We start from the raw sequence: 144,179 nt of genomic DNA on the forward strand, positions 1-144,179 counted from the left end.
TTTTTTCACTTCAATTCATCTACCAAAATAATCATCTGCAGTCCATTTACCAAATGGTCAATATGCTTTTGTTATTTTCACTGGAACTGTACATTTTTCAGCTAATATTATTTTACATAATGCTCTTTACATTCCTTCCTTCAGTGTTAATCTCATATCTGCTTCAAAACTTACTAAAGAAAATTCTATTGGTTTGTTTTTCCTTCAATCCAAATGTATTTTGCAGAACCTAATCAGCTGGAAGATGATTGGTCTTGCTGAAGTGAAATCAGGTCTATATCACCTACAACAATCTCCTACTCTAGCAAGGAATAAATCTAATCTCAAGTGTATATCTTCTGTTTCTTCAGCAAATAATTGTACTACCAATGCTGATATTTGACATTTTCGTCTAGGACATATTCCCTCTACCAGATTGAAATTTATTAGTGATATAAATCCCAATGTATCAGAAAATCCAATTCATATATGTGAAGTTTTTCCTTTAGCCAAACAGAAAAGGCTTGTATTTCTTGTATCAAGTAGCTATTCAAATAAAGCTTTTCAGTTAGTTCATTGTGATATTTGGGGTCCTTTCTCACCTGTTTCATATTCTGGTTTTCATTATTTTCTCACTATTGTAGATGATTATACAAGATTTACTTGGCTTTATCTCATGAAAACCAAAACAGAAACTCGTACTATTTTCACAAAATTTGTTTCTTATATTCATACTCAATTCAACACATTGATTCAAACTCTTAGAACTGATAATGGCCAAGAGTTTAACATGCTTGATTTCTACAATAGTCATGGCATAATACATCAATTATCTTGTGTTGAAACACCCCAACAAAATGGTAGAGTTGAAAGAAAACATCAACACCTACTTAATGTGGCTAGAGCTTTGCTTTTTCAATCCAAATTGTCACTTTCTTATTGGACAAATTGTGTGCTAACAGCCACACATCTCATCAATAGAACCCCTTCTTCTATTCTCCAAAATCAAACACCATACTTCCTTTTATTTCAAAAACATCCAGCTTATAACTATCTAAAAGTTTTTAGGTGTTTGTGTTTTGCTAGCACACTCACTGCTCATAGAGGAAAATTCCAATCAAGAACTTCAAAATGTATTTTTCCGGGTTATCTGTAACGACCCGAAGAGTAATGATATTTAAATAATAAAAGAAAGGGAAATGGAAACTGAAAACAGAATGAGGTAGTCGACGAACGCTTCGCGTTCATTGACGACATTGCATTTTGGAAAGGATAAATCTCGAGAAATTTTTCAGCTCCTCGTCGACAAATATAGGGGACTCGTCGACGAGGGTATAACAGGGGCTCGTCGACGAGGTGACATGGCTCGCCGACGAGGAAATACCAAGGGGATGATTTTGGGGTTTCTGAATTTCGTCGACGAAGGGGAGAGTTCATCGACGAATTTTGTATTGACCTCGTCAACGAGGTGACATGGCTTATCGACGAAAGCCACAGTTTAAATAGGCTTAAAGTTCATTTTTGGATGAAATTTTCTGCGCAGATCCTTTCTCTCTCCTACCCTTCGGTCCCTCCTCCTTCTCTCTTCGATTTTGGGCCGAATTTCCGTCGGTTCGACGATCTGAAGCCACCACGATGCTCTTGGAAAAGTACTCTTCAAGTCTGTCGGAGCGGATCGTCGGTGGGGCTGAAGTGGAAACCATCCCAAATCCAGCGTAAGACTTTCTACTCAATATTTGAATTTTTGGCAGTTGTAGAAAGTGTTATACGCGTAGAAATACTGAACTTTAGTTCTGGGAAATTTCATTTTCAGGGTGTTGAATTGGGAACCCTGCGGGTGCGGGGCAAATTTTCTTAGGGACTTTTCAGGAATTAGGTAAGGGGATAAACTAAGTTAGTTCTTTTTGAGAAAATGTATGTATATATAGCATTTGATTTCAGGAAAGTAAATATGTTCATATATATGATTTATATTTGAGAAAACACTGTTGAAAATGATGGTATGTTGAATATGCGGAAAACTTGTTAGTGTGGCATAAGTAGAAATTGTTATAAAATATTGTCTTCTAGAAATGTGATTATGATATGGATTTTTATAATGGAAAAATCGGCGTACGGGCCGAGATTTTTATATATTTTGCCGGCATATGGGCCGTGCTATGGATGTGATTTTTCAGCGTATGGGCTGTGCTATTGTATGATTTGTCGACGTATGGGCTGAGCTATGGATGTGATTTTTTAGGTACGGGTTGTGTTATGATTTGCTGGTGTACGGGCCGATGATTTTCATGATATACGTATATATGCAAAATGATGTGATTGATTTGATATTAATGATATGAAATATCCATGTATCACATTTTTAGTATATGTTATATGATATCAGAACTTGGTTGGCTTGGTCTAGGCTAGCACTTGCACGGTACCGTTGCTATGTGTCCATGGTCTTCATGATCATGATATTTGTGTTAACTCCGCTGTACGGAGTGGTGTGAGATTTGATGGTCGATGTGGTTTTCAAGAAGTGTGTGAGCGCCCCTGGTGTACGGACCAGGTCAGGCAGACCCATCAGACTTACAGACTGTACTTTTGACTTGGTAGTGGTTGGCCAACCATTGTCAGGTCCCGCCTTCGGGTCACACAACCCAGTCATGTGAGGGTAATACATGACAACAGCCAGCTAACCTACCAGGAATGTTTTTGTATTATTATTATATGAGATGATATATGTTTATGAAAATGCAGTATGTTCTGCTATGTTTTGATGATATATGTTTTCCTAGATTTGACATAACAGTTACTGAATATGTTCTGTATGATATATGTATAACACAGAATACTCATGTTGTCACATACTAGTATTATTTTATTTCCTTTACTGAGAGGTGTCTCACCCCGAATTTTATAAATATTTCAGGAGCCCCTGAGAGGAGAGCGGGTAAAGCCCCGCCGATCTAGTACGGTAGATCTGCCCTTCCAAAAGGGTAAGTATTTTGATAGGGTCGGATGTATTTGTGGAAATGGCCCTAAGACATCTTTTTGGGTTGAGTATTGTGTGTATATATATAATGATTGTAGTAACTCTGGTATTGTGATGTATGATATAATGAGATGTATATGACTGTATGTTTCCTGCTGCTTAGGTTTCTGTTATACGTTCTAATATATCCCTGGTACCCACGGGTCCAGGTGGACTATGATCTGCTAAGATTGGTGATATTGATTTTATTATATTATGAAAAAAAAATGTGGAAATTAAGCAAGTCGTCACAGTATGGTATTAGAGCCTAGGTTGCTAGGCTTTGTAGACTTTAGAATGCAGTGAAAACAACACCAGAGTTTAGGAAATGATTTGAGGTTTTGTTCTACAGTCTAGAGGCAGGACTTTCGTGGTAGTTTCTGTGTTTTTCCTGGGGTGACCATTTCAGAAAAAACCATAGTAAGCTATTGTCGGGTTGTGTTCCTAGAATATAGGACTGAGGATTAGAAATGAGTTAGAAATGTTGAGATAAGTGGTGAGGATAGGTGGGTAAATTAAAAGGATAGAATTTCTAAGTTGTGTTTGTTGTTTCCACGATGGATCTAGGAGGAAGTAATGCCCATGCGAGTGGCAGTGATGGAGCAAGACCATTAAGTGTAGCTGGGATCGACTCTGACGCAGTATTACGTAGCGTGGCTCAGCAGGTTATGGCTGAGATCGCTAGGAGCTCAAGGGAGTAGAGTGGTCCATCTGCAGGCCATGAGTGCACTATAGAAAAGTTTACGAAGATGAATCCTCCGACGTTCTCAGGTGGAGTTGATCCTGCAGCCGCTGAGAACTGGATGTAGGAGACCGAGAAAATCTTGGCTGTATTACAGTGTACTGAGGAACAGAGGGTCCTCTTTGCCACCTATAGATTGACAGGAGAGGCCGAGAGGTGGTGGACTACGGTGAGATGGAGTAGCAGAGGGTGACTCCGATAGCCATGACATGGGATCGGTTTAAAGAATTGTTCTTCGATAGGTATTTTCCAACTACTATCGAGGAGGCTAAGGTAGAATAGTTCCTGAGTCTGAAGCAGGGACAACTATCTGTCTAGCAGTATGTAGCACGTTTCATTGAGCTCTCTCGTTTCGCCCCGTATATTGTTCCTGACGAAGTAAAGAAGGCGAGGCAGTTTGAGAGAGGTTTGAGGCGGAGCATATTCAAGCGGGTGGTGGTGTTGTGGATCCAGGACTTTGCTGAGTTAGTCAATAGGGCAGCCTTGGTAGAGATTGGTGAGCATCTTGATGCAGAGGAGTAGAGACAGAGGAAGAGATCTGCATCTATCGGCTACCAGCAGGGTCATAGACCGGGTTAGTGGAGGAGAGGAAACTATGGAAGAGGGCGGAGATAGGAGACGGGAGGACATGAGGTGCAGACGGGGCAGGGTCCCCCAGTCTGTCATACTTATGGTAGGAGACACTAGGGAGAGTGTCGAACTAGTGGTGTGGTGTGCTATCGCTGTGGTAGATCGGGGCACATGTTGTGAGACTGCCCTACCCCACTGGATGCAGTTCCAGCTCCCAGACTATATCGGGGAGGTTATCAGGTGCCATGTGGGGGCCAGCAGAGGAATACGGTTCCAGTCAAGGTGTTTACTCTGACGCTGGGTGAGGCTGAGATGACAGGTGACATGGTGACAGATATGGTTATTATGCTTTATTTTAAAGTTATTGCATTGTTTGATTCATGAGCTACACACTCATTCATGTCTTCGGGGTGTGCTAAATTATGTGGGCTGAAACACAATTATTAGATGTTGAATTGTTGGTATCTACACCGAATGGGTCAGCAGTGAGGTGTAGTAGGGTGCTTCGAGGTTGTCCAGTTGATATTTAAGGAAAGACTTTGTTTGCTAATCTGATAGTGCTAGACATGCACATGTTTGATATTATATTTGGCATGGATTGGCTAGCAGCTAATTTTACTAGCATAGATTGCCGAGCACAGGAAGTAATATTCAGACCTTCAAGGGAAGCGAAATTCAAGTTCATAAGGTCGCGCGTGCAATCCTCGCCTCAACTAGCTTCAACTATTCAAGCCAGAACACTACTGCAGAGTGGTTGTCAAGGGTTTGTGGCTGTTGTGAAAGAGATGTCAGAGAATGAATTGAAACTTGCTAGCACGCCTGTGGTAAAAAAGTTTACAGATATTTTCCCAGACGAGTTACCAGGCTTGCCACCCAATCGTAAGGTAGACTTCCCTATTGATCTACCTTCCGATACAACACCAATTTCTGAAGTACCGTACCGGATGGCGCCAGCAGAATTGGCAGAATTAAAGAATCAGTTGCAAGATCTGCTTGATAAGGGCTTCATACGACCCAGTGTATCTTCGTGGGGAGCTCTAGTTTTATTTATGAAAAAGAAAGACGGGACTATGAGGATTTGTATAGACTATAGGGAGATTAATAAAATGACAATCAATAACAAGTATCCTCTACCCCGTATCGATGATTTGTTTGATCAGCTCCAGGGTACACGGGTGTATTCGAAGATTGACCTCAGATCCGGCTACCAGGTAAAAGTGAAAGCAGAAGACATCTCAAAGATGGCCTGCAGGACCAGGTACGGCATTACAAATTTCTTGTTATGCCGTTTGGTTTGATGAATGCTCCTGCGGTATTTATGGACTTGATGAACAGAATCTTCCACCAATACCTAGATCAGTTTGTTGTTGTTTTTATTGATGATGTATTGATCTATTTGAGGAGCTATGAGGAGCATGAGACGCACTTGAGGCAAGTTTTGCAGACACTTCGGGAAAAGAAGTTATACGCCAAGTTCAGTAAATATGAATTTTGGCTTGAGAAGGTTGTGTTCTTGGGGCATGTTGTATCTGGAGACGGTATTTTTGTGGATCCTAGTAAGATTGAGGTGGTAGTGAATTGGGCTAGACCAAGAAATGTTCAGGAGATCAGGAGTTTCTTGGGGCTAGCTGGCTATTACCGCCGTTTCGTTGAGGGATTCTCAATTTTGTTAGGACCTTTGACACGACTGACGAGGAAGAATGTCATATTTGAGTGGGACGATAGCTGTGAGCAGAGTTTTCAAGAACTAAAGCAAAGATTAGTCACAGCACCAGTATTGGTTATCCCATCAAGGGGTGAGGGGTATGTTATTTACAGTGATATGTTCTTGAAGGGACTTGGCTGTGTATTGATGCAGCATGGCAGGGTAGTGGCGTATGCGTCTAGGCAGTTGAAAGAATATGAAAAGAACTACCCTACACATGATCTTGAATTGGCTGCAGTGGTACACGCATTGAAAATTTGGAGGCACTATCTGTATGGCGAGCAGTGTGAGATTTTCTCCGACCACAAGAGTTTAAAGTATTTCTTCACGTAGAAGGAACTGAATATGAAGCAGAGAAGGTGGTTGGAGCTGATTAAGGATTTTGATTGTACCATCAATTATCACCCAGGGAAAGCAAACATGGTAGCCGATGCGTTGAGTAGGAAATCCAGGGAACCAGTGTTGGCAGCTATGGAGATCCAATATCCGATCATGATGGATCTGGAAAGACTCGGCATAGAGTTGGTAGAGAGTGATCCTCCAGTGTGTATTGCCAGCTTAGTAGTACAACCTATTCTGCAAGAAAAAATTAAAGTCGCTCAAAAGGAAGACCCAGAATTAGCAGAGGTAATGGATAGAGTGCAAAATGATCAGGGGGGGGGGGGAGTTCAGTATTGCAGATGACGGAACTTTGTGGTTCCATTCTAGATTATGTGTTCCTGTCGATATAGAGATCAGAAAGATTATTTTAGAGGAGGCTCACAAATCTTTGTATACAGTTCATCCCGGTAGTACGAAGATGTACAGAGATCTGCGGGAGTCGTACTGGTGGAGTGGTATGAAGAAAGAGATCACCGAGTATGTAGCCCAGTGTTTGACGTGCCAGCAGGTAAAAGCTGAGCACCAGAGACCAGTAGGGTAGTTGTAGTCGTTATTTATCCCAGAGTGGAAGTGAGATCATATATCTATGGACTTCGTGTCAGGACTGCCGATGGCATTACATGACCAAAATGCCATTCGAGTGATTGTTGACCGTTTGACTAAGACTGCCCACTTTATACCTATCAAGATCAACTACTCCCTCAACCATTTAGCGGAGATCTACATTCAAGAGATAGTTTGTTCTCATGGGGTGCCAGTATCGATTGTGTCAGATCGAGACCTGCGTTTTATGTCACATTTTTGGAAGAGTCTGTAGGAAGCACTAGGGTCTCAATTGTCATTTAGCACGACATTCCATCCTCAGTCAGATGGGCAGACTGAAAGGACAATACAGACATTAGAGGATATGCTCCATGCGTGCGTATTGGATTTTGGGGGTAGTTGGACTTAGTTCATGCCACTAGTAGAATTTGCGTATAATAATAGTTATCAGTCCAGTATTGGCATGACACCATTTGAAGCACTGTATGGTAGGAGATGTCGTTCTCCTTTATTTTGGGATGAAGTGGGTGAGCGGCGAGTAGTGGGGCCAGAGCTTGTGCAGTAAGCGCGGTTTAACTCATCAGGGAAAGAATCAGTACAGCTCAGAGCTAACAGAAAAGTTATGCTGATAATCGCCGCAGGAATCTAGAATTTGATGTGGGTAATCATGTGTTTTTGAAGATAGCTCCGATGAAAGGGATTATGCGATTTGGGAAGAAAGGTAAACCTAGTCCTAGGTTTATCGGTCCATTTGAGATTTTAGATAAAGTGAGACCGGTAGCCTATATGCTAGCTTTACCACCTGTGTTGTCCAGGATCCACGACGTGTTCCATATTGCTATATTGAGGAAATATGTCCTAGATCCTTCTCATATCATCAGTTATGATGAATTAGAGCTTAGTGATTCACTGGTGTATGAGGAGGTATCCATACAGATTCTGGATAGGAAAGTACAAGAGCTACATAACAAGAAGATTCCTCAAGTAAAAGTTTTGTGGAGGAATCATGCAATTGAAGAAGCTTCTTGGGAATACTAGGAACAGATGAAACAGAAGTATCCGCATCTATTCCAAAAAGTTTGATTGGGTAAAATGTAAGTAGTTAGGTAGTATTTCTTTTGCAGGTACATGTAATGATTTAATTAGTGTAGCATTTTAGTTTTGGGAGAATTTTTCTTTTGTATATGTAATCCCCCAGGACTCGGAATGTAACCACGGTATTCCTCTGCCATAAGTGAGGGTAAGTAATAAAATAAGTAGACCTTTTTCCCATTAAGGAATGATAAGTTACGTGAACAGTAACTTTCGAGGACGAAATTTTATAAGGAGATGAGAATGTAACGACCCGAAGAATAATGGTATTTAAATAATAAAAGAAAGGGAAATGGAAACCGGAAACAGAAGGAGGCAGTCGACTTCGTCGACGAACGCTTTGCGTTCGTTGACGACATTGCATTTTGGAAAGGATAAATCTCGAGGAATTTTTCAACTCCTCGTTGACAAATACAAGGGACTCGTCGATGAGGGTATAACAGGGGCTCGTCAACGAGGTGACATGGCTCGTCGACGAGGAAATACTGAGGGGATGATTTTGGGGTTTTTGAATTTCATCGACGAAGGGGAGAGTTTGTCGATGAATTTTGTATTGACCTCGTCGACGAGGTGACGTGGCTCGTCAACGAAGGCCATAGTTTAAATAGGCTTAAAGTTCATTTTTGGACGAAATTTTCTGCGCAGATCCTTTCTTTCCCCTACCCTTCGGTCCCTCCTCCTTCTCTTTTTGATTTCAGGCTGAATTTTTGCCTGTTCGACGATCTGAAGCTACCACGATGCTCCTAGGAAAGTTTTCTTCAAGTCTGCCGGAGCGGATCATCGGTGGGGCTGAAGTGGAAACCATCCCAAATCCAGGGTAAGGCTTTCTACTTAATAATTGGATTTTTGGCAGTTGTAGAAAGGGTTATACGCGTAGACATACTGAACTTTAGTTCTGGAAAATTTGTTTTCAGGGTGTTGAGTTGGGAACCCTGTGGGTGCGAGGCAGATTTTCTTAGGGGCTTTTCAGGAATCAGGTAAGGGGATAAACTAAGCTAGTTCTTTTTGAGAAAATGTATGTATATATAACATTTGATTTCAGGAAAGTAAATATGTTCATATATATGATTTATATGAGAAAACACTGTTGAAAAAATGGTATGTTGAATATGCGAAAAACCTGTTAGTGTGGGATAAGTAGAAATTGTTATAAAATATTATTTTCTGGAAATGCGATTATGGTACAGATTTTTATAATGGAAAAACCGGCGTATGGGCTGAGATTTTTATATATGTTTCCGGCGTACGGGCCGTGCTATGGCTGTGATTTGTCAACGTACGTGTTGTGCTATGATATGATTTTCTGGCACATGGGCCGAGCTATGAATGTGATTTTCCAGTGTACGGGCTGCGCTATGATATGATTTTCAGGTGTACGGACTGAGCTATGGATTTGATTTGCCAGCGTATGGGTTGTGCTATGATTTTCCGGCGTACGGGCCGATGATTTTCATGATACACTTATATATACAAAATGATATGATTGATTTGATATTAATGATATGAAATATTCATGTATCACAGTTTCAGTATATGTTATATGATATCAGAACTTGGTTGGCTTGGTCTAGGCTAGAACTTGCATAGTACCGTTGCTATGTGTCCGTGGTCTTCATGATCGTGATATTTGTGTTAACGCTACTGTACGGAGTGGTGTGAGATTGGATAGTCGATATGGTTTTTAAGAAGTGTGTGAGCGCCCTTGGTGTATGGACCAGGTCAGGCAGACCCATCAGACTTACATACTATACTTTTGACTTGACAGTGGTTGGCCAACCATTGTCAGGTCTCGCCTTCGGGCCACACAACCCAATCATGTGAGGGTAATACATGACAACAACCAGCTAACCTACTAGGAATATTTTTGTATTATTATTATATGAGATGATATATGTTAATGAAAATGCAGTATGTTCTGCCATGTTTTGATGATATATATGTTTTCCCATATTTAACAGAACAGTTACTAAATATGTTCTGTATGGTATATGTATAACACGGAATACTCATGTTGCCACACACTAGTATTAGTTTATTTCCCTTACCGAGAGGTGTCTCACCCCAAATTTTATAAATATTTCAGGAGCCCCTAAGAGGAGAGCGGGTAAAGCCCTGCTGATCTAGTATGGTAGATCAGCCCTTCCAAAAGGGTAAGAATTTTGACAGGGTCAGATGTATTTTGTGGAAATGACCCTAAGACATCTTTTTGGGTTGAGTATTGTGTGTATATATATAGTGATTGTAGTAACTCTTGTATTGTGATGTATGATATAATGAGATGTATATGATTGTATGTTTCCTGCTGCTTAGGCTTCTGCTATATGTTCTGATATATCCTTGGTACCCACGTGTCCAGGTGGACTATGATCTGTTGAGATTGGTGATATTGATTTTATTATATTATGGAAAAAAATGTGGAAATTAAGCAGGTCGTCAAATTATCCACCAAATGTCAAAGGGTATAAACTTTTGGATCTTATTACTCTCAAAACCTTTATTTCTAGAAATGTAGTTTTTCATGAATCCATATTTCCTTCCATACCAAACACAATTCATACACCTTTTGTTTTTCCTAATTTTCCTCAATATTTTGATTCTTTAGAGTCCACTCATTCATCAACTTCTATTACACATACTCCTCAATCTGAGAACACTTCCATTGAACATACTCATATTGACACTCTCAGAAGATCTCAAAGGATTAGAAATCCTCTTGTATATATACTTAAATAATTTTTATTGTGGTAATATGGCTAAAACACTTTCAGTTTCTCAATCATCTTCCAATTGCAACTCAGCTTCTAATAAAGGTAACCCTTATTCTATTTTTCATTATCTTTCTACTTCTCAGTTATCCCCTAAATATAAAATATTTGTTGCTGCTGTTACTTCCACTTTTGAACCTCACACATTCAAACAGGCTATTGCTCATCCTCAATGGCAAAATGCCATGGCAGACGAACTAAAACCTCTTGAATTAAACAATACTTGGGATCTTGCCATTTTACCCTCCGATAAGACTGCAATAGGTTGTAAATGGGTTTATCGTGTAAATTTCAATGATGATGGCACAATTTCCAGGCATAAAGCCAGACTAGTGGCCAAGCGCTATACTCAACAAGAAGGGTTAGATTTTTTTGATACATACTCTCCTGTTGCTAAAATGACAACTGTGCGAACATTACTTGCTGTTGTTGCTATAAAACACTAGCATTTACATCAATTAGATGTAAATAATGCCTTCTTACATGGAGATCTTAATGAAGAAGTATATATGCAATTACCACCAGGCTACTCTTCAGAAAATGACCCTCGTGTATGCAAACTCAAAAAGAGTATCTATGGATTAAAATAAGCATCACGACAATGGTTTTCCAAGTTATCCACCTCCTTGCTGCAAATTGGTTTTACTCAGGGCAAATCAGATTCTTCTCTCTTTATCAAAACAACCCCCTCAGCTTTTATAGCTTTACTCATTTATGTTGATGATGTTATTCTTGCTTCTAACAGTATTGCTCAGATTAATGAAGTCAAGAAAATTTTCCATAATTCTTTCACAATCAAGGATCTTGGAGAATTAAAATACATCTTGGGTTTGGAAATAGCTAGATCAGCTAAAGGCATTGCCATATGTCAGCGAAAATATGCCCTGGATATTCTCCAAGATAGTGGTTTCTCTGGCTGTAAACCAACAAATTTTCCCATGGAATCTACTATGAAACTCAGCACAACAGATCTCTCTCCTCCCCTAACTGATCCTGCATCATTTCGAAGGCTCATCAGTCGATTGTTGTACTTAACTATAATTCGGCCTGATATTGCTTATTCTGTTCAAGCATTAAGTCAGTTTATGGCTAACCCAAGTACACTTCATCTTCAAGCTGCTGAAAGGGTTCTCAGATACATTAAATCTACACCAGGTCAGGGTATTTTTATGTCTGGAAACTCTTCTCTTCATCTCAAGGCATACTCAGATAGTGATTGGGGTGGTTGTTTGGATACTTGCATAAGTGTGACTGGTTTTACAGTTTTTATTGGAGATTCTCTTATTTCCTGGAAATCAAAGAAGCAGCCCACTGTCAGTAGATCTTCTGCTGAGTCTGAGTACATAGCTTTAGCTACAACTACATGTGAAATTCAATGGCTTCTTTATCTATTAGCTGATTTACATATTTCCCATTCTCAAGCTACCTTATTATATAAAGACAGCAAACCGGCCTCTGAAATTGCTTCTATCCTGTACATCATGAAAGGACTAAGCATATTTAGCTGGATTGCCACTTGGTTCGAGAAAAACTGCAAGCATGCCTCATTACTATAATTCATATTCCTTCTAAGCACCAACTAGCTGATATATTAACCAAGCCTCTTGGTTCAATTCATTTTCATCAACTTATTCACAAGATGGGAATGATTAATATCCATTCTCATCTTGAGGGGGGGTGTTGGAGCTTACAAGATGACCTGGAGCAAGATCAAGAACCAAACAAAATACATAAAGCTGTTATAACTAATATGTGTAGTTAGATTAGTTGTTCAATGGTTGTTATTGTATCTATATATAAGAAGTCTACTTGTATACTAAAATTCAATTCAGTTATTCTTAATGAAGAGAAAATAGATGATTCTTCTTGTTTTTATCTTTGTTTTCAAAGGCTTTCCTGCATTTTACAGAAGCTATTGTCAGTCCAAAAATCATTCCGATATCGAAAAGTGTTTCCTCCTATTTGTTTGATTTCTTGTCTATCTCCTTTCATTTGTATTGGCAGGCTCCTATTTAGTCTAATTCGATTCATTCCAATTCCTTCTCAATCCCTTCCCAGGAAAATCCCAAATTGAATCCCGAATTGACGGGCGGGGGACTCGTTCTCTGCACTTGATAACAGTGCAAAAAAAATTACGAATGTATGAAAAAATAAATATATATATATAAAAAAGATAGTTATTTTCTAAATTTATGGTTTTTTTTTTTATTTTTATTTTTTTGGATATACGTGGAAACTCTAGTCATCGACAAGCCCTTCGGACCTCTCGATGCGGTACCAAACCCACAGGATGACGGCTTTTCCCCTGGCTTGCCCTCTGGGTTAATCGGATAATGTCGCGACTTCCTACGCCAGTTAGGTATTCGTCAAATCCAAGCCTAGGACCAATCTCGTCTTACAATCCCGATCCCTCCACTTGATTGCCAACGCTTTTCCACCGCTCCAATGCCTTGCGGGCAAATTTATGGTTTTATTGGTTACATGTTAAATGGAATAATATGAATTTTTATATTTAAACGGTCATGCTCTTATTTGAAATAGTTTTTTTTACCATTATATATATAATTTTAATTGAGATTTTTTTGTGGAATTCTAATTTCGCTAATTTGCTCCAATTGGTATGAATACATTCCAAATTTTGAGGTAGTTATGAAAATGATTTTAAACTAAAACCAATTTGATAATTTTATAATTGAAAAATTAATTGTATATTTGTATAATAAGTATAACATTTTTTATTTAAATACATTTAATTTATATTACTCATTAAATATACAACTATAACAACAACAGACCTCAAGATTTATTAGGTGAGCCAGTTACATGAATCCTTTTTGAAATTAGGATAGCTTCCCAAGAGGGGGGTGAATTGGGAATTTAAAAACTTTCTTTTTAATTCCTTTTAAGAATACTTAACTTCTTTTATTGTTTATCTAATTCTTTTGCTTGTTTGTTTAATTTGTCAAACAATAACTTGGTTTCTTTTATAGAATCAACAACACAAGCACTTAAACAACTAAATCACCAATCAACCTTTCAATTAACCACACTATCCAAACTAACCAAACACCATTTGAAGGCAAACAACCAAACCAAAATTAAGATATACAGTAGTAAGAAATTAGGAAGGTTGTTTGTTTATGTATGCCTTATAAATATGAATCAAGCCTTGTAGTTGAATGATATGCTTGTTAAAATAAATTTGCTTCTTTTATATGATTTACAACCACACATCCACACTCTTCCCAAAATTCATAATTCAAATAAACTCTTAGTTAATTTTCTTTAGGTGTTTTAACCAAGTAACGTACTCCCGTATGGTTTTCGCAAAGTATGGTTTAACCAACGTACTCCCTTTCAGTTTCCGCAACCCAAATCAAAAATAAACTTTAAGTTTGTTTGATTTCCAAATAAACGTAGTGTATATGATTTCAAATTTAAACCATCCACGCAATATAAATATGCTGAAAATAAAGAGTAAGGGAAAGAGAGAGTGAGACACAGGATTTTACGAGGTTCGGCTTCAACACAGCCTACGTCCTCGCCTTTGGCAAAACGACCAAAGGATTCACTAAACCTGTTCCTTTACCGGGTGGAACAATACCTTTATACACTCCTTCAGAAGGCTAGAGCAGCACCTCTCTAAGCGATAATCCCTCGCCTAGCCAACGATCCAGCAAACCTGGAATCGTCACAATCTACAAGAATATAATATAAATTCTGCGTACAAAAAATACTCCCAAAATTTAGAGCAGGTTGTACAAATTGAAATGTAAATTGTACTTAAAAAAACCAAAGCAAAATAGAATATATGAAGCTCTAAAGTTTTTAGAAGTCACCAATGGTTTGTTTAAAAGAGAAATGGAATTGCAACCCGAAACCGAACTTTGATATTTTCAATCTACCAGAATTGTAGAATTCCTCTCCAGCCAAAGATGTGAGCAAAGAAGAACTTCAGAAGAATTTCAGCACAAGATGAATTTCAAATTTTGTCTGATTTCTCTCTTTTCTTGTGTTTTCAAGTATTGTATTTTTTCATTACCCAAAGCGGTATTTATAGGCAATTTAAAAGATCAACTTCCACATCAAATTAGGTAAACTTTGAAAAAACATTTAATTTTGAATTTCAAAATTTTGAAAGATCAATATTCACATCAAATTAGGTAAACTTTGAAAAAACATTAAAATTGTTGACTAAATTTTGAAATTCAAAAGTTTGAAAGATGTTGTCCATATCAAATTAGGTAAACTTTGAAAAAACATTAAATTGTTGATTAAATTTTGAAATTCAAAACTTTGAAAGATGTTGTCCATATCAAATTAGGTAAACTTTGAAAAAACATTAAATTGTTGATTAAATTTTGAAATTCAAAATTTTAAAAGAAGCTTCCCTTTGAGATTTAAAATTTGCTCCACGTGGCAGTCGTCTGCCATGACATGGCAGTCATCTGTCATAGTTAAAATTTAAACCCAAAATACTTTTATTGACATGGCAGTCATCTGTCATAGTTAAAATTTAAACCCAAAATACTTTTATTAAACCCTTTAACTTGCCAGTCGTCTGTCCATAGACAGACAGTCAGGTGCACTGCTTACAATTTTTATTTTGAACACTTTCCTTCCTTTAAGACCTTTGTTACTTTAATTTCAAAAACATGTTTTAAGCTCTTTAAAACAAAGTGTTTCTTAGTTTCTTTTGTTTTTATAAGAGCTTCACATATCTAAATGACATTTGGTTTTGAAGTACTTACAAAAGTTCTTCTAATTATGGTCTTCTTAAATCCTTCAGCCTCCTTCAGCCTTTTGAGGTTCACTTTTGACTTTGAGTTTGCTTGCCCTTAAGCTTCTTCTTTGTTATTCATTGCCTTCAATATTCTGAGGCGCTTTCACTAGATTAACATTGAGCTTCAATTTATCAACCTTGAGAGTTCTTTTACCTAAAACGCATTACTTAACATTATATGTTAAAGTGCTTTTCATTTTGTTATCATCAAAACAGGATTGAAAAGTCCAGTTAAGTCAACAATCTCCCCCTTTTTTATGATGACAAATGAGGAGCAAAAAATATGAATAAGCATAAAAAAAAAAATCTCTCCCTTACAACTTGCTTTATTCTACTGCCCCTTACGATAAGCATTTCTTTAACAATTTGTAGATTCAAGTCCAATCATGCTCATTGCTCAATTTTCTTATTGCTTATATTTTTCATTCTAATCATACCCAACATGCTCAAGTTTCAATATTAGACTATCAATATCATGCTTTATCATGATTTTAATCAATTTAATCTTTATTATACCCATCAAGCTCACAATCATGCCAAGATTTTGCTCAAATACTACTCCCCCTTTTGACATCAATCAAAAAGGGTAAACATTAAAATGTACATATGACCACACACTCCTTAATCATGCCAAGATTCAATCATCATATTTCAAATTAGGCATTCTTATTTCATGTGTTGTGACATTTTTGAATTTTCAATCATGCATATGGTGCTCAATTTAAAGATACCAATTTTTTTTTTTTTTTTTAAACATCCACAGGTAGCATGCTGCATATCACATATCATGAGCCTAAGAGACAAGGAAAGCAATTCAAACTCAGTGTTGAATTATACAACACATCAAAGTACATGCCAAAACAAATTTTGATCAATTAAAAGAGACAAACCCTAAGTGATCTTAGAGATTGTGGATATTTCTTTAAGTTTGGTTCCTTTTAGTTTACTTCTCTACTATGTAGTAGACCAAGTTCTCTTCTTATGGTTATAAATCTATCTTCTGAGAGTGGTTTAGTAAAAATATCAGCCCATTGGTCATTTGTATTGATGAATTCCAGATTTATGTCTTCTTTTTTAACATGATCTCTTAGGAAGTGATGTCTTATGTCAATGTGCTTTGTTCTTGAGTGTGAAATAGGATTTTTAGATATGTTAATCACACTTGTGTTATCACACTTAATTGGTACAGTTGTGTAGTTTAAATTGAAATCTCTTAATTGTTGTTTCATGTAAAGAGTTTGTGCACAACAACTACCAGCTGCTACATATTCGGCCTCAGCAGTTGACAAAGCCACGGAATTTTGTTTCTTAGAAAACCAAGAAACTAAAGATCTTCCTAAGAAGTGGCATGTGCCACTAGTACTTTTTCTATCTATCTTACAACCGGCATAGTCCGCATCTGAATAACTGATCATTTCAAAGCTAGTGTCTTTAGGATACCATAGTCCTAAGTCCATTGTGCCTATTAAGTATCTTAGGATTCTTTTAACAGCAATTTGGTGTGATTCCTTAGGTGCTGATTGAAAACGTGCACACATACACACACTAAACATTATATTGGGTCTACTAGCTGTTAGATATAATAGACTTCCAATCATGCCTCTATAGTGCTTTGTGTCTATGGATTTTCCCTTTTCATCTTTGTCTAGGCTGATGGAGGTACTCATAGGCGTGCCTATGGGTTTACCATTTTCCATACCAAATTTTTGTATCATATCTTTTATATATTTTGTTTGACTTATAAAAGTCCCATTTTTTGTTTGTTTAATTTGCAGTCCAAGAAAATAGTTTAATTCCCCCATCAAGCTCATTTCAAATTCTTCTTGCATACATTTTGTAAATTCTTTACATAGATGTTCATTTGTAGCACCAAATATTATATCATCTACGAAGATTTGAACTAAAAGTATATTATTTTCCTTATTTTTAATGAACAAGGTGCTATCAATTTTTCCTCTTAAAAATCCCTTCTCAATTAGAAATCCACTAAGTCTTTCATACCAAGCCTAGGGGCCTGTTTAAGTCCATACAAAGCCTTAGTTAGTTTAAATACATGGTTAGGATTTTCAATATTCTCAAAACCAGGGGGTTGTTCAACATATACCTCTTCATTGATATATCCATTCAAGAATGCACTTTTGACATTCATTTGGTATAACTTAAACTCTTTGTAGGAAGCATAGGCTAACAACATTCTAATAGCTTCCATTCTAGCTACAGGGGCAAAGGTTTCATCATAGTCTATTCCTTCTTCTTGATTGTACCCCTTTGCTACAAGTCTAGCTTTGTTTCTAGTGATTATACCATTTTCATCCTTTTTATTTCTAAATACCCATTTAGTTCCTATGATCGAATGATTTTTCGGTTTGGGTACTAATTTCCATACTTGACTTCTTTCAAATTGGTTTAATTCTTCTTGCATTGCAACTATCCAAGATTCATCCTTAAGGGCTTCTTCAATATTTTTAGGTTCATTTTGGGATAGGAATGCATAATGATTGCAAAGGTTCTTTAGTGAAGATCTAGTAGTCACACCTCTAGATGGTTCACCTATAATTTGTTCTTGAGGGTGATCTTTCTTATATTTCCATTCTTTTGGAAATTCCATATTTTCTATGAGTTCATCTTTTGACTTTTCTTTGATTATTTCATTTTCCTCCTTGATTTCTATCTCATCCTCCTTTTTGAATACATCATTTTTTCTTCATTTTTAACCTCTCTTGAAAGAGGGCTAGATTCATCAAAGTCCACGTGAATTGATTCAACTATGGTTAGAGTTCTTTTGTTGTAGACTCTATAGGCTTTACTATTTGTGGAGTATCCTAGGAAAATGCCTTCATCCGATTTAGCATCAAATTTTCCTAAGTTGTCTTTGTTACTTAGGACGAAACACTTACATCCAAAAGCATGAAAGTACTTTATGATAGGCCTTCTTCCTTTCCACAATTCATAGGGTGTTTTGTTTAGGTTTGATCTAATGGAAACCCTATTAATTATATAGCTAGCTGTATTTACAGCTTCGGCCCAAAAATATTTTGGTAGGTCATTTTCATTAAGCATGGTCCTTGCCATTTCTTGGAGGGTTCTATTTTTTCTTTCCACAACTCCATTTTGTTGTGGGGTTCTAGGTGCCGAAAAGTTGTGATTTATGCCATATTCATTACAAAAATTTTCAACATTTTGATTCTTAAATTCTCTTCCTTGGTCACTTCTAATATTTGAGACATAATACCCTTTCTCATTTTGAAGCTTCTTACATAAAGTGATTAATGAGTTGCAAGCTTCTTCTTTGTTAGCAAGGAACAACACCCATGTGTATCTTGAGTAATCATCAACAATTACAAAGGCGTATTGTTTTCCTCCTAAACTTTGGGTTCTAGTAGGACCAAACAAGTCTAAGTGTATGAGTTCTAGGGGTCTACTAGTTGATATATGTTTCTTCTTTTTGAAACTTTTCTTGGTTTGTTTTCCTAATTGACAAGCATCACACACTTTATCTTTGACAAATTTGGTTTTAGGTAAGCCTTTAACTAAATTCTTTTTGGAGAGTTTGGATATAAGATCCATGCTAGCATGTCCTAACCTCCTATGCCAAAGCCAACTATTTTCACTCATGGCTGCTAGGCAAGTTATGTCTTGAGAGATTAAACTATCAAAATTTATGCAATAAATATTGTTCATTCTAAGTGCAGTGAATAATGTTTTTTGATTCTTAGAATCTCGTATTATGCATTTCTCTCTCTTAAACATTATTTCACATCCTTTGTCGCTAAGTTGACTAATACTTAGTAAATTATGCTTTAGACCATCTACTAACAAGACATCATCTATAGAAAATGAAGAGTCTTTACCTATTTTACCTATTCCGATGATCTTGCCTTTTGCATTGTCACCGAAGGTTACAAATCCTCCATCTTTTGGAGTGAAAGAGGTAAACTTAGATTTATCGCCCGTCATATGCCTTGAACATCCGCTGTCCAAGTACCATTTATCCTTAGACAGAGTGGTCCTAAAGCAAACCTACAAGAAATGATTCAAGTTGTTACTTTTGGAACCCAAACCTTCTTAATTTTCTTTAAATTTTGTCTATTTTTAGCATTTATCTTCCACTCATCTTTTACTTTTGTATACTTTTTCTTAAGTGGACAATTAAACATTATGTGTCCTTTCTTTTTGCACATGTAGCATGTGGTGTGCTCATGAATATTTGTTGATGAAGTACTTGCATTATATTTAGATTGATTTACAAAATATCCCATATACAAGTTTTTCTTTCTTTTGTTTGAGGCTCCATTATAACCAATTACTTCTTTGTTGTTTGTCATCCTTTGTTGTCCTACCATCTTTTCAAAGTTATCCTTACCTTTGGTAAAGTTATAGATGACCTTTTCTTTTTCTTGAATTTGATTTTTGAGATTATTTATTTCTTGCATAATCTTGCTATCTTCATTCACTTGAGACTCAGCTAATTTTTTTGATAAGTTATCTACTTTCTTCTCAAGTTCTTCAATCTTTAAATCTTTTTCTTCTTCAACAAGTTTTGTAGATTCAAGTTGATTTTTAAGTGCCTCGTTTTGTTGTTTCAAACTAATGTTTCTTTTTGAGACTTTAATAAACTTGTTATGTAAAAAGAGTAATTCATTTTGAAGTTCTTTGTAAGAGGACATACTTTCACACGAATTACTACAAGATTCATTACACAAATCTTCAGAGAGGGAATAATAAGAGTTTACCTCTTCGTTATGCGCCATGAAGCACATGTTTGCTATTTCTCGATCACTTGGTTCACTTTCCGATTCACTCGAACTAGTGTCATCCCAAGTTGCCTTCATTGCAGGCTTCTTTTTCTTCTTGTCCTTCTTGAGTTGTGGGCATTCCGGTTTGATGTGCCCTACCTTTTTACAATGATAGCAAGTGGGAGGATCATTTTTGTTTTTGTATTCTTTTTTATTACTTTCTCCTTTTTCAGCTTTTGATCCGTTAAATTTTCTAGTGAATTTTTTATTTCTCCTTAAGAATTTTCCAAGTCTTTTAGTTATGAGTGCTAAATCCTCATCTTCTAATTCACTAGATTCATTATCTTCCTCACTTGAATATTCTTTCAAAGCTTTTAGAGTTATAGACTTCTTATTTTTGTTTTCAGTGCTTCTTTCTTTCAACATCATTTCATAGGTTAGAAGAGATCCTATGAGTTCATCTAAGGAAGTTGTTTTAAGATTTCTTCCTTCTGTAATGGCTGTGGCTTTTGGTTCCCAAATAGGTGGAAGTGCTCTTAGAATTTTACGAATCATCTCATGGGTGGAATAAGTTTTTCCTAAGGCACTTAATGAGTTTATGATATGGGTGAACCTAGTGTACATGCTTGTTATACTTTCATCGGAGTTCATCCTAAAGGCTTCATATTCACTGGTTAACATATCGATTCTACTTTCCCTAACATCTACTGTGCCTTCATAGGTTACTTCTAATTTATCCCAAATCTCTTTGGCTGTTTTACATGTCATTACTCTATTGAACTCATTTGCATCAAGTGCACAGTATAAAGCGTTTATTGCACTTGAGTTAATTTGCAACATTTTATAATCTGAATCGTTTAGTTCTTTATCTTCTTTAGGTACCTCTTTTCCATCAAGTAGTTTAGTGGGGATTAGATTTCCATTTGTTACAACGTTCCATGCCTTCCAGTTTATCGTTTGAAGATAGATTCTCATTCGTTGCTTCCAGAAGGTGTAATTTATTCCACAAAAAATTGGTGGCCTAGTTGAGGATTGACCCTCACCAAAGGGAGCTACGCCTATTTGTGCCATTTAGATCTTTATATAGCTACTTTTTTGGTTTTGCTATAATTAGGCTCTGATACCAATTAAAATTAGGATAGCTTCCCAAGAGGGGGGTGAATTGGGAATTTAAAAACTTTCTTTTTAATTCCTTTTAAGAATACTTAACTTCTTTTATTGTTTATCTAATTCTTTTGCTTGTTTGTTTAATTTGTCAAACAATAACTTGGTTTCTTTTATAGAATCAACAACACAAGCACTTAAACAACTAAATCACCAATCAACCTTTCAATTAACCACACTATCCAAACTAACCAAACACAATTTGAAGGCAAACAACCAAACCAAAATTAAGATATACAGTAGTAAGAAATTAGGATGGTTGTTTGTTTATGTATGCCTTATAAATATGAATCAAGCCTTGTAGTTGAATGATATGCTTGTTAAAATAAATTTGCTTCTTTTATATGATTTACAACCACACATCCACACTCTTCCCAAAATTCATAATTCAAATAAACTCTTAGTTAATTTTATTTAGGTTTTTTAACCAAGTAACGTACTCCCGTATGGTTTCCGCAAAGTATGGTTTAACCAACGTACTCCCTTTCGGTTTCCGCAACCCAAATCAAAAATAAACTTTAAGTTTGTTTGATTTCCAAATAAACGTAGTGTATATGATTTCAAATTTAAACCATCCACGCAATATAAATATGCTGAAAATAAAGAGTAAGGGAAAGAGAGAGTGAGACACAGGATTTTATGAGGTTCGGCTTCAACACAGCCTACGTCCTCGCCTTTGGCAAAACGACCAAAGGATTCACTAAACCTGTTCCTTTACCGGGTGGAACAATACCTTTATACACTCCTTCAGAAGGCTAGAGCAGCACCTCTCTAAGCGATAATCCCTCGCCTAGCCAACGATCCAGCAAACCTGGAATCGTCACAATCTACAAGAATATAATATAAATTCTGCGTACAAAAAATACTCCCAAAATTTCGAGCAGGTTGTACAAATTGAAATGTAAATTGTACTTAAAAAAACCAAAGCAAAATAGAATATATGAAGCTCTAAAGTTTTTAGAAGTCACCAATGGTTTGTTTAAAAGAGAAATGGAATTACAACCCGAAACCGAACTTTGATATTTTCAATCTACCAGAATTGTAGAATTCCTCTCCAGCCAAAGATGTGAGCAAAGAAGAACTTCAGAAGAATTTCAGCACAAGATGAATTTCAAATTTTGTCTGATTTCTCTCTTTTCTTGTGTTTTCAAGTATTGTATTTTTTCATTACCCAAAGCGGTATTTATAGGCAATTTAAAAGATCAACTTCCACATCAAATTAGGTAAACTTTGAAAAAACATTTAATTTTGAATTTCAAAATTTTGAAAGATCAACATTCACATCAAATTAGGTAAACTTTGAAAAAACATTAAAATTGTTGACTAAATTTTGAAATTCAAAAGTTTGAAAGATGTTGTCCATATCAAATTAGGTAAACTTTGAAAAAACATTAAATTGTTGATTAAATTTTGAAATTCAAAACTTTGAAAGATGTTGTCCATATCAAATTAGGTAAACTTTGAAAAAACATTAAATTGTTGATTAAATTTTGAAATTCAAAATTTTAAAAGAAGCTTCCCTTTGAGATTTAAAATTTGCTCCACGTGGCAGTCGTCTGCCATGACATGGCAGTCATCTGTCATAGTTAAAATTTAAACCCAAAATACTTTTATTGACATGGCAGTCATCTGTCATAGTTAAAATTTAAACCCAAAATACTTTTATTAAACCCTTTAACTTGCCAGTCGTCTGTCCATAGACAGACAGTCAGGTGCACTGCTTACAATTTTTATTTTGAACACTTTCCTTCCTTTAAGACCTTTGTTACTTTAATTTCAAAAACATGTTTTAAGCTCTTTAAAACAAAGTGTTTCTTAGTTTCTTTTGTTTTTATAAGAGCTTCACATATCTAAATGACATTTGGTTTTGAAGTACTTACAAAAGTTCTTCTAATTATGGTCTTCTTAAATCCTTCAGCCTCCTTCAGCCTTTTGAGGTTCACTTTTGACTTTGAGTTTGCTTGCCCTTAAGCTTCTTCATTTGTTATTCATTGCCTTTAATATTCTGAGGCGCTTTCACTAGATTAACATTGAGCTTCAATTTATCAACCTTGAGAGTTCTTTTACCTAAAACGCATCACTTAACATTATATGTTAAAGTGCTCTTCATTTGTTATCATCAAAATAGGATTGAAAAGTCCAGTTAAGTCAACACTTTTTCGTCAATTCACAATATTAGGAGCATTTTTATCAATTAGCTTGTAAGCTATTGAATATATTTTTTTTTCAATCTCATTTCAAATTATTTTAAATTGATCTCTACCACTTCTCTTACAAATAACTAGAACTAATTCACTTACTCATTGATAGGGGTGGCAAAACGGGTTCACATGTCGGGTTTGAACGGGACGTAAACAGGTTGGGATTAAATGGGTTCGAGTTTGGTTTGACTCATTTATTAACGAGTCACAACTATGTAGATTTTTTTTCATTTTTATCTTTATTTTTTAATAAAATATTAAATAACAATCTAAATGGAACAAAATTTCCCATTTTGATGCGTCTAAAATCTTGCTGGACCATCCAACGATTTTTAAATGACCAAGGGCATTTGTGCTGTGACTCGTGGCAAGCAAATCTCGCCAGACCATCCAACTAGATTTGCTTCGGAATTAAGCAGGTGTGACGCGTGGCAATTTAAATTTCGTTGGACCATCCAACGAGATTCTGAAATTTTTTGTAAAAAGGTTAATTGTTTAAAAAAACCAAAATATTCTATTCTCTTTTTTTCTTTTTAAGATTTTGAACACTTAATGAACTTTTATTGCTCAAGTTTGTAGAAGTTTACCTTGTTAAATTCTTAATAGCTTACTCAACACTTTAAGAGGATCCTTATAATTCTATTTTAGCTTTGTTATTTCTTCTAACCTCCTTGACACTTTCAAGGGGTTCAAGGACTTTTAATTAACTTTTGTTTTAATTTATCGAACTTTAGTTCTAAATATCAATGATTTAGTAGGCTTTTTCGACACTCTAGGATAATTTTTATTTATCCTTACAAATGTTTTGTTTTTGTTTTTGTTTTTTTGTTTTGTTTTAGTTTCTATGTGATGTGATTAGTGGATGTAATGGAAAGAAGTTATTTGAAGAAAGCAAAACCTAGTGAAAACTCAATTTATGTTGTCGTTGTTTGTCTGTTTTGTTTTGTTTTGGTTTTTTTTGCTTTTTAATGGAGAAAAGACGGAATTGGGTGCAAGGATATGAGAAACCCAAGTACCCTTTGCTTCTTTGTATTTCACAACTTTCTTACACATTCAAAATATCGAATTACTGTAAAAATTTTGGTAGAGTTTCATTTTAAAAATGACCATATCCATCCATGCACTTGTTCAAATAGAACATTTTTCCTAGGCAATCGATACCGGTATGTTCACAAATTTCATTCACAACTTTCATACACATTCAAAGTATCGAAAAACTGTAAAAATTTTAGCAGAGTATCCTTTCAAAAATGACTATATCTATCTATGCACGTATTCAAAGAGAACATTTTTTCTCGGCAATCGATAACAGTATGTTCACAAATTTCATTCACAAGTTTCATATACATATATATATATATATATATATATATATATATATATATATATATATATGGAAACAATACATAAGAGCACCTATTCAAATCCATGCACCTGTTCAAAGAAAACAATTTTAATCGGTATATTACCAGTATGGCCACAACGTTTATTTACAACTTTCATTCACTATTGTCATACACAACTTCCATTCACATATACATGTTAGGGAAAATGAATAAACATTCCCAATTATACATAAATAATGCAACGATGCTATACAAATGAAATAAAAATAATCGATGTTATACAAATGAAATAAATATAATTGATGTTGTACACATGAAATCAAAAGAATTAGACTACTTAATGCCGCAAAGAGGTCATCTCTGGTGTCGAGGTGGCTACCGTCTGCGTCTGCCTTTTCCTTACTGGTCATCTACATCCGGTGTCCTATCCTGTCACCGTCTTGTATGTCCAGCATCTTCGCCAAGAGGTACTACATAATCAGCATCCATGTGAAGCAGATGGGGAGATAACTCATATGATACTTATGGATGAAGACGAGGTGGCATGGCGGGTGCATCCACCTCCTTCGCATCGAAAATTTCGACCAATAGGTATGACATGGATGGGGTGGAAGCAGAGTCAGACGGGGCGTCTGCCTGTCTACTACACGGTCCCGCAATATCAGCTCCTGGCAAAGATGCGTATGGTGCTAAAGAGCCGAATAAGTACTTTGCCTATTCAACATGCAACTCACTAGAGTGGCTCAATGGACGACTAGAGGAAGCATGTCCTCCTCGTACTAGAGCTGCTCGACCTCCTTGTGCAGTAAGGTTAGGTCGAGGTTTAGGAATATGTCGTCTGTCCTCGTGGACAAGCTCCAATCGAGCTCTCACTAAACTCTGAACTGCAGGATCTGAATAGATCAGATCTATCTCATGTAGTACGTCAGCCTGCAGTATACGAAAAAATTTGGTCAACACATTCACATCGTAACTCACACATAAAAAAAGTAGGTGTAGGTTAAAGTCTTCTTACTAGGCTCTTATATACAGCAGTGGTTTTGTCCACGAAGTGTCGTGTGATGGACCTATACCAGCTAAAGTATGGGTCATCCGGACGCATAGGACTTTTTGTCGCCTCGAACGGTAGAATATACTCTCACCAATGCACTCATGCAGTCACGAACATCTCGTGTGTAGTCACCCAGTTGGTGACCCCTTGACTGTGTCCATCAATGTGATATTGGTTCTCCCCATGTACATCTACCCCCGACGTCAAGAAGTGGTCGGGAATGCCCTATCGATAGACAAACTGTTGCAGAACTCGGTTAGGGAGATACCACTCGATAATATGAAAGCATACAAGTGGCACTCGGGCTACCCACAACTCACTCCCGACTGCATAATCGGTGGGTAGGTTGGCTATAATGACATCCATGTAGGACCTCCATATGAACTGCACTTAAATAGAAGTAAAATTTAAGCGAACTATACATATCTTGTAGAAAAAAACTATGATGTGCCACACTTTAATTAGACTATACCTCATGCTCTCGGTGCATGTCCAACTCGAACTTGTACCAGGGCAATGTATGTTGCGCAACCGATGACGCCCTCAGCTTGTCCCTCCATCTGTACAAAATAAAACGCAAGTTTTTGAATGTAACGACTAGTAAGTACTACGAATTAGTATTTGTAGTACTTAGAGCACAAATGCATTGTAAATGATGTTGTTACTAATCGGTATGCGAGTGGGACTAGGTCAACTGGATGATCATCCTCGTCCCTCTCAATCTGTAGCACACCGAGTTGCAAACGAGCTAAGGTGGGGTATCTCTCCTAGGCCCAAACCTGTAGTAAGCGTAGTGGGCAGGAGATCTCCTGCCTCGACAGGTGTGTGACGCGACACATCTCCTTGTACAGCCACGCCAAAGTCGCAGACCCCCAACTATACGAGCGAATCTGCATAAGGTGTAATAATCCCAAAAAGGGATATAGAAAATTAGTGGAGTGATTCCCAAATTTTTTTTTATTTAATTAATTAATTACATTTAAAATAAAAAATAATAATTAAAATTTATTTTATTTTTATTTTTATTTAATAAAATATATTATTATTAATATTAATTAAATATTATTATTATTATTATTATTATTACATCTTATCTTGAAGCTTAGAAGTTTCACGATTTCTTTCTTTCTTCTTCTTCTTCTTTTCTTTTTCTATTTTCCTGTGCGACAGACTCTCTCTCTCTCTCTCTCTCTCTCTCTCTCTCTCTCTCTCTCCTCTCATTCTCTCTCCCTCTCTCCTCTTATTTGTGGCGGATTTTCACCCGATTGAAAATCGAAAAATACCGCTAAACTTTATCCTCCGTTGCCGTCATTTCTACCGTAACAGATCGGTGGTAGGAGCGGCGTAGATGTATCTCCTAGGGTAAACTAATTTTTCCTTTTTCTTTAATTTCTTGCAAATTATAAGTCCAATCGATGAACGGATACTACCACGAGAATGTAGGGATGATTCTCTACTAGTTTAGCGGGATGAAATTCTCGTGGGGTCGTCGTGGGCAAAATCCCAAATTTGGGGTATGGGAGTTATTAAGAGGTTTATTTTTAATTAATTAGGATTAATTTAGGAATTCTGAAATGTTGAGCATCTGGAGTTGAAGTAGGATTTCTGGAATTTAGGGTTCGGGTGAGCGCCGCGGGTGTTATTTTGGGACTCGCAGGTAAAATTCAAAAAATTAAGTGGGGCTATTAAATGTTAGTTTAAATAATAGTTTAAATATTAATTTGAGGTATATGAAAATTAGGGAAGGTTAGATGGGTATTATTTTGGAGAAATAGATTAATTAATATAAGGAAAATACAAATTGCAGGAGTTAAATTTTAGGCGTCAAGGGCGTAGGATCTGGGTGTTAACGAGACTCTCAGTAAGTTAGGTAAGGGGAATAAATTATAGCAGTGTTTTAGAATTATTATTTGAATTAATATGTGAAAATGAGCATATGATATTTTGTCTAAAAATTATTATGATATAAATATCAGATAAATTATGTGGCATTTGAGTGATTTTAAATTGTGATATTTTGGAGTGTAAAATATAACGATGAGTAATTTTTGAGAAAATATTGAAATGAGAATTACTGATGTGATTAGTGAAAAATAATGAAATATGATATTTATATGTGAGTAGAAATGTTTTTCCTGAATAATGAGATTTTGTGAATTACTGATATTGGAAAATAATGAAATGTGGTATTTATTTGTGAGTGAAAATTATTTGCATGAGAAATGAGTTGTACAAATTGCTGATATGAAAAATACGTGAAATTATGATATATGATATTATGAGATGATGAAATGTGCACAGAAAATGATGAGAATATTTATATTAAACTGAATTTTGATATACTAGAATATGATTGATGAAATGCCAATACCGCATAATGAATGTGGGTATGTAGTAGTGAACCCTGATGGATGGTTATGATATTGAGTACGGTACTATTGCTAGTGGTGTTAGTGCAACCACACAGACTCTTAGAGCGTGTGGCGTGACAGTCGACTGTGCCATTTTGTAGGGTTGTTAGGCCCTCTGAGTCTGAATCAGGGTTATAGGCCGGCCAGTCATACTACAGACGCGATACATGATATGATATTTGATCTAATCGGGTCGGCCAATCGCGGTTAGATCCAGCCTTCGAGCTGCACAACCTTGACCATAAGGGGAAGCATGGCGTGGATAGAAATATCCTCAAGGTGGCCATGAGTTACAGACGCGATGTTGGTATTTGATACCAAGGATACTCATGAGCCGGAAAGTAAAATTGGAAACGGAAAGTGAAAGAATGATAAAATTGGCTAAAATGAGAAACGAAAGAAAGAATGGAAATTGAGAAGTAAAGAATGTTAAATATGAGAAATGAACTGTGTGAGTTAATGATATAAATAATTGAGGCGAAGTGAAACTCTCCACCTGAGGGCTTACTGAGTAAGGTGAGTGCCTTGATAGGTATCAGATGTGGCCATACCCGGTTGCATAATGTGTTAAGGCAGAGGGAAGCTACCTGTATGGACGGGTAATCTTCCTTATTCTCAAAAGCTTCGCGGGTAAATATGTGTTGGAAATCATTGAATTTGATAAATGATTTTAAAGCTTATAAAAGCTTGTATTGTATATCTATACGATTATAAGAATGTGTATATTAGTGTATTTTCTTAGATGAAATGATGATTTGAAAAGTAAAGTGTATTATAATTGTACTCATATGACCACACACTATAAATAATTTATTCCTTCTTACTGAGATGTGTCTCATCCAAATTATCTAAATTTTTCAGGGGACAGAGAAAGGCCAGGCGATAGAGCTCCGTGACCATTCGGAGCTGAGACCCTGACACACAGGGTTAGTTTCAGGACTAGGGGAGGTGTAATTCCCCTAGTGTTGGGTAGTTTTTTTGAGTTTGTGATAATGATGTATATGTGTGTATGTAGATACTCTAGGTATTTTATTCTGAATGATATAAATATACTGTCTTCCGCTGTTAGGTTGTATAAATAAAACAACTCTTTACCCGGTACCTAATGCGGGTCGAGTCATCTGAATGGTAATAGGGTTGTTGACGTGACCGATTTATGGATGTTGTTTATGACGAGTGATTATTTATTTATTATTAAGAAAAAAAATTGGTACGAAAATCAGGACGTCACAGTTTGGTATCAAAGCCTAGGTTCCTAGGTTCTACAGACTTTAGTAGACAGCGGAATACAATACCAGAGTATAGGATTGGATTTTGAGGGAAATCGGAGATGGGTAGATTGAAATTTGGGTTTGTGATTGTTTGAGGATGAGGTGAGACTTTAGGATTCTATCTTGCGGCTTAGAGATAGAAGTACCGAGGTTGTTTCGTTGTTTTTCCTGGGGGGACGATTTTAGGAAAACCATAGATACTATCGCTGGGTCTTATTTCTGAGTGGTAGGACTAAATCTTAAATGGGGATTAAGGATGTGGATAGAAGAGTAATTTATGAGTTATAGCGGTGTATGGGTTGTGTGATATTGATTGTATGCTGAGATTAGTTGTTTCCTTTGCAGGATTAATCCAGGGAACAATATCACGAATGCGGGAGGTGATGGAGTAGGACCTTCCAGTACGATTGGTGCAGACCCTGACGCGTTGTTGCGTAGTGTCACTCAACAGGTGATGGCTGAGATGGCTAGGAGCTCGGGGGAGCGAAGCTACACGATCGAGTAATTCATGCGTATGCGATCACCGTCTTTTGCTGGAGGAGCGGACCCACTAGTAGGAGAGAACTGGGTTCAGGACATACTAGCAGTACTCTCATGTACAGACGAGCAGAGGGTGTAATTTGCCACATTTAAATTGACTAGGGAGGCAAAGAACTGGTGGAGGTCAGTGAGAGTACTAGAGGAGCAGAGGTCGGATCCTATAGCGATGACATAGAGTTGCTTTAGGGAGATTTTCTTCGAGCGGTACTTTCCCGCTACGGTCAGGAGTGCAAAGGCATCGAAGTTTCTGTATCTGATACAGGGGTCTATGATGGTGTAGCAGTACGCAGCGAGATTTATTGAGCTGTCCCGGTTCCCCCCGTATATGGTGCCAGATGAGGAGAGGAAGGCGTGGAAGTTTGAGGAGGGTTTGAGACAAAACTTGTATGCGCAGGTGGTAGGTTTTCAAGCTCAGACCTTCTTAGAGATAGTGGATAGAGCTGCGGTGATTGAGACCAGCATACAGAGAGGTGCAGTAGCCCAGAGCTAGAGGAAGAGGCTTGCGCCTTCTGATTTTCAGGCAGGGCCCAGTCGAGGGCTGTGGAAGAGATATGATACCAGAGGAGGACGATGACAAGGAAGAGGAGAACGAGCAATATAGGGCAGATAGATGCTCCCTCCTTGTCGCAGATGTTTGAGGAGGCACCCAGAAGAGTGTCGAGCGAGGGAGGTTGTCCGCTATCAGTGCCACTAGCCTGGGCATATCGCGAGGAACTGTCAGGCACCACCAGCGGTGGCAGCTGCTCCTCGACCATACAGAGGAGGCTATCAGGCACCTCGAGGGGGACAGCAGAGGAATACTGCTCCAGCGCTAGTTTTTGCACTGACGCCGAGAGATGCTGAGGTGGCTAGAGATGTGGTGACAAGTATGGTTTCAATACTGTCGTTTAAAGTTATTGTTTTGTTTGATTCAGGGGCGACGCATTCGTTTATCGCCTGGGATTATGTAAAGTTGTGTGGGTTTGAGTCTCAGCAGTTAGATGTTAGTTTGTCTGTTGCTACGCCTACTGGGGCTGTAGGGATATGTAGGAAGGTACTCAGGGACTATCCAGTGGATATTTAGGGGAGGTTTTTGTTGGCTAATCTGGTGGTTCTCGACATGCATGGGTTTGAGATAATCTTGGGTATGGATTGGCTAGTTACCCACTATGCTAGCATTGATTGCCATCGGCGAGAGATAGTATTCAGACCTCTAGAAGGACAGGAATACAGATTCGTGGGATCACGTATACGCACCCCACCTCAGTTACTATCTGCTATTCAGGCACGTGGATTGCTATTGGAAGGTTGTTAGGGATATTTAGCCTATGTGAATGCAGTATCAGAAGGGGAGCTGAGGGTGGAAGAGATCCCAGTGGTAAGGGATTTTCCTAATGTATTTCCTGAGGATTTGTCGGGACTACCTCCTGACCATGAGGTAGAGTTCGTTATTGATCTGGTTCTGGGGATAGCGTCGATTTTGAAGGCGCCGTATAGAATGGTACCGACAGAGCTGAAAGAATTGAAAAAACAGTTGCAAGAGCTGTTAGATAAGGGGTTTGTTCGGCCCAGTATGTCGCCCTGAGGAGCACTGATTTTATTTGTAAGGAAGAAGGATGGCTCGATGAGGTTGTGCATCGACTATCGAGAAATAAACAAAGTGACTATTAAGAATAAATACCCGCTCCCGCATATCGATGATTTGTTTGACCAGTAACAGGGGACACAGATCTTTTCGAAGATAGATTTACGCTCCGGGTATCATCAGGTGAAAGTCAAGGCAGAAGATGTTTCGAAGACGACATTTAAAACACGGTATGGATACTATGAATTTCTTGTTATGCCGTTTGGGTTGACGAATGCTCCTACAGTGTTTATGGATTTGATTAACAAGGTCTTTCACCAGTACTTGGATCAATTTGTGGTAGTATTGATTGATGATATACTGGTGTATTTGAAGAGCCCAGTGGAGTATGAGGAACATCTGAGGATATTACTTCAGGTACTAAAAGAAAAGAAGTTATACGAGAAGCTCAAGAAGTGTGAGTTCTGGTTGGAACAGGTTACCTTCCTTGGACACGTTATATCCAGGGGTGGTATTTCTGTTGATCCGAGTAAAATTGAAGTGGTAGTAGACTAGGTATGACCAAAGAATGTGCACGAGATCAGGAGTTTCCTAGGATTGGCTAGGTACTACCGCAGGTTTGTTAAGGGCTTCTCTAGACTGTCAGGCCCACTGACCATATTGACTAGGAATGGAGTGAAGTTTGAGTGGTCTGAGGAATGTGAACAGAGCTTCCAGGAATTGAAGCAGCGACTCATCACTGCGCCTATGTTGACGATTCCTTTAGGAGAAGAGGGGTTCGTAATTTACAGTGATGCGTTCCATAAAGGACTTGGATGTGTATTGATGCAGCGGGGGAGAGTGATAACCTATGCCTCCCGACAATTGAAAGAATATAAGAAGAACTACCCTACCTATGATCTGGAATTGGCAGCGGTTGTTTACGCGCTGAAGATGTGGAGGCACTATCTATATGGGGGTAGACTGACCATAAGAGCTTAAAATATTTCTTCACGCAGAAGGAATTGAATATGAGGCAGAGGAGATGGTTGGAGCTAATAAAGGATTACGACTGCACTATCAGCTACCACCCAGGAAAAGCTAATGTAGTAGTTGATGCTTTGAGCCAGAAATCAGTGGATTCATCTGTATCTGCAGTGGAGATTCAGCATCCGATCCAGATGGATCTAGAGAGGCTCGGTGTGGAGCTGGTAGAGGGCAATCACCAGGTGTTCATTGCTGACTTGGTTTTGCTGCCGACTCTATAGGAGAGGATTAAAACAACTCAGAGGAATGATGCAGAACTAGTAGAGCTTATGGGAAAGGTACAAAATGGTCAAGAAATATAGTTCAGCATCTCAGATGATGGAGGCTTGTGGTTCAGTACTAGGTTATGCGTTCCTGCCAACCCTGAGATCAAGAAGGTCATTCTGGAGGAAGCACATCGGTCCTTGTATACTGTACATCCAGGGAGCACAAAAATGTATAATGATCTTTGAGAGTCCTTCTGGTGGAGCAACATGAAGAGGGAGATAGCTCAATATGTGGATCAGTGTTTGACGTGCCAGCAAGTGAAGGCTGAGCATTAGAGACCGGCGGGGTCATTGCAACCACTCCACATTCCTGAGTGGAAGTGGGAGCATATAGCGATGGATTTCGTCTCAAGATTACCACTAGCATTGCATGGACAGGACGCTATTTGGGTAGTGGTGGATCGATTGACGAAGACTGCCCACTTTTTTCTGATCAGAGTTAGTTACTCCATGGACAGATTGACTGAGTTATACATCTAGGAGATAATTAGTCTCCATGGCGTCCCAGTGTCCATAGTATTAGATAGAGACCCACAGTTCACATCTCATTTTTTGAAGAGTCTGCAAGGGGCCATGGGTTCTCAGTTGTTGTTTAGCACAACTTTTCATCCTCAGACATATGGCAGACGGAGAGGATAATACAGATTTTGGAGGATATGCTGCGAGCATGTGTGCTGGACTTTGGAGGTCGTTGGATGCAGTATCTGCCACTGGTTGAGTTTGCGTATAACAACAGCTACCAAGCCAGCATTAGGATGACACCGTATGAGGCGCTGTATGGCAGGAGGTGCCGATCCCTATTATACTGAGATGAGGTTGGAGAGATATAGGTATTGGGGCCAGAGCTGATACAACAAACTCAGGATAAAGTCAGACTCATCAGAGACAAGATCATGACAGCGTAGAGCCGGTAGAAGAGTTATGCTAATACTCGTCGGCGAGAATTGGAGTTTGACATAGGAGATTATGTGTTCCTGAAGGTGGGGTTGATGAAGGGAGTTATGAGGTTGGAGAGGAAGGGTAAGCTAAGCCCTAGGTATATTGGACCATTCGAGATTCTTGAAAGAGTTGGTCCAGTTGCCTATCGTTTGACATTACCACCGGTCCTATCTAGGATCCATGACGTATTCCACATTTCTATGCTAAGGAAATACGTCCCAGACCCCTCCCATGTGATCAAATATGAAGCACTGGAGTTGGGTGATACTTTAACTTATGAGGAAGTGCCAGTGTAGATTCTTGACTGGAAGGAACAGGAGTTACGTACGAAGAAGATTCCACTAGTGAAAGTTTTGTAGCACAATCATTCCATTGAGGAAGTTTCTTGGGAACTAGAGGATCAGATGCGCCAGAGATATCCACACTTATTCAGTGGAGCTTAGAGTTGAGCCAGTCAAGTGAAAGGAATAATATTGTATATTTTTATTTGTATAATGTAACGTAGAATAGATAGGGTTTTTAATTTTAAAATATGAATGGCTTTGGGAGAATTTTAGAAAAGTTGTAATCTCCCAGAACCCTCGTTGTAACCACGGTATTCCTCCGCCATAAGTGAGGGTAATTAATAAAATTGGAAGTATTTCCGCTAAGGATGGGAAACAGGGGAATAGCAAATTTTGAGGACGAAATTTTTATAAGGATGAGAGAATGTAATAACCTCAAAAAGGGATATAGAAGATTAGTGGAGTGATTCCCAAAAAAATAAAATAATAATAATAATAATAATTAATTAATTACATTTAAAATAAAATAATAATAATAATAATAATAATAATAATTAATTAATTACATTTAAAATAATAATAAAAAATAATAATAATTAAAATTTATTTTTATTTTTATTTTTATTTAATAAAATATATTATTATTAATATTAATTAAATATTATTATTATTATTATTATTATTATTATTATTATTATTATTATTATTATTATTATTATCTTGAAGCTTAGAAGCTTCAGGATTTCTTTCTTTCTTTCTTCTTCTTCTTCTTCTTCTTCTTCTTCTTCTTTTCTTTTTCTGTTTTCCTGCACGACAGACTCTCTCTCTCTTCTCTCATTCTCTCTCCCTCTCTCCTCGATTTCATGGCAGATTTTCATCAGATCGAAAATCGGAAGATACCACTAGACTCCATTTTCTGCTGCGGTCATTTCTACCGAAGCGGATCGGTGGTAGGAGCGGCGTAGACATATCTCCTGGGGTAAGCCAATTTTATTTTTTTTTTATTTCTTGCAAATTATAAGCCCAATCGACGAACGGACACCACCACGAGAATCTAGGGATGATTCTCTACAAGTCTAGCGAGACGAAATTCTCATAGGGTCGTCGTGAGCAAAACCCCAAATTTGGGGTATGGGGGTTATTAAGGGGTTTATTTTTAATTAATTAGGATTAATTTAAGAATGCTGAAATGTTGAGCATCTGGAGTTGAAGTAGGATTTCTGGAATTTAGGGTCTGGGTGAGTGCCGCGGGTGTAATTTTGGGACCCGCAGGTAAAATTCAGAAAATTAAGTGGGGCTGTTAAATGTTAGTTTAAATAATAGTTTAAATATTAATTTGAGGTATATGGAGCCTAGGGAAGGTTAGATGGGTATTATTTTGGAGAAATAGATTAATTAATATGAGGAAAATACAAATTGCAGGAGTTAAATTTTAGGCGTCAAGGGCGTAGGATCTGGGTGTTAACGAGACTCTCAGTAAGCCAGGTAAGGGGAATAAATTATAGCAGTGTTTTTAGAATTATTATTTGAATTAATATGTGAAAATGAGCATATGATATTTTGTCTAAAAATTATTATGATATAAATATCAGATAAATTATGTGGCATTTGAGTGATTTTAAATTGTTTTGGAGTGTAAAATATAACGATGAGTAATTTTTGAGAAAATATTGAAATGAGAATTACTGATGTGATTAGTGAAAAATAATGAAATATGATATTTATATGTGAGTAGAAATGTTTTTCCTGAATAATGAGATTTTGTGAATTACTGATATTGGAAAATAATGAAATGTGGTATTTATTTGTGAGTGAAAATTATTTGCATGAGAAATGAGTTGTACAAATTGCTGATATGAATATTTTGGGAAAATGTGAAAAATACATGAAATTATGATATATGATATTATGAGATGATGAAATGTGCACAGAAAATGATTAGAATATTTATATTAAACTGAATTGTGATATACTAGAATATGATTGATCAAATGCCAATACCGCATAATGAATGTGGGCATGTGGTAGTGAACTCTGATGGATGGTTATGATATTGAGTAAGGTACCGTTGCTGGTGGTGTTAGTGCAACCACACGGACTCTTGGAGCATGTGGCGTGACAGTCGACTGTGCTATTTTGTAGGGTTGTTGGGCCCTCTGAGTCCGGATCAGGGTTATAGGCTAGCTAGTCGTACTACAGACGCAATACGTGATATGATATTTGATATAACCGGGTCGGCCAATCGCAGTTAGATCCAGCCTTCGGGCTGCACAACCTTGACCATGGGGGGAGCATGGCGTGGATAGAAAGATCCTCAGGGTGGCCATGAGTTACAGACGCGATGTTGGTATTTGATACCAAGGATACTCATGAGCCGGAAGGTAAAATTGGAAATGGAAAGTGAAAGAATGATAAAATTTGCTAAAATGAGAAATGAAAGAAAGAATGGAAATTGAGAAGTAAAGAATGTTAAATATGAGAAATGAACTGTGTGAGTTAATGACATAAATAATTGAGGCGAAGTGAAACTCTCCACCTGAGGGCTTACTGAATAAGGTGAGTGCCTTGATAGGTATCAAATGTGGCCATACCCGGCTGCATAACGTGTTAGGGCAGAGGGAAGCTACCTGTATGGATGGGTAATCTTCCTTATTCTCAAGAACTTCGCGGGTAAATATGTGTTGGAAATCATTGAATTTGATAAATGATTTTAAAGCTTATAAAAGCTTGTATTGTATATCTATACGATTATGAGAATGTGTATATCAGTGTATTTTCTCAGATGAAATGATGATTTGAAAAGTAAAGTGTATTATAATTGTACTCATATGGCCACACACTGTAAATAGTTTATTCCTTCTTACTGAGATGTGTCTCATCCAAATTATCTAAATTTTTCAGGGGACAGAGAAAGGCCAGGTGATAGAGCTCCGTGACCATTCGGAGCTGAGACCCTGACACACAAGGTGAGTTTCTGGCCTAGGGGAGGTGTAATTCCCCTAGTGTTGGGTAGTTTTTTTGAGTTTGTGATAATGATGTATATGTGTGTATGTAGATACTCTGGGTATTGTATTCTGAATGATATAAATATACTGTCTTTCGCTGTTAGGTTGTATTAATAAAATAACTCTTTACCCGGTACCCAATGCGGGTCGGGTCATCTGAATGGTAATAGGGTTGTTGACGTGGATTTATGAATGTTGTTTATGACGAGTGAATATTTATTTATTATTGAGAAAAAAAATTGGTACGAAAATCGGGACATCACATAAGGTCCTCTAGGAGTGGAAGTAACATCAATTGCACAAAATTCTCCAATAGGTCACAAAATAGAATGCACATATTAAACGCAAAATGTGGCCTCGTGCGTGGCACGCTATGGTAACCGCATATACATTTGCCCGTAGCTGACGAAAATGCCCCTTATGAAAGCACATACGGATGTGCACACCAACCAACTCAGTGTTAGGGAGCACAACCCCTAACAAATGCTCGCACATACGGCGCAGTGCGAGTCCTCCTTGATGGTCTGCAAGGCCCTCTATTGGTCCAACAGTATGACCATTGACGATCCTCCCATCAATGAGCAACTCGAAGAAAACCGCAACGTCTTGGAGTGTGATAGTTGCCTCCATATGTAGTAGGTGGAACATGTGCTTCTTTGGTCTCCATAGCTCCACGAAAGTAGTCACCAAATGTCAATACAGCTAGATATGGGCAATACGATATATGTCGTAGAATCCCGCATCGTGAATCCATCTAACGATGCTGTCGTCTAAATCTTACCAGCACTCCATAAATTGCGTGCCCCCTCGTTAGTACAAGGGGTCAGCGTGACCATTAGCCCATGCTCGGCTGGACCGGTGCTCATCACCCATCGTTAACACAGTCCGAACAGTCGGCCTCAGATCGATCTTACAAAAGGTACCAGTGATAAATATAAAAATAACATGATATGTAGTAAACGTCCTGTCAGTGTGTAATAAGTCAATATGAAGGTCCAGCTGCATCCTTAGGTTGCGTCCTTCTCGGACACCTTGTGCAGTTATGTCCTTCTTGATGACATATGTTGCACGTGTTATTCTTCCTACCTTCCCTTGCGTCCATCTCATTTCATAGATGTGAGCTCCTAGGTCAACCTTTATACCGAGTATACGTAGGATTTGTGTGCAAAGTCAGCAACAAGGATGCTGGCCAATACACCTCGTGCCTAATTGGATTAAAATCGGCTGCGTATGTTGCATAGTGCTCAATAGTGCTCTAGCATGACTCCACATATCTGACAATGTTCAGCCATGTCTCTACACATGCAACGATAAGGTGGGAGCAGGGATAATATAAAACTTGCCACTTCTCATATGAGCATTCGCGTCCATATATGCTCAAAGTTTGGACATTATTTCCTTTATGTGGCCCTTGTTGCACGGTTATGATGCTAAAGATACCACTGGACCGGTTAAATGTCGTGACTCGATATCCGGTCACTTTTAGCTTCTCTCTTTCCATTGGTAGCAGTATTTGCGGAGTAAATGCATTTCCTCCAGCTATTGTCTTACGAGCAACCTCTCGTCGGCTACTGAAATAATGTGCAACGCAATAAAATGTTAGTTGCACAAGGGCCGTTATTGGGAGGCTATGAGCTCCTTTCAGGACGCCGTTGAAACATTCCACAAGGTTGTTGGTCATGTTCTCATACCTTCGTCCCCCGTCATGTCACTAAGTCCACATATGAGGAGGGATCTGCTCGAAAAATGACTTTACTGGTTCTTCACTCTCATCGAATATCCTCTCCATCCACTTGTCAAATTTTCTTACTTGATGCTTCATTCCTACTCACTCAACCATACGCTTGAGATTGACACTTTGTACTTTAGTATCGAAGGCAGAATCCGTGGTGGGCACGTGGTGGTTGCCAATCAGGATTTCGTTGTACTGTAGCAAGAATTCTTGGATGCCTATCTGATATCAGGCATATGTCATCCTTATCGGTAATGGAATGAAGACAACACAGAAACCAATTCCATGTGTCCAGGCTTTCCTCTTGGACAATAGCAAATGCAAAGAAAAATAGTTTCCTGTTTGCATCTGGGCACGTTGCAATTAGGAGTTAACCTTTGTACTTATCGTATAGGTGTGTCCCATCTACACATATAATGGGAGGGCAATGAAGAAAACCTTGAATGGATGTTGCAAACGACCAAAATGTAGATACAAAGGTTGTGGTGTTTTTGCAACCTGGAACAAGAGTCCACCTCCACTTAACTACAGTACCAGGACTGTACGCGCACATCGCCTTCATCCACTTCAGCAAAGTTTGATATGACATCTCCCAATCGTTGAAGATTTGGGCAATTGTCTTCTGTTTGCCCAACCAAACCTTCTTATACGAGATTGAATAGCCGAAACGACAATCTATGAACTATTTCAATGTGGCGATTGATGTAGACGCATCTCCCTTTATCATATTCACTATCTCCCTGACAATTAGGGACAATGTGATTTGGTTATGGTCCTACGAGAGTAGTTCATTCAGACACGTGTGTGGATCACCATATTGGGTGATTTTGAATAACTTGTGTTTCTTCCAAAACATTACACGCACTCTCAATTCACAATCGAACTCCTTACACTTAGCAACCCATAACATTGGGTTAGACTGCACAGCGAAGAATTCATGGTGGGTTTGAGCATGATAAATTCGCACTGCCTCTATCAACTAATCCTTCGACCCGAATAGCATCCCCTTACCGAGCTCGGACAATTCATCCCAACGAGTCGCTTGTATAGGAAGCTCCTCTTCACGTGATAGGTAAAGTGGTAATCTAACAATATCCATCCCAAAACTCTCTTTATATATTTATATATATTTTGATCATTACATCATCCTCTCCTTATAAAAATTTCATTCACAAAATTTGCTAAATATAACTCTAGTTAAAATCTATTGAGTTTCCTAAATGAGTATCTTGTCCAGTGCCAAGGTTTTAGTCTAGCCTCTCGCCATCGAAAAAGATGTAAGTATTTCTGGTGTATTTCCTCTTCTAGTTCCCACGATGCTTCCTCAACGGAATGGTTGCGCTAAAGAACTTTTACAAATTGAAACTTCTTGGTACGCAATTCATGATCCTTGTTGTCTAAAATTTGGACTGGTATTTCTTCATATGATAGAGTATCATTGACTTCCAATGACTCATAACTTATCACATGAGAAGGGTCTGGAATGTACTTCTTCAACATGAAAATATGAAACACATCATGAACTTTTGATAATGTAGGAGGTAGGGCTACTCTGTAAGCAACTAGATCAATCCTCTCAAATATCTCGAATGACCCAATACACCTGGGGCTTAGCTTATTCTTCTTTCCAAAACTTATGATCCTTTTAATTGATGCAACTTTTAGTAATATCTTGCCCCCCACTTCAAACTCTAACTCTTGTCGATGAGTATCGACATAACTCTTTTGTCGATTCTGAGCTATTTTTATTTTATCCCAGATGAGCTTAATTTTTCGTAGGTTCTCTGTATAATCTCTGGACCTAAAATTCATCATTCACCAACCTCATCCTAATAGGGGATCGACACCTTCGTCCATATAATATTTGATAAGGTGTCATCTCTATGCTTGATTGATAGTTGTTGTTGTAGGCAAACTCAACCAAAGGCAAATACTAAATCCAACTTCTTTTGAAATCAAGCACACATGCTCTTAGCATATCCTCCAATATCTGAATTGTTCTCTCTGATTGTCCATCAGTTTGAGGAGGAAATGTCATGCTAAAGACAAGTTAGGATCCCAAGGCTCTTTGTAAACTCCTCCAAAATTGAGATGTGAATCGTGGATCTCGATCCGATACGATGGACATAGGTACGCCATGTAGCCTAACTATCTCCTGAACATACAACTCTACAAGCTTATTCATAGAGTAGTTAACTTTGATTGGAATAAAATGAGCAGTTTTCGTTAAACGATCAACAACTACCCAAATGGTATTTTGCTCATGAAGTGTTTGCGATAATCCTGTCACAAAATTCATAGAAATGTGCTCCCATTTCCACTCAGGAATCTTGAGTGGTTGTAGCGGCCCTACTAGTTTATGATATTTAGCTTTCACTTGTTGACAAGTAAGACACTGCTTTACGAATTGTGCAATCTCTCTTTTCATGTTATTCCACTAAAAAGACTCTCGCAAGTCCTGATACATCTTCGCGCTTCCTGGATACACCGTATAGAGAGATCGATGGGCTTCTTCCAAAATTGTTCTTTTAATATCTTCGTTATTGGGCACACAATCTGTTTGAAATCTCAAAACCCTATCATCTGAGATATTGAAATCTGCCTTCAGTCTATTTTATACCTTACCTATGATCTTTATCAATTCTACATATTTCATTTGTGTAGCCTTAATCTTTTCCATCGAAGTCGGTTGGATTACCAAACTAGCAATGAGAGTCTGATGATTTCCCTCCGCTATTTCAACACCAAACATTTCAAGATCCATTATGATTTGATATGGAGTCACTATTTCCAAAACTAAAGCTTTCAATGACTTTCGACTTAAAGCGTCTGCTACCACATTGGCTTTTCCAAGGTGGTAGTTGATGGTGTAATCATAGTCTTTGATTAACTCCAACCATCTCATCTGTCTCATGTTAAATTATTTTTGCGTAAAGAAATATTTGAGACTTTTATGATTTGTGAAAAGCTCACACCTTTCACCATATAGACAGTGTCTCTAGATCTTCACTGTGAACACCACAGCCGCCAGTTCCAAATTATGCATAGGATAATTCTTCTCGTCCTCCTTAAGTTTTCAAGAAACATATGTTGTAATGACTCAAAAATTATACTGCTATATATATTCACATATATTAAACTCTGATACCATGTTATAATATCCCGAACCCTAAGTGGGTACCGGGCTGACCTGTTCATCACAGATTTCTACCTTGCAGTGGAATCATACACATAATATCCCAAATACAATACTAGAGCACTATTGTCTTTATAATTACATAAGTTACTCTCCAAAAATAATACTACAATACGACCCCCAGATGTATCAAAAATATCACTATATACATAACCGATCTCACCAACACTTACTTTATATAATACTATCTATGTCCTATCTTGTAGCTCTAGGCTTGATTCGCTCGCGGTCTTGAAATGTTGAAATATTTATTGGGGTGAGACATCTCTCAGTAAAACGGAATAAATTATTGTCAATGTGTGGCAGATGATTTTTATATTCTTAAACATAGCTATTAATTAAACTGTAACTGAAAAGCATCTGTATAATAATCATAACTCACACCTATACATTCCAAGGTACTTATTTTCTACTCAAACATACTTTAACATAATAGATAATTTTGTTTTCATAAAACTACATATATACATAAGATACTTCTTTTCTTTCCCTTGATGGTTCTATCATAACATCATGAATTAACCCCGCATGATCGGGTTGCATGGTCTGAGGGTTGGACTTAACCATGGCTGGCCTACCAGGCTAAGTAAAACATAACATAACTGCGCACAATTGTCCACCCAACCTGGTCTTCCCATCCTACGCTTCACAACACTTCTCGGGTTGGCACACAGTGGGTATCCTACGCTTCCCAACACTTCAGGGCTAATCGGCTCTGACACCAACACTTTCTAAATAGTGTGGCAGCAGTGTCAGTTATACACCCAACCTGGTTCACCCATCCTACTCTTCTCAACACTTCTCGGGTCGACACATAGGTGGATTACACTGTCTGATCTTATTAGCTAGCTACGGTACCGTGCTCATAACATACTTAATCCATCAGGGTTCTGATATCATATAGTACAATTTATATAATATATCTGTAACTGTGATCTCATTTCATAATCATCATTTCATAAATTTGTATGAATCATGTTTTCACTATCATATCATATCTATCTTGGTATAAAATCGGCATAACATATCATACTTGGCTTAAAGCCGTCATTTCATAACATAAATTTGTCATGTCATATTACTGCATAAAGCTGTCATATTACTGCATAAAGCTGCCATATCATATTTTCTCCATATCCATATCATTCCGAAATCAGTATAAAATCATGTACATGGCATTTTCTAACTCAATATAAAAATCATAATCTGCTGTATATCATCTTAAAGTATTCTAATTGTAATCGTTTCGTCATTTCTTATGCCACACAATTTGAGTAACAATTCTTAAGATAATAATTTCCCTGGTAAAATATAGATTTTTCTAAAAGATAAGATATAAATTTTCCTAGCTTCTCTCAACCAAATACACATTTAATAAATAAACCATAATTTTCATACCTATAAAATTATTCAGAAAACCATATACAGTATTTCAGGATTCATATATTATAATTTAACCATTTGAATTTGTAAAATAACTAATATAATTTATTCCCCTTACTTAATTCCTGAAGAAATTCCTGCAAGGATCCTAAAACAATACCTGCGGCGTCGCACAAAACCCTGAATTCATATACCTTAGTTTGATCAGCTCAACCCCGGAATGATAAACATATTAACATTTCCTAGGCCTATACACTCCCCATAATTGGTTAAACTTTAAAAATAACTGATATAATTCATCTTTCTTACCCTAACTTTGGAGTGGTGCCTGGAAAGCCTAAACTACAAAATCGCTCTAGTTAAATTGCTAAGATTTGAAGCCAGGACTCCTGAATGACATTTATCTCTCAATTTTGGCTAAAATTTGGGGAGAAATTAAGGAGACAGAGTGAGAATCCCGCAACCCTAGAGAGAGAGAGAGAGTGAGTGGGTAAGTGAGTAATTTTCTCTAAAAAATGACTTAAAGCCTATTTATAGGCTGCTGACCTAGGATAAAACTAGTGAAGATTTGGCATTTAACCAAACCTTTTACCTAATTTTCACCCTTAATGATCTCGGTAAATCGAAACCGTTGAAGGTTTTCTTGAGCTTGATAAAACCGTCGACGGTTTGGCCTCATGAAACCATACTCACACAAAATCATCGACAGTTTTCTTGAGACTCCCTCAAATCGTCAACGGTTTGGTCCTACACCAGACTAAATTCTCCTTTTTCTTTATTATTTTTATTATTATTATTTTCAAGTCTCTACATATGCAATGACCTTTCCATGTTGCATTAGCACACACTCGAGCCCTTTTTGAGATGCATCACTGTAGATTACAAAACCACCTCCTCATGAAGGAATTGTCAACATCGAAGCAGTGATGAGCCATTTCTTTAATTATTGAAAGCTTCTCTCACATTCCTCAGTCCACTCGAACTTAACATTCTTTCTTGTCAATATCGTCAGTGGGACCAATATTTTGAAAAATCCTTCTAAAAATTAGTGATAGTATCCGGCTAGTCCTAAGAAACTCCTGATCTCATGAATATTGTTCAGCTTTGTCCAATTTTCTATGACCTCTATCTTACTCAAATCTACATAAATTCCACCTTTGGATACCACATGCCCCAAGAATGCAACTTTCTCTAGCCAAAACTCACACTTCTTAAATTTGGCATAGAGTTTCTTTTCTCTTAGAACTTAAAGTATTAGCCTCAAATGGTTCTCATGTTCCTCTAGGCTCCTTGAATAAATCAAGATATCATCAATAAAGACCACAACGAATTGATCTAAATATTCATGGAATACCCTGTTCATAAGGTTCATGAATGCAATGGGGGCATTAGTCAGCCCAAATGGCATAACTGAAAATTCATAATGACCATATTTAATTCTAAATGCGGTCTTTGGAATGTCCTATGACTTAATTTTCAATTGATGGTACCCTGATCGAAGATCGATCTTAAAAAAGACTTGTCTTCCTTAGAGTTGATCAAACAAGTCATATATAAGAGGTAGTTGGTACTTGTTCTTAATCGTCACCTTATTTAACTCCTGATAATCAATACACCTCCTCATCAAATAGTCCTTCTTTTTAATGAGTAGAATCGAAGCTCCTCATGGTGACACACAGGGTCTAATGAAACCTTTGTCCAGCAACTCCCACAACTTCTCCTCCATTTCTTTCAATTCTGCTGGTGTCATTTTGTATGGAGCTTTAGATATTGGTGTTGTTATTAGAATTAGGTTGATAGCGAACTTGATTTCGCGATCGGGGGGCAACCCAGGTAAGTCCTCAAGGAATACATCCAGTAATTCCCTTATTATTGGGATATCCTCAAGCTTTAATTCTTCCTTTAATGCTTTCACCACGCATGCTAGGTACCCCTAACATCCATCCAAGAGTAGCTTCTTCACCTAAATGGCCAACAACATTTGCGGTGAAGGGCGCACACAAGATCCAATGAACTTGTTGTAGTGTCCCAAATATTTAAATAATTAAATAATGGAAGAAGGAAGGAAAAAGGGAATTAAAAGAAATAATTAACCAGGTCCTCGTCGACGAATACAGGGAATTCGTCGATGAGAGAACAAGAGGGTCTCATCGACGAGGGAGCATTTCGTCGACGAGAAAGTACCGAGAGGATGTATTGGAAAATTCTAAGTTTCGTCGATGAGGGGAGAGTTCTTTGACGAATTATCTTCATGACCTCGTCGATGAGGTGACGTGGCTCGTCAACGAAGGCCAGTGTATAAATAGGTCAAACTTCATTTTTTAGGCTGAAATCTGACGCCTAAACCCTTTCTCTCACTTTCCTTCCTCCCTCCACCCTTCTCTCTTAATTTCTAGGTCCGTTTGCCGTCGGACCGATGATCCGAAGCCACCGCGACACTCCTGGGGAAGTTCTCTACATATCTGCTAGAGTGGATCGTCGGTGGGATGAGTTTGGAATTCATCCCAAATTTAGGATAAGGCTCTTATTCAGTATTTGACCTTCCCTACAGTTATAGAAGACGTAGTACGTGTAGAAATACATAAATTTTGTTATGGGAAATGTTGTTTCCAGGGTGTTGAACGGGAAACCTAGCAGGTGTTGGATTGACTATTTTAAGGGTTTTTTCAAGAGTAAGGTAAGGGGATAAACTAAGCTAGTTATTTTATGAAAATATATGTTTGATATTACAACATTTGATTTCAAGAAAATAAATATATTTATATATACACTATGTTGGGAAATACTACTGTAAATGATGATGTGTTCTAAATATACGTGAAACCTATTCTGTGTGGTATGAGTAGAATTTATGATGAAATACTGTATTCTGGGAAATGTTAAATGATATAGAATTTTACTATGGATATGATTTTTCGGCGTACGGGTCGAGCTATGAATATGATTTTCTGGCGTACGGGCCAAGCTATGGATATGATTTGCTGGCGTACGGACCAAGCTATAAATATGATTTGACAGCATACTAGCCGTGATAGATAAAATATGAAATGTGATATGATGAAATTGAATTGACAATTATTATTATGGAATGACCATGTATCACAATTTGAAATATGTTCTATGTTATCAGAACCTGGTTGGCTTGGTTTAGGCTAGCACTTGCTTGGTACCATAGTTATGTGTTTATGATCATCATGATATTGTGTTATCGCTGTCGTACAGGGCAGCGTGAGGATGGGTAGACGATGTGGTTATAAGAAGTGTTGGCGCCCCTAGTGTACGGACCAGGTATAACAGACCCATCGTACTTACAGACTATACTTTTGACTTGGTAGTGGTCGGCCAACCATTCTCAAGTCCCGCCTTCGGGCCACACAACCCAGTCATGTGGGGGTAATACATGACAACAACTAGCTAATCATCCAGGGTTGTTTTTTATTATTATTATTATTATTATTATTATTATTATTATTATTATTATTATTATTATTATAATATAAGATGAATTATGCTTATGAAAATCTAGTATGTTCTGTCATGTTATGAGTATATATGTTTTCCCAAATATGGTACTGACAGTTACACTAATATGTTTATGTATGGTTTTACGTATAACACGGAAATACTCATGTTGCCACACACTAGTACTAGTTTATTTCCCTTACTGAGAGGTGCTTCACCCCGAATTATATGAACTTTTCAGGAGCCCCTGATAGGAGAGCGGATAAAGCTCCACTGAGGTAGTTACAGCTGGTCTGCCCTTTTTGAAGGGTAAGTGTTATGGTAGGGTCGGATGTATTTTATGGGAAATGACCTTAGGATTCGTTTTGGATTGTAAATATAATTACAATGGATGTAGTAACTCTGGTATTGTGATGTATGGTGCTGTGTATATGGTATTATGGGGTGTTTATGATTTATGTTTCATGCTACTTAGGCTTCCGTATTATATTCTGATGTATCCTTGGTACCCATGGGTTCAAGTTGATAATGATCTGTCGGGTTTAATATATTAATTTTTACTATTATGGAAAAAATGTGGTAATTAAGCAGGTCGTCACACTTGTACTCTTGCTCTTCAGGAGGTATGAACACTACCTCTTTATTGTAGCAATCTATGGTAGCGTAGCTAGTAGCTAGCCAGTCCATCCCAAGAATTACATCAAACTCATGCATATCGAATACTACTAAGTTGGCAAGTAGTAGTCTTTCCTTAATACAAATTGGGTAACCCATTTGTGTATGATGTGTTCCTAAAATGTACTATTTTAGACCCCCATTTACTTATGCTTTGTTCTCATTTTCTTTGTAATTATCTTTTTTTATAATACGTGGGAGTTACATGTGGTTTGTTTCACGTTTTAGGAAATTGGAGCTTAAACTGAGCAGTTAAGCAATGTAAGAAGCCAAGGAAGCAATTGGGAAGCACAAGGCTCAACCAAGTGCTCGACTAGGTCTCTAAGGCCTTATTCCATCCAAAGCAACATACACCTATTTGACCATGTGGTGCAACCAGCAGTCACAAGGGGTGACCAAGTCTTGACAAAAATACTCCAAAGTTCTGATTAATTGCAGATTTCACAGAGTGCTTCGACCATGGCCCGACCAAGACACCTTGACGGTGCGACCAGGAGAAGTCCAGGGTGCAACCAGGTCGACTGTGACCGTGTTCAAAAACTGCTGTGCGATATTTTGGGCAAAAGTTTCCTAATTTGAAATTGATCGCGTGTAAACCCTAATTTGTATAACATAAAATTTCGAACAGTTGATTAGGGGTTTCCCTTAGTTTCTCTTTGGTTCCATGACAAACCTAGAGTGCTTTTGGATGCTAATTAGTTTAGATTGGTTGCCCTTTGGCTCCTCCTTAGTTAGTGACAAACCTTGAGTGTCGTTGGGTGTCATTTAGTGTAGTGTTAATTTCATTGTCAATTTGGTTCCCTCTTGGTTCTTTGAAGGTACTATGACAAACCTTGAATTCGATTGGTGCCATTTAGATTAGATTTCATTTACTTGTCAATTTACTTTGCTTTGTATTTTAATTTCAATTTCAATACAAGTATGCTTTCAATTATTTATTTCAATACCTTGTCTTTATGTTCAATTTCATGCACCATGCATAGCTAATTTCTTTAGTTCTTTGGTTGTGATGAAACCCCAAGCCAGAGTTAATAGCTAGGTTTCGGTAAATTGTGCATAATAGGGTATTGTGCTAAAAAGTAATCCATGTTCGTTGGATAGTGTAATGACCCGGAGAAATTATGGTATTTTAAATAATGATAAAGAGGGGCAAAATAGAAATTGGAAAGGAAAATAATGTCGCAGCAGGCCTTGTCGACGAATGCAAAGCAACTAGGCTTGTCGACGAGGACGCGCCTTGTCGACGAGAAAATACCGAGAGGGGTTTTAGGAGATTCTGAATTTCATCGATGAGGGGAGAGTTCATCGACGAGTCTTCTTCATGACCTCGTCAACAAGGTGACGTGGCTCGTCGACGAAGGCCGCAATATAAATAGTTCTAAACGTGGATTTTTTGGTAGATTTCACGCAAACAAACTCTTTCTCTCTCTCTCTCTCTCCCTCTCTTCGGTTTTCCACTCTTCTCTCTTAGTTTCTAGGCCATATTTCTGCCAGTTTGACGATCTGAAGCCACCACGACACTCCTGGGAGAGTTATCTTCGAATCTATTGGAGTGGATAGTCGATGGAGCTAAGTTGGAAACCATCCCAAATCCAGGGTAAGGATTTCTATTTAGTTTTTGACTTCCTGACAGTTGTGGAAAGCGTAATACACGTAGAAATACTAACCTTTAATTCTGGGAAATATCATTTCCAGGGTGTTGAGCGGGGAACCCTACGGGTGCAGGACAGATTAGCTTAGGGGCTCTTCAGGAATCAGGTAAGGGGATAAACTAAGTTAGTCATTTTACGATATATATATATATATATATATATATATACGTATAATTTTACAGATCTGATTTCAGGAAAATAAGTATATATTTATATATGCATTATGTTTGGGAAATACTGTCAAAAATGATGATATGTTCGAAACGTATGTAAAACCTATTTTGTGTGGCATGAGTAGAATTTATAATGAAATACTATTTTCTAGGAATATGATAATGATATGTATATGATTTGCTGGCGTACAAGCCGTGCTATGGATATGATTTGTCGGCGTACGGGCCGTGCTTTGGATATGATTTGTCGGCATACGGGCCGAGCTATGTGTGTGATTTTCCGGCATACGGGCCATGCTATGGATCTAATTTTCCAGCGTATGGGTCATGCTATGTGTACGATTTTCCAGCGTATGGGACGAGCTATGGATATATTTTGCCGTCGTACGAGCCGAGCTATGGTAAAATGTGAAATACCAAGGTACGGGTCGATGATTTTCATGATATACGTATATATGCAAAATGATATGATGATAATGATTTGGTAATTAATGGTATGAAATATTCATGTATCATAGTTTCATTATATGTTATATGTTATCAGAACCTGATTGGCTTGGTCTAGGCTAGCACTTGCATGGTATCGTTGCTATGTGTCCATGATCATCATAATTGTAATATTGTGTTAACGCTGCTATACGGAGTGGCGTGAGGTTGGATGGTCGATGTCGTTTTAAGAAGCGTGAGCGCCCATGGTGTACGGACCAGGTTTGGCAGACCCATCGGACTTACAGACTGTACTTTTGGCTTGGCAGTGGTCGGCCAACCATTGTCAGGTCCCGCCTTCAGACCACATAACCCAGTCATGTGGGGGTAATACATGACAACAGCCAACTAACCTACCAGGGTTGTTTTCGTATTATTATTATATGAGATGAATTATGTTTCTGAAAATGCAGTATGGCTATGATGATACATGTTTTCCCAGATATGACATAAAAGTTTACTAAATATGTTTCTGTATGATTTATGTATAACACAGAGTACTCATGTTGCCACACACTAGTATTAATTTATTTTCCCTTACTGAGAGGTGTCTCACCCCAAAATTTCATAAACATTTCAAGAGCCCCAGATAGAAGAGCGGACAAAGCTCCACAACCCTAGTGTTAGCTGACCTGCCCTGTCTGAAGGGTAAGTTGTTTTCTAGGGTCTGATGGATTTTTGGATGTTAACCCTAGGGCTGGTTTTTGGTTGTTTTGGGATATGTATTATGGATATAGTAGACTCTGGTATTGTATTAAATGATATTAAGATATGTGCATGGTTTTATGATTTCCCGCTGCTTAGGCTTCTGTATTATGTTCTGATATATCCCTGGTACCCACGAGTCTAGGTTTATCATGATCTACTAGATTTTATTGTATTGGCTTTATTATCGTGGAAAAAATATATATGTGGAAATTATGCAGGTCGTTATAGTTTAGTATCAGAGCCTAGGTTGCTAGGTTCTATAGACTTTAGAATCCAGTGGAAACGATACCAGAGTATAGGAAATGATTTAAGGTTTTGTTCTACAGTCTAGAGGCAGGACTTCCGTGGTGGTTTTTGTGTTCTGGGGTGACGATTCTAGGAAAACCATAGTAAACTATTGTCGGGTTTTGTTTCTAGAATGTAGGACTGGGGTTAGGAATAAGTTAGGAATGTTAAGATAAGTGGTAAGGTTAGGTGGGTAAATTATAAGGATGGGATTTCTAAGTTACGTTTTTAATTTTCAGGATGGATCCAGGAGGAGGTAGTGCCATGCGAGTGGCAGTGATAGAGCAGGGCCATCAGGTGCAGGAGGGACAGACTCTGACGTGGTATTACGTAGCGTGGCTCAGTAGGTTATGACTGAGATTGCTAGGAGCTCGAGGGAGCAGGGTGGTCCATTTAAAGGCCATAGGTGCACCACAGAGAAGTTTACAAAGATGAATCCTCTAGCCTTTTTAGGAGGAGTCGATCCTGCAGTTGCTAAGAACTGAATGCAAGAGATTGAGAAGGTCCTGGCTATGTTGCAATGTACGGATGAACAGAGGGTCCTCTTCGCCTCCTATAGGCTGACAGGAGAGGCCGAGAGATGGTGGATTGCTGTGAGGGTTTTGGAGCAGCAGAGGATTACACCGATAGCTATGACTTGGGATTAGTTTAGGGAATTGTTCTTTGATAGATATTTTCTAGCCACGATCAGAGAGGCTAAAGTGGAGGAGTTCCTAAGTTTGAAGCAGAGACAGTTATCAGTCCAGTAGTATGCAATGCGTTTCATCGAGCTCTCTCATTTTGCTCCGTACATTGTCCCCGATGAGGTGAAAAAGGCGAGGCAGTTTGAAAGGGGCTTGAGGCGGAGTATTTTCAAGCAGGTGGTAGTGCTACGGATCCAGGATTTTGCTGAGCTAGTAAATAAAGCAGCATTGGCAGAGGTTGGTGAGTGGCTGGATGCAGAGGAGCAGGGACAGAAGAAAAGATTTACATCTTCGGGTTATCGGCAAGGCCCTAGACAGAATCAGTGGAGGAGAGGAAACCATGGTAGAGGACAGAGGCAGGAGACTAGAGGACTCGAGGTGGCAATGCAGGGTCCTCCTGTTTTCTAGACTTGTGGTAGGAGACACTAGGGAGAGTGTCGAACAGGTGGTGTGGTCTGCTATCACTGTGGTAGACTAGGACATATGGTGCGAGACTGCCCTACACCACCAGATGCAGCTCCAGCTCCTAGACCGTACCGAGGAGGTTATCAGGCACCACGTGGGGGCCAGCAGTGGAATATGGCTCCAGCCAAGGTGTTTACTCTTATGCCGGGTGAGGCTGAAAAGGTTGGTGACGTGGTGACAAGTATGGCTATTATGCTTTCTTTTAAAGTTATGACATTATTTGATTCTAGGGCTACGCATTCGTTTGTGTCCTTGGAGTGCATTAGATTATATGGGGCAGAAACACAATTATTAGATATGGGGTTGTTGGTATCTACACCAACTAGGTCGGTAGTGAGGTGTAGTAGGGTACTTCGGGGTTGTTCAATTGATATTCAAGGGGAAATTCTGTCTGCCGATCTAATAGTGCTTGATATGCATGGATTCTATGTGATCTTCGATATGGATTGGCTAGTAGCTAACTTTGCTAGCATAGAGTGTCATTCACAAGAAGTGATATTCAGACCTCCAAGACGAGCAAAATTCAAGTTTGTAGGGTCGCGAGTGCAATTCCTGCCTCAGCTAGTTTCAGCTATCTAGGCCAGAAGACTACTGTTAAGTGGTTATCAGGGGTTTGTGGCAGTTGTAAAAGAAATAACAGGGAATGAATTGAAACTCGCTAGCACACCTATGGTAAAGAAGTTTATAGATGTTTTTCCAGGCGAATTACCTAGCTTGCCACCTGATTGTGAGGTAGATTTTTATATTGATCTACTTCTAGGTACGGTGCCGATTTCTAAAGCACCATATCATATAGCGCCGACAGAGTTAGCAGAGTTGAAAGATCAGTTATAAGATTTACTTGATAAGGGTTTCATACGACCCAATGTATCTCCGTGGGGAGCTATAGTTATATTTTTAAAGAAGAAAGACGGGTCTATGAGGCTGTGCATAGATTACAGGGAAATTAATAAAGTGACAATTAAAAACTAATATCCTCTACCCCGCATAAATGATTTGTTTGACCAGCTCCAGGGTACACGGGTGTATTCGAAGATTGACCTTAGATCCGATTATCATCAGGTGAAAGTGAAAGCAGAAGACGTCTTGAAGACGGCCTTCAGGACCAGGTACGGGCATTACAAGTTCCTTGTTATGCCATTTGGTCTGATGAATGCTCCTGCGGTATTTATGGACTTAATAAACAGAGTCTTCCACCAATATCTAGACCAGTTCGTTGTTGTCTTTATTGATGATGTACTGGTCTATTCGAGGAGCTATGAAGAGCATGAGATGCACTTGAGGCAGGTTCTGCAGACACTCAAAGAAAAGAAGTTGTATGCCAAATTTAGTAAATGTTACTTCTAGCTTGAGAAGGTCGTGCTTTTGGGGCATGTCATCTTTGGAGATGGTATTTCTGTGGATCCCAATAAAATTGAGGCAGTAGTGAATTGGGCTAGATCGAGGAACATCCACGAGATTAGAAGTTTCCGAGGGTTAGCTGGGTATTACCGTCATTTCGTTGAAGGGTTCTCAGCGTTATCGGGGCTTCTGACACGACTGAATAGGAAGAACACCAAATTTGAGTGGGACAATAGCTGTGAGTAGAGTTTTTAAGAATTGAAGCAGAGGCTAGTCACAGCACCAGTATCGGTCATCCCGTCAAGGGGTGAGGGTTATGTCATTTACAGTGATGCGTCCTTGAAAAGACTTGGCTGTGTATTGATGCAGCATGGCAGGGTGGTGGTGTATACATCCAGATAGTTAAAAGAATATGAAAAGAACTACCCTACCCATGATCTTGAGTTGACTACAGTTGTACAAGCATTGAAGATTTGGAGGCATTACCTGTATAGCGAGTGGTGTGAGATATTTTCCAACCACAAGAGTTTGAAGTACTTTTTCACGCATAAGGAACTGAATATGAGGCAGAGAAGGTGGTTGGAGTTAATTAAGGATTTTGACTGCACTATTAGTTACCACCCTTTGAAGGCTAACATGGTAGCTAATGCGTTGAGTAGGAAATCAAGGGAATCAACGTTGACAGCTATGGAAATCCAGTATCCGATCATGATGGATCTAAAGAGACTCGGCATTGAATTAGTTAAAAGTCGTTCTCAGGCTCACATTGCCAGTTTAGTAGTGCAACCTACTCTACAGGAGAGGATTAAAGCTACTCATAGAGAATACCCAAAATTAGCAGAGGTGATGGACAGAGTGTAGAATGGTCAAGGGGAGGAATTCAGTGTTGCATATGACGGAGTTTTGCAGTTCTGTTCCAGATTATGCATTCTTACCGATGTGGATATGAGGAGGACCATTCTAGAGGAGGCTCACAGATCTTTGTATACAGTTCATCCTGGCAGTACAAAGATGTATAGGGATCTGCGAGAGACATACTGGTGGAGTGGTATAAAGAAAAAGATAGCTGAGTATGTAGCCCAATGTTTGACGTGCCAGCAGGTAAAAGTTGAGCACCAGAGGCCGGCAGGTCAGTTGCAGCCGTTATTTATCTCAGAGTAGAAGTGAGATCATATATCTATGTAGTTTTTGTCAGGACTACCGACAACATTGCACGACCAGAATGCCATCTAGGTGATTGTTGACCGTTTGACTAAGACCGCCCACTTTTTGCCTATCAAGATCAGCTACTCTCTCAATCGTTTGGCAGATATTTACATTCAAGAAATAGTTCGTTCTCATGGGGTGCCAGTATCTATTGTGTCGGATCGAGACCCACGCTTTACATCACATTTTTGGAGAAGCTTACAAGAAGCCTTAGGGTCTCAGTTGTCTTTTAGCACAGCATTCCATCCTCAGTCAGATGGGCAGACTGAGAGGACGATACAGATATTGGAGGATATGCTTCGAGTTGGGTACTAGACTTTGGGGGTAGTTGGAGTCAGTTCATGCCGCTGGTAGAGTTTGCGTATAATTACAGTTATCAGACCAGCATTGGCATGGCACTGTTTGAGGCTTTATATGGTAGGAGATGTCATTCTCCTTTATTTTGGGATGAAGTAGGTAAGCGGCGAGTAGTGGAACCAGAGCTTGTTCAGCAACCGTGTGATAAAGTTTGACTTATCAGAGATAGAATCAGTGCAGCTCAGAGTTGACAGAAGAGTTATGTTGATAATCGCCGCAGGAATTTGGAATTTGATGTTAGTGATCATGTATTTTTGATGATAGCTCTATTGAAAGAGGTTATGCGATTTGGAAAGAAGGGTAAACTTAGCCATAGGTTTATTGGTCCATTTGAGATTTTAATAAAGTGGGGCCGGTTGCCTATAGGCTAGCTTTTCCACCTACATTATCCAGGATGCATGACATATTCCACGTTTCCATGTTGAGGAAATACGTCCCAGATCCTTCTTATATTATCAGCTACGGTGAATTAGAGCTCAGTGATTCACTTATGTATGAGGAGGTGCCAGTACAGATTCTGGATATAAAAGTACAAGAGTTACGTAACAAGAAGATTCTTCAAGTAAAAGTTTTGTGGAGGAATCACATAGTTGAAGGGGCTTCTTGGGAGTCTGAGGAGCGAATGAAGCAGAAGTATCCGCACTTATTCCAAGAAATTTAACCAGGTAAAATGTAAGTAGTTAAGTAGTATTTCTTTTACGGGTACATATAAAAGTTTAATTAGTGTGGTATTTTAGTTTTGGGAGAATTTTCTTTTGTGTATGTAATCTTCTAGGACTTGGAATGTAACCACGGTATTCCTCTACCATAAGTGAGGGTAGGTAATAAAATAAGTAGACCATTTTTTCTTTAAGGGATTATGAACTACGTGAATAGCAAATTTTGAGGACGAAATTTTTATAAGGAGGAGAGAATGTAATGACCCAAAGAAATTATGGTATTTTAAATAATGATAAATAGGGGGAAAATAGAAATTGGAAACGAAAAGAACGTGGCAACAAGCATCATCGACGAAGTTACAACTGGGCTTGTCGACGAGGACGCGTCTCGTCAACGAGAAAATACCGAGAGGGGGTTTTAGGAGATTCTGAATTTCATCGATGAGGGGATAGTTCGTCGACGAGTCTTCTTCATGACCTCGTCGACGAGGTGACGTGGCTTGTTGACGAAGGCCGCAGTATAAATAGTTCTAAACGTGGATTTTTGGTAGATTTCACGCAAATAAACTCTCTTTCTCGCCTCCTTCGGTTTTCCACTCTTCTCCCTTAGTTTCTGGGTTGAATTTCCGCCGATTCGACGATCTGAAGCCATCACGACACTCTTGGGAGAGTTCTCTTCGAATCTACTGGAGTGGATCGTCGATGGAGCTGAATTGGAAACCATCCCAAATCTAGGGTAAGGCTTTCTACTCAGTTTTTGACTTCCTAGAAGTTGTAGAAAGCGTAATACGCGTAGAAATATTGAACTTTAATTCTAGGAAATATCGTTTCCAGGGTGTTGAGCGGGGAACCCTGCGGGTGCAGGACAGATTAGCTTAGGGGCTCTTCAGGAATCAGGTAAGGGGATAAACTAAGCTAGTCATTTTATGATATATATATATATATATATATATATATATATATATATATATATACATATAATTTTACAGCATCTGATTTCAGGAAAATAAGTATATATTTATATATGCATTGTGTTTGGGAAATAATGTAAAAAATGATGATATGTTCGAAACGTATGTAAAACCTATTTTGTGTGGCATGAGTAGAATTTATAATGAAATACTGTTTTCTGGGAATATGATAATGATATGTATATTATTTTCCGGCATACGCGCTGTGCTATGGATATGATTTTCCGGCGTACGAGTTGTGCTATGGATATGATTTGTCGGCGTACGAGCCGTGCTATGGATATGATTTGCCAGCATACGGGCCGAGCTATGTGTGTGATTTGCTGGCATATGGGCCATGCTATGGATCTGATTTGTCAGCATATGCGCCGTGCTATGTGTATGATTTGCCGACGTACGGGCCGAGCTATGGATATATTTTTCCGGTGTACGAGCCGAGCTATGGTAAAATGTGAAATACTGTGGTACGGGCCGATGATTTTCATGATATATGTATATATGCAAAATGATATGATGATAATGATTTGGTAATTAATGGTATGAAATATTCATGTATCACAGTTTCATTATATGTTATATGTTATCCAAACCTGGTTGGTTTAGTTTAGGCTAGCACTTGCACGATATCGTTGCCATGTGTCCATGATCATCATAATCGTGATATTGTGTTAATGCTGCAGTACGGAGTGGCATGAGATTGGATGGTCGATGTCGTTTTAAGAAGTGTGAGCGCCCCTGGTGTATGGACCAAGTCTGGCAGACCTATCGAACTTACAGACTATACTTTTGACTTGGCAGTGGTGGGCCAACCATTGTCAGGTCCCGCCTTTAGGCCACACTACCCAGTCATGTGAGGGTAATACATGACAACAACCAGCTAACCTACCAGGGTTGTTTTCGTATTATTACTATATGAGATGAATTATGTTTCTGAAAATGCAGTATGTTCTGTCATGCTATGATGATATATGTTTTCCCATATATGACATAACAGTTTACTAAATATGTTTCTGTATGGTTTATGTATAACACGGAATACTCATGTTGCCACACACTAGTATTAGTTTATTTTCCCTTACTGAGAGGTGTCTCACCCCCAAACTTTCATAAACATTTCAGGAGCCCTAGATAGAAGAGCGGACAAACTCCGCAACGCTAGTGTTAGCTGACCTGCCCTGTCTGAAGGGTAAGTCGTTTGCTAGGGTCTGATGGATTTTTGGATGTTGACTCTAGGGCTGGTTTTTGGTTGTTTTAGGATATGTATTATGGATATAGTAAACTCTGATATTGTATTAAATGATATTAAGATATGTGCATGGTTTTATGATTTCCCGCCACTTAGGCTTCCGTATTATGTTCTGATATATCCCTGGTACCCACGGGTCCAGGTGGATCATGATCTGCTGGATTTTATTATATTGGTTTTATTATCCTAGAAAAAAAATATATGTGAAAATTAAGCAGGTCGTTTTAGATAGGTTATACCCCATCTCCCGATCGTGCTCCGAACGATTGGTGCAACCCGGCTACCTTGTGCCACTCGAGTGGATTAGGCTAAAAAAGGAATTCATGTTCGCTGGATTGGGTATACCTCGTCTCCTGATCGTTCTCTATACAATTGATGCGACTCGGCTGCCCTATGCCACTCGAGTGAATGACTTATCTTGGAAACCCTAATATGGATAATTGACCAAACCTAGGTATTGCTCATTAAAGGCTAGGGTGGATTCATAACCAGAGGCTTGCTTTCCATTGATAATTCAATTCAATTTAATTATTTTAGTAGTTTAATACAAAAGCCCAAAATTCCCATCTTTTCATTATTGTTCAAGCGTAGTAAGCTAGATTAAAATTGGTTGACCGTTATACTAGAGTCGTTGATATCGACATCCGACTCACTCCTCGTTCTATTGAACTTGGGATTAGTTAGGTTATAAATATTATTTTTGGTAGTTAAGGACCCAAGCCTTGGTGAGCCTACCAAAATTTGGGTTGTTGCCAGGGACTTTAGTTACAGTAGTGAGCCTATTCCTAGTGTAGTCTACTACATTTTTTTTTCTTTTTTTTCTTTTTTTTCTTTTTTTTTTTTTGTTTGATATTTGAAATCTTGATTATGTGCTAAATTTTTTTATACTAGGTTTGTGATCTTTGGATCTCGAGTTAGTGCCTATAAACCCTGAGATCAAGAGATCCTGTAGGCCAATTAGGAAATCTATTTCTAGTCTAGAGTTAGTCAAATCCTCCGAACCTAAAGTCATGGCTGAACATCAACTGGTTCCCTCTTTTCATCATCAAAACCAAAACCTATAACCTTTTGCTCCCCATCAACCTGTGGCTGAGGAGCAACCTCTTTGGCCCCTTAGGGACTATTTCACACCTACTGCATACACGTCGCCGTCTTACATCCGATTCTTGAATGTCGAGGTGGCGCAATTCAAAATCAAGACCTTAACCATCTCAATGCTTCCCAACTTCTTTGGGAAATCAACTAAAAAATCCATACAAGCATTTTGATGAGTTTCTTGATATTTGTTCCACCATCTGTATACTTAACTTTGGTGATGATGTCGTACGTTTATGACTATTTCCGTTCTCTCTAAATGAAAAAGCCAAATATTGGTTGAATCCTTAAAGCCAAACTCAGTGACCACCTAGGCCACCATGCAACACGAATTCCTGAAAAAGTACTTCCCCATTGGGAAAACTAACCAACTTAGGAAGACAATCACCAGTTTCTCACAGATAAATGGTGGGCAATTTTTTAAGACATAGGAGGGCACTTTAGGGACCTTTTGAGTAAATGCCCACATCACCAAGTCCCTAGGTGGCAATTAGTTCAAACCTTCTATGAGGGGTTAGCTGAGCGTTATAGATCCATGGTCAATGCATCATGTGGAGGTACTTTTCTCATGAAGCATGAGAATGAGGCTTGGACTCTCTTTGAGACCCTTGCCGAGAATTCTCAGCAACATATTGTTGTTACTCGTAGACCTTCCCAACCTTCCTCGTCCCATTCTAAGAGAGTTTATGAGTTAGCTGATGGCTATGATCTTGCACCTACTTTGCACATCATTGTGAAGAAACTTGATCAGTTCCTGTCCATAGGACAACCACCTCATCCGATGGCATGTGCAAAGGTATGTGACATCTACTCTGATCCCTTTCACACCTGCTATACTTGCTCCCATGTGTCTCCCACACCTAATTTTGTGTAAGAGGAAGTTAAAGTCACCGATAATTGGTACGACATGCCAGCCAATTACCCATACTCCAATAAGTACAATCCTAGGTGGAATAAATATCCTAACTTCTCCTAGAGACCACAAGTTTTGGGTTGTCCAACTCAAAGACCTTAGCAATCACCCAATGCTCTACCTTCTCGCCCATTTCAAAATTCAAATCCTCAAAATCCTTCCATGTCTGCCCCTCGACAATCAGGTTACCAACAACTATCTCCTCCTCAGCCTCAATATGATAGATCTTTTCAAGAGACAGTTTTGAAAGCCCTTAAGGGTATCGAGGCTGATTGTCAAGTTGATCGGCAACTACTCTACTCCCACTCTCAGTCTATAGCAAAGCTAGAGGCCAACTAGCTACATCCTTGAGTAGGAGAGATAAGGGTAAGTTGCCGAGTAAGCCCCTCGTGAACCCTAAAGGATAGTATAGGGTAGAGTGTGAGTCGGGCGCAAGTCATTTGACATATCATGAGCAAGCTCAGGCTGTGACCATCCTTAGGAGTGGAAGGGAGGTAGATAATAGGGTCAGGGGAAGTTAGACCAAGGAAAGGATAAGGAGAAGATAAGGGTAGAACCCAGTGTTGAATCATGCATTCCCTTTTCCTCCAATCCAGTGAGTAATCCCGGCATGCCCACCTCTTCCGCTAAAATAGCAGTGCCCCACTATGTCCCTACGGTGCCATACCCTACAACTTTTCGACACATTCTAAGTCTAAGAAGGAAGCAAATGAAGAGTCCATAATTGACACATTTTGGCAAGTAAAGGTCAATATTCCTCTCTTATATGCCATCAAGTAAGTGCCAGCTTATGCCAAATTCCTCAAGGACATGTGCACCCAAAGGAAAAAATCTAGGGTGCACATGAACAAAAGAGTCAGGCTGACTGAGCATATGAGCTTAATTTTTGCAGGTCACATTCTCCCAAAACTTAAGAACCCTGGCGCTGCCACCATCTCATGTGTAATTGGCGATTACACTATCGATTGGGCCCTTTTAGATTTGAGAGCGAGTGTGAACCTACTTCCCTACTCGAACTACAAACAATTCGATTTAGGAGAGCTTGAGCCTACCCTGTTCACCTGGAGTTTTGCTTACCGATCTGTAAAAAGGCCTCAGGGTGTTGTTGAGGATGTCCTTGTAAAGGTCAATAAGTTCTATTATCCCATTGATTTCATTTTCTTAGACATGGAACCTACCAACCCGGATTAGAATTCGATCCCTATCCTTCTAGGCTGACCATTCCTAGCTATGACTAATGCTTGTATCTAGTGTCAGATAGGGATCATGGACGTATCCTTTAGCAACATGAAGCTTTAGCTGAATTTTTTTCACGCCTCCCAACACCCATCTTATGACACCCAATATTTGGACGTGGACATGATTGACGAGCGTGTTGAGGAGGTTGCCCACATGTTTTTCTTATTTTTATTATTTTTTGAGTCTTTAAGTTGTATATTGTACGATATGTTAGAATCTAGGGTCCTTAGAGTAGGTCTTATGTTAGTTTCTCAGCCTAAGGTGCGACTGAGGCTTCCATTGGAACGACCAGGTCCACCCCTCATGGTCTTGATTAGGGAAATGTAGCCTTCTTCATAGGTTAGTTAGACCATAGCACGACCATCAAGTCACCAGTTGCGACTAGGTCGCCCATGTTGGCCCCTAAAACTTCAAAAATTCCAAACTTTTCTAGAGGGGTTCGACCATCGTGCGACCATCACCTTCCCTGGGTGCGACTTGGTCGAGTTTGGGTATGCCTATGACCTTGTAAATTCCAGAAGAGTTCGACTAAGGCGTGACCAGAACTTCACCATGGCGCGACCTGGTCAAAATCCCAATTTCCTTACTAAGTTGGGGGTGCGACCAAGGTGCAACCCAGGGTATGACCTAGTCGAACCTATGAAAATCGTTTTAAGTCCCTTTCTTCCTACGAAGCCCTAACTCACTTCTCCCTTATCTTTTCGCACCACCACCTCATCGCACCTCCTTCAACCTGGTCGCCCACTCTGTTAGCTTTAGTGCTACCCCAAGAGGGGGGGTGAATTGGGTATTTTAAAATTTATTGTCTAGGTTAACTGGTTTTACCAACAGTGTAATACAGCCTAAGGTCAGCCTATGCAATCAACAAATAAACATACACGTGCAATAAAGGTAAAGTTTGAAAATGTAAAGAATACGCACGATATGTTATCAGGGTTCGGCCAACTGTGCCTACGTCCCCGCCTTGGCCACACTAGTACAAGGATTACCACTATAATGCTCACTTAAATGGGTGGAGCAACACCTATACAAACCAAGTCAATTCAGGGGGCTGACCTCAACCAACACGCCTTAACAGGATGGCGCACCTAGCTTTCCTAACCAAGTCTAAGCCAATCCGGGACTATTCCATAGGGCTAGTCTCCCTCTTCAGACTCGCGCCTGGAATACAACCAATGTGTATAAAGTTTGTACATGGAAATACACTTCTAGACAAGCAAACGTGTGGACCAATACAGCTCAATCAATATTACAAGCACGAATGATATGTAAATATGCTCAGTGCTCTAATGTGTGCTAAACACTTAATCAAGTATGATAATCAATCCAGATCTAGAGTGTATATCCAAGCAAGATTTGAAACACAATATGTGAATAACACAAAATCAGATCAGGGTTTCAAATATGCTGAGCAAGTTAAATCAAACAAACCCAATAGGATATTTCAATATACAAAGCATAGTGGAGTTATTTGAAAGACTAGCTTTTTGAAAAGGATTTTTGCACACCAAAAACTAGGTTTAGGTATCTTACAATGACAATGCAAGAACCACAACCCTCAAAATCTTCCTACACAAGATTTATCAAATGAAATCGGTGGAAGAACTTTAATGCTAAACTCTCAGATAAAATCAATCAAGTAATAATACTAGTGTGAGTTCTAGCTGGAGAGATTAAGCACAATAGCCTTAGAAATACTTACAATGCTTAAAGAGATCAAAAGTGTGGAGTATGTGAGTGTTTGGAAGTAGTATTGGCTATAAAATTATTTTTAGATTTGAGAGAATTTTGGCCTTAATGATCTTTCTAATCTCTTGCTAATTATTCCAAATGAGGGGGTATATATAGACTTCCCCAAAAATATAACCGTTCAGGACATATATGAAATAATTATAAAAGTTTTAATATTATTTAATAAATTAACCCCATTTAAAAAATATTAACTACGGTAAAAACATGGGACAACCCGAGAACACTGGTCAACCAAGGCAAGTTCGGTTGACCGAAGTTCTTGAAGTTCGGTCGACCGTGCATTAAATGACTTGTGAGTTTGGTCGACCAGACTTGTAAGTCCGAAGCCTTTTTGCGAGGTTCGGTCTACCGGACTTGTAAGTCCAAAGGCGATTTTCCCTTCTAGCGAGGTTCGATCAACCGGGACTAAAATGAATTGACTTGGTCGATCGACCAGACCGCTGAGTTCCCGCACGTGGGAACTCGGTCGACCAGGGCATTGCAATGCAATATGGGTACGGTCAACTAGGAGGTCAAAATGTTGACTCCTAGGAAGTTCGGTCGATCGGGGTTAAATGAACTATATGAGTTCAGTCGACTAGGCTATGGTCAACCTATTGACCCAACACCGGTTTGGTGGATCGGGCATTTTTGTACAGGGAAGTTCAGTCGACCGAGTGTGCACATTTAGTGCATTTCGGTCCTATTTAAGCTAACAATCACCCTATTCAAATGACTAACACATATAAATGCATAAGTGAGTGTCTTAGGGTCATTCTAGGCCTTTTTGAGTGCACCAAAAAAAATCTGGCGTTGGTCGACTAAAGGTCAACCGAACGGTGATCCCTAAGGTCTTTTTATGGTCTATATAGGTACCTAAAGTCCAACTAGGGTCAATTTGAGCATACCTACTTATCATGCATGATACAAATTATTACAAACCATAGGAATGAACAGTCCATAATTAAATTTAAATCCTAGAATGAAGAAATGAAATAATGAATACAAATATAACACACAATTCTTCATTCTTCGGCACGAACACCGCACGCCATCATGGTATGTCTTTTAGTCCGAATACACGTGCACAGTGGACCTACATGCAAGCCTTAGTACAATTATCAGTACTAAGAGTATTTGTCATAATCAAAACTAGGTGTGACCTATTAGGTCAACACACTCCTTCCCCACCTCCAGAGACCGTCACTGGACTCATATCTCTGACGACCAGCCCTAGATTCTTTTCTCCTTCCCTTGGCCTCGAGACTTCTTCACCTACGCACGAGGGCTCTTCTTCTCCCCTCGTCACGTCTATATCTCTTCCTCTTCTCCATCATTCCTCTTCCACTCCGGCTATATATCTTTCCTTCTTCTTCATTCATCAAGTCCATATTGTCTCCTTTTAGGATTCATTGACCATGACACGTTGTTCTACATTAGAAGCACCCCTAGTTGTCCCGTGTTGCTTCCAAGTGGAAGAGAGTTAAGGATCAGCCTGGGGATGAGTCTACCTCTAGATCTGATCGGATTCCACCTGCTCAGCCGAAGAAGAGGGGTCGAGCAGGCCAGGAAGAGCAAGAGAAGATAGGCAGAGGGAGGAGGGCTCAGCTGATGATCCTCGATGACTATAACTTTAAGTCGATGTACACATTCCTGCTTGATGAGACCCGAGGCCATCGAAGGAAGAAGTGCTGCATCGAGGTCCTCGAGAAGGGGAAGTTCGACCATTACATGACCCTCCCAACCATAAAGTATCATCCACAATTGGTGCAGAAGTTCTACGCCAACATGCGGCACGATCTTGACACTGGCATTTGGACCACTGAGGTCTAGGGGATAGGGTTGGAGCTAACAACCGATTTGATCGACAGGGCTTGGTCACACGATGAGATAGATGATATCCTTTGGCTAGCTATTGATTCTATGGACATCCACCACATCATTCGCCAGATGTTCCATGGATCATACTATAATGGTGGTGAGTTTCCATAAAGGAACATACATGGCGAGGAATCGCCTGCCAAATTACCTTCTCCTGCTCTACCTAATTCTGCAGTGCAATACATTCACACACCATTCAGAGCAGTGCAGCATCCACCTGAAGGTCCTCTACACCATACATTGGGATATGGGCATGGACATCCTGCAATTGATTCTAGAGGACATGATCATGTTCTATGATAAGAACTGGTGCAAGGCTAGCTTGCTAAGGAGCCCAAGAGGCGCCTCATTCCCTACACCCAGCTAATCATAGGCATTTTGATGAAGAAGAAGATAAATCTAGGAGACCCTGACGTGCATATACATATTGGTGAGGCCACCAATAAGAAGACTTGGAGTCAGAGTCTGAATCTGGTGGCCACTGCACAATTGAAGGTCAAAAGGTGGGCACCATTTGAGGGCTCCTTGAAGACAGAGTATAAGGTACCTCAGTTTTACCCCGGGCTTGAAGAGCGCCTTTACCCTCCTATGCCACCACCACAAAGGGCTCTAAAGAAGAAGAAGAGGGAAACTGCTGTGTCCTCCACATCGGCTGCTGTCTCGATAGAGACAGCTCCTCCTCCACCCACTTCCCTTATTTTTGTACTTCAGGTAAGGGATAGCTTGGACTGTCTACGCTAGGACTTTCAGAGGTTCACGTCAGTAGTGCAGCATGAGCTATTTGAGACTTGACAAGAGATGAGGCAGCTTTTTTGAGTGATTTTCTACGTTCTGCAAGTCTACTTCCCACATGCTTTAGAGTCTGTTATGCTTTCGAGATTTGTAGCTCCACCTGAGCCGACTGAGGCCCCAACCACTACTCTTGGGCCTTATGATTTTTCAGCACCTTAGTCTCCTACTCCACAGCCTCACCCTCCATCTCCCACTACAGCTACCCAGGGGGCTCCCCCTTCATCAGCTCCTTCGTCACCAATGCCACAACCTTCCCCTCCATCTCCAGTTCTGCGCATTACCCCTTCGGCGAGCCCGGTAGTGATGATCAACATAGATACTTCCAATGCGAGTGAGATGGTGATTGCAACTGAGGAGGCTACTGCACCAGCCACTACTTTTGTGGGTGAGGCCCAGTCCCACACGAGTCCTTTCATGCTCCTTGCCAAGCCATCAACTGAGCCCATTTCCATTATGTCATCCCCAGTTGCAACCATAACACCGCCAAAGGTAAAAAGGGGCATTCTTGACCCTCCTACGATCATCCCTATGACGACCGCACTCATTCTGCCTATAAATGTCTCCGAGCAGTAATCTGTCCCTCTGGCTATAACACAGCAGACAACACCATTTGCCCATTCCCTTTTGCGCATGGTTGATCAGCTAACGTGTGACATGGTGACAGAGTCTGTTTCCGCACCCACCCCGCTGCCACATGCTTCCGCTGCTAGCGAGTCACCTGCTATTTTCGGTGGTTGCAATTTCGAGGATGATGCGACCGCTACTAGCATGCCTTCTGATGCTAGCCGGTCTGATGCTGACGTCGCTGATGCTTGCACATGGTCTAATGATTCTGGAGATCTAGGGGTCGAAGACTCATACGATGGTGCTAGTGGATCTACTGAGGAGGAGTACCGATTGCTCTATGTTTTGATTTTTCCTTGTATTTTTACTATGCTTGAGCACATTGTTGTTTTTCTTATTTTATTTGTATTTTTTATTTTTTGCATCACCATGACTTTTATTTGGCTATTTCTTGTTGCTTTCTTTGTATCCATTTTCAATATGTATTTCCTGTTTCATATAAGAATATATGGTGATGTTCTTTCTTTATTTTATGCCTTGTGCACTGTTGCTTTCATTCCTGCATTCCGATTTTATGTTGGGTGTGTTCTTGTGCTGGTATACTGGCTCTTCCTTTCATCCTTGTGTAGTGTTTCCTTCCTATGCCTTTCAGATGTTTTCTATATTTACTTCAATGGGGACACTATAGTCTAAATTTGGGGGTCGTAGGGTTAGGAAGACACTACACATTACATTTAGAGCATAAATATGACATGTTTTTTTAAAAATTTCGGTGAATATGGTATGCAGTATGCCATATTAACACACTTTATGCCTTTTACATACTTTTATATAGCATTTTTATTACAATTTCATACTGTATCTTTCAAATGACTTTATTATGATCATTAACAATGAAGTTGGTTGTGCATGGTTTCATGAAGTATAGTCAGTTTTTCCTTTTGGCAACTCAATGAGGGTTGATTAGGAGTTCATTAGTTTTAATGTTGTTACATAATTTTTGGTATTTACATGGTTTATTACAAGGCTTAGACACACTTTCACATGATTTGTTTAGCTTAGGTTTCCTTGGGTGTAAGAACCCGACCCGTGAGATATGGAATAAATAGATAAGAGAAGGGTAAAATAGTAATTTATTTAGGCTTCGTTGACTAAGCTAGTGTTCTCGTCAACGAAGGCCCTTCTACTATTCGGCGATGAAATGCAGAGGTTCATTGACGAGGAGAAGCTGAGAGATTTTGGGAAATCTGGAAATCTCAGGCTTGTCGACGAGGCCACCACTACGTCGACGAACTCCCTTCGTTGACTCGTCGACAAAGACGCCACCTCGTCAACGAGGTTGGCCAAGCCAAGGGTGCTATAAATATCTTTTTGGGTTGCTTAGAGGCTAGGATATCAAATATTCTCTCTCTCCTCTCTCTAGAATTTGAAGCTCCACTCTCTCTCTGGATTTCTTCGTCGTTCGTCGCCGGAATCGACGATCCAACATAACCGCATAAATTAGGGGAGCAATCTCTTCATGATTTATGGAATGGATCTTCATTTCGAGGATTTTTGGGTTTTGACCCAAAATCGAGGTAAGGCTCGGTTTTCATTTCTGTTTCGGTAGATCTATAGAGAATGGAATTGTAAGTATGTATTGTACTGTGATTTATAGGTTTTGGGAACTCGATTCACTGTTTAAGAGCCGTAGAGTTCGTGTTTTGTTTTTCAGGTTAAGGTAAGGGATTTCTGTTTATATCAGTTATTTTTGAATTCGGAATCGGTGAAACTGTTGTTTATGATCATATGCATGATTTGGCTACTTATTTGGGGAAATATGATGAGTAAAATTATGGGATTTTCAAGTTACAGTTTTTGGGAAAAATGGGGTTTGGGTTGCATCTCTGGTTTTGTAGGGAAACTGTATGTATATTGTTAAGTATATTGTATGGAAATGGTCGTACCTTGACTTGTTTTTAAACTGTATTCTTGAAATCTTAATTATGTATTTACCAAATAAGTGTGGAATGAATTATTTTATTGAAAATGTTCCATGTTTGTGAAAGGTCGAACCGGTTGTGTACCATAGGCTATGATTTGTTTAAATGATTTATAGGGATGTGAGTTCCCAAAATGTTTCAGGTTTTGTGAAAATGCTGAGTCAGAATAAGGTCAAACGTTGATGATAATCGAAGCGCGTCGGCTTATCCCCAAAGGCTTAGATGTGGAGACGAGTCGGTATAATGTCGTAGGCGGAAGGTGTGAAATAGCACTTTCTATATCGGTTGATCACCAAAGGGTGTGGGTTCACCAAATTCATACTGGTAACCCATAGGAGCCTAGGGCTACGCCATATGTCAGGGGCGCCGTGTAATGCGGACTGGCTTCAGGCCGAAGAGTGTGATGACACTAGATATGGATCATGTGTTTGTGAGACATATTGGAACTTTTTTTGTGAATATACTGTAACTGCATTGAGAAAATAATGGAACTGTGTTATGTTTTATGTCATAATAACATTCATATGCCACACACTGATAACCCGATTCGTCCTTACTGAGAGGTGTCTCACCTAGATTATACAAATGTCTTTCAAGCCCCTCGAGTAGCCGGAACTAGCGTTCTAGTGTTGGGAACGTGGTTGTCGGTCTAACGGCATTTAGTACTAGCATAAGTACTGGTTCATGGGTCGGGTTGTCGTGTTGGGTTTTGTAGACACCCGGGGCCTTTTTTTTGTATCATGGGACCTAGATGTTGGGTTTGTATAGACTCTGGTATGGTATGGCATGTTATTATAGTTTGACTATTTTCCGCTACATAAACTGTGTTGGTAAATGTGATTAGGGTGTACGGGAACCCCACGAGGTCGGACCCTTACATTGTATAGTATCATGTGTGTTTGAATGATAAAGGGACAGGTTAGGTTATAAAATCACTGCTGGGGCCCATTGCTGGGTTTGGGGCGTAACATTGGGAGCACTAAGAGAACAACTATGGCAACCATGACACCTTGTGAGGATTTTGTTAAACCTTTCATTTTTTATTTTTTTTCGAATTATTAACATAAACTCTGAGTTCGCAAAACTCAACTTTTCTTCTTAGGATAGTCTTTGTATGCTAGTCTCTTTATTCAATTTGCTAGCCTAGAGGTGATGTCTAGTGGGGAGATACAAACCTAGGTCTTGTAGCCTACTCAAGACGTGAGTATTAAGCCAACCCTAGAGATGAAAATAATTCATGAATTCTCTTTCCGAGTATTAGTTCTCTATCAGTATTACAAAGACAATATGAAGTTGTATTAGTTGATTCTTGTTGTCCATGAAAAAGAAAAGTACAATTAAAGGAAAAATTGATGAGCAAAAAAGAAATAAAAATAGAAATGATGAAAAATATAGATGTCTACTCCCAAAAAGAGTAGAATGGCCAAGCTAGGGACACCAAATTCCTGCAAGTATCAAGTGTCTTTGGGTGCTTCGATGCATATGGATGGTTTTCACGCATAGTTTTTGAATTGTTGATCTTGGGTGACCTTTGTTAGACCTAGTGGCTAAGGGTTCTCATTCCATCTTGTTTTGATGACAACAACCCATTAGTTGTTCTAAAAGTATGCTAACATTTTTCCTCAAGTTCAGTTCAAATATACAGGAAAATTCCAAGGCAAACATAAGGGTCAAACATGTATCGAACAAGCAAAGAGCAAATGACCATCAACAAAGTCCAACATATGACACATCTGGAACTCAACCACTCAAGCAAAGCACTTATGATTTTTACATTGCATATATGTGTTGGGTTGTGTGTGTAGGATTGATATTGTAACTCCTGTGCATAGGGTATAGTCAAGTGTATGTTGCAAGAGACGAGTAAATCACATAAGCATATAGTTCATAATAGGTTAGAACATGTATTCTAAGTTCACACATGTAAGAACCCGACCCGTGATATATATGGACTAAATTATGGAAGAGAGGGGTAAAAAGGTAATAGTGCATACTTCGTCGACGAGGCCATCATTCATCAACAAAGGCTGAAGGCTCCTCGTCGATGAAATTCAGAGGCTCGTTGACGAGGGAATGCCGAAAGGTTTGGAAAATTGGAAATATCCATCTCGTTGACAAAACCTCCGTCTCGTCAATGAGAAACCTGGTGAACTCATCGACGAAGACGTCATCTCGTCAACGAATCCACCCGAGTCAAAGGGCTATAAATGCCCAAATGAGTTGCTTCCAAGCTAAGTTATCTTAAAAATCTCTCCCTCTCTCTCTAGAACTCGAAGCTCTCTCTCTCTCTCTAGTTTTCTTTGCTGTTCGTCTCCTGATTCGTAAATCCGTCGTTACTACGTAGATCAGGGCGAGATTCTCTTCGTTTCTAGTGGATCGAAATCTCGTTTCAAGATTTTCAAGTTTTAAACCAAAATGAGGTAAGGCTCGATTTTCTTTTATGATTTGAAATATGTATAGTAGTAAGGATTGTAAGCATGTATCGTACTGTGGTTTGTAGGTTTCGAAGTCTCGGGTCATAGTTTTGGGGACCGTAGAGTTTGTAGTTGGAATTTAGGTTAAGGAAAGGGGATTCAGTTTATATCAGTTACTTTTTGAAATCGGGATTGGTAAGCTTGTAGGCTATGATCATATGTATGTTTTGGTATCTTATTTGGGGAAATCTATCAGGTAAAACACAGGATTTTTGGATTACAGTTTTTCAGAAAAATTGGGGATTTCAGGTATCATATCTGCTTTATTTGGAAAACTGCTTATTTTATTTAAACTATATTATTGAGATGACTGTTATCCATATTTGTATAAAATGTATACTTGAAATGGGAAAACGATATGATTTTCCATAAACCAAATAAGTGTGGATTGTATGGTTGTATGTAATTGTTCCAGGTATTTTGTAAAACAGCTAGTGACGGCTAATTACCGTACACTGATGAGTATAGGAATAAGAGTTCCAAAATGATTCCAGGTTTTGTGAAATCGGCTAGTGGCGGCTAATTATCGTACGCTGCAACAGTTATGTGGCGGCTAATTACCGTACGCTACGCCATGAACCGGTGTCAAAACCGTGGGCGAGAGTGTCCGGCTTTATATCCGAGGGTGTGAAATATGACTACGTATCCCGACTGGTCAACAAAGGGTGTGAGCTACACTGTAATGGCAATGTAATCACTGTGAAGCTTCGAGTTTCATGGAGTAGTTGCGTATTAGTGTGAGATACATCGTATTGGCAATGTAATCGCTGTGAAGCTTCGGGTTTCATAGCGTAGTTGCGTATTATTGTGACGACACTGACCGTATGTTTTGGGTATTGTATGTATTGTAATGGATTTGGGAAAATACTGCAACTGTATGGAACTATATGGAAATATTTTTGAACTGTATCGTATTGTATGGTGTTATGATTTACGTAAAATAACACTGGCATGCCATACACTGATATAACCTACTTTCTTCCTTACTGAGAGGTGTCTCACCCCGAATGTACATACAAATGTTTTTTTCAGGTCCTTCAGGTAGCCGTAATTAGCATCCTAGCATCTGGAAGCACGGGTGTCATTAGCTACTGCTAGTGCCTGTTAGGTACGAGTTTTGTATACGGGTTGTCGAGATGGTATTTGTAGACACCCGAAGTATGTTATTGTATTGTATCATGTATGTTTTATTTGATACAGAGACAGGTTAGATTACTATAATCACACTTGGGACCCATCTGTGAGTTTGGGGCATAACAGCTTGGTATCATAGCTAACCAGGTTGCTAGGTCTTGTAGACTTTTTTAGGTGTATTGATGTGTACATACTAGAGTATAGGATGTAGGAAATGGGTAGTGTAGGTCGAGGATTGTGTTGTTGCTAGACAGGGACTCGTTGGCGGTTTTCTATGTTCTTCCTGGAATGACGATTTCAGAAAGATCACGGCAAACCATTGATGGATTTGTGTTGGTGTGATGGGACAAGCCTGGACCCGTGGGATTGGTAGTTAACATGATTAGGTGTAATGATTGTGTAAACTGTGTACGATATAGGAATTCTTACCAATTCCTATTCTATTTTCATAATGGAGTCCAAGGATAACAACTTGGAAAGTGGTTCTGAGGGAACTGCGAGTGATGAGACTCCTTCTATGCCTCGTGGGTTGACGAGGCAGGTTATACGAGAGATCGGGCAAAGTGTTAGGAGATGCGAATGCTCTCCTACTGATGCGGGGTGTACCATAGAGAGGTTCACATGCATGCACCCTCCGACATTTGCAGGAAGATCTGATCCGATTATAGCGGAGGACTGGGTCGAGAAGACTGAGAGGATTTTGGAAGTCCTCCACTGCACAGATAGGTAGAAGGTCCGGTACGCTACTTTCCAGCTATCTGGGGAGGCCGGGCATTGGTGGTCTGTAGTGTGTCTGCTTGAGAAGCAGAGAGTTGGTTCATCAGGTATAACGTGGGGCTGCTTCAAGGAGGTATTCTTTAAGAGATACTTTCCGATTTCCACTCGTGATGCGAAGGCCGATGAGTTCTCGGGCCTATTGTAGGGCACCCTGACGGTGTAGAGTTATGCTGCCAGATTCATCGAGTTGCCTCGATTTGCACCGTTCTTGGTCCCGAATGAATACGAGAAGACTTAGAGGTTTGAGAGGGGTCTGAGGAAAGACATTCTCCGTCTTGTGGGGATGCTACAGATCCATGAGTTCTCTGTCTTGGTGGATAAAGCTACCATAGTTGAGACCGACCTTCGGGGAGATGAAGTGGTGCAGGATCAGATGAAGAGGCTGGTATCTTCTGGTTCTCAGAGTAGTCCTCGGCAGGGACAGTGGAATAAGAAGAAGAACTACAGATCTAGTTATCGGTAGAACACCGAGTGGCAGAGTAGTCAAGGGGATCCATCCTCCGCACCATGCGCCAAGTGCCATAAATGGCACAATGGAAAATGTTAGTCATTCTAGGGTAACTGCTACAACTATGGCAAGTCGGGCCACTTGTCACAGAGCTATTAGGCACCGAGGAGAGATACGCCTGCACAGAGCCAGAACCATGGGAGTAATCAGATGCCTCGAGGGAACTACCAGGTAACTACGGCTCCGGCGAGAGTGTATTCACTTACTCTAGCAGATGCGGAACACACTAGGAATGTGGTGACAGGTACCATGTTATTGCTTTCAAATAGAGTTATCATTTTATTTGATTCGAGAGCAACCCATTCGTTTATATATGCTAGTTTTGTGAAGTTGTGTGGGATTAAAACCCGAGCAATGGAAGAGAGATTGTCTGTGGCTACGCCGATTGGGAGTGTAACGATCTATAATAAGATGTTAGGAAACTGCCTAGTGGAAATCCAGGGGAGATTGCTACCAGCGAATCTTGTAGTATACGACATGTCTGGTTTTGACGTCATACTGGGGATGGATTGGCTATTCTCTAGTTATGCGGTGATTGATTGTCGTAGGAAGGTAGTAGTGTCCAGACCTCCTGGGGAGCAGGAGTACAAGTTCATAGGATCGTGTGTGCGTTCGATGCCACAGGTTCTATCGGCATTTAAGGCGAGTAGGCTACTCTTGGACGGGTGTCAGGGGTACCTAACTTGTGTGAAGGAACCACCGCAAGATAAGTTGAGACTCAAGGATATTCGGGTAGTCAGCGAGTTTTTGGATGTGTTTCCTGATGATTTACTCGGTTTCCCTCCAGATCGTGAGGTGGAGTTTGCGATAGAGTTGCTGCCAGGTAAGGCACCGATCTCTAAAGCTCCGTACCGGATGGCTCCTGCCGAACTTCGAGAGTTAAAGGAGCAGTTGCAGGAACTACTGGACTAGGGTTTTATTCGACCAAGTGTTTCTCTCTGGGGAGCTCCAGTTTTGTTTGTGAAGAAGAAGGACGGGTCGATGCGTATGTGCATTGATTACTGTGAGATCAACAAAGTGATGGTAAAGAACCGTTACCCTTTGCCTCGTATAGATGATCTCTTTGACTAGTTGTAGGGAACGCAGGTCTTTTCAAAGATTGACCTACGGTCAGGGTATCATCAGGTGAGGGTTAGATCTGAGGACGTAGCAAAGACTGCTTTCCGAACCAGATATGGCTACTATGAGTTCTTGGTTATGCCGTTTGGTTTGACCAATGCTCCGGCAGTGTTTATGGATATGATGAACAGGGTTTTCTATGAGTACTTGGATCAGTTTGTAGTAGTTTTCATCGATGACAATCTGGTATACTCGAGGAGTCTGAAAGAGCATGAAAATCATCTGAGGTTGGTACTACAAATTCTACGAGAGAGGAAGTTGTATGCAAAGCTAAAGAAGTGTGAGTTCTGGTTGAAACAGGTTGCGTTCTTAGTCCATGTGGTGTCTAAGGGTGGTATCTCAGTTGATCCTAGAAAGATTGAAGTTGTGGTTGACTAGCCGAGACCGAAGAGTGTGTAGGAGGTTCGGAGTTTTCTAGGACTGGCGGGGTACTATCGTCGGTTCGTAGAGGGTTTCTCTAGATTGTCTGAACCTCTGTCACGTTTGACCAGGAAGGGGGTGAAGTTTGACTGGACTAGTGATTGCGAGCAGTGCTTTCTTGAGTTGAAGCACCGGCTGGTTACTGCTCCGATTTTGACCATTCCTTTGGGGGATGGCGGTATTGTGATCTATAGCGATGCGTCCCTGAAGGGTTTGGGTTGTGTGCTTATGCAACAGGGTAAGGTAGTAGCTTATACTTCTCGGAAACTTAAATAGTATGAGAAGAATTACCCTATGCACGACTTAGAGCTAGCTGCTGTTGTTTATACCTTGAAGATCTGGCGACACTACCTGTACGGTGTTCAGTGTGAGATTTTCATTGACCACAAAAGCCTCCGATATTTCTTTTCGCATAAGGAGTTGAATATAGGCAGAGGCGGTGGTTAGAGTTGATCAAGGACTACAATTGCACGATCAGTTTTCACCCGGGGAAAGCCAATGTGGTAGCAGATGCGTTGAGTCAGAAGTCAGAGCATGTAGCAGTATCTGCAATTGTAGCTCAGCATCATATCAAACAGGATCTGGAAAGCCTTGGCGTAGAGTTGGTGTCTGGTGATCATTAGGCTTTCATTGCTAGCTTGGTGATCCAACCGACTTTGTTTAAGCGTATTAAAGCTGCTCAGGCTAGTGATGCGGAGTTAGCTAAGATTGTGGAGAAAGTGCAGTTAGGATCGGCTGCAAATTTTAACAACTCTGAGAGAGGTGTTTTGAGGTTTGGGACCAAGCTGTGTGTTCCAAATGACGACAAGATCAGGAGGACGATTCTAGAGGAAGCACATCGTTCTTTGTATACGGTACATCCGGGTAGTACGAAGATGTATCAGGATTTGCACGAGTCCTTTTTGTGGAGTGGTATGAAGAGAGCTATTGCCCGATTTGTGGAGCATTGTTTGACTTGTCAGCAGGTGAAAGCTAAACATCAAAGGCCGGTACGGCCGTTGCAGCCTTTGCCTATTCTCATGTTTAAATGGGAGCACATTTTCATCGACTTTGTTATCGGTTTGCCGCCAGTGCTTCACGGACAGATTGTTATTTGGGTAATTGTGGATAGGTTGACGAAATCTACTCACTTTGCACTGATGAAGGTTAGCTACCCTTTGAGTAGGCTAGCGGACCTGTATGTGCATGAGATAGTAAGAATGCACGGAGTACCGGTGTCCATTATTTCAAATCGAGATTCGAGATTTACTTCTTGATTCTAGAAGAGCTTGTATGAAGCATTGGGGACGAAGCTTACTTTCAGTACAGCGTTCCACCCCCAAGACTGATGGACAGTCGGAGAGGACGATACAGATCTTGGAAGATATGTTACGAGCTTGTGTATTAGACTTCAGTGGTAGTTGGATCCAGTTTCTGCCACTAGTAGAGTTTGCCTATAACAATAGCTTTCAGGCTAGTATTGGGATGGCGCCATTTGAGGCTTTGTATGGTTGGATGTGTCGATCTCCTTTATATTGGGATAAGGTTGGTGAATGTTATGTGTTAGGACCTGAACTCATGCAGCAAGCAATTAAGAAGGTAGGTTTAATCCGGGAGAGGATTAGATCGGCTCAAAGTCGGTAGAAGAGCTACATGAATGTTCGCCATCATGAGTTGGAGTTCGAGGTGGGGGGGTAAGGTATTCCTTAGAATCACTCCGACGAAATGAGTCATGAGATTCGAGAAGAAGGGCAAGTTGAGCCCAAGGTATATCGAACCATTCGAGATTCTAGAACAAGTGGGTCTGGTAGCTTACTAGATTGCACCTCCTTTTGCGCTCTCGAGGATCCATGATGTATTTCACGTATCCATGTTGAGAAGGTACGTGTCAAATCCGTCGCATGTTATTAGTTACGACTCTTTGGAACTTGGGAATGCTTTGGCGTATGAGGGAGTACCAGTTTAGATTATGGATCGAAAGTTCAGATTTGCTTACCAAGGAAATACCGTTAGTAAAGGTATTGTGGTAGAATCACACAGTTGAGGAAGCTTCTTGAAAACTGGAGGCAGAAATACGCCGCAAGTATCCGCAGTTGTTCTAAGTAGTAGTTGGATAGCAGGGTTGATATGGGTATGTATGTATGTATGTAGTACTCTGTTATCGTAGTAGTATTGTGTGGTTAGTCTCTGGGAGAGTTTTGTAGTGTTGTGAGCTCCTAAGACCGTGTATGTATGTAACCATGGTATTCCTCCACCATAAGTCAGGGAATGTATGTATGTATGTATGTATGTATGTATGTATGTATGTATTGTATCGGGGCTACATATAAATGGCTGCTGGTTCTTCTTAGAGTATGTATGTATTGTATCGAGGCCGCATATAAGTGGTCACCGGTTCACTTTAGAGTGTGTATGTATTTGGTAGTATGAATGTGTTCGTAATGAGAGATTGCAAATTTTGAGGACGAAATTTTTGTAAGGAGAGGAGGTTGTAAGAACCCGACCCGTGATATATGGATTAAATTATGGAAGAGAGGGGTAAAAAGGTAATAGTGCAGACTTCGTCGAGGAGGCCATCATTCGTCGACGAAGGCTAAAGGCTCCTCATCGACGAAATTCAGAGGCTCGTTGACGAGGGAATGCCAAGAGGTTCAGAAAATTGGAAATATCAGGCTCGTCGACGAAACCGTCATCTCGTCGACGAGAAACCTTGTGAACTCGTTAACGAAGACGTCATCTCGTCGACAAATCCACCTAATTCAAAGGGCTATAAATGCCCAAATGAGTTGCTTCCAAGCTAAGTTATCTTAAAAATCTCTCCCCCTCTCTCTAGAACTCGAAGCTCTCTCTCTCTCTCTCTCTCTCTCTCTCTCTCTCTCTCTCTCTCTCTCTCTCTCTAGTTTTCTTCGTCATTCATCGCCTAATTCGTAAATCTAAAGTTACTGCATAGATTAGGGCGAGATTCTCTTCATTTCTAGTGGATTGAAATCTCATTTCAGGATTTTCGGGTTTCGAACCAAAATGAGTTAAGGCTCGATTTTCTTGTCTGATTCGAAATATGTATAGTAGTAAGGATTGTAAGCATGTATCGTACTGTGATTTGTAGGTTTCGGAATCTCAGTTCGTAGTTTTGGGGACCGTAGAATTCGTAGTTGGAATTCGGGTTAAGGTAAGGGGATTCAGTATATATCAGTTACTTTTTGAAATCAGGATCGGTAAACTTGTAGGCTATGATCGTATGTATGTTTTGGTATCTTATTCGGGGAAATCTATCGGGTAAAACACGGGATTTTTGGGTTACAGTTTTTTGGGAAAATTGAGGATTTCAGGTATCATCTCTACTTTGTTTGGAAAACCGCTTGTTTTGTTTAAACTATATTATTGAGATGATTGTTATCCATATTTGTATAAACTATATACTTGAAATGGGAAAACGATATGATTTGTCGTAAACCAAATAAGTGTGGATTGTATGGTTGTATGTAATTGTTCTAGGTATTTTGTAAAACAACTAGTGGCAACATCTATATACCCCACATGGTCGGACCCTCTTATTGTATTGTATCATGTGTGTTTTATTTGATACAGAGACAGGTTAGATTACTATAATCACACCTGGGATCCATCTGCGGGTTTGGGGCGTGACAACACATGCATATCGAGTCACTTAAACTACATAAGATGTCAAAATGGCTTTCAAACTTATTTTATCAAACCAAGACATCTTAAAATTGGTAAAAATTAATTCTAAACAAGATGGTACTTTGACTTGAACAAAAACCATTTTGGAACTTGTCCACATCCATGTAGGTCCTTATATAAGTAAAACAAAGGGACTCATCGACAAATACAGGGTATTCGTTGATGAACTCATGAAGTGACTCATCGACGTACACAAGGGAATCGTCAATGATGAGATCCCGAAACCACCTAAAATCTCATAGTAGACTCGTCGACGAATACAGGGGATTCGACAACGAAGGTACAGTGGTGGCTCATCGACATACACAAAGGAATTGTTGACAAAGAGAAATCAAGACCTATCTGAATTCAGAAGAGAAGACTCATCAACGAACACAAGGATTTTGTCGATGTATGCATGTGTAAGACTCATCGATGAAGTCATGGAATCATCGACGAGTGTCGGGCTGCAGACAGCATTTAATGCACAGTAACGACTATTTTTCAAATTGTCTTTTCTCCATTAATGCCCAACGGCTCTCCAGCGAGCTGCTTGTACCTTTGCCCTTTAATATAAGTCTTGTGCATTCATTTCAAGGAATTTGGGCACTTGGTTGTTAAGCACATTCATTGAACATTCAATTCTAGGGTTTATCTTTACTCATACTCTCTTGCTCTTTACTCTTGTCTTACATACCATTCACAAAGAGAGTAGTGTGAGGTTCTGATTTTTATTTTCTGCTCAAGAAGGGTCATTTTGTTGTTATATCTTATTGCTTTGAATCATTGTATCGGGGGGTTCTTTGTGAGCCTTGGTAAGGTAACTCTTGGTGGGTACCTTGTTGTAGCTCTTGGTGAGCAGCTGGATTGTGTACCCGAGATTGTAAAGGCTTCTCCACCGGTGAAGGAGAATTTCTTAGTGGATTTGGGGAATCCTTGAGTTGGTCTCAAGGCGTGGACGTAGGCTTGGTGTCAAACCACGTTAATATCACCGTGTTAAGCTTTTCTTATCCTTCCTCTTTCATATTGTTTGTTTGTTGTTATTTTCCTTGATTATAAATTGTAATATAATACTCTTGCATCTTGCCAAGTTATTTTTGTGATTGTATAAAAAGTTTTATATCCGCGAAAGACGTCTATTCACCCCCCTCTAGACACACACCCAGGCCAACAACCTTGGTAGGATGTGGCGAGTAAGTGAGAAGACACTAGGATGAAGGACCCGACACCTCATTATTATGCTGGATTCCATTCTTTTGAGACTAGATCACTCCATTTTCTCCGTCGGTTTCTCGATGTATGTGAGATGTTTGACCATGTTTTTCCTCACATATGAAAGTTAATCCATTTTCATAAGTTTTTTTTAGAGTATACTGGTGAGGCTGAGTCAAGACAATCGTTCTGTAAGTGTACGAGGATGACTCGAGTGAGATGAATCATTCACTTTACACATGCATTGTGATTATGCTTGTTTATACTCAGATTTATATGATGATATTAACTCTTAATTTTAATTACTGATTGATTCTCTAAGGGTTATGATTTTCTTGATGGTTATATCCTGTTGAGACATGTATGAGTGATTTGCTCCAGAATTGTCTTTATAATGGAGTTATTTGTAGAGGAGCATTATTGTAATAATGTTATATATCTGTATATGAAATGACATGGTTGTGTTACTTATTGATTTCAATTGATGTTCACTAGGATAGGTGTTTGTGGGTATCGCCTTGGAAACCCTCACGAGACTATAACTCTCCACTAGGGTCACCTAGGGATTTAAAGTCTTGTTGCATATGGTAAATGCAATCATGTTTCCCACGAAAGAGGAGGTGATTAGGAATTTATTTATTTTATATAGGTTTGTCTTAGTTGTCTTTTCTCGAGGACTAGCAAAGTGTAAGTTGGGGGTTGTGATGTGTTCCTAAAATGTACTATTTTAGGCCCCCATTTACCTATGTTTTTTCCTCATTTTCTTTGCAATTATCCCTTTTTATCCTAGTTCGGAGTTACACGTGGTTTTTTTCATGTTTCAGAAAATTGGAGCTTAAACCGAGCAGTTAAGCAATGCAATAAGCCAATGAAGCAATTGGAAAGCACAAGGCTCGACCAAGTGCTCAACTAGGTCTCCAAGGCCTTATTCCATCCAAAGCAGCATGTACCTATTCGACCATGTGGTGCGACCAGCAGTCACAAGGGGCAACCAGGTCATAACCAAAAGACTCCAAAGTTCTGATTAATTGCAAATTTCACAGAGTGCTTCGACCATGGCGCAACCAAGACACCTTGAAGGTGCGACCAGGTCGAAGAAGCCTTCAGCTGAACAAAGAGTTAATTAAAGATTTTCCAAAGTGTCTTGACCAGGGCGCGACCAGGAGAAGTCCAGGATGCGACCAAGTCGACTATGATCGTGTTCAAAAATTGTTGTGTGAGATTTTGGGTGAAAGTTTCCTAATTTGAAATTGATCGCGTGTAAACCCTAGTTTGTATAAAATCAAACTTCGAACAGTTGATTAGGGGTCTCCTTTAGTTTCTCTTTGGTTCCGTGACAAACCTAGAGTACTTTTGGATGCTGATTAGCTTATATTGGTTCCCCTTTGGCTCTTCCTTGGTTAGTGACAGACTTTGAGTGTCGTTGGGTGCCATTTAGTGTAGTGTTAATTTCATTGTCAATTTGGTTCCCTTTTAGTCCTTTGAAGGTCCTATGATAAACCTCGAATCCGATTGGTGTCGTTTAGATTAGATTTCATTTACTTGTCAATTTACATTGCTTTGTAGTTTAATTTCAATTTCAATACAAGTATGCTTTCAATTGTGTCTTTCAATACCTTGTCTTTACATTCAATTCCATGCACCATGAGTAGCTAATTTCTTTAGTTCTCTAGTTGTGATGAAACCCTAGGCTAGAGTTAATGGCTAGGTTTCAGTCAATTGTATATAATAGGGTATTGTGCTAAAAAGTAATCCATGTTCACTAGATAGGGTGTACCTGGTCTCCCAATCGTGCTCCGGACGATTGGTACGACCCGACTACCCTATGCCACTCGAGTGAATGACTTATCTTGGAATCCCTAATATGGATAATTTACCGAACCTAGGTATTGCTCACTAAAGGCTAGGGTGGATTCATGACTTGCTTTCCATAGATGATTCAATTCAATTTAACTGCTTTAGTAGTTTAATAGAAAAACCCAAAATTCCATCTTTTCATTATTGTTCAATTGTACTAAGTTAGATAAAAAAATTGGTTGACCGCTACACTAGAGTCCCTAAGATCGATACCCGATTCACTCCTCGTTCTATTAGTTTGGTTATAAATATTATTTTTGGTAGTTAAGGGCTCAAGCCGTGGCGAGCCTACTAGTGTAATAGTTGGGTCCCAACCCCCACACATTTTAACATAAACCATAGATATAAAGGAATGCGTGGCTCCATAATTGAATAATACAACTACTTTCTTAAAGAACATGTGAATATTATCTGTTACCACATTATTAGCATTTTCTGCATCTCTAGGGGTGAGAGCATAGACACACGTCTGAACGATGTTCTATTGATTGTTTCCTCTAGATGCTTAGTTATTTCCCTTATTTTGATTAGGATTGTAGGTTTTATTCGGCGGTCTCTCTTGTGCATAGTGGTCGGCTTTACCACATCGGTAACAAACATTTAACCCACTAAGACATTCACCCTTATGCATTTTATTGCATTTAGGACAACGAGCGTCTTGTTGATTGTTTTGATAGGTCCGGTTTCCCATTGCTTGCCTCTGACCCAAGTTATTATCGTTCTTCTTTTTCCAAGGACCTTGATTTCCACTAGAGTGAAATCCTTGAGGCATGGGTCTCTTTCTCTGGCTGTACATCTTAGCACTCCTTTGTAGACTTCTCTCAACAACAATTGCTTTCTCCACCAATTCGGATAAGTCCTTAACTTGGAACAACACAACTTGTTCATATATCCTTGGGCTTAAATCTTCTTCGTACTTTCGGGCTTTCTTTGATTCATCATGAATCAAATATAATGCAAAACAAGATAGTTCAATGAATTTCATCACATATTGTTGGACAGTCATGTTTCCTTGTATTAATTTGACAATTCTTTGGCTTTAGCATCTCTAATAGATGCAGGGGAATATCTTTCAAAGAAAATCACCTTGAAGCCTTCCCACGTAAGGATTGTTGGACTTGGTTCTTGTTTTAGGAGAAGCTTCCTTGAGTTCCACCAACATTTGGCTTCACTAATCATTTTAAAGGCAGAATATAGAACCTTTTGTTCATCTGTGCAGCAAAGGACTTATAGTAATTCTTCCATTTCTTGGATCCAATTTTTTGCAGCAATTGGATCAGCTTTTCCCTCAAAGGTTAGAGGGTTCATGCGATTGAACTGTTCAATAGTACAACTGTTTTAAGTGGGTGGATGATTCTGTCGCCTAGAGTTTAGCAAAACCTCTATCATGACTTGCTATGCTACCTCGCGTAGCACCTCAGTAGCGTTGATGCCTTCCTAATTGGAAATCCCTACATTATTATCGTTTCCTTCAATATTCACGTTGTCATCTTTGGGGTCCATTATGAAATAAATTACCAAAGTTATTTTAAAATCATAGTTCTATTGTTAAAGCATAACAAAAAAAATAGGTTAAAGACATCCTAACCTACCCAATCCTACCCTCATCCTGATTCATACCTATATTCTGGTAAAAATTATTCGCTAAAGTCTATAGAACCTATATCCTCTGCTCTGATACCAAGTTGTAACGCTCCATACCCGATGAGGTGTAAGGTGCAACTTTTTATAAATATTTCACAGGTGACATAAGAAATGAAAATAGCGGAAGTAAATAAAATTTCAAATATTTTTATACTAAAGTACTAAATAACTGTGTTACAGGAGTATCTCCAATATAAAAATTAACCTTATTGAAAATTTCAAAATATAAAAAACATATCCAATTGGTGCTATGTTAATATTTATTCTAAACTGCTCTTTCTAATCCCACTCACATGCTTGCTATGTTTGATTCCTAGTACAATCCACATAGTTATTTGTAAGGTAGGATAATAATTGGGTGAGATAACGCTTAGTAAGTAAGAAAGATTATATCAGTGTGTAGCTAAGATGAGATTTACTATATCATAATTTCATAACAATTAACTTTTAATATTGTAGCTTCAAAACTGCATTTTAAAAACTGAACCAAACTTTTATAAATTTTTGCATAAAATTATTTTCATCAAACTATTACAATAAAATTTATAATCGTACACTGTAACTATCAACTGTAAACTGTAACTATAATATTTATATATATACTTTCTCTTATAATTGCTCTGTAAAACATCTCATAGGCCTTTTAACTGTGGGTCATGTTTACATATAAAAATATTTATGTATATGCATATAATTTTCTCATTTATTAGAGCACTCACTGAGAGTGGGGGGACATTAGCTGCCCCAAACCAGCAAACCCCTGGGCAGAGAGTCGGGGATTGGGAGACATTAGCTGTCCTTTTGCTCTGATACCACAAAAATTGATTTAAAAACATCATGTAGGCTTGTTAATTGTGGGTCATGTTTATTCCCATGATTGGGTTGTGCGGTTCGAAGACTGAACTTAGCTAGTTGTCCTACCAAACTAAATCAAACTTTAACTTTGACTGTAAGTGATATTTTCCCTATTAAATCCTGGTCCGAAACTAGGTATGCACTCAGGAGAAATCCACTATTATGTAAAACCACTTTGTAGAATGGTGTGGGTGCATTCTGATCTCTGTAAATTATAAGTTACGGTGCCAAGCATTTATAACTCTGTAATCTCTTAGCCATAAGTAGGGGTGGCAAAACGTGTCCAAACCCAACAAATCACCCATAACCTATCCGATTAAAATGGGTTTGGGTTTATGGAAGCCAACCCGTTTATAAGCGGGTCAACTCGTGACCCAACCCATATATTAAACAGGTTAGGTGTCGCCCATTTATCTAATATAGTTCTCATTCCGCACTTGCTTGCCTTTTCTTCCTCTACAACTTGCATTTATTGCCTCCAGCTCCAAGCAACAATATAGCCCAGAATGTCTTCAAATGGGAAGCTTAACGTCGAAGTGGAAGTGAAGTCCAGTGCAGATAAGATGTGGGAAAGCATTACGGCCTCTGCCACTTTGTTCCACAAGGCCTTCCCTAACCAGTACAAGAGCATCAAAATTCTTGCAGGCAAGGGGATGGAAAGTTTGTCGGCTCACTCTCCACTCGTACTCACACTCGGAGATGGTAGATATGACAATTCTCACTAGAACTTGCTCAGCCTCTAGTCCTCAAACATTTGTGTTACCTCATCGGAGCCTCTGTCGCAGGGTGTTTCATCAGTGATGACTTGGTTCTGTTTGGCAACGAACTCTTTGAGAGCTTTGAGGGCTTGCGAGCTTAGTAGATCAATATCGCTAGGTTGGCTTCGGCAGAGATCGTCCAGTCCTTAGACAGTGTTGTAACTTCATCGGAGCCTCCATTGCAAGGTGTGTTGTCGGCGATGACCTGGTTCTGTTCGGCAAGGAACTCTTTAAGTGCTTCAAGGGCTTGCGATCTCACTAGATCAGCATCGGTGGGTCATCGTCGCCATCTCCGCCAACGCCCTCACCCTCACCCTCGCGAGGATGCTCCGCTCAGCGTCTGTGTCTCCTTCTAGCTTCCACAGTTCCACCTCCTATGTCATTTTATATTATATATAAAATATTGTCATTTTATATGAAATTTTTTAAAAAATTTTAAAATTAATAATTTTTTTTAAAACGGATAACCCGTGACCTGCCCATTTATCACTACAAAAAAAATTAGTTTTTAGTAAAGGTTTTATTTTCACCACTAAAGTGCTTTATTAGTGACGGTTCTTAGAAACCGTCCTATTAGTGTAAGTATTAGTTACGGTTTCTCAAACCATCACTATTAATACAATGTTAGTGACTAAATTTAAAACATCACTAATACTTTCGTCACTGAAACCCAATTTTCCCGCTCAAACCATCGTGGGAAACCACTTTTCACGTGAAAATTATTAGGGAAAAATATTAACGACATTTCCTGGGGTATTAGTGACGAATTAAAAGCATCACTAAAAGGACTTATTAGTGACGGCTAATTAACCATCACTAATAGTATATTATTAGTAACGGTTCTATAAGCCGTTACTAATAATACATATTGACTGTGAAAAAGTCAACAATATTAGTGACGGTTAATAAAAACTATCACTATTAACACATTATTAGTGACGATTTAGAAATTAGTGACGGTTCTTCTAAACCATCACTAATAGTCTTGTATTAGTAACGATTCTATTAACTATTACTAATAATACTTTTGTTGATTGGGAAAAAGTTAGCAATATTAGTGATGGTTTATTAGAACCGTTACTAATGGCCAATTATTAGCGACGAATTTCCTAAACCGTCACTAATAGTGTTTTTTGTTTAAAAAATATAAAAATAATTTATTTAACTATATTAGTGACGTTTTAGAAAAATCGTCACTAATAGTCTGTTATTAGTGACAGTTTACGGAAATCGTCACTGATAGTCTATTATTAGTGACGGTTTATGGAAACCGTCACTAATAGGCTGGTATTAGTAACGGTTTATGGAATCGTCACTAATAAGGCATTTATTGACCGAGAAAAGTCAACTATATTAGTGACGATTTATGAGAACCATTACTAATAGCCTATTATTAACGATGAATTTATTAAATTGTTACTAATAGTGCTTATTATTTTAAAAATATAAAAATAATTTACTTAACAATATAATAACTGTTTATAAAAATCATCACTAATAGTATGTTATTAGTAACAATTTATGGAACCGTCACTAATAATAAAAACAGGTAGTTTAGCTTACAAATAATCCAAACCTAAAGGTTAGGCCTTCCCACGAAGATAGAGATGGCCAAGGAATCACCTCGTCGTGCCAGACAAACATGTCAGCCCCATTTAGTGTTCTAGGTCACCTAAGTGGCCAAGATGCACAACAAAACCAATGCTACTATATCCAAAATCATGTACTTTTTGAATGAGCAATTTAAGAGACAAGCGATAAATGATTCAAACTAGGATTTGGTCAGGTATCCAAACAGATTCCAAGTAATCTGGGTGCATCCCCCAAAATTATTCTACTTTCCAAAGTAAAAAGGGATGGGACATGCACGAAATTAAGAAATAACTTCATTCAAATTAATATCTATGGGTGGGTTGCTCATGAAGATGACTAAAATTCAGAAGGGCCATTATGAGACTATCTTTATAGCTGCATGTGGACAGATAAGAAAAGTTGCTGATATTGTCTAGTAAGCAACTTGACACCAAAAATGAGAATCTGAATGAGTTGAAGATAAAATACAACGAGAAGCGCATGTCCTAGGTTTAATGGGACCAGAGCCCTTACACATCATATTATATAACTTTTCCCCCAATTAAGGAAGTCCCACTTTCATCATTTGTGAAAAAATTTTCCAATTTCTTTGAGACAAACTTTGTAGTATTGTGCAAAGGTTTTAGGGAAGAGATCTTTTCTCACTTTTTCTAATAGAAGCAACCTCTTTAAAATCTGAAGAAAAGATCTATATGTCTAGCAATGGACTGGGATTGTTTTTAACATATATAGTGGACGAAAAAAAATGGAAGAGATGTCATTGATAGTGAATATTGGTTGAGAAGATTCTCTAAATTTAAACCTTTTCAAGTTCATACCTTTTGGAATATTATATTATGAGTATATAATATAATAATATAATGGGGGGGAGGATCGAGGGGGGATAAGAGTAAGTTGCACATATATGGCCAAGGACACTGCAAATGGGAACACCAAATTGTAGCTCCTGCTTACAAAATTCATAAGAAAGTACGTACATTTATCCATACGTGGCAATCTGCCGTGCTACGACCTGTACACATACCTGGCATTAATTTCTTATATTTGCCCTTCAAATGTCTCATTTTAACCATATTACTTTCTTTAACTTGAGTAGCCTTCAAAACAACACAATGAGAACGATTTCCCCCTTAATTTTTTTTTTTTTTTTTTTTTGGTGAACTTTGGAAAGATCAAAAGAAAATTTAATATTTTAAACTATGTACATTATTTCTAAGTTATCCAATATTAATATATAATTATCAATATAAAAATTTAGATTTCAAAATTTTCTCATCATCTTTTAATATTACAATTCACGATCATATCTTTAAGTATTCGAACTTGATTAATAAATATTATATGTATATATATATATATATATATATATATATATATATATATATAATAATATTTTTTTTTTGTATTCAATGATTAACAAAAGCCAAAACCGTAAGTATTAATACATAATAAATCAATAAATATAATTTTAGTTTTGAACTTGACTAATTTTTAATTTTTTAAATTTTAATCTTACTAAAATAATTTTTTATTTTTAATATATAATGACTGCTAAAGAAAGAAAACACAATTAAAACATATTTTCCTTGTTATTTTTTTTCTTTTCTTTTTCCTCGAACAAAAAATTTAATCTAAATTAAGGCTAAATGAATACACTGTTTATAACTTTAATTTTAAACATCCCCTTAAAAATTATTTATATTATATATATTACGCATAGGATTTAGTAATACTAATAGTCTATTATTTGTGACGAATCAGAAAAATCGTCATTAATAGTGTGTTTTTAGTGACGATTTAAAAAAACTGTCACTAATAGTATTTCTATTTAAAAAATATAAAAATAATTTATTTACCTATTAGTGACGGCTTTAAAACCGTCACTAATACTCTAACCTAGTAAAACCCTAAGATTTTTCCCCAATGTCCCACACCTCCTCCCTCTTTCCCTCCTTTCCTTCCTCCCTCCTTTCCTCCTCCCTCCTTTCTTTCCCTACACGTCGTTGCTCGCGAGAGCTCCTCCTCCTCCTCCTCCTTCTTCTTCTTCTTCTTCTTCTTCTTCTTCTAAAAAGTTCAACGTGTGTGCGTGCATGTGTCCGTGTGTGTGTGTGTGTGGCTGCGTGGGTGTACACTTCACTGTGTGTGGATGTGAGTGTGTGTGTGTGTGTGCGCGCGCGCGTGCGTGTGTGTGTGGCTGTTGCGTGGGTGTGTGACTATGTGTGGGTGTGAGTGTGTGTGTGTGTGTGTGTGTGTGTGTGTGTGTGGCTGCTGCGTGGGTGTGACTGTGGCTGTGTGGGCGTGTTTTTGTGTGAAGCATAGATTAGAATGACCATATTTTACCTTTGTCTTTTTCAAATGAATTATTTAATATGTGTGCATAGTGAATGCATATTTGGCTTGCAAAGTGAAATGGGATATGAAAATATTGAAATCAAAATTTAAATGCAAAGTGTAATCTAATTCAAAGAACAATTTGATTTCATTTCTTCCGATTCCATTTCATTCTTACGTGCCAAACATGTACTTATTTTTTGTTAGAAAACACCAAGAATTTGGAAAATGGTTAGTTTTGATTTTTGTTAAAGTATAATATTGTTAGGTAAAGGTTTCTCATGTCTGAAGGTTGCCTGAGTCTTGATAGTACTTCATCAACGTAATGAATAGTGGAATGAGGACACCACACACAGCACATTAAGCAAATGTGAGGACAATTCTTCTTTGGCAGATTTTTCCATCCATACTCAGACCAATTACAAATAAAAACTAATTCAAACACAATGGCAAATAAATAAATTTAGACAAAAAAAAATTATGTAGTTCACTCTATTTATTGCTTAGAATACCAGAGAAAGGAATGGGCAAATTATAGTTTTTACAAGTTTGATAATTTATTGGTACTGCTATGCTGCTTCTAATTTGGGTATTTTGGTTCCTAGATGGTTGTTGACTCGTTAGTATTTTGAATTCAGCTACTCTTGTATTTTAGTTCCTGGCTGTTGATTTGAGAATTTTAAACGTATTGGTGTTTGTTCTTCGTTTCTCCACAGTAGTTCTTTGGTTATATTTGGATCAATAATTCCATAAGCTAAAATGAAGAAAAAAAAATGACAAACGCCAGTTTTCTATTGTACTGTTTCTATCTCAAATAATGTTAACAAAAATTATACAAATGACTACAAAGAAGAAAAATCAAGAGTTAGTAACATGCGAAATAAAGATCTTTTTCATTGAACTTTCTCATTTTTCTTGATTTGTATTAAAAAAAAAAAGTTGAATATAAAGAGTTTTTTAAAATGTGCAAACCATCCAAGTTGTTTTTCTCTTATTTTGTTTTCAATCGGTGTTATGCCTAAATTATTGCTTATGAGTTGATTTCTTACTTTATCTTTCAATGTTAAACAACTCATCTACCTTAACATACACATCTTAGCAACTTTCATTTTTTGTACTTGTTGTTTCTTAGTTGCCTAGCATTCTGTACCATAAAGCATAAATGGCTTATAGCCATCTTATAACTCATTAACTGTTATATATAAATAAGCATCTGCATGCTTGAAGTAGAAAATGTTGTGTTTGCCTTTAATTACTGAATATACAATTGAGCATCTGCATACTTGATGCATAATTTATTTATTTTTTTCTGAATATACAACTAGGCATCTGCATGCTTGATGCAGAAGTTAAGAATTGCATGCTGGATAGATGACTAAGAATAGGCTTTGCTGGTTGAGTTGAAAGCATCTGCATGCTTGATGCAGAAATTGTGAAATGCATGCTGCTTAATTGACTAAGATGTTGCATACCGGTTAATTGAACAAATTGAGAACTACATGATGATTACGCGTTGTTATGTTGAATTTAGAACATTGAATACATAAATGGAATTCATTCGTTGTATAAACTGAAACCATGCACACATACTAAAGCACACCAATACATAAGCCTTATTTTGGATGTCGAATATCTTAACAGGTCATGTTAGCCCTAGTGGCTAAGGTTCTTCATTCTAGCGTATTTTGGTGATAACAACCCATTAGTGGTTCTTAAGTTTGCTAATATTTTTCCTCAAGTTCAGTTCAGATAAACAGGACAATACCAAAGCAAACATAAGGATTAGACGAATCTTGATGAAGCAAAGAGCAAAAGCATACACCAGGAATACTCAAGGCACGACCAACTGAAGTCCACATAAAGTTTTATATGTATAATGGGTTGTGAGTGAGGTAGAATATTCTTGTAACTTTTGTGGTATGATGTTGGTAAGAATACTTAGCAAGAGTTGAGCAATTGCATCTATATGATAGATTATAGGATATCATTAACACACTTGATAAGTTTTCAAATATACTTTTACAAGATATCCTATAGTTAAACAAACTCTCAGAAGGACAAGTTTTTAAATAAGATTAGTATCTTAATATCTCACAAACTTGGTCCTCATTTTGTTTAAACAATGGTTAAAGCACCCAAAGGAAATAGAACAAAACATGTGCTTTTATGGTTTTCTAAAAAGGATGGCCTACGAAAGACTGTCGATGGTTTGGGAGAGCCTAGAAAAATCATCAATGGTTTGGGCCAAAATATGGCCATCCTACAGAAAACCGTCAATGGTTTGGGAAAGCCCAGAAAAACCGTTGACAGTTTTGAATAAAGGCAGGCTATAATAAATGCGCTAAAATGGTTAGTTTTTTATTTTTCTTGCCTCAATAAATGTCCAACGGCTAATTCGTCTCCTTGGCCATAAATGTACCCCTTTAGCATTCATTAAGAACATTGATTGAGCACTTGGTTGTTAAAAAAATTAGTGAAGCATTCATTCTAGATTTTCTACTTGCTCAAAGCTCTCTTGTTACTTATTCTTAGTTACACATCTATTACAATAGAGAGTAGTGTGAGGTTTACTTGTATTATTGGCTCAAGAAAAAGCACCTTGTATTGTATCTACTTGATTTGATCCATTGCATTACGAGGTTCTTTGTGAGTTGTTGAAAGGTACTTCTTGGTGAACACCTTGGGGTAGCTCTTAGTGAGCAACTGGGTTGTGTACTCTTGTTGTATAGGTTCTCCCTCTTGAAGGGGATTGCTTAGTGGATTTGGGAATCCTTGAGTTGGACTCAATGCGTGGAGGTAGGTTTGGTGCCGAACCACGTTAACATCGCTGTTTCAAGCTTCTTTTTCCCTATCTCTCTTACTTTTCTTGCTTGTGTTTGCTTACTTTGAAATATATTGTGGTATTTTACTCTTGTGTCTTGCCAAGGATTTTTTGTGTTTGTAGAAAAAATCATTATCCACGAATAATGTCTATTCACCCTCCTTTAGACACACACCCGGACTGATAGGTCCGAGTGTCCTAATGGTCTATGGATACTTTTTGGTCTCACCTTGTTTAAAACTTCATTTTGAACTTATATGAGTGATAATTCAACTATTTTTGAATTGTCCATGGGGAAAAAGCTCTCGGCGAGGAGTTTTTGGGCATCGTCAGCTCTAGCATGTCCAGGTCAATGTGACGGTCGTGTAGGGACTCACCCCACACAGTTTGGACTCCCCCCTCCTTTCCTTCTTCCCTCGTTTCTTTGCCTGCCCACATAGGTGGGTTGCTCTTGAAGATGATAACATTTCATCAGGGTCAATAGGAGACTATCTTCCTAGCAATGGATAGATAAAATCAATTGCTGATATTATCCAGGAAGCAAAACTGGATAGATATCAGGTGATGTTGTGGCACACGTCAAAATAGAATCTGGATGAGTTGAAGATAAAATACAACGAGCAACCCATGTCCTTTTAAGTAGAATGTTTGAAGATAAAGACCGTCACTAGTAGTCTTATATTAGTGATGGTTTTTACAACTGTCACTAATAATGCATTGGTTGATGGAGAAATTAAGTTCAATAGGTTACCAAGTGTAGAGGACTCGTCTCTGCGCAGTCTCACCGAGAAGAAATTATCCTCTAGTTTGACCCTTTAAAGTCGACTCAAGATCCCCCAAAGGGGTGCATTATTAGTGTCAGTTTTAAAAACTGTCACTAATAATTCATGTAAATGAAAGAACAATTTGTGTTTAATTGGTTGAGTTAAGACAATGAGCTACGATTGTTCGTTAGGTGCTTGTGAGCTAGTTGAAATAGGTTGTGTAGCGAAGTATCTGCCACATTGGGTAGCTATACAATTTGGAATGGATTGATAACTTCTGGGCAAGGTTGAATTCTTTCATGTCCCGCCAAGATCATTCAAAGCAAGGGTTTCCATTAGGTACCACAACTAGTGGAAGAGTCATATGTTGACTCGAGCAAATTGTAATGAAGTATGTGCTTATAAAGATGAGTAATCCTAAGACTTTACCATCTGATCAAGCAAGAATGCACAGGAAAGTTTGCGATTCCTCTGCATCAAGGAATCCTAGCAATCCTAGTGAAGGACCTTCCAAGATCAAGGTAGAGACGTAAATGAATGGAGCACTAAGGAGGAAGATTTCCCTCCGGATACGGAGGTTCAACTTAGTGATGCAAGTGAAACTAATGTGAAATCAAAAGTGGCACTAGTTCCACACGAAAAGGGTGAAAGCAGTTGCCATGACCCAATCGCATCAAGAAGTACTCTAAAACTGTCACTAATATAAGACTACTAGTGACGGTCTTTCTCTGTAAGCAATCTACTTAAGGTTTAGAAACTAAGATCCAGAAAGGTAGAAGGACACAAACACACAAAGTCAAAAACTAAGATCGAGGAAGAGTAAATAAATTTTTTATTGAGAATTTGAGAAGGAATTGTGATGATATAAAAGAATAGCTAAAGAGCTTGAGGTTGAAAGGAGAGAAGCAGAAAGGTTAAAGGAAAGGTGCTACAGAGGGCAGAAGCAACAGTGGAAGAGTTCAAGAAGACTCGAATAATAAGAGGAATTATAGAGTGAAGAATTCAAAACAGGTTCAAAGGAGAGAAGCATGTCTTTTTAAGAAGAATTCCTGGAGAGAAAGATCGTTACTAGTTGTCTTATATTAGTGATGGTTTTAAAGTACTCCTTCATACGACTGGGTCATGACAACTGCTTTCACCCTTTTCGGGTGGAACCATTTGTAGAGACCCGAAAAATAGAAATGATTATAAAAATGGAATAAAAGAGGAAAATGGTTTAGTAAGGACAAAATCGGCGACAATTTTCTGGAGTGCTAAGAAAATAGTCGACGGTTATATTTTTACCACGGCCCAGTTAAGGGTAAAAAGTGAAAACCGGTTTGGTTAAAGACAAAATCGGTGACGATTTTCTAGGAGCCTAAGAAAACCGTCGACGATTTTGCTCTATGACAGGAAACTATATAAGGCCTTCTAGTTAAATTTCTTTATAAAATTTTAAAGACTCTCACTTCCCTCTAGAAGCTGCAAACATTCCCTCTCTCTTTCTCTCTCCTTATTTTCTCACTTTAAACTCACCACATCAACGATCAGACTCCGTATCTAAGGCCTAGCAACGATCCTCGTCAATTTGACCGGAGTAGAATTGTATTTGGAGGATCCCAGGCACCATCCCAAAACTGAGGTAAGGAAGTTGTTTATGATGTTGATTGGGGGTTTAATTGATTTAATGGGTGTACAGGTTTAGGAATGTGAATATGAGCATTATTTGGGGTTCAACTGATAAATTGTGATTTGTGGAATATAAGGTTTTGGTGCGAACGCCGTAGGCACAAGTTTAGGGTCCTTGCAGGCGTTTCCTCAAGGAATGACATGATTTCAGGATTTTTGAGTTTCGAACGCCACGGGCATGAGTATAGAGTTTTAGTTGGTCTCTCAATAATCAGGTAAAGGGAATAAGTTAAGCTAGATAAATTCAGAAATTTTATCAATTAAAGATATAACATGTTGTTGACCCTATGGGTCATACCCTGTTTTGATTATGACAAATACTTAGGTATTTAATGATTGCCAAGTTGATGTGCAGGTTTATCTTGGCAGTATCCCATGATGGCACTCGAAGACCCGAAAGAAAACGAAGACTCTGAAAACCCTTAATATAATTGATTTGTTGTAATTTATATTCGGGTCTGTAATATTTAAGTAGGAAAGGTCTGTAATAGTAAATAGGTCTTTGGTTTGTAATAAGCTCACGCACATCACATGTATAATTTACTACGTAAGCTCAAACCGAACCATGAATGAGAAAGGACCGTAGAAAGACCTTAGGGTGCCCTTCGGTCGACCGACACCGGATTTTTTCGGTGCTTTCAAATTGGACCCCAAGTAACCTTAGGACACACACATATTCACATATATTTGTTAGGCACTTGAATAGGAATTGTTTGGGTCAATACGGGACCGAAATGCACACTTGGTGTACTTTCGGTCGACCGGCAAAAACAGTTCATTTTTTGCCTGGTCGACCGAACTGGCCCAGGGTCAACAGTTTGACCAAGGCCCGGTCAACCGACCCCTTATAGTTCATTTGACCCCGGTCGACCGAACCTCCTGGGAGTCAACTTTTTGACCTCCCGGTCGACCGACCAAATTTGTACTCCAACTACCTGGTCGACCAAAGGGTCTTGGGAGGATTCCCAACGGTCTGGTCAACCGAGCCATGCAGTTCAAAAAGGGGCCGGTCGACCGAACCTCGGCGTTTTGGAAAATCGCCCTTGCCCGGTCGACCGACCACTCAGTTCAAAATGCCCCTGGTCGACCGAGTCACTTGAGTCCTGGTCGACCAAACCATTTCTGTTCGACCGAACCTCTCGGGTTGGTCTAATTTTTATCGTGGTTAATATTTTTCTAAACAGGGTTAAAATGCCTTAAACGTCATTAAAATTTTCTAATAATACCCTATAGGTCCCCAACGGTCATATTTCCTTTCATAGCTATATATATGGGTTCATTTGCAAAGATTAAGTGAGATTAGCCACCTTGATTAGGGAAAATTCTTTGAAAAATCAAAACCCTATAATACTCATTTGATTACTCAAAACCACTCATACTTGCTTTCTATCATTGCCTACATATTTTGTAAGTTGATTGAGTGTTTTGTTTAATAGGTTTGCTCTCCTTATGCTACTTGTTTGACATGATTTTCTTGAGAGCCAAACCTAAGGATTCTTAGGAGGCTTTTGCTAATAAGCATTTCCTAAGAAAACCTTGTTAGATCTTCTAAGCTTGCACCTTCATTGCAAGATCTTGAGAAGAGTGTATTTGTTTTTGTTTGCAAAAACTTTTCAAACACTTCCAAATATCTATTATACTTTAATATTGCAAAATACTTTGAAGAGATATTTGCTTGTGTGATTGAGATCTTTGTTGCAATATTCTTTCACTCATATATTATTTGCTGAATACAAAGATTATACTTCTTTTGCAAACCAAGCATATACATCGTTTAATACATACATGCTTGAGATATCTTAATGATTGAAACACATAAGACTTGACTTCTTTGTGTTAAACTATTTGTTGAATATCTTGTGATACAAAGATTGTTTGTTTGACACTCTCACGTACGCTTTACACCGATAGAAAATACCTTTGAGAGTTGAATCATCTAGACCACATTGAGCTTACATATTGAATCATATTTGTGGTGTATATTATTGCGCGAATTTGGGTACTTATCTGCTTTACTTGAAAGCACAATCACTGTACCATTTCATTGTAATACACATTTGTTGTATTTCCAAGCACGGGCCAGAAGAGGGAGACTAGCCCTGGAATAGTCCCGGATTGGCTTAGACCTGGTTAGGAAAGCTAGGTGCGTCGTCCTGTTAAGGCGTGTAGGTTGAGGTCAGCCCCGCTAATTGACCTGGTTAAGGTTGAGGTCAGCCCTGTGTTAATTTGATCTGGTTGTAAATGGTGCCACTCCACCCTTAAGTGAGCTATTAGTGGAATCCTCCTGCTTGCGAGCTTGAGGCGGGGAGGTAGGCACGGTTGGCCGAACCCCGATAACATATCGTGTGTTCATTTATATTTCCGCACTTTATATTTACCGCACATGTATGTTATGGGTGAATGATGCGTATGACTTAAATTTCACATTATATTTATCTACGCATTTGGAAATTGAATAGACAGACCCTAGGTTGTGTATATACTGTTGTAGGATAGATTAACCTAGGAGAAAAAGTTTTAAATTCCAATTAACCCCCCCCCCCCCCTCTTGGGAATACACCAATTCTAACACATGTGTTTATGGGATTTTAGCATATGATTTACTGAATATTATAGAATATAAATTTAGAGTATGAAATTTGGATTTTCACATCTATTGTATACTTGTGAAAATTCAAAAATTTGGGTTACAGGAAAGTTCTACAAATGATATGTATTATTTTTATATAGCAGGAAAATGTAGTTTTACCTGTACAGATTATAGTATAAGAATTTCATTTAAATTGTGTGGCATGAGAAATAGCAGATATAGTACAGAGATTTAATATAAAAATTTTTACAGTTTTTACAGAACTATGATTGTATACAGCTTTTACAGAACCATGATTATATACAGCTTTTATAGAACCATGATATACAGTTATTACAGAGCTATGATTTACAGTTATTATACAGAATCATGGTTATTTCAGTTATACAGAATCATGGTAAAACAGTAATATACAGACATAGTATTATATAGTATCAGATCCCTGATGGACCATAATAGATTACAAAGCACAGTACTGTAACTAATACAGCATAGATAGTACAACCACACACCTCAGATAGAGTGTAGAATGATAGTCGATCGTGCCCAAAGGAGAGACGAAGAGCTCCCTGGCAGTTAGGACCAAGTTAAGGGGGCCAATCGTACTACATAGGTTTATAGTTTGACTTAACTTGGTAGGCTAGCAAGAGTTAAGTCCAGCCCATGAGTCGCACAACCCGAGCATGCGGGGTTAATTCATGCATACAGTTATCTATCTAGAGAAGCTTTCACAGTTATATTGAGAAATGTATATAGTTTTACAGAGAATATAAACTATCTATTACAGGTAAAAGTATGTTAAAATAGAAAGCTTATTTTAAAAGGCAAAGGTGTGAGTTATGATATGTTTTACATTGAAATGTTATCACAGTTATAGTTGATTTAATAATTAAGTTATTCACTTAAAACTCATTTTCCACACACTGGTTGTAACTTATTCCGTCTTACTGAGAGGTGTCTCACCCTAGAATTCCAAACATTTCAGGTGATCAAGATAGATGTGCAGAGCGAGCTCCGAGATAGAGGGGACATAAGTAATGCCCTAGCTGTAGCGTAAGTGTTTGAGTTAGGAGTAGTATTTTTGGGTATACCCCTAGGATATTGCATTTCTTCTAGGAGATGTATATGTATATTTTAGGAAATACTGGAACTTTGGTATTGTAAATAAGGTTAATGTAGTTTTTATGTTTTTCCGATGCATAGGTGGTATGTTTTGTGAACAGGTATCCTCGGTACCACTTTGGGTCTGAGACGTTATAGTGAATAGAATTATAGGTATCAGAGTAATAGTATATAAAAAAATGGTAATAATTTTGTGGTTGTTAAAAGTTTGGTATCAAAGCCTAGGTTGCTAGGTTATGTAGACTTTAGTGTACAACGGAAAACAATACCAAAGTATAGGAATGGATTTTGATGAGGAAAGGTAGAGGATGGACTAGGATTTTGGTAAAGTTAATGTGAGGGATTAATATAAGAATTTAGGGTTTTTGCTTGCAGTTTGGAGACAGGAACTTCGGGGTGGTTTCTGTGATTTTCCTAGGGTGACGATTTCAGGAAAGTCATGGTAAACTATCGTCGGTTTTGTTTCCAAATGGTAAGATTGAGCCTTAAATTAGCATATTGGTGGTATGAAGATATGCTATGATCCTTACTTAGATTAATGTAAGAATTATATTTTGAAGTTAGGATTCTCAGATTATTCTCGTGTTATTGCAGGATGGACCCTGGATATAGTAATGTACACGTCGGTGGCAGTAGTGATGCAGGGCCTTCCAATATGGGTGGCAGTAATTCTAACCAGGTGCTGTGTAGTGTAGCACAGCAAGTTATGGCAGAAATCTCCCGGAATACTAGAGAACAAGGCTGCCTACTGGCTGATCAAGGTTGTACGATCCAGTAGTTCGCCGACATGAATCCTCCAGTGTTCTAGAGGGAAGCCGACCCTGCAGTTGCTGAAAACTGGATGCAAGAAAAAGAGAAAACACTGATGGTGCTACACTGCACTGATGATCAGAGGGTCCTCTATGCCACATATAAATTAACAGGTGAGGCTGAGAGGTGGTGGGCAGCTGTAAGATTATTAGAGGAACATAGACTTGTACCAGTAGCCATGACTTGGAGCCAATTCAAGGAGGTGCTCTTCGACCGATATTTCCCTGCCACTGTTAGAGAAGCTAAGGTAGAGAAATTCGTGAATCTGATGCAGGAGCATCTAATGGTCCAATAATACGTGGCGAAGTTTATTGAGCTGTCGCGTTTTGCCCCATATATTGTCCCAGACAAGGCTAAGAAGGCGAGGGAGTTCGAGAGGGGTTTGAGGTAAGAAATTTATGAATAGGTAGCAGTTCTGAAGGAGTAGTACTTCTCAGAATTGGTCGACAAAGCCACTATAGCAAACGCGAGTAGGCAGAGGGGTACTGGGATATAAAGTAGAGAAAAAGGCCCACGCCTCCTGGGTTTCAGGCAGGTACTAGATGGGGCCCATGGAGGTAAGACTGGTACGGCGAAGATGAGAGGCAAGTGACAAGAAACCATGGATATCAAGGCGAGCAGACTTGTCCTATCTGCCCTAGATGTGGTAGGAGGCATATGGGAGAATTTCGTGTGGGAGAAAATATCTGCTATCAGTGTTGACTGCCCAGACACATTGCGAGAAACTTCCGAGCATAGCCAGCTAATTTACTAGCTCCTAGACCATTTTGGGGAAATAACCAGGCACCCCGAGGAGGCCAGCAAAGGAACACAGCCCCGGCAAGGGTCTATGTGTTGATACCGGGAGATGCTGAGGCTACGGGCGATGTCGTGACAAGTACTATTACTGTTTTATCATATAAAGTTGTTTTTTATTTGACTCGGGGGCCACACATTCTTTCGTGTCTATAGGATACGTCAAATTATGTGGGATAGAAACTTAGTTGTTAGACACCGAGTTGTTAGTAACTACACCGATAGGGTCACTAGTGAGGTGTAGAAGGATGCTTAAAGGTTATCCAGTGGGTATTCAGGAGAGAATATTACTGGTTGATCTTGTGGTATTAGATATGCAGGGGTTTGACATGATTTTGGGTATGGACTGGCTAGCCACTAATTATGCCAATATTGATTATCATCAGAAAGAGGTGATATTTAGGCCTCCACGAGAGCAAGAGTTGAGATTTGAGGGGTCTTGTGTGTGCGCCTCACCACAATTGGTGTCAACTATTCAAGCAAGGAGACTACTCCGGGAGGGTTGCAAAGGGTACATAGTTTGTATAAAAGAAATGCCAGAGGGGGAATTGAAACTTGCAAATATTCCAGTAGTTAGGGAATTTGCAGATGTTTTTCTAGAGGAGTTACTTGGTTTACCATCGAATCGTGAAATTGAGTTTACTGTTGTTTTATTTCCAAGGTCGACACCGATTTATAAAGCACCCTACAGAATGGCTCCAACCGAATTGAAAGAACTAAAAGACCAGTTGCAAGAATTATTAGACAAAGGATTTATCAGACCTAGTGTGTTGTCCTGAGGAGAGCCAATTTTATTTGTAAAGAAGAAAGACGAGACGATGAGGATGTGTATCGACTACAAAGAGATAAATAAAGTGACAGTTAAGAAAAAGTATCATCTTTCCCATATTGATGACTTATTTGATCAGCTCCAGGGAACCCGGGTCTACTCTAAGATTGATCTTCGGTCAAGATATCATTTGGTAAAAATTAAAACAGAAGATGTTCCGAAGACAGCCTTCCGAACCAAGTATGGCCACTACGAGTTTTTGGTTGTGTTCTTCGGATTGACCGATGCACCGGCAGCATTTATGGACCTAATGAATAGCGTATTCCACCAGTATTTGGATCAGTTTGTTGTTGTTTTCATTGATGATATTCTGGTCTACTCAAAGAGTTTAAAGGAGCACAAAGATCAGCTGAGGATGGTGCTACAGGTGTTGAGAGAAAAGAAGTTGTACGCTAACTTTAAGAAATGTGAATTCGGGCTGAGGGAAGTTACGTTCCTTAGACATGTGATCTCTAGGGGTGGTATTTCAGTAGATCTAAGCAAGATAAAAGCAGTGGTGAATTGGACAAGACCGAGGAATGTTCAAGAAATCCAAAGTTTCTTAGGTCTGGCAGGATACTACCGGCGGTTTGTAGAGGGTTTTTCCAGATTATTAGGTCCTCTAACATGGCTCACAAGGAAAAATGTGAAGTTCGAGTGGACCGACGAATGTAAGCAGAGCTTTCAGGAGTTGAAGAAGCAACTCGTCACCACACCAATTTTGACCATTCCATTAGGGGATGGAGATTTTGTATTCTACAATGACACGTCTCTAAGAGGACTTGGGTGTGTATTGATGCAGCAAGGAAATGTTGTGGCATACGCTTCTTGACAACTCAAGGAATATGAAAAGAACTACCCGATGCATGATTTAGAGTTGGCTGCAGTGGTGTACGCCTTAAAAATCTAGAGGCATTATCTGTATGGTGGGAAATGTGAGATCTTTACAAATCATAAGAGCTTGAAATATTTCTTCACATAGAAAGATTTGAATATTAGGCAGAGGAGATGGTTGGAGTTAATTAAAGAATACAACTGTACCATTAGTTACCACCCAGGAAAAGCAAATGTGGTAGCTGATGCCTTGAGTTAGAAATCAGGAAATGCCTCTATGTTTGTAGCGGTGATGCAACATCATATCAGAATGCATTTGGAAAGGCTTGGGGTAGAGCTGGTAGAGGGAGATCACCAGGCATTTATTGCTAGTCTGGTACTTCAACCAACTTTGCTGAAGAAAATTAAGATCGCTCAGATGCAAGATACAGAATTAGTAAAGATCAGAGATAAAGTACAGAGTGGACAGAGAGCATTTTTACTATTTCAGATGATGGTGCTATGAGGTTTGCTACTAGACTGTGCATACTTGCAGATACTAAAATTAAAAGAATCATCTTGGAGGAGGTGCATCGATCCTTGTATACAGTGCACGTAGGAAGCACTAAAATGTATAGGGATCTTCAAGAATCCTTTTGGTGGAGTAATATGAAAAAAGTGATAGTTTAGTACGTAAAGTAGTGTTTGACATGCCAGCAGGTAAAAGTTGAGCACTAGAGACCGGTGGGATAATTACAGCCACTCCACATTCCTGAGTGGAAGTGGGAACATATTTTTATGGATTTCATTACAGGATTGCCGCCAGCACTTCATGGTCAGGATGCTATATGGGTGGTTGTAGAGTGGTTGACAAAGACTACCCACTTTCTTCCCATTAGAGTTGGCTACTCCATGAGTAGGTTGGCAAAGATAAATATACAGGAGATAATAAGCCTACATGGAGTGCCTATGTCAATCATCTCTGACCGAGACCCACGGTTCACATCACAGTTTTAGAAAAGTTTGCAAAAAGCCATGGGTACAAGGCTGACATTCAGTACGACCTTTCATCCTTAGAAAGACGGACAGACGTAGAGGATGATTCAAATACTAGAGGATATGTTACGAGACTGTGTATTAGATTTTGGTGGTAGGTGGATCTAATACATGCCACTAGTCGAATTTGCTTATAATAACAGTTACCAGGCTACCATTAGGATGACACCATATGAGGCATTATATGGCAGGAGATACCGATCCCCATTATATTGGGATGAAACTGGTGAGAAACAGATTTTGGGGCCAAAGATGGTTCAGCAAACTTCAGAGAAATTCAAACTCATCAGAGATAGAATCCGAACAACTCAGAGTCGGCAGAAAAGTTACGCAGATACTCGCCCGCGAGAGTTGGAATTTGGAACAGGAGATCATGTATTTTTGAAAATTGAAAATTGCACCAATGAAAGGGGTAATGAGGTTTGGGAGGAAGGGTAAGCTGAACCCTAGGTACATTGGACCATTCAAGATACTTGAGAGAGTGGGTCTGGTTGCCTATATGTTAGCCTTACCACCAGTTTTATCTAGAATTCATGACGTGTTTCAAATTTCGATGTTGAGGAATTACGTCTCGGATCCTCTCATGTGATTTGTCACGCCTCGAACCTATGGATGGGTCCTAGGTGTGATTTTAGTATCATTTAAAACATACATGATACTACTCTGAATGAGGGTCCAACCCCGTGGGGTACACGTAAACCCTATACACAATCATATACATATCCATACACATCAAATACGCAGCGAAAATGTTCTTTCTATACATACATCATACCATACAAGGTACCATATCAAAGACTATACATAACTAGAATATACATTCCAAAATACCATACGTACCCCGGATGTCTACAAAACCCAATAACGACAACCTAGTTACAAAATCCGCACTTACATAAATACTCTACGTAGCTAACTGACACCTACACTCCTGCATGCTATAATGCTAGTCTCGACTACCTGAAAAACATTTGTATATTCGGGGTGACACACCTCTCAATAAGGAAGAAAACATGTTATATCAGTGTGTGGCATACAAGTGTCATTTCAACATAAAACATAACACGATACAATTCTAGTATTTTCACAATCCAGTTCCAGTACATACGATACCAAACATACGGTCAGTGTCATCACACTCAAACACCTGATATCCTACAATAACTGAAGCCTCACACTGATATCATGCTAATACGGTGTCCACTCACACCCATTGGTGACCAGCCAGAACAAACAGACGATATTTCACACCCTTAGATATAGAGTCGGACACTCTTGCCCACGGTATTTAGCCGAAACATGGCGTTTCCCCACGATAATTAGCCGAGACGTGGCAAAATTTCACAAAACCTGGAACAACTTTGCAACTCTTGTTCCTATACCCATCAGCATACGATAATTAGCCGCCCCTAGCTATTTTACAAAACCTGGAACATTTTACATACAACAATTTATTCCACACTTATTTGAGAATACAATAATCATATCTTTTTCAATTCAAAAAAAAAAAGTTTAATACAAATACAGGTACAGTCATCTCATTACTACCATTTTATACAACATATGATTTTTCAGCCGAAATAGAGATGATACCTGAAACCCCTAATTTTCCCAAAAACTTAAACTCAAAAATCCCGCATTCTTACCCGATAGATTTCTGTAAATAAGTAACCAAAACATACATACGATCGTAAACTATATGTTTACCAATCCCAATTTCAAAAATAACTAATATAACAGAATCCCCTTACCTTTTCCCAAAAACCAAAATATGAACTCTACGGCTCCAAAAGTACGAACCAAGTTCCCAAAACCTAAACATCCAAGAACTATACTTCACTATAATTCTTACTACTACATATATACCGAAACGAAACTGAAATCGAACCCTTACCTCAGTTTTCGGTCAAAACCCGAAAATCCTCGAAATGAATTTCCGATCCACTAAAGACGTAGAGATTTCTCCCATGATCTATGTAGTAAAGTCAGATCGTCGAATCAAGTGATGAACAGCGAAGAATTGAAGAGAGAATGAGAGATTCCACTGATTCTAAAGAGAGAGAGAGAGAGAGAGAACCATGTTTTATACCAAATTCTTTTTTTTTTTTTTTCACTTTTCAAACATCTTAATCTCATCTCCAACTTTTTATACTATTCGAGAATCTTCCACTAGATTCACCTAAAATCTCTTTTGTTATCTTTTTAGTAGAGCTAGCAATCCAATAACATGGAGTATTCACATCTCCCCTATTCCCTATTATACAATCACACTTTTAATCATTTTATCTTTAAATTTTACTATATTTTCTCTCTTTAAGCTTCATACAATTCCTCTTGCATTGATTCATTTTGTTCATTTTCTTCCATTTTCTCGTATATAATCTAATACTTGAATTCTATATTGCGTACTCAAACTTTCACCTAAATACTTTATAGTTCTTGCATTATAAACAATCCCCCTGGCACATACTTAATAAGAAAATATGTTTGACTTTTATTTTGTCAATTGTTGAATATTATTACGTGTTTTCTATTTTTTTTAAGTAGAAATTCAACATAACCAAATTGTAAGACAACAAAATTTAAAAACGTATCATTGTACTAATTTTTATCTCTATTTCTATAGCCTTCGTGCATTCTCTTATAACCTTTATTGTTCTTTCTAATGTGCCCAATCAAATAAGCTCCTATGAATATCTTTTTTAGACGTTGGTGTTCATTGTGTAACACCATCAACAAATTTCCCAAAATTGTCCTTTAAGATTTTCTACTAATTGTAGTTAAAGAGTATATGCACTAATAACATTTATTATCTGTAAGCCTAAAACTATCTTTAATTTTATAATTCTATCCCTAATATTTTAACATCTACTACATTATCTTTTAGTATTTGTTCACAATGATTCCAACCCTTTTTTATATTTTTATTTACCAATGTACCAAAGTTTAAACATGATGTTCAGTTTCTTTAACTTCTTCTATTACCCAAAAGTGAAAGTGAAGGAGTTCATTGACTAGAAAAATGCATCCCACAAATGAGAGGAGATCGCTCAACTTTACACCGAAGGCAAATTGGAAAGAATTTGAAAAAATGACACCTTCTCTGTTAAATCAGGTTATTTTTATGATTTTAAACTGGAAAATCATAATAATTGGTTCTTTGATGACAATTCGACTCATAATTCTAAGAAAAAATGGTTGAGAACAATTCTTAACCTTAAGTGCATTCCAAAGGTCAAACTATTTATGTGGAAAGTTATAATGAACATTATTCCTACTAGAGTAAATTTGAAAGAAAAACACATTCTCATGGAAAATGAGGAGATTAGGTGTCCTTTATGTAATACGAACCTGAAACTTCAACACACCTTTTCCTCCAATCCCCCCTGTCTTAACCAATTTGGTTTGCTTCCCCTTTACAATCTAAGCTTGACAGTTTTAATGATTGGTGGGAACTTCTTGGTGATATTGATAACAAAAAATATAATAAATAGGAAATGGGAGTCATTCTTAATAACCTTACGATCTTTGCATGGCATATATGGAAAGGACGAAATGATTTTTTTTTATTCAGAAAGAAAAGTTGGGACCCCCATTGCATCATCAACCAAGCATTTAATTCAATTTGTACAAGAACACAAATGTTGGTTTGGGACTTGATGGATATTAATGTGCCAAATTACAAATACAGGATATAGTTGGAACTTCGAAGGAACATATCTTTCATAACTTTGATGCTATTTTTTGTTGTGATGCATCTTTTTCTATTAATTGTTTAGATGCTGCAAGTATCATTATAAGGGGACAATCTGCAGAGATTTTATCTATTCATGGAGTAAAGATCCAAGCATTGTGTGTCTACCAAGCTGAAGCTATGGCAATTAAGGAAGCACTTGTTCAAGCAAGGAGGGATCAGCGAATAAGTATTTTGGTCTATTCAGAAGCAAAAGAAGCGGTGTATCATCTGTAGCGAGGCTTTTCTTTGAGTTGGGATGCTATAACTACTGTTGAAGACATGAAATATCTAAACAACTTACTCTCTTTTTGTCATTTTCAAGCTAATTCGTTTGCCAATTATGTCATAGCAGCTCCTAAGGCTGCTTCTCATAGCTTCTCCCAATATCCTCATCTTGCCTATGGCCATGATAAACTACAGTGAATATATATATATATATATATATATATATATATATATATATAAATCTTCCTTAATTTAAAAAAAAATCAACAGTTGAATCCTTTTTTTTTTAAACTTTAGTTTTGTTAAAATAGATATATTTTTTTATGTTTTAAAAGTATTTAATATAGAAACAAAAATCCTTTTACGAAAATTATGAATGTTACCCCTTCATTTTCCACCCCTTCATCTACCATGTATTGCCCTATAAAAGGGTCATCTCCCTCTCCATTTTGTAAGATATAGAAAAATAGAAGAAGAGAGTAGGCATATAGAAAGGATGAGAGAAGATGAGAGACAAAAAAGAAGAGAGATATTTTACACAAGACCGGTTCCAAATCATCTTATAATTCCTCCCGAGACAGTAAAGTTTTTTATCCCATCTGCCCGTGGAGTAGGTATAACTGAACCACGTAAATTTTTGTATCATCTCTATTTATTTTTCTATATATTTTATAACACGTTATCAACATGAGACTTTAACTATCTAAGATATTTCCTTAAATCATATTTAATTTATTTATTTCTTGTAAACTTTGCACCCCAAGAATATAATATTCTCCAGAAGAGAATATGTTTTTTAAAGTTTAAAGAGTACCAATCTCTAGAAGAGAGGCTATATATTTTTAAAATTTCTGATATATATATTTAATCTCCCAAAGAGATAGGCCTCTTAAAAAGGCAATATATTTAAATTTCTCGTTTACATATTTAATCTCCCGAAAAGATAGACCTCCTGAAAAGGTTATATATCTAATCTCCAAAAGAGATAATAAATATTTACCTCCTGAAGAGGGTATATTTTTAACCACCAGAAGAGATGTTAAATTCGACCTCTTAAAGAGGTGAAACGTTTATCTTCCAGATGAGGTAGTATATTTAACCTCCGGAAGAGGTGATAAATTATTACCCAATTTAATATTATAAATTGGAATCATACTCCTAAAGAGTACAAAATGAGAAAAATAATATAATATTCATGAAGAAACATATTTAAGTACCCCGAAAGGGTGAAAATAATATTATATTATCATCTCAGTTTTATTTCAATTTTTATAATTTGTTTTCTAAATTTCCTTATTATTTTTAATTTATTCAGATGTTGAACCTAAGAAAAATTAAATTTGTTCCCTTTGATATCAAAGGCAACAATTATTTATCATGGATTCTTGATGTTGATATCTATTTAAATGCAATCAATTTGGGAAACACTATTTTTTATGGAAATACTGCATCCCTATAGGATCGTGTAAAAGTTATGATCTTTCTCTATCATTATTTAGAGAAAGAATTAAAAACTGAATACCTCACTGTTAAAGACCCACTTATCCTATGAAAAAATTTAAAGGATATATTTTGTAGGGACCCGAACCCAGAAAAGAAAAGAAAATAAATAAAATAAAAGAGAAATAAAGGAAAGGAAAAGAAAAAGAAAAAAAAAAAAGGAAAGACGGTTTGGCAAATCCAAATCGTCGACGGTTTTTTGGAGCCCAGGACAACTGTCGACGATTTTCCTCTAGGCTAGCCTTACTCAAGGGCTAAGCTAGCTTTTTATTTTATAACTCAAAATTCCTCTCTCTCTCTCTAAATTAGCTTTTGGGACTCTCCCCCTCTACTCTCACTCTCTTGTGACCCTCTCTCTCCTATAGGCTCACCTGGAGTTCGTCACAATCACCTCTTCCTCCTCTCTCGGCTTGCCAAATTACTTTCGGCAGAGGGTTTGTGTAGAGATCCAAAAATTATAATACTTAAATAATAGAGGGAAATGAAAATTCAAAAGGGACAACACAGGGTTCGTCAACGAACGCCCTGGCTTCGTCCACGAACTCCCATATAGTGTTCATGGCCGAGTTTTAGTGTCTCATCGACGAAGAGATACCGAGAGGGGGTAATTCAAACCAATTGGTTCGTCGATGAGCTCTTCGTCATCGTGGACGAACTCCCTTCTTTAGTTCGTCGATGAGGCCACATGTCTTGTCAACAAAGCCACATGGCCAGCCACCTATAAATATAGGAAAATCTAATTTTTGGCGAGAATTTAGTTCTTGTTCTCTCTTTCTCTCTCTCTCTCTCTAGATTTTCGATTCTCCCACCTTCTCTTTAAGATTCCAGCCCCATTTTTCCCTAGTTCGACGATCAGAAGTTACCACGGTGATCCTTAGGGGATTCTCTACAATATAGTCAGAGCTGAATTTTAGTTTGAGAAGTTTAGGCACCATCCCAAAATTAGGATAAGTAGGTTATTTTAGGGTTTTTATGTTTATCAAGTTTTTCTGAACCCAGATTTTGTGTTAGATGGAAATATACTGAAGTTTGAATTGATTAAACTAAAGTGTTGTGATTTCAGGGTTTGGGTTTCCAAACACCACAGACATGGGTTGAGGAACCTAGTGGGTGTTTCCTCAAGAACCCAGGTAAAAATGATAAATAGTTTATAGTTTAGAAGATTATGAGTATGTGTGTTCAGGAGAGATGTGAGTATATTAATTATTCTGGATATTCAAATGATTGACAGGGAGATATATATGTATAATTTTAGGGTTTTGGAATCATGAACGCCATAGGTGTGAGTTAGAAATCAGTAAACGAGTTTAGTTAGTCAAGTAAGGGAAATAGGCTATGCTAGTAATTTTTGCAATTTTTATTAGTAAAATATAAGTATTTTGGGATATGAATTCTCAATGTTTTATGATATGAAATTATATGGTTTCAGGAAAATTCTATAGATTATAAATTATTTTTATTATAAAAAATATACAGGTTACGGTATATGGGTTTTATTTATTTAATTGTGTGGCATGAGTAAATATCAGATCAGTATAGAATTTACACAGCTTTCAAAGAATTATAATTTACTGAATACCATGATATTCAGATATTTCAATTTATTCAAATCAGATATTGCAGTTATTCACATCAGCTTTTCTGGTTATTACAGTTAAAACAAAGTCAGGGTAAAACAGTAAGATATATATTAAACAGTATTATATATTATCAGGCCCTAATGGGACAATTCAAATTATAGAGCACGGTACCGTAGCTATTTCAGCTCAGAGTGCAACCACATATCTCATATAGTGTGTGGATTTTATCAGTAGTCAACCGTGCCTAGGGAGGTACTGCAGATCCCCCGGTAGTCTGAGTTGAGGCGGCCGATCTGACCAGGGAGATTTTAATTGACTTATCCTGATAGGTCAACCAGTGTTAAGTCCTGCCTGTGGGCCAAACAACCTTATCATAAGGGGTTAAATCATGACATACAGCCATCCTGAGAAGTTTTCACAATTATGTGTACATATAGATTTGCAGAAAAAAGCTGATATGCCTACAGATACTAAAAGTATGATTATATGGAAAGTTCAGTAACAATTGAATTTGAAGCTACATAGGTGTGAGTTTTATTATATATTGTGTTTCATGTTATTTCAGTTTTAGTTGATTAAAAATATATTGTTCATGTAAACTCAGTTGCCACACACCAGTAATAGCATATTTCGTCTTACTGAGAGTTGTCTCATCCGCGAAATTTAACACATTTCTGGTGACCCAACTAGACGAGCAGATCAGGCTCAGAGATAGAGGGGGGGTTTGTACTATCCTGTCTGTAGGTAAGTGTTTCAGGGAGATGTATTTTTTAGTAGATCTTAGGAGGTTTAGTGGGTGTTTCTATAGTGATATTTTGGGGAAAATACTGAAATTCTTGTATTGTAATTATGGTATTATGATTTTATGTTTTCCGCTGCATAGGTATGTCATCTTGTGAATAGTTATTCCTCGGTGCCCACTTTGAGACTGAGATGTTATAGCAGATGTTATCAGGGGTATTAGAGTAATATAGTTTTATGGCTAAAAAAAATCTTATGAATTTTAGGTTATCAAAATTTGGTATCAGAGTCAGGTTACTAGGTTTTATAGACTCTAGTGTATAACGGAAAATAATACCAGAATATAGGAATGGAATTTTGAGAAGGATAGAAATTGGGATAGAACAGAATTTCAGTGAATTAATGCTAGGAAGTTAAGATGTGAATTTAGGGTCCTATTCTGCAGTTTGGAAGTAGGAACTTCGAGGTGGTTTCTTTTATTTTCCTGAGGTGATGATTTTAGGAAAACCATAGTAAACTATCATCAATTTCTTTTTCTATATGGTAGGACTAGACCTTAAATTAGTAATAGGTGGTATGAGCATATCTTAGTTAGATAAATGTATTAGTTATAATATGAAGATAGGGTCCTTAGACTATGATTATTTTCTTTTCAAAATGGACCCTGGGAATAGCAACATGAATGCTAAAAATAATGGCAACGTAGGGGCTTTCAGCATGGGTGGCAGTGACTCTGAATAGATGTTGCGTAGTGCAGGCCAATAGGTCATGGCAGGTATTATGTGGAACTTTAGGGGATAGAACTGCTCATCAGCTGACCCAGGCTACTCTATCGAGTGATTTACCTGTATGAATCCCCCAATTTTTACTAAAGGAGCCAATACAATCGTTGCGAGGGAATGGATCCAAGAGATGAAGGTATATTGGCCAATCTCAGCTATGCAGACGATCAGAAGGTTTTATTTGCTACTTTTTAAAATGACTGGGGAGTTCAAGCATTGGTGGATATCGGTGAAGCTACTCGAAGAACAAAGGTCAGATTCAGCAACCTTGACATGGAACTGTTTTAAATAAATTTTCTATAAACGATACATTCACTCTCCCATCAGAGATACTCCAGAAGAGGAGTTTATGAATTTGAACCCGAGGAAGAGGCCTACGCCTCCTAGATTTCAGGCAAGCTCTAGCCAGGGCCTATAGAGGAAAGGTGGTCATAGCAGTGGACAGAGGCAAGAGGTTGGGAGCCATAAGGTTCAGGGCGAGCAAGCCTATTTTGTTTGCCTGACATGGGGGAGAAGACACGGGAGAGAATGTCGAGCAGGGAGGAATGTCTGCTATCGATGTGGTAGACTGGGCCATATAGCACAATTCTGTCGTGTGCAGTATATTATAGCTCCCAGACAGTTCCGAGGTAACACCTAGGTTCACCATGAAGGCCAACCAAGGAATATAGCCCGACGAGGGATTATGCATTGATGCCAGAAGACGCCGAGGTTGCAGGTGACGTTGTGACAGGTATTCTTATTGTTTTACCATATTAAGCTGTTATTTTATTTGACTCAGGTGCCATGCCGACTAGATCAGTAGTGAGGCGTAGGAGGGTACTCAAAAAAAAACTATCCAATGGGCATTCAGGAGAAAGTATTACCAGTCGATCTCATGGTATTAGACATACAAGGGTTCGATGTGATATTGGGAATGGACTGGCTGGCAGCTAATTACGCAAGCATTGATTACCATAAAAAAAGTGATTTTCAGACCCCCTAGGTGAGCAGGGATTTTAGATTCGTGGGGTCGCGTGTGCATTCCTCACCATAGTTAGTGTCAGCCATTCAAGCAAGGAGGATACTCCTAAACGGATGTCAAGGGTATGTAGTTTGTGTAAAGGAAGTGTCAGAGAAATAATTGAAGCTTATAGACATTCCAGTGGAGATGGAATTCCCAAATGTCTTTTCAGAGGCTACCAGGATTGCCTCCTGACCGTAAGGTTGATTTTGCCATTGATTTACTCCTAGGAATAGCACCAATTTCAAAAGCCTCTATAGAATGGCCCTAGCAGAATTGAGAGAATTAAAGGATCAGTTGCAATACTTATTAAATAAAAGTTTTATCAGACCCGATGCATTACCCTAGGGGGTGGCACCAATTTTGTTTGTAAAGAAGGAAGACGGGACGACGAGGATGTGTATAGACTACAGAGAAATAAATAAAGTAACTATTAAGAATAAATATTCTCTTTCCCATATAGATGACTTGTTTGATCATATCCTGGGTACATGAGTACATTCAAAGATTGATTTATGCTTTGGGTACCATCAAGTGAAGATCAAGGCAAAGGATATTTTTAAGATAGCGTTCCGAACCTGGTATGGCCACTATGAGTTTTGGTCATGCAATTTGGAATGACAAATGCTCCTGCTGTAATCATGGATTTGATGAATAGAGTTTTTCATCAGTATTTGGACTAGTTTGTAGTAGTTTCCATTGGTGATATATACTGGTTTATTCGAGAAGTTTTAAGGAATATGAGACACACTTAAAGCGGGTACTTCAGACACTCCAAGAAAGGGAGTAATATGTCAAATTTAAGAAGTGTGAATTCTAGTTAAAGAAAGTGACATTCCTTGGGCATGTCATAACTGGGGATGGAATCTCAATGGATTCTAGCAAGATAGGAGTAGTAGTAAATTGAGCTAAACCGAGGAATGTACAAGAAATCAGAAGTTTCTTAGGACTGGCGAGATATTAACATCAGTTCATAGAGGGATTCTCTAGGTTGTCAGGGCCTCTAACGAAACTAACTAGGAAGAATGCTAGGTTTAAGTGGAATGATGATTATGAGCAGAGCTTCCAAGAGTTGAAGTAGCGGTTGGTCACTGCACCAATATTTTTTTTATTCCATTGGGAGAGGATGGATTTGTTATATACAGTTATGCGTTCCAGAAGGGACTCAAGTGTGTGTTGATGCAGCATGAGAGGGTTGTTGCTTACGCTTCTTGGCAGCTTAAGGAATATGAAAAGAACTACCCAGTACATGATTTAGAGTTAGTCATAGTAGTGTATGCTCTAAAAATCTAGAGGCATTATCTGTATGGTGGGAGACGTGAGATCTTCACTGATCAAAAAAATTTGAAGTATTTCTTCACCTAGAGAGAGTTGAATATGAGGCAAAGAAGATGGCTAAAATTCATTAAAGACTATGATTGTACTATTAACTACCACCAATGGGAAGCAGAAGTGATGGCTAACGCTCTGAGCCAGAAATCAGTGGGTGCAACATTGTCAGCAATGACGATTCAGCATCTGATCCAGATGGAGTTGGAGAGACTCGGTGTGGAGCTAGTAGAGGGTGATCACTAGGCATTCATCGCCAGCTTGGTATTACAGTCTACCCTACAGGAGAGGATTAAAGCTACTCAGAGAAATGACCTAGAATTAGTAGAGTTGATAGATAAAGTGTAGGATGGATAAGGGGAATAGTTCAGTATTTCAGATGATGGAGCTCTAAGGTTTCGTACCAAACTATGCGTACCTGCAGATGCTGAGATTAGGAGAGCTATTCTAGAGGAGGCACACAAATCCCTATACACAGTGCATCCTAGAGGCACTAAAATGTATCGGGACCTTTAGAAATCCTTTTGGTGGAGAGGCATGAAGAGGGAGATATCTGAATTTGTGGAGTAGTGTTTGATGTGCCAGCAGGTAAAGGTTGAGCACTAGAGACTGGCGTGATAATTGCAGTCACTCCACATCTCTGAGTAAAAGTGGGATCATATATCCATGGACTTCGTCACAAGGCTACCGCCGGCCTTGCATAGATACAACACTATTTGGGTGGTCGTGGATCGATTCACGAAGACCGCTCATTTCTCCCTATTAAAGTCAACTACTTTGTGAACAGACTGGCAGAGTTACACATATAGGAGATAGTTCGATCCCATGGTGTGTTAGTCTCTGTAGTTTCAGAATGAGACCCACAATTTACATCACGATTTTGGAGAAGTTTGCAGGAAGCTTTGGGGTTTCAGTTATCATTCAATACAACATTTCATCCTCAGATTGATGTACAGACGAAGAGGACGATACAAATATTTGAGGATATGCTACGAGCATGTGTGTTGAATTTTAGGTGGTAGTTGGACCCAGTAATTTTCACTGGTAGAGTTTGTATATAATAACAGTTACCAGGGCAACATCGGAATGGCACCTTACGTGGCATTATATGGTAGGAGGTGTCGTTCTCCACTATACTAGATGAAATGGGTGAGAGGCCAGTACTAGGGTCAGAATTGGTGCAACAAGCTTATGATAAAGTCTAACTTATTAAAGATAGAATCAGTGAAGTTTAGAGTCGATAGAAATGCTACGCAAATAATCATCGCCGGAAGTTGGAGTTTGATGTGGGAGATCAGGTATTTCTGAGAGTAGCACCGCTGAAAGGAGCTATGAGGTTTGGGAAGAAGGGTAAGTTGAGCCTTAGGTTTATTGGCCCATTTGAGATACTTGAGAGAGTGGGTCCAATAGCCTACAGGCTAGCTTTACCACCAACTCTATCCAAGATTCAGGGCATATTTCATGTTTCCATGCTTAGTAAATACGTCACAAATTCCTCCCACGTGATTAGCTACGAGGAGATAGAGCTTAGAGATACCTTAGCATATGAGGAAACACTAGTGCATATTCTAGATAGAAAAAAAAATATGAGTTGCGCACCAAGAAAATTTCACTAGTAAAAGTACTATAGAGAAATCATGCTGAGGAGGAAACCTCGTGGGAGCTAGAGGACGAGATATGACAGAAACACCCACATATGTTCAGTGGGGTTCAGTAGTATACGGAGAAGAAATAGCAATAGTTCAAATAAAGTAAGTTTTATTTTGATATCGTTTATATAGTACAGGGTAATTGATGTATAAGTTGTATATTAGGCTATAAGATAGGTAGTGTTTTGGTTTTGGGAGAATTTTATTTTATGAGTATATTTGTAATCTCTTAGAACCCTAATTGTAACCATGGTATTCCTCCGCCATAAGTGAGGGTAATTAATAAAATAAGTAGCAAGTTTTCCTCAAAGGATGGAGCATAGCACAGATAGCAAATTTCAATGACAAAATTTTTATAAGGAGAGGAGAATGTAGAGACCCAAAAATTATGATAATTAAATAATAGAGAGAAAGGAAAATTAAGAAGGGACAAAGCAGGGTTCATCGACGAACACCCTGACTTCGTCAACGAACTCCCATGTAGTGTTCGTGGACAAGTTTCAGTGTCTCGTCGACGAAGAGATACCGAGAGGGGGTAATTTAGACCCATTGGTTTGTCGACGAGCTCTTCATTGTCATCGACAAACTCCCTTCTTTGGTTCCTCGACGAGGCCAAGTGTCTCATCGATGAAGCCACGTGGCCAACCACCTATAAATACGAGAAAATTATATTTTTGGTGAGAATTCAATTCATGTTTTCTCTTTCTCGCTCTCTAGATTTTTAGTTCTCCCACCTTCTCTCTGATATTCCGGCCCCATTTTTCCCTAACTCGATGATCATAAGTTACCACAATGATCCCGGCGGGATTCTCTAAAATATAGTCGGAGCAGAATTTTAGTTTGAGAAGTTTATGCACCATCCCAAAATCAGGGTAAGTAGATTATTTTAGGATTTTTATGTTTATCAGGTTTTTATGAACCCATATTTTGTGTTAATGGGAAATATACTACAGTTTGAGTTGTTAAACTAGAGTGTTGTGATTTCACAGTTTGAATTTCCAAACACCACAGGCATGGGTTGATGATCCTAGAGGGTGTTTCCTGAGGAATTCAGATAAAAATGATAAATAGTTTATAGTTTAGGAAATTATGAGTATGTGTGTTCGGGAGAGATGTGAGTATGATAGTTATTCTGGATATTCAGTTGATTGATAGGGAGATATATATGTATAATTTTAGGGTTTTGGAATCATGAACGTCGTAGGTGTGAGTTAGAAATCAGTAAACGAGTTTAGTTAGTCAGGTAAGGGAAATATGCTATGCTAGTAATTTTAGCAATTTTTATTAGTAAAATATAAGTATTTTGGGATATAAATTCTCAATGTTTTATGATATGAAATTATATGGTTTCAGGAAAATTCTATAGATTATAAATTATTTTTATTATAAAAAATATACAGGTTACGGTATATGGGTTTTATTTATTTAATTGTGTGGCATGAGTAAATATCAGATTAGTACAGAATTTACACAGCTTTCAAAGAATCATAATTTACAGAATACCATGATATTCAGATATTTCAATTTATTCAAATCAGATATTGCAGTTATTCACGTCAACTTTTCCATTTATTACAGTTAAAACAAAATCATGGTAAAACAGTAAGATATATATTAAACAGTATTATATATTATCAGACCCTGATGGGATAGTTCAGATTACAGAGCACGGTACCGTAGCTATTTCAGCTCAGAGTGCAACCACGTATCTCAGATAGTGTGTGGATTTTATCAGTAGTCAATCATGCCTAGGGAGGTATTGCAGACTCCCCGGTAGTTCGAGTTGAGGCGGCCGATCTGACCAGGGAGATTTTAGTTGACTTATCCTAGTAGGCCAACTAGTGTTAAGTCCTACCTGTGGGCCGCACAACCCTATCATGAGGGCTTAAATTATGACATATAGCCATCCAGGGAAGTTTTCACAGTTATGTATACATATAGATTTGCAGAAAACAGCAAATAATACCTACAAATACTAAAAGTATGATTATATGGAAAGTTCAATAACAGTTGAATTTTAAGCTACTTAGGTGTGATTTTTATTATATATTGTGTTTCATGTTATTTTAGTTTCAATTGATTAAAAATATATTGTTCATGTAAACTCAGTTGCCACACACTGGCAATAGCATATTTTGTCTTACTGAGAGTTGTCGCATCCGAGTAATTTAACACATTTCTAGTGACCCAGCTAGATGAGCAGATCAGGCTCAGAGATAAAGGGGACTTTTGTACTGTCTTGTCTGTTGGGTAAGTGTTGACCTTATAGGTCATTCTAGTTTTGATAATGAGAAATACTCTTGGTATTTGATGACTTTCAAGTTTGTGTACAGGATCATACTAAGATCATATTGATAGCATGCAGCAACTTGAAGAAATATGGAGACTTTGGCCCATTCATTATTTGGTTTAATATTATTGGGTCTGTAATAATTTCATTTCAAATGAGACTGTAATAATCTATATATCATGCATATAGGACTATAAGCTCAAGACCTTAGAATGACCTTAGGGAGCACCCTTCGGTCAATCGATTCCAAGTTTTTGGGCTTAATTAAGAAGCTCAAAAAGGCCTTAGAAAATACCCTAGGTCCCTTCACTTTGACGCATAATAATCAAGACCAAAGTCACATAAGAGAAGCAAGTTCGGTCGACCGAACCAGCCCAGTTCAAATATGCTGGTCGACTGAACCGTTGGGGAGGTCAATGTGTTGACCATGATACGGTTGACCGAACCATTTTTAACTTCACCAACTAGGTCAACCGAATCCCCACGTGGGAAACCCCAACGCTATGGTCGACCAACCAAACCAGCTCATTTTCATGTTGGTCGACCGAAGTTGGGAATACGGTCAACCGAACAAGTTTCTGTCAACCCAAACGCGGACACTTTGGAATCGCCCTAAGTCTAGTCGACCATATATTCAGTTAAAAAATTAGCTGGTTGACCGAACCACCCAAAGTGGTCGACCAAACCTTAAGTACGGTTGATCGAACCTCTCAGGTTAGTCCAAATTTTTGCACTGTTAAAAGTGATTAAACATGGCTAATTTTCTTAAGCATAATTAAAACATTTTTTAAAATTACAAGCATGTCCCCAACTACTAATTTTTCCCCTTGTCTATATATATACATTCATTTGTCCTGATTAAGACTGGATTAGAAAAAAATCATTAAGTAAAAACTCTTTAAATTTTTCCAATCCTATTTTGCTCATACTACTCCCAAATACTCTCCTACTTCCTATTCCTTGATTATTCAAGCCTAGAGAGTGTGTTTAAATTATTTGTGCTCCATTTTAAATAGCCATTAACTCTCATTTGAAATTTGTGTTGATTGATTTTGATCTTGAGAGTTAGGCTAGAGTTTTTTCCACTGATTTGAATAAATAAATCTTGTGTGGGAAAACTCATTGGCTTTAGGGTCTTTGCATTGATATTGCAAGATTCTTTGAGCAATATTTTTGTGTGCAAAATATTTTTTACAAGCTTGATTTCAAACAACTCTTGTGCTTGCTACATTTAGAAAATATTTTTGAGTTTGTTTAAATATTATTGCTAGCATCTTTGAAACCCTAATCTAACATTGAGATTTAGTATATCTTGTTTCAAAGAATAGCTTGTTTGAACACTTTTGTGCATATTCGAGATTACACATTATACTGAGTGTTGTTTGCACATATACACCATTTAACTTATAGTTCCTATCTATTTGAGGTGCATTGATTAGTGCTTGTGCTTAGTGGTACATATCAGCTTGTGTAAGAAGCATTTGGTTCTACGCAAATTTTTACATCTGTTGTATTCCAGGCGTGGGCCTGAAGAGGGAGACTAGTCTTGTTGAATAGTCCCGAATTGGCTTAGACCCAATTAGGAAAGTTAGGTGCACCATCCTAGTAAGGTGCGGTTGTAGGTTGAGATTAGCCTAGTTAATTGACCTGGTTGTAACCGGTGCCACTCCACCTATTAAGTGAGCATTAGTGGAATCCTCGGGCTTACGAGCTAGAGGCGGGGACATAGGTAGTGTTGGTCGAGCCCTAATAACATATCGTGTGTGCATTTTATTTTTTCGTAATCTATTTACCGCACGTGTATGTTATATTGTGAATGTTGCACATGATTTAATTTTTATACATTTTATTTATCTGCGCATTTGGAACTGTATAGACAGACCCTAGGTTTTGGATATACTACTTCTATTTAGTTTAACCTAGAAAGAATTTTTAAAATTCCAATTCACCCACTCTCTTGGGAATACACCAAAGCCAACAATAAGTGTTTCAGGGAGATGTATTTTTATGTAGATCTTAGGAGGTCTAGTGGGTGTCTCTAGAGTGATGTGTATGTATATTTTGGGGAAAATACTGAAATTCTGGTATTATATTTATGGTATTATGATTTTATGTTTTCCGCTGCATAGGTATGTTATCTTATGAACAGGTATTCCTCAGTGCCCACTTTGGGACTGAGATGTTATAGTAGATGTTATCAAGGGTATCAAAGTAATATAGTTTTACGGCTGAAAAAAATGGTATGAATTTTGGGTCATCACAGTTCGAAAGCTAGGATTTTCGTTTTCCGGAATGTAATCGGCTTATTTTCAGGAACAGGTAAGGGGATTAGGTTATGTCAAGTTTTTATCGTAGTTGAACCGATTACACTGTTTGTATATACATATTTTCATGATATCAAGGGTTGTTTTGAAATCCAACTATTTGAAAACTAGGTTTTTAATTATGAGAATCTCTTATGGTAATTTGGGAATGATTTGAATGGTTGAATTTTTTTGTGTTGTTATCATACAGGTAATTTTTGAAACAAAAAGGGGTGAAGGTATGTTTTGAGTAACTTAGAAAGGTTGGATGATTAGGCCCTGATTTTTCATCATATAAACTGAATATACTATGAGATATTTTTTTTGGTGGCTTATTTAATTATGGTTTAATACTCAAAATCGTGTGGCATGAGAATAATCTATATGGTTTTATTGCATAGACTAATGGTTATGAAATATACGGTGAAATTGTGAACTATATTAGTTTATGGATGATAATGGATATATGAAATGACGGCTGAGAACCAGGTTTGACATGATAGCCATGTGCCGGGTTATGAGATGGCAAGTTCTATAATAAATGACAAAAGTGAGAAAATATTATAGTTTCTATTATACTTAAATTGCATGGTATGGTTTAAGAACCCTAAGGACCAGTTGTATTGAGAGCACGGTATCATTGCTAATGAATGAGTAGTGCAGCCACACAGTATTGAGACGTGTAGGCCTTCAGATAGTCGATTTGGCCGCAAAGTGTTGTTGTACCCATCTGGAGTCCGGACCAGACTGGGTAGGCAAATCAGACTGACAAACGAGATTCCACCGACTTAGCCTGGTGGTAGGCCAGCCATGGCTAAGTCCCGCCTTCGTGCCGCATAACCCGATCATGAGGGTATATACATGATGATGAGTTTGTCCAAGAGGGAGGTTTCTTCTACGCATATGTGTGAATTTATGAAATAAATGTTAAATATGAATTGAACTAATTTATATCATGGAAATAAATGTATATTTTCAACTTTATAGGTGTGAGTACTGTTTATGAATGCTATTTTGAGTAAAGAAGGTAATGGATGTTCCCTGCATATACTAAAACTCATGTTGGCCACACCCTGATAATAACCTTAATCCGTCTTACTTAGAGGTGTCTCGCCCCAATGATCATTTTACTTTTTCAGGAAATACCAGGGATCAAGCCTAGCGAGCTAAGAGGCTAGGTTTTTGGATTGTCTAGTATATGTATGTGGTTTGTATGAACAAAGTTTAGTTTCTATCTTTTATTTTGGATTGTAATATTGATACTTGAAGATCTTCTGTATGGTAGTAGTTTAGAATTCTGTTAATGTATTTGAGGATGTTAAATTATTTCCGCTATTTTTATATGATGAGTGTGGTATTAGAGAACGCAGATATTACTAAAGTAGCACCCCAGGCCCCACTTTCGGTTTCGAGGCGTTACATATTTGACTACCAAAAAATTGAGATTTTACCAAAAGTTTGATATGAATTGTTGCATCTGAGATTGCAAGACTTTAAAACAACCAGCGAATATAAATCAGCTCTACATAAGATTAGCTCGAAGTTAAAATTATGTGGTGAAAATATTACTGATGAAGACAAGTTAGAAAAGAATTTTACTACTTTCCATCCCACTTATGTGCTCATGTAGCAACAATATAGGGAGAAGAAATTTACTAAATTTTCTGAACTTATATCATGTCTTTTTGTTGCGAAACAAACTAACGAGCTTTTGATGAAAAATTACCAAACTCGTACAACTGGTTCGACCCCATTCCTTGAAGTGAATATGAATACATCTCGTGGTCAAGGACGAGGCTGCAGGCATGGTCGTGGGCATGGTTATGGCCGTGTTTGAAATAATCACGGGCATCAACATGAGGCTGCAATCCACTAGAAGAGGGATAACCCCCAGAAGAGGGATGGCCCCAGAAGCGGGTTAATGATCAAAATTAGCGACTTATGCAACATGAAACTGATTGTTACAGATGCAGAGGAAAAGGTCATTGGTTGCGTACCTTCTGTACGCTCAGACACTTGGTAGATCTATACCAAGCCTCTATAAAAGAAAAGAAAAAAAGTAAAGAAGTTGAAACAAATTTTGCTCATAATGTTATTCAAATAGACCTTGATCCTGGACCATCCAGCTCTACATATCTTGATGTTGCTGATTTTTTTACCAATCAAGAAGAAAATAAATGTACCGACCCGACCCTATATACAGACCCAGATTGCTACCACACATACAGAATACCTGTACCTAATAAACATACATAAACAACCTGCCCTAAATAAGGACATACAAGTGTATCTCATACATAACTGTAATTCAAATGTTGCGGAAAAACATAAACATTCATAGGGATTCTATTAGACATATACTAGAGTTCTAACTGTATCTTTAATACATAGGATCCATACCTAAAACATAAACTGTATTACATCCCCAAAAGAAACTAACTAGGCTAACAACCCAGTACTAGTTCAAAAACTTACTCCTATCAATTAGATTCAAAGCTCCGAAGTCTCACTAGAAGACTATGATCGATGCCCTGAAGGACCTGAAACAAAGGTTGTAAGATTGGGGTGAGACACTTCTCAGTAAGGTGGAAGATATTACAACAGCACGTGATTACATGAGTTTATTCCAGTTAAAACAGTTGCACAATTCCACATTCATATTACTGCACCATATGAGATATACAAATATAATTCAGCATCGTTACAAGCGAGAGTTCCCGAGGTTAGGGTAGGGTACATGCCCATACACTGTACAATCCCTCCACAAAGTACTCAACCCTATGACCTTGCCCATTTTAGTTTTTTAAATCATCTATATGAATGTTTAGAACAACAATCAGCTTTGAAATGTCATAATATGCCTATATACCCCGTGGCATAGGTTGTGCATTGATAACTCTGACATGCCCTGTTCATGCAGGCACTGTCAAACATCTATTATATAGTCCAACTGCCCCACCTGGTCTATTATTTCACCAGTGGTCCCAATACTCCTGCAAGCCGACTATCTCTGTACCCACACTGATTCACATATGTGGTTGCACTGTACTTTACTAGCAATGGAACCGCGCCTTTAGAAACTAGAGTATCTTTTAGCTCTTTTAATTTGAAGTATCTTTCAACTCCTTTAGTAAAAAGTTGTGGTCTCATTTATCATATATACAATTTACAATGGAAACATAATAACCTATGCATGTCCAGTATTTTCATAATCTCATTAATGAACTAAACAAGCATTCTTTCTTTCTTTCAACCGAGGTATTAATCGGCACACGTACTCTCGGTTTACCCCTTTTCACATATAAAGTTTGGTATCAAACAGGCAGCTGTTTTCCACAGTTTCAGATAGTGTAATGGAACCTTAGTTCCTATAGCTCATAACAATATACACCAATGCATTATAAGTCCATTTAATAGCATATATCACATTCGTTTCGTCAAAAACCGCTTTAAGAAGTAATCAGTTCAAAAAGTCATTTAAATGAAAAATGAGGGTTCAAGCATCTCCTACTAGTAGTTTAAAGCAACTAGGTAAGTTTTTAAAACATTTGAAGATCATATGCAAAATCCCTAAATTTACCAAAATCGTAAAAATAATTAAACCGAAACTTTTACTTGGTAGAATTTTGCAAACGAACAGTCATAACGTACATAATAATATAGACTACAGTTTTACAGGTTTACTTTTCAAAATAAACTGATGTAAACAAATCCCCTTACCTTAAACCTGAAATCAAAACACGAACAACTTGATCCAAAACAATGACACGGGGTTCCCAAAACCTGTAAGAACCCGGAAAATATAAAAGAGTTTCTGCAGATTTCGTCGACGAAGGCAATAGACTTTTCATCGACGAAATTCATACGTTCGTCGACGAAGAGAAACCGAGAGGTCTAGAAAAATGGAAATATCAGACTTCGTCAACGAGGTTGCCGACATCCACGATGAAAAACTCGACTTTTCGTCAATGAAGGAACTTTTCGTCGACGAAAACTGGGCAGATCAAAAGGGAATAAAAGGAAAAATGGTTTTCTTCTTCATTAAGTTTCCTAATCTCTCTCTCTCTACTCTATCTCTCTAAACTCTCTCTCTCTCTCCCTCTCTCTAGATTTCCTCACTGGTTGTCGATAGAATCAAAAATCCGAGGTTACCACGAGGATTGTGGAAGGATTCTCTACAACTTCTGCGGATCGGAATCTCGTTTCGGAGATTTTCGGGTTTCGGCGTAAAATCGAGGTAAGGCTCGATTTTCGTTTCTGATCTAGTAGTTTTGTAGAAGAATGTCTCGTGAGTATATTCTGTATTGGGATTTGTAGGTTTTGGAACTCGGTTCACTGTTTAGGAGCCTTGGAGTTCGGGTTTTGCTTACGAGGTTAAGGTAAGGGGAAACTGTGTTATGTTAGTTATTTTTGAAATCGGACTTGGTGGAACTGTGGTCCACGATCCTGTGTGTGTTTTGATTACTCATTTGGGGGTATCTAACAAGAAAAATATGGGTTTTTCATTATTACAGTTTTGGGAAAAAGGGGGCGACGGGCTGCATCCTTGGTTTTGATGAAAACCTATGTATATATGTGATTTATACTACATGAATGGGATAGCCGTGCCTTGACTTTGTATAAACTGTATTTGTTTGGAAAATCATGATTTAGATTACCAAATGGGTGTGGTTTGATTGGTTATATGAGCATGCATGTGTGTGTGATATGTTGAAATGCTAGTAGGAACACGATTCCGAAACTATTCCAGGTACTGAGAGTGTCCGGCTCTATATCCGAGGGCGTATGAAATCACTAGCCATAGATTGGCAAGAGTGTCCGACTCTATATCTGAGAGCGTGAGCCTTTTCGGAAAATCAGGCCGCAGGGTGTGGATCCACCATTTGAGCGCTGGTACAATGCCATGGTAGTCGAAGACTAGCCATGTTCCAGTTAGCAACGTGCTTCGCGGGTTGGCTGTGGGTCAACGCCGGAATGCAAGTCTGGCTTCGTGCCGAAGAGTGTGACGACACTAGGCTGATCATGTGTGTGTGTATGATGGAACGAAGCGGATGTGATCGCTTATTCTTGTGACCGGTGTTTGAGATAGCTGAGCTGATGAGATCGCCAATTCTGGTTACCGGATTACTAATCATATGTTGTGTGTGCTTGTAGGCACTGTGTGAATTGGTACTGGATTGCATTTAACTGCGTGTATGTTTTGTTATGATAACACTCAAATGCCACACACTGATATAACTTGTGTTCTTCCTTACTGAGAGGTATCTCACCCCTACTGTACATACATTTTTACAGGTCCTTCGAGTAACCGGGACTAGTGCCCTGGTGTGGGGAGTGTAGAGGCCAGTGTACTATGTTAGCACTTGGATAAGTGCTAGGACTGTAGATATATTGGGTTGCCATTTTGGGTTGTTTTTGGGCACCCGGTTGTACATTTTGTTAGAGCTATGTACTGCTCCTGTATAGACTCTGGTATGGTACTGCATATATAATATATTGATGATTTTCCGCTGCGTATATGTTTGTGTTTGGATGCTATTTAGGGTGCCTGGGAACCCCACGGGGTCGGACCCTCATCCATTGTACTGTATCATTTTGCACCATGTATGATACAAGGACAGGATAGGTTACATTCTCACCTTTGGGTCCCACTTCGGGGTTCGGGGCGTGACATCTTGGTATCAGAGCTAACCAGGTTACTAGATCTTGTAGACTTGGTTAGGCTTAGTTATGAGTACATGCCAGAGTATAGGATGTGGATATGGGTAGTGTTGGTTGAGGGTTGTTCGGTTGCTAAACCGGGAATTGTCGATGGTATTTCGTGTTTTTCCTGGGATGACGATTCCAATAAAAGCACTGCGGATCATTGATGACTTTCGTGTCGGTGTGATAGGACAGACCTAGACCTGGTTGGGAGTAGTTAACATGATTAGTGTAGATCATTGTGTTAACTGTATATGTTGTAGGGATTCTAACCGATTCCCATTCTATTTTCAGTATGGAGCCCAAGGATAATAACTTGGGAAGTGGCTCCGAGGGGACTGCAAGTGATGAGTCTCCTTCTATGCCTCGAGGTTTGACGAAGCAGGTATTGCGGGAGATTGGGCAGAGTGTGAGGAGACGTGAGCGCTCTCCTACTACTGCGGGTTGCACCATTGAGAGGTTCACACGCATGCATCCTCCGATATTCTCGGGAGGGCCTAACCCAGTGATAGCAGAGGATTGGGTGGATAAGACTGAGAGGATCTTGGGGGTCCTACACTGCACGGATAGGCAGCGAGTTCTTTATGCCACCTTCCAACTATCTGGGGAGGCGAGTCGATGGTGGACTGCGGTGAATCTGCTGGAGAAGCAGAGGGGTGGTTCTAAGGAAATGACATGGAGCCGATTCAAGGAGGTGTTCTTTAATAGATACTTCCCGGCTTCCGTACGTGATGCGAAGGCAGATGAGTTTTCTGCTCTGATGCAGGGGAGTTTGACGGTGCAAGGATATGCGGCACGATACGTAGAGCTGTCCCGTTTTGCACCATGTATGATCTCGAACAAGTATGATAAGGCTCGAAGGTTCTAGAAGGGATTGAGGAAGGATATCCGCAAACTGGTGGGTATGCTTCAGATCCTCGAGTTCTCAGTATTGGTGGATAAGGCCACCGTGATTGAGACTAGTATTCGAGAGGATGAGGTGGATGAGGAGTCGAGGAAGAGGACAGTACCTTCTGGTTCTCAGACAGGATCTCGTCAAGGATCGTGGAAGAAGAGGAGCAAAGGCTCGGGTTACCGCCAGAATATCGAGCGCCAGGATTCTCAGGGGAGCCAGACTCGTGAACGTTGTGACAGATGCCACAAGTGGCACGAGGGTGAGTGCTAGACATTTGGGGATAACTGCTATAACTGTGGCCAGCCAGGCCACAAGTCTCGTGATTGTCAGGGGCCAAGGCGAGAAGTACCTGCTTTCAGTCGGAACCGAGGGAGTAATCAGATACCTCGGGGAACCGCTCAGACGAATACAGCTCTGGCCAGAGTATACTCTTTTACTCCAGCAGATGCTGAGCATACAGGTAACGTGGTGACAGGTACCTTATTATTGCTTTTGAATAAAGCTTCTGTATTATTTGATTCGGGTGCAACCCATTCCTTTGTGTATGTGAATTTTGTGGGACGGTGTGGGGTAGAGACCCGAGACATGAATGAGGTATTATCTGTTACTACACCATCTGGGAGTGTATCTTTCTGTAGGAGGATGTGGGTAGACTGCCCAGTGGAAATTCAAGAGAACCTACAATTGACAGATCTTGTGGTTTATGACATGTCGGGGTTTGATATCATTCTGGGGATGGATTGGTTGTTCTCCAGTTATGCTGTGATCGACTGTCGTAGGAAGGTGGTAGTTTTTAAACCTCCTGGGGAGCATGAGTATGAGTTCGTAGAATCGTGTGTGCGTTCAGCGCCACAGATTCTGTTAACATTACAGGCGAGGAGGCTACTCTTGGACGAATGTCAGGGGTACTTAGCTTGTGTGGAGGAACCGCCGTGGGGTGAGTTGAGACTCGAGGATATTCGGGTAGTTAGCAAATTCTCGGATGTGTTTCCAGATGATTTACCCGGTTTACCTCCAGACCGTGAGGTGGAGTTTGCTATAGAGTTATTGCTTGGTAAAGCATCGATCTCTAAAGCTCTGTATCGGATGGCTCCAGTAGAACTTAGGGAGTTGAAGGAACAGTTGCAGGAATTACTGGACAGGGGATTCATTCGACCTAGTGTTTCGCCCTGGGGAGCTCCAGTACTGTTTGTGAAGAAGAAGGACGGGTCGATGCGGATGTGCATTGATTACCGTGAGATTAACAAGGTAACTATGAAGAACCGTTATCCTTTACCTCATATAGATGATCTCTTTGACCAATTGCAGGGTACGTGAGTCTTTTTAAAGATCGACTTGCGGTCAGGGTATCATCAGGTGAAGGTTAGAGCGAAGGATGTAGCGAAGACTGCTTTCCGAACCAGATACGGCCACTACGAGTTTCTGGTCATGCCTTTTGGGTTGACGAATGCTCTAGCGGTGTTCATGGATCTGATGAACAGGGTTTTCCATGAGTACCTAGATCGGTTCGTGGTGGTATTCATCGATGACATTCTGGTATACTCGAGGAATACGAAAGAGCATGTGGAATATCTGAGGTTAGTGTTACAGATTCTGCAGGAGAAGAAGTTGTATGCTAAGTTGAAGAAGTGTGAATTCCGGTTGAGTCAGAATGCGTTCTTAGGCCATGTAGTTACTGGGGATGGTATATTAGTTGATCCTAGTAAGATTGAAGTTGTGGTCGACTGGGTAAGGCCGAAGAATGTGCAGGAGGTTCAGAGTTTTCTAGGACTGGCGGGTTACTATCGTCGGTTCGTAGAGGGTTTCTCTAAACTGTCTGGACCTATGACACGATTGACTAGGAAAGGAGTACAGTTTGACTGGACTAGTGATTGCGAGCAGTGCTTTCAAGAGTTAAAGCACCGGCTGGTTACTGCTCCAGTATTGACCATTCCTTCAGGGGATGGTGGATTTGTGATTTATAGCGATGCGTTTCTGAAAGGCTTGGGATGTGTGCTTATGCAGCAAGGTAAGGTTATGGCGTATGCTTCTCGGCAACTGAAAGGGTATGAGAAGAATTACCCTACGCATGATTTGGAGTTGGCTACTGTAGTATATGCACTGAAGATCTGGCGACACTATTTGTATGGTTTGCAGTGTGAGATCTTCACTGACCATAGGAGCCTCAGGTATTTCTTCACACAAAAGGAGTTGAATATGAGGCAGAGACGGTGGCTAGAGTTGATTAAAGACTATGATTGCACGATCAGTTATCACCCGGGAAAGGCTAATGTGGTGGCTGATGCGTTGAGTCGGAAGTCAAGGCCTACGGCTGTATCTATGGTTGTTACTCAGTGTTACATCATACGAGATTTGGAGTGCTCGGGTATAGAGTTGGTAGTTGGTGATCATCAGGCTTATTTTGCTGGTTTGGTGGTCCAACCTACCCTATTTGAGCATATAAAAGCCGTGCAGGCTAGTGATGTTGAGTTCACAAAAGTTGTGGAAAAGGTACAGCAGGGATTGGCGACAGAGTTTAACATTTCTGAGGGAGGTGTGTTGAGGTTTGGGACTAGATTGTGTGTTCCGAACGATGATGAGATTAGAAGAACAATTCTGGAGGAGGCGCATCGTTCTATGTATACGGTACATCCTGGTAGTACAAAGATGTATCGGGATTTGCGCGAGACCTTCTAGTGGTCTAGTATGAAAAGGCAAATTGCTCAGTTCGTGGACCAGTGTCTGACGTGTCAGCAAGTGAAGGCTGAACATCATAAGCCGGCAGGGCCGTTGCAGCCTTTGTATATTCCGGTGTGGAAATGGGAGCATATATTCATGGATTTTGTGACTGGTTTGCCACCAACGCTTCACGGCTAGAATGCTATATGGGTGATTGTGGATAGATTGACGAAATCTGCTCATTTCATATTGATGAAGGTTAGCTATCCTTTGAGTAAGCTAGCTGATATATACGTGCAGGAGATTGTGAGAATGCACGGGGTACCGATGTCCATTGTGTCAGATCGAGATCAGAGGTTTACTTCTTGATTCTGGACGAGCTTGCAGGAGGCACTGGGGATGAAGCTTACTTTCAATACAGCGTTCCACCCCCAGACTGATGGACAGTCAGAGAGGATGATACAGATATTGGAAGACATGTTGCAAGCATGTGTGTTAGACTTCGGTGGTAGCTGGATACAATTTATGCCACTTGTGGAGTTCGCTTATAACAACAGCTTCCATTCTAGTATCGGAACGGCACCGTTCGAGGCTTTGTATGGTCGGAGGTGTCGATCTCCTTTGTGTTGGGATGAGGTTGGTGAACGTCGGGTGTTAGGACCTGAACTCGTGCAGCAGGCGTCTGAGAAGGTGAGTTTGATCCGGGAGAGGATTAGATCAGCTCAGAGTCGGCAGAAGAGTTATGCAGATGTTCGCCGCCGTAAGTTAGAGTTTGAAGTGGGAGGTAAGGTATTTCTGTGAATCGCTTCAATGAAAGGAGTGATGAGATTTGGCAGGAAGGGCAAGCTGAGCCTGAGGTATAACGGACCATTCGAGGTACTTAAGAGAGTGGGTCCAGTAGCCTACAGAGTTGCATTACCTCCAACACTTTCAAGGGTCCATGATGTATTTCACGTATCCATGTTGAAGAGGTATGTGTTGGACCCTTCACATGTTATCAGCTACGATGAGTTGGATATAGAGGATACTTTAGCGTATGAGGAGATACCTGTTCAAGTTCTGGACCGTAAAGTTCAGAAGCTTCGGACCAGAGAGATACCATTAGTGAAGGTATTGTGGCGGAACCACGAGGTTGAGGAAGCTTCTTGGGAACTGGAAACGGAAATACACCGGAAGTATCCACAGTTGTTTTGAGCACTTGTACATGATTCTCTATGGGTTGGGATAGGTGGTTGGTCGTCGAGAGTGTGTGTGTATTATGAACTCCTGAGACTGTTGTATATGTAACCACGGTATTCCTCTGCCATATGTGAGGGTATGTATGTGTATGTGTAATGACAGGGCCGTGTATAAATGGCCGCTGTATTCTCTAGAGTATGTATGTATAGTGTTGGGGCTACACTATAGTGGTCGCTAGTTTTCTCTATAGGTCTATCTGCGTATTCGATTGTATGTTAAGAATAAGAGATGGCAAATTTCGAGGATGAAATTTTTGTAAGGAGGGGAGATTGTAAGAACCTGGAAAATATAAAAGAGTTTCTACAGATTTCGTCGACGAAGGCAGTAGACTCTTCGTCCACGAAATTCAGACGTTCGTCGACGAAGAGAAGCTGAGAGGTCTAGAAAAATGGAAATATCAGACTTCGTCAACGAGGCTGCCGACATCCACGACGAAAAACTCAACTTTTCGTCGGCAAAGGAACTTTTTGTCGACGAAAACTGGGCGGGTCAAAGGGGAATAAAAGGAAAAATGGTTTTCTTCTTCATTAAGTTTCCTAATCTCTCTCTCTCTACTCTATCTCTCTAAACTCTCTCTCTCTCTCTCTCTCTCTCTCTCTCTCTCTCTCTCTCTAGATTTCCTCACTAGTTGTCGATAGATTCGGAAATCCGAGGTTACCACGAGGATTGTGGAAGGATTCTCTACAACTTTTGCGGATCAGAATCTTGTTTCCGAGATTTTCGAGTTTCGGCGTAAAATCGAGGTAAGGCTTGGTTTTCATTTCTAATCTGGTAGTTTTGTAGAAGAATGTCTCGTGAGTATATTCTGTACTGGGATTTGTAGGTTTTGGAACTCGGTTCGCTGTTTAGGAGCCTTGGAGTTCGGGTTTTGCTTACAGGGTTGAGGTAAGGGGAAACTGTGTTATGTTAGTTATTTTTGAAATTGGACTTGGTGGAACTATGGTCCACGGTCCTGTGTGTGTTTTGATTACTCATTTGGGGGTATCTAACGGGGAAAATATGGGTTTTTCATTATTACAGTTTTGGGAAAAAGGGGGCGATGGGCTGCATCCTTGGTTTTGATGAAAACCTATGTATATATGTGATTTATACTGCATGAATGGGATGGTCGTGCCTTGACTTTGTATAAACTATATTTGTTTGGAAAATCATGATTTAGATTACCAAATGGGTGTGGTTTGATTGGTTATATGAGCATGCATGTGTGTGTGATATGTTGAAATGCTAGTAGGAACACGGTTCCAAAACTATTCCAGGTACTAAGAGTGTCTGGCTCTATATCTAAGGGTGTATGAAATCGCTGGCCATAGACTGGCAAAAGTGTTCGGCTCTATATCCGAGGGAGGGAGCCTTTCCAGAAAATCAGGCCGTAGGGTGTGGATCCACCATTTGAGCGCCGGTACGATGCCATGGGAGTCGAGGACTAGCCATGTGCCGGTTAGCAACGTGCTTCGCGAGTAGGCTGTGGGCCAATGCCAGAATGCAGGTCTGGCTTCGTGCAGAAGAGTGTGACGACACTAGGCTGATCATGTGTGTGTATATGATGGAACGGAGCGGATGTGATCGCTTGTTCTTGTGACCGGTGTATTGAGAGAGCTGAGCTGATGAGATCGCCAGTTCTGGTTACCAGGTTACTAATCATATGTTGTGTGTGCTTGTAGGCACTGTGTGAATTAGTACTGGATTACATTTAACTGCGTTTATGTTTTGTTATGATAACACTCAAATGCCACACCCTGATATAACTTGTGTTCTTCCTTACTGAGAGGTATCTCACCCCTACTGTACGTACATTTTTACAAGTCCTTCAAGTAACCGGAACTAGCGTCCTGGTGTGGGGAGCGTAGAGGCCGGTGTACTATGTTAGCACTTGGGTAAGTGCTAGGACTGTAGATATGTTGGGTTGCCATTTTGGGTTGTTTTTGAGCACCCGGTTGTACGTTTTGTTAGAGCTATGTACTGCTCCTGTATAGACTCTGGTATGGTACTGCATATATGATATATTGATGATTTTCCGCTGCGTATATGTCTGTGTTTGGATGCTATTTAGGGTGCCTGGGAACCCCACGGGGTCGGACCCTCATCCATTGTACTGTATCGTTTTGCACCGTGTTGATACAGGAACAGGATAGGTTACATTCTCACCTCCGAGTCCCACTTCGGGGTTCGGGGCGTGACAAAACCTAAAAACCGAAGAACAATACTACTTCAATATAATTTCCTATAGTACCAATCTACCGAACCAAAACTAAATTCAGACTCTTACCTCGATTTTAGGGAAAATCCCAAAATTCCCGAAAGAAGATCTGTTCCACAATAAATGTAGAGATTCTCCTCCTAGTCCATGTGGTAACGACGGATCGTGGATTCCGACAATGGAAGACATGAAATCCTAGAGAGAGAGAGGGTTGGTTCGAGTTTTAGAGAGAGAGAGAGAGAGAGAGAGTTTATAAAATAAAACCTAACTTAGCCTTTAAGTAATAAAAATAAATATCTCTTCCAAGATATTTATATATAAATATCTCAAAATATCTCATTTCAATATATCTTCTCCAAAATATCTCCTTCAAATTATCTCCTCCAAAATATCTCTTTATTTATTTATTTATTATTTATTTATTTATATTGGTCGGGTTACTATAATAAATATATAATATTTTAAGATATAAAGTAAGCATTATTGTATTTTGATTTTAATAAATAAATTATCTCTTGACTTTGGTACAATCCCAAGACGGGGGTGAATTGGAGATTTAAAAATTTCTCCCTTAGGTTCAACTAATCCAGCAACAGTATTACACAAACTAGGGTCTTTCTAAAATAGACTCAATTCCCCAAGTAAGTATGTATGCAAATATTTAAAGCAATTAAAACATTCACAGCAGTTCAAGTACAACATACATGTGCGGAATTGAAAGTGCGGAAATTAAATAGAGATCCAACACAAAATATAGTATCGAGGTTCGGCCAATACTGCCTACATCCCCGCCTTGGCTCACAAGCACAAGGATTTCGCTACGGCTCACTTAACGGATGGAGCGGCACCTAATACAATCAGGTCAAATTAAAGCAGGGCTGACCTCAACTTTTACAACCAATCCTTCCAAGCTGGATTAACGCCCCCTCAGGCCTCGCTGGAATACAACAGATTCACAATAAAATTTGCATACAAAATATATGCTTCTTCAACAAGCAGATTTGTACCAGATTTGTACCAGTACAATTTGCATACACTACAATATGATAGGATATGATAAGCTCAATGTAGTCTTAATATCTACTCTCAAATATAATGCTAGTATACGAATCAGAATGTCAGAGTGTATGTGTTAGGATTTTTGTGTCAAGATTAATAATATCAATCGCAAGATGCAGCAACAAAGATCTTCAGTACTTAAGCAAATATCTTAAAAGTATTTTTCTCAAAAATAAGCACAAGAGATATTTGAAATCGGTTTGTAAAAATTATTTCACAAACAAAATACAATGCAAGCTCTTGAGTATTGCAATGATAATGCAAAACTCACAAGCTCTAAGGAGTTTTCCCAAGGAAGACTTATTGACAAAGTCTCTAAGAAAAACTCTAAGCTTACTCTCAAGTAAATATAAATCTCAATCAAATAGAGCAGATGAGAGTGTAAGCCTTATAGGATAATCACAAAAGCACTTTTACTAAACGATTTTTGCAATGAGAATGAGTAAGAATGGGAGTGGAGAGCTTGAATATGAGAAATAGGGCTTTTGAATTTCAGAAAGAATTTGCTAATGATATTTTCTAATCGGTTACTAATCCAACCAAATGAGGGGGTATATATAGACACCCTAAAAATTATAACCGTTTGGGACCTATCCAGTACTTTTGGAAAAGTTTAATTAGGGTTAATAAAAATTAATCTCGTTTTAACCTCAGTAAAATTTGAGCAACTCGAGAGGGTCGGTCGACCATTTTTAAGGTTCAGTCGACCAAGTTGCTCAGTTCGGTCAACCAGGGTGATTTTGAACTGAAGAGTTGGTCAACCAGACTTAAGGCAATTTTTTAGCCTCCGAGGTTTGGTCAATGGGGCCAAGTTTAGTTGACCGAATTGGGATGTTCAGTCGATCAGACTGTTTTCCTTCTTCAAGTTCGGTCGACCAAAGCATTGGGGTTTCCCCACGTGCCAGTTTGGTCAACCAGGGCGTTGCAGTTCATTTTAGAAGTGATTGACCAACTGGTCAACTTTTTGACTCTGTAGAGGTTCGGTCGATCGAAGGTCTTAGTGTATTTTAGTTCGGTTGACCAAATGGTCAACTGTTGACCTGGGGAGGTTCGGTCGACCGAAGTGCTCTGTGTGTTAGAATTCGATCGATTGAAGACACTAACTTTATCATTTAAGTCCAGATTTCTATTTAAAGTCACCCCTTCTCACATAATTCTTATTTCTAAGTTATAGGAGACTTTTCATGTGATAAATTGGGACCTAAAGTCAATCTATGGTCTTTGAACTAATCCCTAAAAAATCTAGCGTCGATCGACCCCTAAGGTCATTCAACGGTCTTGAGCTTATCTGTCCTATCATGCATACAATGCATTAATTATTACAGACCATTGATATTTAAATTTTAAAAACTCGAATAAAGCTTAATTAAATTACAACAAATGAATCTTCTGGGTATTTATCTTCTTCAAGTCCATTTGCATGCACCGTATGTTACTTCCAATTGATCCTGCACACAAACTCATCAACTATTAAATACCAAAGTATTTGTTATAATCAAAACGGGATATGACCTATAAGGTCAACATTATAATATTTATTATTGCTATGATCAATTATAATAATGGGCTTTTATTACTTCTATTGTTTCTATGAAGAAACAAATTTTAGAAAAACTATAAACTTTATCTTTTGGATTGTATTATACAAAGATTAAAACAGTTGAATCATATAATGTCTTGCACTAGAAGTGCAGTGACCCAAAGTTATTTACACTTTGGCATTATCATCTTGGACATCCTGGAGATATAATGTTGCGAAGAATGATTAAGAATTCATATGGTCATCCACTCAAGAACCGAAAGATTCTTTATCAAATGATTTCATGTGTACTGCTTGCTCTCAAAGGAAATTAATTGTCAAACCATCTATTTCAAAAGTAAGTATTGAATATCCTAGTTTCTTATAGAGAATTCATAGTGATAAATGAGGACCAATACATCCACCATCTGGACCATTTAGATATTTCATGGTCTTAATTGATGCATCTACTAGATGGTCACATGTTTCTATGCTTTCTACTTGTAATATTGCATTTGCAAAACTTCTTTCTCAACTGATTAGATTACGAATTGATTTTCCTAGTTATCCAATTAAATCAATTCGTTTCGATAATGCCGGTGAATTTACATCCTAAACTTTTGATAACTATTGTATGTCACTTGAAATGGATGTTAAACATCCTACTGCTCATACATGTACACAAAATGGTTTAGCTGAATCTTTTATTATGAGAACCAAATTGTTTTTATCTGTTTGATGACATGTTATTCTTCTTACTGTATGTTTAGTTCGTATAAGGTTAACTACTTACAATAATCTTTCACCCATGGAATTAGTTTCTGGGCAACAACCTGATATTTTTTATTTAAGAACTTTTGGTTGTGCAGTATATGTTCCTATTGTCCCTCCACAAATAACTAAAATAGGTGATTTGTTTAAAGAATGGTTTCAAGATTGTCATTTTGATGAAGTAGTATTCCCTAAATTAGTAGAAGCAAAATTAGTGCCTAAATCACAACATGAAATCACATGGAATGTCATGAGTTTATCTCATTTAGATTCTCGCACAAATCAAAGTGACCTTGAAGTTCAGAAGATTATACATTTTCAAGGGGTTGCAAATCAATTACTAGATTCTTTTTTAAATTTCAAGGCCATATTAAAATCTCATATACCTGCTGTAAATATCCTAGTACGTATTGATGTCCCTAAAGGACAACAACCGTCTAATGAACCTAAATCGCAAGTTAAGTGTGGAAGGCTTGTTGGTGAAAAAAATAAAACTCTCAGAAGGAGAAAATTGAAATCTATAAACACTTCATAAGAGGTTACATAAGTGGATAATCCATTTGACATTCACAAACCCGTTTCTCCTGAAAATGAAATCCCTATCGTGGAACCTCCTGAAGAGGCATTTTCTTAAGAAAAAACTCCTGAAGAGATATCCCTTGAAAAGGGACAGGTACTTGGAAATAATAATATGATCTTAATTCATTACATTGGAGAAATGTGGGATATGAATATAGTTGTTGTTAATAATACATTTGCATATGCAGTAGCTACTGATATTACCAGAAGTAATGATGACATTACCAGAAGCAATGATGACATCACTAGAAGTAATGAGGATCCTAAATGAACCTAAATCTGTTAATGAATGTTGATATAGAAGTGATTGGCCAAAGTGGAAAGAGACTATCACATCAGAATTAAACTCTCTATTAAAAATAGAAATTTTTGGACTTGTAGTCCAGACACCAGAAGATGTCCAACCCGTTAGATACAAATGGGTATTTTTGCACAAGCAAAATGAAAATAATAAAATTACCCGATATAAAGCAAGGCTTTTGGCACAAGGTTTCTCGCAGAAACCTGGAATTGATTGTGAGGAGACATATTCTCCTGTAATAGATGGAATCACTTTCAGATTCTTAATTAGGCTAGCATTTGTTGAACGACTGAGCATGCGTCTTAGGGACGTAGTGACAACATACCTATATAGATTGTCAAATAATGAAACTTATGTGAAAATCCCTGAAGGATTTAAATTTCCTGAAGCAAAACCCAAAATTTTATATTCAATTAAACTCCAACAATCTTTATATGGATTAAAGCAGTCTCGACACATGTGGCACAATCAATTAAGTGAGTACCTCGTGAAAGAAGGATTCATAAATAATTCTATTTGTCCATGCATTTTTATTAAAATATCAAAATCCAGATTTGCTATAATTGTTGTTTATGTTGATGATTTGAATTTAGTTGGGACTCCTGAAAAGTTCACTAAAGTGGTTTATTATTTAAAGGTGGAATTTGAGATGAAAGATTTAGGAAAGACAAAATATTGTCTTGGCCTATAGATTGAACATATAAATGGCGAAAATCTTGCTCATTAATCTAAATATACCGAAAAGGTATTAAAGCAATTCTATCTGGACAAAATTCATCCTTTGGGATCTCCAATGATGGTGCAATCACTTGATGTTAAGAAAGATCCATTTCGATCTCAAATGAGGGAAGGAATTACTTGGTTCTAAAGTACCGTGTTTAAGTGCTATTGGCTCTCTAATGTATCTGGCCAATTGTACAAGACCCTACATTGCATTTGCTGTAAATCTACTAGTAAGATATAACTCTACTCCTACTTGGCGACACTGGAATATAATTAAGCACATTCTACCCTATTTGACAGGTACATATGATTTGTGTCTATTCTACAAATCTCAACTATTAGGATATGCAGATGCTGGATATCTATTTGATCCTCACAATGCTAAATCTCAAAATGGATATGTATTTATTTATGGAAAAACTGTTATATCTTGGAAATCAGTAAAGCATACGATTACAACAACATCCTCCAATTATTCCGAAATACTAGTTATCTATGAAGTTAGTAGAGAATGCGTGTGACTTAAATCAATGATTTCTTGTATACAAGCAAATTGTGGTATTCAATCAATCAAGGATATTTCAACAGTTTTATATGAAGACAACATTGCATGTATAGCTTATCTAAAAGGAGGATACATAAAGGGTGACAGAACAACGAATATCTCTCCAAAATTCTTCTATACACATGAGTTCTAGAAGAATGGTTATATAGATGTTCAGCAGGTCCAATCAAGTGATAATCTAGCATATTTGCTAACCAAAGCTTTGTCTACTACAACATTCAAGAAATTAGCTCATCTTATCGGAATAAGACATCTTAAATATTTTAGCAGAAGGAGTTAATATATGGGTAACATCCAAGGGGGAGTATTATGAAAATTATGAATGTCTGCCCTTTATCTTCCACCCCTTGATCTTCCACTTCTTCATCTTCCACCCCTTGATCTTCCATGTATTGCCCCATAAAAAGGTCATCTCCCTCTCCATTTTGTAAGATATAGAAAAAAAGAAGAAAGTAGGCATATAGAAAGGATGAGAGAAAAATGAGAGATAAAAGAGTAGAGAGATATTTTGTACAAGACCGGTTCCAAATCATCTTGTAATTCCTCCTTAGATAGTGAAGTTTTTTATGTCATCTGCCCATGGAGTAGGCATAGTCAAATGTCACGAGCTAAGCTTGTTCAGGGCATTATACTTGCCTATGACCGCTTGTCTTGTGTGTTGGGGATGGATTTCCATAATGTAAATACCAGTGTAGGGTTATTTTCAGCTAATAGTTTCTTTGTATACCAAATAAGGCAATATGACTCCTCAGTCACTTTGATGTTTTCTAGTGTCAGGATGATATTTACATAAAAACCTCTTTAAGGGGAGGGTGAGTGTTCATCGGTCTTGTAAAACTCATTAGCTATTGTCAACGTGTTTAGCCTACATGCCTTCATCGCTAAACACACAATGTTGATGGAGGTGTTGTTAATGAATTGCGTTATTTCAATGTTTACTACTTGCTTGCCACTGGTTTAACAATTGCTTATGACTTCCGCTGCTATTTGATTGAATGCTAATGAAAGTATTTCGTGGATGAATGTTGGTAAATGATAGGCTGGCTAGTTAAATAAGAGTGCTTTAACTAGCGACGTATGGCCCCTTCACAAAGGTGTGAAAATAGTCAGCCCGTGACACCTAGTATCAGAGCTTCGTATTGGGAATTTAATTACCTTCGTTTTGGGATTGGGAAAGCTTTGGTAAGTGACCATGGCTCCAACCAATGCTAAGAGAATCAGCATGTTGGATGCATAGGCTGAAATAACAGCCAACATTGTGGCTGCTGAGGTGGCCCAAATAAGGGAACTTGTTGATGAAGTGATGGGATCACAAAAGCATCAAGCAAGTTTGATTGATGACATGTCAGAGGACTTTCTCCATATAGTAAAAACTTTGCAATCGCGGATAGCTGATCTGGATGTAAAGATGAATCTGATGGTTCTTCCTATGGTGAACTCAAACACTCCGGGAGTTAGCAAGACCAAGGTACCAGAACCCGAGACATATGAGGGTGCTCGTGATGCCAAGGAGTTGGAGAACTTCTTGTTTGATGTGGAGCAGTATTTTTGCACTGTTAGGATGACCTCAGAACAGGTGAAAGTGGATACTGCGACCATGTACTTGGTTGGTGACGTTAAATTGTGGTGTCGTACCAAGTACAAAGAAATTGAAATTGGACACTATGCAGTGGATAGTTGGGCAGACTTAAAGAGAGAGATCAAGGCCTAATTCTTTCTTGAGAATGTTGAGTACAATGTTAGTAAAAAACTGAGAGACCTCAAGCATATTGAGTCAATCAAGGAATACATAAAACAATTTTATGCTTTGATGTCGGATATCTGGGACATGTCAAAGAAGGATAAACTATTCTATTTTATAGAGGGGATGAAATCGTGGGTAAGAACTGAACTTCACGGACAAAGAGTTCAATACTTGTCAATTGCACATGTGGCTGTAGAACACTTGACTGACAACGCTGGTGATAATACCGCTTTGTCCAAAGGGTTTGGCAGAGAGGGAAACAATAGAAAGTATTTCAAGAAAGGCAAACCCAAAAGTGGGGGAGCCAACTATAAAGCATCAACCTCAAAGGAAGCTTCATCGTCTTGTGGGGTTAGCACACCAAATGGAAAAAGAGAAGAGTAAAATTTCATGCTACTTGTGTGGAGGCCCTCATAGAGTTATAGAGTGCCCACACAAGGGGTCCCTCAATGCCTTACAAGCTTCCACTTCGAGACAAGTGGTGGAAAGTGAGGGGAAAGAGGATTATGCCCCAAGGGTGGGTGCAATGTGGCAGGAACGCATTGAAAAAATAGGCAAAATCACCAAAAGTTACACGAGCAAAAGGATTAATGTTTGTGGACTTAAGGATGAGTTGGAAAAGTACCCACGCTATGGTAGATACCTGGGCTACTCATAATTTTGTTCAACTGGAAGCATGGAGACTCAACTTATCCTTGGAGAAGGATATAGGATGCATGAAAGCAATTAATTATGTAGCCCAGCCTACTCTAGGAGTAGCTAAGAAAGTGATTGTAAAGCTTGGACAGTGGGAAGGTCATGCGAATTTCACAGCGGTGCCATTGCATGACTTTCTAGTTATTCTAGGAATGGAACTCCTAAGGAGGACGAAGGTAGTGCTGGTGCCTTCTACTGGTTCCCTATGTTTGATGGGAGATCACTCGTGCATGGTGCAAGTTGTTGCAACGAAAGGAGACAATGAGAAGTCCCTTTCAGCCATGCAACTCAATAAGGGATTGAGAAAAAGCAAGAAGACACATCTAGCCACGGTTGTGGTAGATAAAGAAGTAGGCCAAGAGCTAGTGCCTACAACCATCCAAGCGATATTGGATGAGTACAAAGAGGTGATGCCAAATAAGCTGCCTCACAACTTGCCTCCACGATGGACTGTGGAGCATGAGATCGAGTGGTTGCCAGGAGTGAAACCACCTGCAAAAGGGCCATGTCAGATGGCGCCTCCAGAGTCAGCAGAGTTGGGGAAACAACTTGATGTTGTTTCAGAGGAAACATAAAGAGAATCTATGGCAGGTGTACAATAGGCCGAGTAGAAATATTCTGTATATGAAGAAAGAGAAATGCTCTTTTGCTCAATGGAGCAACAAATTTCTTGGTCATGTGGTTGAGCAAGGTTGTATCTGGAGGGATATGAAGAAGGTAAAAATGATTCAAGAATGGAAGATCCCCACGACAGTGAAGGAGTTGCGCTCCTTTCTTGACCTTACTAACTATTATAGGAAGTTCATTGAGGGGTATTCATGGAGAATGACTCCAATGACAGGACTACTGGAGCAGAGGTATTATTGGTTGCACATGCGGGATGATGTGGTTGATTATACCCAAACTTGTCCAAGTTGCCAACAAGACAAGAGGATGCATGGGATGATTGTTAGGCTGTTAGAGCCCCTTTCAACACCATCCAAATCGTGGGAAAGTGTCTCACTGGACTTCATTACCAACTTGCCCATAGTGGGAGATATAGGGTCTATGATTTTGGTTATATACAGGTTTTCGAAGTATGGTATTATAATAACCCGTATAATTGTTGGAATTAAATAATAAAGAAAAGATAAGGGGAAAGAATTTTAAAGAGATATATAGCAGGGCTTCGTCGATGAATCATCTTCTTGGACGAGAATTTACCGAGAGGTTGTCTTCAGAGCCTGAAGTTCGTTGACGAGGGATTCATGTTTGGCAATGAACTCCTTTCGTGGACTCATCGACGAGGTGACTCGTTGACGAATCCAGGTTTATAAGTAAGCATAAATCGAATTTTTTAGTGGAAAATTGCGCATGAAACCTTCTCTCTCTCTCTCTCTAGAAAACGACTTCTCCCACTTCTCTCTAGCTTTCTAGCTCCGATTCTCCTCGATTCGACGATCAGAAGCAACCACGATGATCCTAGGGAGATTCTTTACAACTTAACTGGAGCAAAAATTCGATTTGAGCAGTTTGGGAACCATCCCAAAATTAGGGTAAGTAGATTTTTAGGTATTTTCAGTATTACCAGTATTAGTTGAGGCCAAACTTTGTATACTATGAGAATATACTGGTGTTTTGTGGAATAAATTTGAGGTGTCATATTTTCAGGAATAGGGTGTTTTGGGCCCCTATAGTCATGGGTTGAGGACCCTGGCAAGTATCTGTTTGGGAACCAAAGTAAATTATGGTTTAAGAGATTTATGAAGAGGCAATTTCAGGAATTATGGGAGTATTGATTTACTAGAGAATAGGTGTATATAAAATGCAGGTATTTGAGGTTGGTACACTGAGGGTGCGAGAGTAGAGTGTTGAGGGGAGGCCAGCCTCACAGTCAGATAAGTAAGGGAAAATATGTTATCATAGGAATTTTAGAAAGTATATTAGAAGATTATGTATGTGTGTGTATATATATCAATTTATTATTCAATTTTTTCAAAATATTATTATTATGTTAGAAGATGCAAATTTTAGAGCATGAGATTTTAATTACTTAATTGTGTGGCATGAGTTCATTGCAGTTTAGTATGGTATTTATAGAGTTTTAGAAATATCATGTTTTACAGTATATCAGTAGAAGATATTAGTATGTAGTTCCTAGAAAATATAATTTATAGTATTTTTCAGAATGTCATAACTACAAAACCATAACACTCAGTTATTCAGATATTTAGTTCTTCAATTATTCGGTCAGATATACAATTATTTTAAATAGATAATACATTATTTCAGTAATGATTTCAGTTTGATCCCTAAGGAAATATTCAGTTAGATTCGGACAACAGAGCACGGTACCGTTGCTATTCCAGATCAGAGTGCAACCACGTATCTCAGATAGTGTGTGGGTTAATGTCTACTGTGCCTAGAGAGATTGTCGTCTCCCTAGTATTTTGGGTTGAGGAGGCCAGTTTAACAAGATAGAGCCTAGTAATTGTGCCCAGAGAGATTACAATAGGTCGGATTGTTGATTGGTAGTGTTTCAATTTGACTTACCTGGTAGGCTAACCACAGATAAGTCTCACCTATGGGCCGCACAACCCTGTCATGATGGGTTAAATTATGACATTCAGATCCTAGGGTATTATCACAGCTATTTAAATATATACAGATTTACAGTGCAGTAGTATTCTTATTATATTATTAGAATTATGTGTAACTGGAAAACTCAGATATGCAATTGTATTTTAAACTATAAGAAATGTAATCTGTACAGTTTACTAGACTATCAGCTTTACAGTTTCAGTATTATATAGTATATTAAATGTGTAACTCAGTTGCCACACACTAGTGATAGCATATCTTCTCTTACTGAGCGTCGTCTCATCCTAGTGACTTAATATTTTTTAGGTTATCCAGCTAAGCGAGCAGATCAGGCTCGCAGGTAGAGAGGTTCTTTTACTGCCATTTTTAAAGGGTGAGTGTTTCCTGGGTGTTGGTTGTTTTGGGTAGATCACAAGGTTTTTGATGATGTCACTGGGTACTTTATGATGTATATTCTGGGACTTTTAGATCTCTGGTATTGTATATATTGTTTATAGTTTTATGTTTACCGCTGCTTAGGAATGTAATGTGAACAGAGTTTCTTTAGTGTTCCCTTGGGGCCTGAGATGTTTTCAATAGTAATACAAAAATATTTGCTATATATTTTATATATTAAGGGGGGGAAATGGCATGAGAAAGCAGGTCGTTATAGTTTGGTTTCAGAGCCTTGCTTGCTAGCTTCTGTAGACTTTAGCGTGCGGTGAAAACAATACCAGAATATAGGAAAAGGATTTAAGGTTTTGTTCTGTGGTCTAGATACAGGATTTTCGTGGTGGTTTCTATGTCTTTTCTGGGGTGACGATTTCAGGAAAACCATAGTAAACTATTGACGAGTCATGTGTCTAGGTTGCAGGATTGAATTTTGAGTTAGGAATAGGGGAATAGTTAATAGTAAATCTGAGGTTTTAGTTGAATGAAATAAATTAGATCTGTATGGGAGATAGGATCCTTAAATAGTATTCTTTGTATTTTCAGGATGGACCCAGGGAGCAGTGGTACGAATGCTGGAAGTGATAGAGCAGGACTCTCCAGTATAGGAGGTGGAGATACAGATGTAGTGTTATGCAGCGTCACTCAGCAGGTGATGACTGAGATGACTAGGAGCTCGGGGGAGCGTGGTTGCACGATTGAGCAGTTTACGCGAATGAAGCCCCCATCCTTTGCTGGAGAAGTTGACCCCAATATGGCTGAAAATTAGGTTCTGGACATTGAGGAGATATTGACGATGCTTTCATGTACATACGAATAGAAGGTGTTATTTCCGTTGTTTAAATTGACGGGGGAGGCAAAACATTGGTGGAGATCAGCAAAACTAATTGAGGAACAGAGGCTTGATCCCATGCCAGTGACGTGGATTCAGTTCAAGGACCTGTTCTTCGAGCGATATTTCCCTACTATTGTTCAGAGTGCGAAGGCAGCAGAATTCTTGCATTTAGCTCAGATGCTGCTAACAGTATCATAGTATGCAGCACGATTTATTAAGTTGTCTCTATTTTCCCCACACTTGGCACCAAACGAGGAGAAGAAAACAAGGAAATTTGAGGAAGGTCTAAAGCAAAATTTGTTTGAGCAGGTCATTGGTTTTTGAGTTCAGACATTCGCGAAGGTGATGGATAGAGCTGCTGTTATCGAGAGTGGCATGCAGAGGGGTGCCGCTGCTCAGAGTCGGAGGAAGAGGCCTACCCCTCAAGATTTACAGGTGGGTTCTAGCAGGGGGCCATGGAGGTAGTTAGGGATGGATGATGGGGCACAATGGTCCTCAGGGTGGACGGACTATTCCTATTTGTCCCAAATGTAGCCGGAGGCATCCAAGTGAATGTAGGATGGGAGAGAACGTCTGCTATCATTGTGGGAGACTCGGGCATAGGTCTTAGTCATGTCAGGGATTGCTGGCCCAAGCACCAACTCCCAAACCATTTCGGGGTGGTTATCAGGTGCCCTGTGGAGGCCAGCAGAGGAACAC

This window comes from Malania oleifera, chromosome 1 (genome assembly GCF_029873635.1).
Source record: "Malania oleifera isolate guangnan ecotype guangnan chromosome 1, ASM2987363v1, whole genome shotgun sequence".
In the NCBI taxonomy this organism is placed as follows: Eukaryota; Viridiplantae; Streptophyta; class Magnoliopsida; order Santalales; family Ximeniaceae; genus Malania; species Malania oleifera.